This window comes from Rhamphochromis longiceps, linkage group LG14 (genome assembly GCF_057381845.1).
Source record: "Rhamphochromis longiceps isolate RC_006_pf linkage group LG14, R_longiceps_female_GT1.1, whole genome shotgun sequence".
Taxonomy (NCBI): Eukaryota; Metazoa; Chordata; class Actinopteri; order Cichliformes; family Cichlidae; genus Rhamphochromis; species Rhamphochromis longiceps.
Window position 1 is genome coordinate 18682589 of NC_140570.1, and position 105668 is coordinate 18788256.

The window sequence follows — 105668 nt, forward strand, 5'->3', positions numbered from 1 at the left end:
GCTGGCTGGTGGTTTGTTTTTGTTTTTTTAAATTTACTGTGTTTGTAGCAGCTCTCGTTGTGTTTTTGTGGATCCTAGAGTACTCCCTAAAATTGACAACTGCACAAATTACAGCCATGATTTTAACACCTTACTCTGTGTCAACTAGGGACAACTGGCAAGAGATGGTGACAGAGGAGATCAAGACTCATTTCCGCAAGGCCAACAGGCAGGTGGACAAAAAGTTGTGAAGGCAAGGAAGAGAAGGAGAAATGTGGAACAAGCAAAACTAGAGGAGAGGAAAGGAGAGGAGAAAGCATCAGGAGGAGTAAGCATCCATCCAAATAGAGACTGGGAGGGGCACGCAGAGGACAGAGAGCACCACCCAGCTTCTCACTGTGGCTTAAGGCAGACTTCTTTAAGAGGATTGTCCATCGACCGGCTAATCTGCCTGCAGCCAGCGCAGCAAAACACAACGGTGCTAATGTAATGAGAGTTACCTGCCTACGTACCTGCTGCCAGAATCACGGGGAAAGTGCACCACTCCTTCATGATGGATGCACTCGCTCACTCCTCTCTGCACTCACCGGCCACTGCGTGGTCACCTATTACAGGGCAATCAGAAGCTCACTTGCTGGAAAATTTGAGTGCCCCAAACGCCTATTTCAAAATGAAATGTTATCTTTTTTTCTGGTGATTTTATCTGTTTTTAGTTTGTTATAAAGCTCATAATATAGTTGTCGAGACTGTTACTTAGCTGTGGCTGAATTCTAAAACTGGTTAGCCATTCAAAGTTTGAGGCAAAAGCTGCTACTGTATGAAAATAACAAGATGAGAGGAAAAAAAGAAAGGGGTCGATCAGTTTTTTTTCTACTGTCTTGAAGCACATGACAAAGTACATTTAAGCCCATGCCTACAGTTTTTTTTCTTGAAATATTTAACAAGTATAAATAAGGAAAAGTACGACTCATTTTTATTTCGGTCATGAGGAGGAAAATGGCCACTTCCTTTAGTGAAACATGTCACTGTTTCTAATGTGCTCAGTGTCATTTTAACATCTATTGTCAGCACTCAAAACTCTAGTTAAATGAATCCGCCGTAATGTTCTGTTTCTGATGAGGTGCTCAGTAAGACGATACAAATAAGATACATGTTGAAAATCTATAACAGACCCAGTGAAAAATTCTCAATGATGTCAGACATTTTAAACCTGTAAAGCCTGAATAATGAAAAACATCAATAAATAAAACTGGAGAGATTATTCAACCTTCCGATGAATTAATAGAAGACATTGAATATCAGTTTGCATATACGAGCTTTAACTTGTATCATGTTTAATACATAGGGCGTTTTTGTGAAATTTATTGCTCACAGTCACACTGTATGTGTGTCGACTGTATATACATCAGGCTTTACGGGGAAAAAATCAAAAATGCAGAGAAAACATTATGTTTTTATTCACATCAACCAAAATTCCAACCAAACTTTTATTATTATTTAATTATTATTAACACACGTGAATTTGTAATCGTGTGTCAAGTGTCACATGGTTTCTTTAAAAGATAATGGTCCCATGTATATAACTTACACATATATATCCAGGACAGCAAGGAGTAACAGATGAACAGCACCACCTTCCGGTTCAAAGTAAATTAGCAAGTAAATACAATGTTATATATATATATATATATATATATATATATATATATATATATATATATATATATATATATATATATATATTAGTGCTTGTCACAGACATAAGAGCTAGAAAGCCCTGTACAACAATTAAAACACAAAATTTTCACCAAAAAAATTTGGGAATGAGCGCTGAGCAGATTTTGGGTTTTTTTTTTTGTTTGTTTTGCTTTTTAACCTCTTATCTACTTCTTTTTAGTAGTTGCATTTCCTTGGAGGTGTGCATCAGTAAAGTAATACAACAATACAAGAAATGTCCCTGTGCACTGTAGTTTCATTGCGGATTGCATAAGGTAAAACCTTTACAAAGTAAAAAACTGAAATAAATACAAAATGTCGTTTAGTAGAAACGTACCTTTTTTTGATGCATGTTTTGGACTCAGCCCTAAGTATGAAGTAATCTTATATTCACGCGCTGAACAATGAAACATATTTTAGCCGATTATAAATTTTGCAAATTCTCCCACTGATCACATCATGTTATTTTTGAAAATAGAAGCATTATTCATGCTCAGTATACAAATCAACAGCTAAGTCAGTCAGCAATATATTGTAATGTATATTGTGTAACTTATATGATGTTTATTTGTCTTGTATATTATGTAACTGTAATGCAATGTGTAAGATCTGTGTAAATATAAAGTAACTAAATCACTCATTTGTAACACCTTAAAAAGCTCGCTCTCTCTTATTCTCAGCAACCACAAGGTGGCGGCATGCTTCTCTGTAGAAGACGCACTTGTGTCTCACAATGAGATTACGTCCTCTCGTATGAGAGGTTCTGGTGATTTTTATTGTAGCATTCTTTATTTTTATTTCTGTCCCAATGCGTATTTGACGTGCATGAAACAGAAGCCCTACAGGAATACTGAGAGTCTATGAGGCGCTCATTTATAGATGTTTATTCTTTTGTCGGTGTGCTGTTGTCTTGCAGCTACATCCTGCTATGCGCAAACATCTGGAGATTAGATTTCCCACTCACCATGAGAACCCCGCACTCCAGTTTTTAAACAATGTAGAGTCTGCATTGTCAGGAAGATCCCAACAAAAGATCCCACTGGTGTTATTATTTAGGCTGGTAGTGTTTAGAGAAATGGTCCACCAAATTCCCTTGAGGGTTATCACTGCATTCCAGACCTGGGAAGACTGTTTGACCTTCAGCCAGCTGGAAAAATTGTTATCCTTTAGAGATGTTAACACTAGCGTGCACACATTCTCCAGTTCAGCTCCCTATAGCACTCTATCATCCGTATTTGAATGGCATTCACGTGGTATTCATTCAGGAGATTCTCAACAAAGAAAAGAGCCACGCACAAATATGTTCTCTTCATTTTTTTTATTGAAAAAGGTCCACATTAATCACATAAATCACACCATTCCAACAGATTCTTTGTGGAAAATACCTACAGCAAGAAAACGACACAGAAGATGGTTTGCAACTTAAATTAAGCACCAGACGATTTGCCACCTTCCCCCTGCAAGCTCAGCTCGTGCAGGGGAACAGTTCAGTGCAGGCTGGAGGCAAAATGAGAGGGGGAATGAGACAGCACTGTAAAACAGCTTGTGCATCGATCTTTTTTCTCTTTAAACATTAAAGATATTGCAAAAAAAACAAAAACGCACACACAGGTCGTAGCCGAACACACGCAGGCAAAAACAGGATGTGAAAGAGGACTCGTACTTAATATAAGCATGCTGTCTGCTGTGCCGACTGCTGTTTGTTTGTGGAAGTCTTAAAAAAGGCACTTTTTTTAGATTATTCAAACCAGCATGTTCTTAAGACGAAGCCATGTAAACAGATTTGTTCCCTGGGAAAGTCGAATGTTTCTAAGCTCGGATATTCAGTCCACAGATTGTCAATTGGAATGTGCTACTGAGGTAACAATCATACCAAAAACAAAACATGCGCGTGCATAAAATCACACACAATTACACACGTGCACAGTTTCCTGCCATAATTTCACAAATAATAAAGCTACCCACCACAATTTATAACTTTAAACATTATAGCTCATCACGCATTTTGTCCCCTTTAGGTTTAACCACTCTGCCGATGTACAGGATGGAGTTGGTCTTGTTGTCCTTTACCAGGAAAATGAAGGGGTGATCTACGTAGAAGAGTTTGGGGTTCCTCAGCTTCTCAGTACCGAAGATGCTTGTGTCGTATGGGTTTCCTTCGATGTCAAGCTCCAGGGCTGATGCGTGGAAGACGCTGGAAAGGTAGAGATCCTTCTTTCCAGAGATGTTGGACAGGTCAGCCTTGGCTTTGTCCACAGCTTCTGTCAAGCCCAGCTCAGCCAGGTGTTTCTGCAAAACACAGATGAAGTTGCTCAGCGCTCTGGGTTCACAGTAATATTTTCTAACACTCTTAAAGTTACACTCCATTTGAGCCATCCAGTGTGCAAACATTTACCTGCAGGTTGTGGCTGACTTCCACTGAGATCTTAGGCAGGGAGATGGCTACGGCTCTGTTCTCCATCTTGCTGAGCCAAGTGTCCACCTGCTTCCTTGTCAAGAGTTTCTCCAGGCGCTCCAGGGGCTCCAGGTGATAGGGCATGATAAGGATCATGGAGGCCTGTTTCTGGCCCAGAGGCATGTTCAGCACAAAGACTTTATTTTCTGTGTCCTCGTAGAAATCATAAAGACCTGAGAGAGGGGCAGACAAAGCAGATCTTATCACATGTGTGTACTGGAAGGCGGGGTGGCTTATCAGCTTCTGGAGACATAATAAGATCAAAAAGAAAGATGAGAGAGAAACTCACCTGTGCGGTGCATCATGGGAACTCCGACAGTAAATGAGCGAGTAACCAGGAAACCACGGGTGTCCACCATTTTATCGTGGAATTTCTCCTCCCAGTGAGCTGTGAGGGGGGAAAAAGACACGAGGTCACAACTCTGCACAGGCGTCTGGCCTCACAAAGAGCTTCAGTCAGGCGTTAACGCCATACTCACGCTTGAAGAACATGGCGTTGACGATCATGGCTCCATCTGGGTTTTGCACGTCCTTGGTGACCTCAGGCAGCTTGCCGCCTGTGGACTTGGCCGCCCACTCGTTGATGGAGTTCACTGCGCTCCTCTTGTCCCTGAAATTGATTTTGGAGTGGTCGTAGTTGTAGTGCTTCTTGCTGTTCTTCACAAACTCGTCAGCGAAGGACACAGAGCTGGGGCCGTAGAGGCGGTTGTTGATTTTCCAGGTGGTGTTGCGTGTCTTGGCGTTGCTCACCTGAGAAGAAGTGGCACATGTACGCCATTAATTTGTGATATAAAGACAACTCGGAGTCTATGGCCTGTGGTGATGATGGTGGAATTATGAAACAAGGGAAGCTCCTTACCTCAGTGAGGAGCTCTGACAGGCCTGCGTGCAGATGCTCATCCTTGAGTTTGTCAGCGCTGAGGACTGTTTTCACCTGGGAGGCAGTGGAGGCTTTGCCACCAAGAGCCACCAGCCCCAGAGAGGAGGCCACCACCACAGGAGAAATGATGATGTTCTCTGTGTCTTTCTCCTTTGCCATGGTGTGGTAGAGGCTAAAGTGAAATAAAAAAAATGCATATATTTATATATAAACACAGAGAATATTACTTTATGTTACAAGTGCGCCAGAATCAATAATATACAAACCTGAAGGCCAAGTTGGTGCTTTTATCAGCCAGCGCGGTGGCGTGGGTGCTCAGCTTCACATCCTCTGCAGAGGCCACCAAGGCCAGCAGACAAAGGCCTACAATGTTAGTCATCCACATCCTGTCTGTCTCCAACAGCAGCTGCACTCTGTGAAAAGGAAGCAAAGAGAACGATGATGACATTATTCCTTAAAAAGAACAAGAAGAAAAAGAAAAAGAAGAGCATGTTTGTGATATTCAGAAATATATTCATTTATTAAAATATATCTCAGAAAGAAAATGCCAGGGAGCCGACTACACTTGGGCTGTGGAGGAAGGGCAGAGTTGACCCAGCCCACTCAGGAGCTCTGGAATGTCCCGAGTTTGAGGGAGACATGTTTCGTGCCACGTCAGCAGCGACCGCCGCCTGAGCTGAACAGCTGAAACTCGACGTTTACTTGGATTGAGCTGGATCTCGCTTCTCCGGACACATTTTAAGTGATACAAATGGTTAATAGTGTCTCCTCAGATGCGAGGATCAGAAATCCCTTTGCAACAGTCTTGCGAGACATACAGTGCAGACTTTTTTCATGTTGCCTGCAGAGAAAGAAAAGGGCGTATGCCTGTAGGCTGCACCCAAATCATCCCATCTCTGGTTCAAACAATGGCTCTGAATAACCAGCTGCACTGGCATACTGTTTCTCATGCAGACTCACACTGCATCTGTTCCTCTGTGATTGCATGTTTGTGATACCTTGAGATGTTTTCATTTCTGCGATTTTCATTCTGAAAGACAAGAGGTGTATGTAGTAATCTCTGTGGAGCAGGCAGTGAGAACATATAGGCAGATTCTCATGGAGAGAAACTCTATGCACAGTACGAAGTCTAACGTCTCTGTTCTAGTTTCAAGTTTTCAACCACTAGAATTTAAACATTAAATATTAAGCTGCCAATCTAGTCAACCCACCGCTCATTCAAGATGAGGCACTTTTCACTGTTTGTTTCCCGACCCTGGAGGGGGGGAAATACTTTGATCCAATGAGCTCCAATGAGTCAAAGTGATACTCTTCCTAGTGGAAAGACAAGCTAAACTGGGTGCAGGCACGCTACTTTCCTGCAAACCTTTTTTTTATTTGTTTGAACTGAATGCATTTAAACTGTTGTCAAAGTTCTGACATGGAAGCAGCAGAAAGCCTGCGCCACCCTGCCAGCTGCATGACAACTTTCAGCTCTGATAACAGGTCAGGATTTGTTCCCTACTGGAAACAGAAGAAATACAAGAAGTATTCTCTGACAGACAGAGGAATCTCAGCTGCAGCTTTCAAACTGGGTAAAATGGAGGGAAGCTGAACTGCAGCTGTAACACATGATAACAAAGCAGTTCATTCAGTCGCCGCATTCCTCCCTGTGAAACAAAGACCGTTATCTTCTGATCCTTACCTGGCACAGATTATCGCAGGGTTGCTTCTCCGAGCTGTGTCCGGTGGATAGCGTGGCTGTGACAGACTTCCCTGGCTCTATATATCCTAAAAGAGAATTTTCTAGAAGTTGGGAATGGGATATTCAAATGAGGGTGTCTGTGTTTCCTCAGGAAGCTGGGAGCTGGGACATCCCCCTCTTGAAATCACAGGGTGGGATGAAAGCTGTGCCGACTGAAGTAAGTGCTGGTCCTGGATCAGCGTTAAAACTTTCCCACAAAAGGCTCCTGAATAGAAAATCTGAATCCTGGTCAGTCTTAAGTTTCTGCCTCAGTCCCCTCGGTTTTTAACACTGCTTGCTGACTCAATCTTAAACTCTGGTTTCATCACATGATTGGAGATAAAGATTAAGCTGCCACTGACTGTGAATTAAATGATTGTTTTGCATGCATATAAATACAGTGTTAAAGTTCTTTTTGCACTCTTTGGCATTTGTGTGTATGAGCTTCTCTTCAAGTATGGAACACCACCATGCATCAAAACAGTCTCCGCAGGCAGGATGTTACTCAGAAAGCATTTTTACTCCAGAATAAAAGCTGTAACTTGTTCCCTGGCTGTTGTTAAACTGCTGCTTAACTTCACATGGAAACATCCAGAAAGTTTCATGCAGCAGTATTCATGCCTCCCCAGAAGTTGCAGGAGCCTCAGCCCTACCCCCACACCCACACTGCCACGTCTGTCCAACTCAGCTGCTGATTGCAGGGTAGCTACTAAACGATGGGGGTTGTCTGGAAGACCACTGATGTTTAAAAAAAAAAAAGAAAAGCAGGATCTGCTTTCTTCGGAAAGAAAAGTTTCATAAAACTGCTGAGCCTTTTCTTTAGCACACAGATTAATGTTATTGTTGGTATTGTGATCTCAAAATCGCACATTTACATTCACAAGATTATCTGTCTCCTGTTTCATCTCTGATGTATATAAAGAGACCGAAACCTGCCTCCAGTACAAAGAGAGACATTTCATGCTATAGCTTTACTTATGCAGATAATAAAATATTGATCTGGGTGTCTGACACTGCAGGACTAGGTGTTCTCCAACTAAAGTATTTCCATCTATCTCTTGACCCCCCTCCCAGTGCTTTTCTTTTACTGCTCTCTACAAATTGCCCTGACATGCCAGCTGATGAGTGGCTTGACTTTTTTAGTGATGTGTTGGGGGAGGCATCTAGAACTTTCTATGAAATTTTGAGGGACAAAAAAAGTCCACAACCCACTCATAGCCATGTTTAGAACTCACAAGTACCTGAAGCTGAGTTACATACATGACTACCCAACAAATGAGCTCATTAACAGTTTTTACAACCCACCCCACCCCCATGTTTGTTTGTCCTTCTGAAGGCCCAGGAGTGACAGTTTACACTGAGATTCCTCAGCATGTGCAGACTCGAGTTCAACCAGATGCCAATTAATCGAGACTAAATCATTAAGATAAAAATGCTTTTACTCTCTGCCTTGTGTGGTATAAAGGGACATGCATAAGAAATGATGTGGGAAGGAAACAGTTACCTGCTGTTCCCCTCACAGTGCCTCATCTGTGTGGTCTAAATATACACCACGTGTGTGTACGTGTCTGTGTGAGCATGCAGAAGCTTCCAGAGCTTTTCCCAACCAACATCAAACACACAACTGAATAACTGTGACATAATCACGTTCATCAGATAGAAGATGCCTAACCAACATGATGCAATTTTTCACCATTAGAAAATTAAAAGACCATCTGCAGATTGCGTTTTATAAAAATAAGCAAAAGTAAGGATGCAGGCACGTGCCAGACACGTTTTCTCTTCTGCAGAATCTGATGCAAGGGTGGGAATAGTCTTCAGAGGGTGGAGCAACTCTTACATAACTCCAGGGAAGAATTGCTATTCGAGGACAAGGAGCCTATGCAACAACTGGACGTCATTGCACCAGCCATCAGCAACGACGGCAACTTCTTTGCTTTCTGGAGTTTCTTCAGTAAACTCTTCTCTTGGATAATATATATATATATATATATATATATATATATATATATATATATATATATATATATGGAGGTTGTGAACAGAGTTCAGTCTCTTCAGTCACTCCTGACATCTGTGTTAGTTTATCAAACAAAACAAAACCTAAGAGAGGCTTTCTCAATGGTGAGCTTCCTGTTTATCATTTTAAGATATATGCCTGTTTGGTTTCCTCCAAACGTACTTAATAGGGCCTGAAAATCTGTTTATGGATTCCAATATATACTCCATCCAGGTGGAATAGAGAGAAGAGGAACCTTTTTGTTACAAAAAAAAAAAAGTAATTTACCTAAGAAAAGTAAAAATGCATAAAAAGTTTTCTGCATGATTCAAAGTTCCCACATCAAAGTATAAAGTTTTAAACAATTTCAAGATGATATCCACGCAAACTACTAAAGGTAGGACTCCAAACTGAGAAACACAAAGTTGTCAGTGAAGAACTTAAAGCACAGCTGCAAGAAGATGACGCAAGACCAAAGAAATGTTTCAGCTCAACTGTATGATGTAACTGTGACGGGCCTAAGCTCACGGTCAGTATCAGTGGTTGGGCCTGCTTTTTACATTCTCCTTCTCAGGTCCAGGTTCCTCACTAGTGGTGTGCGGATCGATACTGAAACATCGATTCTTCCGGCTGTATAAATGTGTCGCAGCCCCTGGCGTGCACACTCACAACAATGGCTGAGCGCAAACAGAGTCCTGTGTGGACACGTTGTTGTGGCAACACCACTGACCTTGTCAAACACCTCGGAGTAAATCACATCACAGAATATGATAAGCTTATGTTGAGGCGAACTGAAGAGGAGGACAGGGACAGGTGCTGCTAGGGCGAGACAGACGTCTCTCGCAGAGTCCTTTAGTGCTGCAGGCAGGCAACATGCTCAAATAGCGTACAACGTCAGTTTTTTTTGTTTCTATATGATTATTCTGCATTATTAAGCAATAAAAACAAGTTGTCTAATGTCCTCTAATCATTATGAAGCAATATGGTTATGTTATTATTACAATTACATAATACAATTATATATTGTATTATGAAATGCAATGAAACATTAAGTTTTTGTACAGAGTATCGGTATTGGATCAGTATCGCCGATACCACCCTGAATTTTACTTGGTATCGGATCGGAAAGGAAATCGGTGGTATCGCACATCACTATTCCTCACATCTAATAAAGGACTTCATCTGCTTGGTAGTCTCTATGAGCTGAAATGTCCTTTGTCTTTTGAGCAGTTTTGTTCTTGGTCAGATTTACAACTGTAAAATGGAGTGCTTTTGGAGTGCTTTTTACAGTAAACACCAATCACACATCTTACTGTTGGTATCTTAGTATACTACCGGTCATGTTACAGAACTAAGTTAAACACACATACATTTGATGGTGTGCGTGTATCTTTACATAAATATATTCATAGATATATTCATCATTTCTGGATCCAACTTTTTTTTGGTACAAACAATAATCAAACCTTCAGTTAATGTATAAAATTTGTCAATCAGCCAGTTTAGTCCACTTTTATAAAAATACATACAGGCTTTTTAATCGGTCCTTGGTTTGTAAGTCTGAAATGACTCATATTAATGACAGATAAAAAATTTTTTGCAATCGAATGCTAAATGAGAAAATGATTTAATGATTTTTAAGTAAACTGGAGAGTTACATGAGCTTTTAACTCACCCTGATCTAGAAGTTAAACTTCAGAGCCATCCCCCGATCACTGTAAACTTTTAAAATGATCCACCTGTTCAGCTGCATTAATAGAATTACTGACCCTTTTTTCTCCTGGTGCAAGTCCAGGAAAAAAAAAATTATATATATATACACTGAACAAAAATATAAACGCAACACTTTTGTTTTCGCTCCCATTCCCCATGGGATGGACGTAGAGACCTAAAATTCTATTGTGTGCAGTTACACACAAGTTACACACAAGCACTCATATATATATTCAAATAATTTAAAAAAAATGTTCATTTACCTGTTACTACCACACACCAAATACCGTCGTTGGTACTTGCTGGCTTGTGTAGCCTCTAGGTAACAAAAACTCAACACTGCCCCTAGCATTCTGGAGCACTTCTGTTGTCTTTTGTACATGTTTTGGAGTTTTTACGTGCTTCTGAGTTTTTACGTGTTTTGAAATTTGTACGTGCTTTGTCTGTACGGGCGACCGTAAATATACTTTTATTTATTCACCCCACATACAATAATAAATAAATCATAATACAAAAACCAACTATTCACATTTCAACTTTTACCCTTTTACCCCTTTACCCCCTTTACACCCTGATTGGGACCCACACCCAGTTTCACACCTTGGCTCAGGCGATTAGAGGATCATCAGGGGGTCCTTTTGTCCCTCTGTGGGGGGAAACTCCCACTGAGTTTAAATCTGGGACTCCCCACCATTTGACCTTAGAACTGAAGAAGCTTCTCGGAAGAGAGGTGAAACGTCTTCAAGTAACTTAAAGAAGTCCAGACGCTTTTCTTTGCAAACTCCTTTGATTTCAACTTTTAAATATTTAAATTTTCAGCTTTTTCCTTTTAAACAAATTTAAAGTAAAACAACACAAAACACTGCAAACCACAACACAATTAAATATAAATTAAAATATGAAAACGAAAAGGACATGCATATTCTCTTTCATATGGGCCTGCATGAATAAACTTTCTGAATCCTTTATCAAAATAGTTGTGGATGATTACTATACCTTTGTCCCTGGCTCTCTTTCTCTCTCTTTCCCTCCCGCTCTGTTCCTGTGCTACTGCAAGTGTAACTACCGCCCCTCCCCCCTCTTCCCAGCGCAAAGGCGTGCAGAGTATCCGGTTGTTCAGTCAGATGTCACGGATGACGTTGCAGGTATTTCCGGGTCTAAGTGCTCCTCAAGAAACAACGATGGCGGAGCCAGTGACTTTGTTCAGGATTACCTCCTTCTTTAGCGAAGTACCAATTAGGGTTAAAAAGGGTCTTAATTCCTTCAACTCTAGTAAAGTGGTCAGTGTAACCGTTCTCCCAGGCGGAATTATAAAGGGAAGTGTCCAGGCATCCATGAAAAAGAAGATTTACAATGTTGAGGTGAGCTAGGAGTAAGCTAGCTAGCCGACGATTAAACATGAGATATTCTGTATTCTGATGTATTTCATAAAGCACACACACGTACAGCAATGCTATAACAGTGGAAGTAAACGAAGATGAAAATCTACATAACATGGAGGTTTTGGAGAGTTAGTAATGTTAGCCTAGTACCAGTTATATTAGCCTAGTTAACCTGGTACCAGTACACAGAGCAGCGCTGCAAGTGTTTGTTAGAATGTTTAGAATCAGAATCAGAAAGGGTTTTATTGCCAAATGTTGAGCAGGTTTACAACATCAGGAAGGAAGGAACATCATTAGGGTAAGCATTAACTTTCTTTCAATGTAGGTGCATGTTGAGGGTCAGTCAGTCAGGTTCAGCTCCTGTGAGTGCCCGATTGGCAATGATAAGTGCCATCATATGGCGGCATTGTTGATTTGGGTGGAGAAGAATGTGTCTCGCACTGACGTGTAATGTGTGTGGAAGAGGGTAAAATCATGCAAAGCAGAAGAAATTACTGCCAAGAGAGTGTCTGTGATGACACCCTCAACAACACAAGGTCAGTTATTTATTTAAAATTTGCCCTTTGAATTAATTATAATAATTATTTTCTTAACTTTTTAAAAAGCATTGTGTTTTATATGCTAAAATTATTATTTATTCAGATTACTAAAAGCTTTTTTTTTTTTCAGCTGGAATCGAAAGACCTGTCTCCCAGGAGGACAAGGAATGGGCAGTGGCATCCCTATCGAAATTGCAACGTTTTACTGGGATGGGTTGGATTTTGAGTCCTGAATGCTCTCAGGTACTTTGATATTTACTTTAACATGTGGTATAAATTGTACATGTATGTTAACTCTTGTAAACTACATACAGCAGACTGTTTGCTTCCACTGTCCCCACTTTATTTTTTACATGTATTTTATATACTCTGTACCTGACTTCGTCTATTCTGTGGTCAAAATTTCTTGGTTCCATTAAAACCTTTAAAATCCTTTTGCTTTAAATCTAGGCTAAACCAGCCAAGACATTTGATGAAGTGCTGAGGAACCTGGGATTTCCCCAAGCAGAAGACAAGGCTCGTTATCTCTTGGCATCACTGGCTGTGTCTGACGAAGAGAAGAAACAGATTGAGGAAGCAACAGTTGGGCAAACGAAGAATGCATTGTGGTAAGAAAGTGCTTTGAAATTAATTCTGTTAAGTGTTAAGTAGGAAATTTTAGTTAACTGTGTCTCTTAATTTGTGTTTCTTTATAAAAGGTCAGCATATCGCAAGAAGAGAATCACAGCCAGCAACTTCGGTTTGGTCCTGAGTGCAGTCCAGCGGCGCTCATACCCCCCTTCCTTATTTAAGACTCTGCTTGGACAGTACAACCTGACAGAAGGATCTAAAGTAAGTTGTTAGTAAAAAGGGTCTGTGCATCTAAGAATTCCTTTATGACTAAGTTGTATTTTCATCCCCAAAGGCATGTGATTGGGGGATCCTTCATGAGCCAAAGGCCAAGCAGTTGTACACTGACTGTACTGGTGCAGCTATCAAAGAGTGGGGACTGTTTTTATCTAACAGTGGCCTGCTTGGTGGTTCTCCAGATGGGACTGTCTCTAATGAGTGCATCATTGAGGTGAAATGCCCATGGTCAGCCAGAGCCAAAACTGTATTGGAGGCTGCAGAAAGTAAGGACTTTTTCCTACAGCTGGATGAGGCAAGTGGTTCCCTGGTATTAAAAAAGAATCACAACTACTGGCATCAGATCCAGGGCAACCTCTATCTCACAGGGGCGAAAAGCTGTCACTTTATTGTTTGGACTCCATGTGACTTTTTCATCTTGCATGTGGATAGAGAACAAACTTGGGCTGTTAACATTGAAGCGTTGGAAACGTTCTACCGGGAAGTTTTTTTACCCCATATTTTATCGCAGCTTTGAATTCATATCAGCATGAGTAATTTATCAGTCCAAATGTTTATAGTTAATTTTAAAACTATTTGGAAATTGTACATTTTTTGTCATTGTAACTTTGTAAATATATTCAGATAAATTCTTAAATTATATTAATTTTTGATTTGAAAAAATAAAATGTTTTGGACAAACTGTTCCTGAAAATAAAGAGTAACACATGTATCTGGTATTCTTCATTTTAATTGAAAATGCATAGCAAGAAAACTAGGCAGTAATCAGGAAGCTGGAATGGAATGAAAAATGTAACAAGCCATTGATAAAAACAGAGTAAAACATTATACGAATCACAAATGAGACCATTCTCAATTTGAAACTATGCAACTAAGTTGTTTTTATGTTGTAACATCCTGAGTATACACACAAAACAATCCACTTAGGAGTTATAAATAATAAAAGTAAACTTATTCAACAGTTGTGTTTTCTGGTCCACAAGTAGTTAGAAAATGACACAATGTACTTTTACCTCTGAACTCTCACAGGTATAATTTATTCAATTTCACGGAGAATAGGTGTTTGTAAATTTGTAAGACACACACATGCTTTCAAGATCTTATTAATATTTTTTTTTAACTGATATGGGATGTGATGCAAAATTGAGAAAACTTTCAGTCTTTGAATGGAACGCTCTACATGTATTCTTGCACAGGAAATCTTCCTGTTGTTGTTCACTTCCTCCTGTGTGAATTGTCCGTTGGTGAGGAAGGACGGAATGTTCAGTGAGACCCCTTCTGGTAGGATGTCCCGAATTGTGAAGCCCTTATCTGCAATGACCATGTCACCTGGTTGTAGATGTTGCAGTACTCCACAGTCAGCTGTTATGGCCTTATCTGAGGCACTTCCACCGTACAAGTTGCTTACAAAGGTTATTACACCATTAGGAGCCACACCAATTAGAGCCTTTAGTGTGGTCCGTCCTTTGTACTGGCTGTACAAATGACTTTGTGTGTCAAGTCTCTCTGTGTTACAAACAGAAACTTCCGTGCAGTCAAGCACAATCCTGCAGTTAGGAAATGGTTGGAAGCAATCTGGCAGCGATGTTTGATTCTTGGCTCTCGAGGGAATGTTGTTTTCCAGCATGCCAACATACAAAATGTCATACAGTGCACTAACAATTGTTGTAAAAACATTAGTTACTGTGCCTCTGCTGCAGTTAAACCTTATTGAAAGGTCTTCATGACCAAAATTAAGTTTAAGCTTGATCAGGGTTAGAAATAACTGGTCAATTAGGGGCATCATTTGGACAGTCCAATCAGAATGATATTTAAGATCAAATCTGGAAAGAAGCGCTTCTAAAAACAGGACAGAAGCAGCATCGGGCAATCCAGTATAGTACTGGACCCTTTCAGGATTGTCAGATATTTGACTGAATGAGAAAGTCTGCTTCTGCTTCTCTACTTGTTTTTTAAGTTTTTCATTCTCTATTCTTAGCATGTCATTCTGAATCTCTAGCACCAGAAGACTTTGGGAAGAACTTGTGGAACTTGCAGTATCTGTCTGTGTAGCTGCATTGTTGGAATGATGTGGCTCATCTGATATTTCACTCTGATTTTCACCAATAGCTGGGACCTGCTCTTTTTTCTTCTTTTTTCTAACAGGGTTGTGGTCATCTGGGAACTGAAAAGACTTCCCGTCGTTCCATGCAAATCTTGTTGGCCCCGCAGCTTTTCCTTGAGGGAAGTGCCAACTGCAGACTCTTGAGTTGCAGTTTGGGGTGAAGTTTTCACGTCTGTGGAAGTGTTTAAAAAGACAGAGAGAAATTTCAGATCATACGCTAGCCCTTCATTAGTTATGATTAATACAAAAAAAATAGAGATAAATAATAGAGAGAAGCTTCTTTCATCCAGATGAGAGAAGCTTCAAGAAACTTAAAACTTAAAGAAGTCCAGATGCTTTTCTTACACATCGTTGTACTAATTTGCTTTTAAGCTTACCAGAAAGATAAGTACTGGCAACCTTTGCTAGCTATTTGTTGGTTAGGTCTTTATTTTGGTAATTAACTGGCACATAGGCTGGGGATTGTAATGTATTTTCTTACATAGACATCGCTTTTTGGACGTAATTTTTATTCCTCTGAGCGTCGAAAGCTAACTAAGGTTCATATATATAGCGAAGTGACCCTTAGCTCTCAATCTTTGCTTGGAGAAATAAAAATGACTTCAAAAATGCAACAACGTCTTTGTATTAAAAAAAACACAATAAAATCCATTGTCTATATAAGTACAATTACTCGTAAAAGCCAGTTTGTCTTTTAGTAGCGGGTTTTAATTGTTCATCACTAGCTATATTAGCTAACTAAAGTAAGAGCCCACTAGCTCTTATCTTACAAATTTATTCATTCACTTACGAGTTGTAACATACCTTATCAACTTCAGCCACTTCCTCTTCTCTCTCTTTTCACAAGGAAACCGGTAAAATGACAGATTAGACTGTTGTTTTGAGCCAGATTGGTTAAAACAACCAGGAACACAGCATTGTGTCATATTGAACACAGGAGCGTTTAGACCCGGAAGTAGGATTCGTCGGATTCGTCGCGTCATCACTGAACAACCGGATAGCAGGAAAAAAGTGCGAGAGAGAGGGTGAGAGAAAGAAAAAAAAAACCCACAGCTCGCGATAAGGAGCCGGCTCGCGTCGTTCACTTCAAAGACCCGGCTCTAAGAGCCGTTTCGTTTGCGACCGACACATCACTACAAGCGGTGCGGCTTCGTAGCTTAGCAAAGTCTTACTAAAACATTTGACAGATTTTTGAGCACCGTGTACCACATAAAATCGTTTCGAGGTCAGTAAACACAACCAGAATTCATACATAAGGCACATGGGACTATAAGGGGCACTGTCGATTTTCCGAAAAATTAAAGGATTGATTTTAAGTGTGCCGTATTTTCCAAAAAACACGGTAATAACAACGGCCCGCTAGCATGCTCTACCAGAAAATGTGCTTTGTTGTGTATCTGACGGACGAAAGCTAAACCAGTTTCACACCACTGAAGTTGCAGCATTTTAACAAAGCAATTCTGGTTCATCTGTTTCATTCAACGATCCGCTTTCGCCCTTCTTATTCTCCGTCACCGCCATGCTTTTTCCGCCATGTGTGTATGAAAACAAAGGCACTGCGCATGCGTGTCTTACCCGTATTCTATCGCCATATTTAATTTTCTTATCGTTGCCCAACATTATACCAGTATTATTGTGAATGGTATGATATGGCCCAGCTCTACTTGCATGCTTTGGTCGCATATGAGGTAAATTCTATTAAAAAATTGAGTTTCATGATGTGACTGTGTAGCCACTATTGTTTTAAGGCTTTACAGTCATAATTGGTGACGATCCCAACCCAAGTTCCAAACATTAACCCTAAATTTGTAAATTCCTTTTCAACCAAGCAAACAGAAATAATTTTTTTGTAGGGAAACAGAATACATATCCTATAGGGTTAAATTTAGGGCTAAGGTCATCACCAGTCATGGCTTTCTCTTCAGAGGGCCTATATAGCATGAATATGCCCCCTGGTGGGACAAATGGAATGCTCCCTTAAAACATGACCATTTTGTTTTGTGTGTTATTGTTTTTTACTGTAATAAAAGTAGGAGATTATTTTCAGGTTTGAATTCTTTCTGGAGAAATTACTTTAAATTATTTAAAAATCTTTTTCTTAAAATAAAGGCAATGTACTGAATTGCAATAACGTTATTGCACTTTGGCACTACGGACATTAAAAGAAGATTTGCACAGAGCCATATCCCTTCCCCCCAAGACATGAAGCAGGCATGAAGAAGATCTGGGCCCCAGACATCTAGAGGCCCCCCAGAGCGCAAGAGCACAAGAAGAACTGAGGGCCCTCCACACCCCAGAAGGGACCTGGCCAAGCCACGGGGGTGAGGCCCTGCCAAGCAGCCACTGAGAGTGAGCAATACATACCTGGGCATCCATCCCCAGACACAGAGAACCACCAATACAATGACAGGTGGGGGCATCAGCCACTGGCACGAAGTGTGGTGGGGAGAGCTAGGCCTCCATACCTGGGTGTGGGGGCTGAGATGTACTGAGAGAGGTGCAGTCTAAGACCCAACCTGACGCACAGACACAGACAAACAGGCACACACAGACACAGAGATCCATTCCCACTCTCATGCACACATCCTGGAGCCAGCCACTGACCCTGGTAGGCACCCCTGTTCCCCGAAATCCAGCAAGGCGAGGGAGCCCGGGCCCATCCAGAATGGGGCCCACAGAAGCAGCACCGCCAAGCCCTACAGAGCTTGGGGTGGCCCAGCTGACCCCATTGCAGAGGAAAAAACACCCACCCCAACATTCAGTGAACTCCCACACTACATAAGACAACAGACACCCAGGATGAGTTCATCTTCCATCTCTGTTAGCCTCCGCGCACGCACCCACAACCCACAACCAACAACCCCTGGCGACAAACCAACCAGGACCCAAGGCCCAGCCAGCCCAGCCACTGGCAATCATTTCAAATTTGAAACAAATGCTAATCAGACCCACAGATAAAATGTGTGATGTGAATCAACAACCACTAGATGGCGCAAAAACACAACTTACTACATGACACCATTACACCACTGCAGTTTTTGGCAGCATCCTCAGAAATAAATTGCCAAAGCTGTAGTTGTTGTTATATTTAACTTTTGCCTCTTTTATGCATTTTAATTCATGGGCCAGTTTTTGGAAGTGCTACTGATCTTAACAATAAAACAATAAAACCATCGGGGTTTTATTGTTAGATCATTTTAAAATGATGTAACTGTTAAATCAAAGCCCCATCATCTCATATATTATATCTGTAAGAAAATGGGTATATTCTTACCCAGAACTGCCAAAGGTAACATAGTTTTTTTGTCATGTCTGTGCAGAGAAGTGGGGGAACTGCAGGGTGATGCTCAGAGCAGAGCAGCCATACCGCAACCATATCTCAAACTTGTATCTCATGAAAGGTATCAAGTTGTTTTGAGCCAGAATGAACATTTAGCCTATGTACAATACAATAAGGCAGGGTCATAAAGATACTTGCAAAACAGGTTATTTTTAACTTCATAACTCATCTTTATTAAAGCCTATTTATCAATATAACCAAAAATGTTGGAGATTGCAAAAGCACTGGCACTCATGTTTCGGAACAACACCAGGCTGTGGACACACTTTTACTGTCATATTTTTACTGTAATTTAATTATTAAAATGTCTTCCTAATTTATTTATTTATTTCGTTAGTTATTTGTTGCCAATGTGAAGCCATTAAAAAAATCTGAGCTCTGTTTTTAATCCGTTCTTTATTTACATAATTACCGCATATTATCCCAAATTAATTTTGAGCTTCCCCACACTACTCTTCTTCTCTGATAATTAACTTATTTAGATGTGATAGTGATTGTGGTGCATGTTGCAGACTTTGTTTATTAGTGAATTTTTTAGTTTTAATTTGTAATGAAATCATCTGAATCATTTATAAAACTAATTTAAAAAGCCTAAAACTTACTCTTAAGTAATTATTTTCTCTGCTTTTCTCTGTGTCAAGCTGACCTGGCTGAATGAAGGACTCCATAGTATCATATTCTGTTCTCATACAATCTTTCAGTGCCTGATATACACAACCATATTTTGCACATAATGTTCTGACCGTATTCTGTGACCATGGCAGACAGATAACTTGTCTCTATTTGTATTATTATTATACTTAACCCCACCCCTTTTTTATTGTTATCTTTAAAACTGGTTTGATGTGTCATACATTAATTGTCGTTCAATCTATTCTTTTATTTTGTTTAGGGTTAGTAACTTGCATGCATTATTTACATGCTTTAAACTGTACCTGCTTACATTTAATATTTAGTCTTGCATTATTTATTTTGTTTTATGAATCCAACCTGCATGCTTCTCTGCATTTTAAGCAGCAAAATGTGCTTCGACCTGGAATCAAATACACTATATACAAAATATTTTCCTTACTTTCTTTCATTTTTGATTCATTACATATCATGTATAACCATGCGTACACATGCTATATATAGTTCAGTTCAATTCAGTTTAGTTTTATTGGACTCACTTTTATTTATATAGCACCAAATCACAACAACAGTCACCTCAAGGCCCTTTGTGTACAGTGTTGTGGGAAACTATTTGCCTGCTTCTTGATTTCTTTGTTTTCTGCATATTGGTCACACTTACATGTTTCAGATCATCAGACCCATTTTCATTCTAAACAAAGATAACCTGAATGAATATAAAATGCATGTTTTAAATGAGAAAAAAATAGCTATTCTAACCTGGTCCTGTGTGGGAAAAATAATTGCCCCCCAAAACCAAATAAATAGTTTGAGCACCCTTGGCAATGAGCCTTTCACATCACTGTAGAGGAATTTTGACCTGTTCTTCTTTGCAGAATTGTTTTAATTCAATCGCACTGGACAGTTTTTGAACATGAACAGTCTGTTTAAGGTCAAGCCACAGCATCTCAACCTGATTTGAGTCTGGACTTTGATTAGGCCAAAAGCTTAATTTTGTCTTTTCTTTTTTTAAGCCATTCTGAGCTGGAATTGCTGCTGTGGTTTGGATCATTCTCCTGCTGCAAAACCCAAGTGGGCTTAAACTTTAAACTGATGGCCCGACATTCTCCTTTTGGGCTTTCTGACAGGGAGTAGAGTTCATTGTTCCTTTAATTACATCAGGTCATCCATGACTTGAAGCAGCAAAGCAGCCTCAGACCGTTACAATACCACCACCATATTTAACTGTTTGTATGATGTTCTTTTTTATGAAATGCTGTGTTCGTTTTATGCAGCTGTAACAGGACTCGAAACTTCCAAAACGTTCAGCCTTTGTCTCGTCAGTCCACAGAATATTTTCCCAGAAGTCTTGGTAACCATCAAGTTGTTTTTTTGGAAAATGTGAGATGAGCTTTGAACTTTCCCATGGATGCCAATTTTATTCAGTCTCTTTCTCATTGCTGAATAATGAAGTCGGACATTAACTAAGGCAAGTGAAGCCTGCAGTTCCTTAAATTATATTCTGAGTTCTTTTGTGAACCCCTGGATGAGTAATCAATGCACTCTTGGGGAAATTTTTGTAGACCAGCCATTCATGAGAAGGTTTAGTTTTCCACATTATAATAATTACATGTATAATTAATTAATAATTATAATAGCTCTCACCTGGTTCACAACACCTTAGAAATGGCGTTGTAGCTCGATTGATTGATGTCACTGACTTTGTTTTTCAGCTGTTCTTGACTTTCTTTAGACTATTTCATGAAGTGTTCCTTTTGGAGCTTTTTAAGCCTGCTTTAATTTGTCAAACAAGTTGGCAGCAAACAGGTAAGAGCTTTTTCTATTTACTCAGGTTTAAATTTGTTTGATCTGAAACATATAATTATGCAAAGCTGTGAGTTTGATAGTCAAGGAGTAGCACTTTCTGTCCCAATATTTTTTACATATCAAAACCAAAGGGAAACTGAAAAATCCTCCCAAAAGCATAAACCTTCAAGAGCTGACTGCTGGCTGCCAACGTCAGGAGACACCTCTTGGACTGTGGTTGAATATATGATGAAATCGCTTAAATCCGTCCAATAACTTCATCAGCTCCTCTACAAGATATTTTACTGAGTTGCTGCCATGCTAGCTCCTCTCTGAGTTGATGTGAGAACTATGAAAACATCATACCCAGCTGTGAAATTCCAGCAAACCTACAAAGTCAGAAGAAAGCCGCAGTGTTGGCTTTTTAGTCACTCAGTCTAGACTGTCTGTGCATTTCACCATTTCATCCATATTCAAATCTTTCCTGCTCTTTTCAAATTTTGTCTCATTCTAGTGAGCATCAGTCACAAGCTCTGCCATATTACATAATAATACCTGGAGGGGAGACCCCCACCAGCCATCCTGCCCTTCCTGTCTGTGCATGCTGGCTGGCATTTTAAAATGGGTGGAGTTCAAAAGCATGCACAGCAGCTGGAGCTGCTGACTAATGCCAACCTGTGGTGAGAGGACCAGGGAAGCCCGGGCCAGCCACATCAAATGGGGATTTGTCATAGGATCTCTTGCATCCTCATGCACAGAGGCACATAGAGAGGTAATGTCAAGGTGTGTGTGCCTCTGGTGACTCCATGTATGTGAGTATCCGAGGTGGCTGACAACATGTATCACCAGTGTGTGAATGTGTGTGTGAATGGGTGAATGACTGAATGTAGTGTAAAGCGCTTTGGGGTCCTATGGACTAGAAAAGCGCTATACAAATGGAGGCCATTTACCATGCAGGCCATGTATCTGAATTACTTGTGCCAGCTCTTACTGGAACAGTGGCGCGGCTGCCCCTCTGTTGGTCTTCCATGGTCTCTTGTGTTCTGGGGGCCTCTGGATGTCTGGAGTTTTGATCTCCTCCATACCCGCTTCACACCCTGGAGGACGGGGCTGTGGCCCCCCCACACTCCCTAGCAGATCATTACATGGAGAAACCTTTGGAATGCAAGCATGCTGATCCACACAGGTATGCACACATGGGTATTCACAGACGCGGACTAAAGCTTTCTTGGCTGCTGCCTCAAAGCACACTGTGCGCTGTCTATCTTGCGTGCTGCACAATATCGTTTATTATTTAGTAAATATTGATATCTATGACTAGCTAGTTTATTGTGATGGTGCTTTGTTTTCTCTATTATTATGTTGCTCTTTGTTGTTTGCTGTCTCCTCTGTTTGTTTTTTTTTGTTTGTTTTTTTTTTTTTTTCTCCATACAGGTGACCCAGGAGTTCTTTTTTTTCTCTCTCTCTTCCCCCCCCCTTCTCACCGTCTCTTCTCCCCTTTGGTTTTCTTTCTTTCTCTCCCCCTCTTTCTCTCATTCATTCCCCCTGTCTTATCTATTAAAAAAAAAAAAAAAAAAAAAAAAAAAAAAGACAAAGGATGAACTGAAGCTCTGCCATCACGTAATGTCGCATACTGCTGTTTCTGATGTCATTTAAGGAAAAAAAAAAAAAAAAAAAAAAAAAAAATGAATTACTTGTGCCAGGAAACTAATGTGCTGTTTGACAACCAACACCTACCCTTACCCCATGAGTTCTCCCACCTGACCTTTTCTTTGTCATGTGACACTACATCTGCTCCCGCTGATCATCTCTCTGTGAAAGCAGACTGCATTATTTTTTACTGTTTTATGTAAGATAGCTTCAGCTCTTCATCTCCATTAGCTGAGAATCACTGGCACTGACTGTTTCCTTGGTGATAAACCTGATTTGGTTTAACCACAACTCCCACATCTCTTGACATAAGGAACACCCAAAGTTCAGGCAAAGCAATTAAATGCAACTCATCTTGAAAACGTTTGAAAATTTCAAATGCTCTATCTGCAGATGAGTCATTTCTCCCACTCGTGAACTTCCATTTTCTAAGACAACCAGATCATCACCGTGAGAATAAGTTTTACTTTTATCACAAGAAGCTTTATGTGCAGAGAAATTCTGCATGGTTTCTCCACATGTGGTCAATTTTTGCACATGAGTACTAAACATTTCACAGTGCGTCCAGCGGTCGATCATGAGGGACTGCTGCCATTACATGCTGTCTCTGATTATAACTGCAGATGGTGTTTGTTTGACAGAAATCAATAAATCGCTTTCGTTTGATGAGTCATAGACATGTGTCTGCATATCAAATCTGAACTGAAAAAAAGGCTGAGTGCACAGACAAATGAGTGGTGGATTATTGTGATTTTTCTAAATGAATGTAATCAGATATAATGCTTTCAAGTGGTGCAAGAAGGTACACTGATCCAGAGCCCAAGCAATTTATTCTTGGGCCGATATTTGCTGTTTGTCGATCTGTCAAGATTACTATTTATTATGGCTGATAAATAAAATATTAAAAGTAAAGATGACATGGGAGATATTCAATCATGTTATAAGTGTTAATGCTGAATAAGTTGCCCACTAGAGGGCACTCTGCAAATGTCTTTAGAGCCACAAACACAACAAGCTGCTGATCTGAGCTGTTAGGAAGAGTATAAACTAATACATTAAAAAAAACCAACAAAAAACCCCCCAAACAAACTACAGATAATAAACGTGAGAGAAATGTGTTCATATGGCTGAAAGAAAAAAGTATCAGCTGATATATCGGAATACACACACATGTACACACACACACACACACACACACACACACACACACACACGTAGAAAAATATCTAGTATACACATCCAGAAATGCATATACTATTATATATTGTACATATATTTATTAGTTTCAGATGTAGCCATTCTTGTATTTTGCTTGTTTACATTATTGTATTTTGCACAACTCTGTTGCTTGTGAAGCTCGCACACAAGAATTTCACTCACATGTGCTGTACCAATGTATCTGCACATGTGATGTGACAATAAAAGTGATTTGATTTGATTTGAATACCGAATTTTAAATGACAAAATATTGGCATTGGTATTGGTTTTAAAAGTCCTATAAAACAGAGCTTTAGCTATTCACTTGGTAAAGAGAATCACAGAAAATATGGACATCAAGAAATTGTGTTTAAAATGGAATTTGGCTAAATGGAAAGACATTGTACCTTAATCAGTGACAGCAAAAACAAAACATTTAAAATCTATGCTAAGGCAGTTATGATGTCACGTATAAAGCAGATAAAAAATAATTTCAAGCTCAGATGGCTTTTGTTGCACTTGTCAAACAAAGGTCAGCTTTTGATCAAGATTTCTTAATGTCAGCTTGGTGAATTAGTTATGCAGTTAAGATAACAGATTAAACCAGTGCTCTTTGGTTTATAAACTACTGTATTTGAGTACTGATGCATTCGTGTCGCCTCGAATTTTCGGTTTACATCTCAGCTGATGGTAATGAGGGTACCGTTTGACGTCAGAGGTGTTAGTGCTGAAAGAAATTTATTTCGGCGGCATGATGTGTCCAAATTTAGCAGAAAACTGGTCACTTTTTTTCTTTTTGGTTAATTCAAACAAACTGGAGGGTTTGGGGGCTGTCTTTTTGATGTGTCATGAACGCGCAGGCCGGGAGTAAAGTCAGCCCGGTGACGCCTCCTCACTGTAACAGAGGGCTGGAGATAAAAGGACCGACACTCACTCCTCCCACTAGCCAGTACATTGAATTACTTTGTCGGTGTAAGTATCCGTATTCACGCAGGGGAGGCTGAGTTAACAGAGAAGAGAGGGGGAAAGAAAAACCCGGACGGAGCGGTTCAAAGATAAAGGAGACAGGAGTTATTTTAGCTAGGACATATACCGGTCACAGCGTCCGCACTCAGCCGGCATTTTTCTCCTTAGTTTTCTTGGTGAAACTTCGGCTCCTCATCCGTTACCGCTGGCACGGGGTGTCCCCGTTTGACTGTTGAGTCGGGGGCTTTTTTTTCTTTTTCAAAGGAAAAGAAACTTTTTACACGGAACCTTCGAGCCAGCTGATAACAAATAAAGGCACCCAGAAAGGTGAGTGTATCTATCTTTAACCTGTTTTAGTTTATTTGCAGTTACACACCTCATTAAAATATGTTCCAGAGACTCTTGACCACTAGCCATCAGTCCCGTAACGTGTCGGCGGTTAAATATGAGGCAAGTCAAGTGTCCTTTTTCACATGCAGAGGTTAGAAGTACATGCAGTCCATTAGCTATGACCATGTGCATTTACGCATCACTTACGGCATATTGGGGGATACGCCCATGGTGATGTTTTCCCATTGGAGGGGCTCGAATCATACATCAGCTGCACTCTCTTCATTATCTATTGGACAGTAAGGTTCATAATGCAAGTGGAACTAAGGAAGCTGAACACGGGGTCCTCCATCCATATGCTCAATGTGCGTTTGCTGATGTGTTGTGGACTGCTCTTAGGTTACCACTTGCATAATTCATGGCACTATTATTTTTTTTCTGTTTGGAGAGGATGATTGCTGTTTGGATTTCCCTGGTGTACTACAAGAATACAAGATTACCCTCTAGATTTGTTTTATGAAGCACTTTATCGGAGGAAGTTTATTCATCTTCAGACTTTGTCCATTGGACAGCATCCATTTGGTCAACTGTTAATAACCTTCGTGGCAGCTTTAACACTTCCCCATCTGCTACTAATTACACTTTAGTAAAAAACAAAACAAACTAACACTTTCTGTTCAGAAAGTGTTAACAGATGGTATTTATTTATGTCTCACAGGCTACCTATTACTTTTGAAGGACTTGGAGCTTGCTTAGACGGAGTTTCAGTAAAATCAATGACTGAGACTGAGTAAAGACTTTCAAAGTGACTATGCAAGCTTTTTGGTCTCTTATGGATTAACTGTCTTTGGAGTGGAGTATGCTGATCCTGTATTTTTGAACCTCTATGGGATGGCACAGTGTAGGGGAGCTCCTTTTTTGATGGCAGCCAGAACATTATTTTTATTTATTTCTCTATTACCTTGAGGCAAAGTTATTGCTCCTCTTTCAACTGAGCAAAAGGATTTTAAAGCTATGTGTAAAAATTTAGACATAAATACAATAACCTGTACTGTTGTTTCTTTTGAAATTTTTAAGTATAAAAGGGCAGAGCTGTTTTTTTTTTTCTTTTTCTTCTTTTTTTTTATGTTTAAAGTTTATCAAATGCCTCTCAGCTGACTGTCTCAGGTTTGTCTGGGCGGGGAAAGATATACTTCTTAATAGGGACGTGAAATTTCACATAATTCCCAGGTTGTTTTTCTTCTTCTTTACTTACAAAAAATAAATTTATAAGTTAAAAAAAAAAAAATCAGAGAATGCTTGAAGTCCTTAAATCAAACGTGTGTCTTTCAGTACCTAAGTGCATCAGGGCCCAGTCAATGTGACTGTTAAATCAGCCCCTCCACAGTAGATGCACATATTCGCTGCATTTAGTTACAGTTGGACAGATTATAAAAGTTTCACTATGAGCTGTGTGCAAAAAGGGAGTGATTCACTTTGATTCACACTGGAAGCCATTTGATATGACGTGTTGACCCGAGATCAAAGGAAGCCATATTTGCCGACTTTTAGCGAAATGACCACTGGTCAAGGGAAGTGGGTGGGACTCAAGAAAGCTCTTTCTTTAACTTCCAGGTGAACAATTAAATTGACTACTAATGAGAACCCAGGATACTGCTGGTAGACATATGACTTGGTAGTAGTTGTATCAGTTGATCACCTAGGCAACCAGAACCTTAAATGTCTGCAAGACACCAGCAATCAGCTCCATAGCTGTCTGCAATGAGTGACTGGTTTTGATGTGGAAACAGCTTGATGGTTGGCCACTGGTTGGGGTGGGGGAAAAATCAATACAGCAGCCTATTGTGACATTGTATCAATCCAGATATTGATGTTTTATTAAATATATTTAAATTCTTTAGGAATACTATGAATATCTCTCATGCATCCACCTTGGGATGATCTTAACCATTGCAACTTGTTTTGACTAAATGGTTGCCCAGAGATCAATAGTGTTCCTCACAGATAGTCCTGTTGAGAAGGCAATTGCACAGGTTGCCTGATGAGAGGCAATTGCCAACCGGATCCCACTCAGTTGTGGATTTCTAGCAGTCTGAATCTGTCTTATGGCAGGTTTGAGTGTTATATGGAGGAAAATTTAATTTTGCAGCACAAAAAATAAAACTAAAACCAAAATATTTTTTCTGAAGCTGTAAAAGATTTTTTTTTTTTTTTTTTTTTCCCCCTCTGCCTCCTTCATCAATGTCTGTGGTCACCATGTTGCTGTCAGTTGCTTGTCATTGTTCTGTCTTGTGAACCAGAGTCTAGTTTTATTTATGTAGTATACATTTTCCTTATGAACTGAATTTTAACTGCAAATATTTATTCAATTGTTTGATGCTTCAGGTGACTGATTAACAATGGATGCCAGTTCTGAAAAGTTGTTGGCAGGGTGGCATGTTGGGAAATGTTGCTTGTACTTCCTGAACTTGCACTCTGTGATATGTGAAAAATGTGCACAGATCATCAACTGTGCAACAGTTTGTCTTATATAGTTGTTAGGCTTGTACCTAAATTATTTGAATGTCCGATCTCTAACAGCAGATCTAAAGGCCTGTAGAAACAACATTTTTGCTGGTCGTGGACTGATATTTTATTTCCAGTTTCTCATACAAAGGACATAATATTCTTTATAACATTCCAATAAGGGGAAAACATTTTATCCATCTTTAATGTGCTTTGGAAATGAGACGATGAACTAAATAATTCATTTTAATATATCCAAATGATGACTTTTCCTTTCTCATTTTTCCAACATAAATTACATATTTATATATGACAGCAAATATTCTTACTATTTCCTGGTTTTTATACACAGGGTCTAATTTTAATCCAGTGCCTTACTTTTACAATGAAAGATAAAATGGTCTACTTTACAACTGAAGGTAATCGGTTCAGAAGAACTGGTGACATACTGGGTCTAAGAACAGTGAAGTGTTCATTGCAGTGATTCACTTGTTTACCCTTTTCTTGTGTACACACACACACACACACACACACACACACACACACACACACACACACACACACACACACACAGTTAGTTAGAAATATTTAGAGCTTTTAAAAGAAGCTTTATGTGTTGGAGCTCTGCTCTGTGTAAAGTTGCAGTGAAAAGCTAAACACTTTGTCTGTTTGAGTGTAGTGTTGGTTATATTTCCCTGTCAGAAAATATGCCAAATATCATCAATAGCTGATATGTAGGATGTATTATCTGAAAGCTCCATATATGAGAGAAGAAAGGAAAATGTCATTGGTGCTGTAAAGCTAGAAGGAAACCACATATCAAAGTGTATGCTCTGAACTCATAGTACCCATAGGGAAAAATGTTGTCATTCGTTTACTCACTGAAGCTATAGCAAATGTTTAATGCAAATGTAATAGATAACTAAGTTGGATTAGGATTTAGATTTAGGGGAAAAATGAAACACTGTTTGTACAAAGCTGTATGTGATGATACATCCAGAAGACTATAATTCCCATAGCACTTCATATTGCAACCAATTTTTCCTCAAATTTCTGGGTGTTTTTCCCCAATTGTTGAACAGACTTGCTGTCTGTAATGGAGCAGATGTTGGCAAACCCAAGGGTGGAATTTGTGCTGAAGAGTTTTGAATCTGCTGAGTTGGAAGTTTGAGGTTTTTGCCTGTTGTAGCTTGCTATGGAACTGTAGTTGACTGGTAATAAAAATGTATTTTTTTTTTTTAAACAAGTTTGAAATGCACAAGCATCACAAGAATCTGTAGTTGTTTCCCTTATATTTAGACATGAACATGGTTTGTACCAGCTCTGGATGGTGACATAGTCAGATTACCTATTTAGCAGATTTGCATTTGCAGAAAAGTCAAATCAAGCATTGATATTTGGAATGCAAGTAGCAACATCCTGTTGTTACATGGACATGTCATGAAGCCACTTCATTAACTATAGCAGAAAACTTCTGCTTTCCTACGTGTCATCTTATTTCCGGAGAAAATTTCTCACCATCGTTAAGCTTTGAACATACACAAGTATGGAAGGATCTGTGTAGGTCTCAATAACGGCTTTCTGTGAATTCTCCAACTTCTTGATGGGACTAACTGTGTTTGCATCCTCCAATTCCCAACAGACGAGAAATTAAGACGAGAACTACTCATCAAGTGAATTTTATCCTGGCCTTAACTCCCAGAGGAAGACTGGGGGCTTTGGTGCACCGTCTTTCCTAGTTTACAACTTGAACTCTGTTCAAAGCCCAAAACGGCACGTTATTTTATCAGAGCTGAATGTTCCCCTTGAAAAAGGCAATTGTAGTTTCTTGACGGAAGTCTGTTTTGTCATGTGCAAGCAAAAACAAAATGTACATTTCTTTTCATATCTTTAGTGCCTCAGGTTATCATCTAATCTAAAATTATCATCTAATCTTATTGGCTGAAAACTCAGTTCAGTAGTGTTTTCCATTTATTTCTTGTTGCAAAGTAGTTATGTCACCTATGTTTAATCATCCCAAATTAAAGCAGCTAAATGTTCACCACCATGGCGGCATTGGCTTGCTTGTTCCTGCCTCTCAGCTTCAGATGGCAGTCACAGTGGAGGACAGAGACGGGTGTGATGTCAACACACAGATGGTGGAGAAGGGCCCCGTGCAGACTTACAGATGGCACCTTGATACCACATTGTAGTCCAACTACTTTTTTTTTTTTCTTTTCCTGCTTCCCTGTGGAAAAACAAAGTGACTGAAGAGGTCTGAGTGAACTAAGCTAATTGTGTGGTCTGTACCACCAAACAAGAGTATTATCTCGGCATGGTATGGACATCCTTGTTAGCTGTTTATGTTCCAGGTCACGGTATCAGTTCTGAAACCTTTAAAGTGGTGATACTGCAAGCTGAATAATATTATAAATTGTTAAGAAAAAAAGAAAGCATAAAAGAAATATTCCCAGTAGGGCTGGGCCATATTATACCGTTCACGGTAATACCGGTATAATGTTAGGCAACGATAGGAAAATTAAATATCGCGATAGAATGGGAGTAAAACGCGCATGCGCAGTGCCTTTGTTTTCATACGCACATGGCCGATTGTTGAGTGAAACAGATGAACCAGAATTGGTTTGTAAAAATGGTGCAACTTCCGTGATGTGGAACTGGTTTGGTGTTTGTCCGTCAGATACACAACAAAGCACATTTTTTTGCAGAACATGCAAGCGGCCGTTGTTATTGTCGTATTTGTCGGACTAAGATGCTCTTAAATCTGGGAGTAATCTGGGTCCTAAACTCCGTATACTTCAGGTCAAACAACACTGCAGCATCACTTAGAGTTAAAAACTGTCTAAATTCTTTCATCTTTAATAAAACGATCAGCATTGCTGCTTTACCAGGTGTAACTATAAAGTTTAACTTCCAGGCATCCATGAAAACAAAAGTTATTACATTTAACGGAGTTAGAAGTTAGCAGGAAGCTAGCGGAAGTTAGCTCGCTAGTTTCGCTAGTTACCTAAGCATGATATTGCATGTTCTGACTGAGAGATTTCTGAAAAAAATCAAACGTACAGCTCTGCTATCACTTCCAACATAAATGAAGACAGGAAACTAAACAGCAGTGACGTTTGTAGGGTTACTGAAGTTGGGCTAGCTGGTATATAATGATGTGCTACGTGATCGCTAGCGACACAGCTATGTTAGCATAACATAAACAGTGAAGCTGGAGGACGAACACTAACACTTTTCCACTTATAAAAGTTAACGTGAAGGTTCTTCATGGTTAGAAACAAATGCAATCACATGGCAGGATGCTGTAAACGGACCAAACTTCAGTCAGGTGAACAACTGAGATAATCCATCCACAATACGAGGTTAGTCATTACTATACTGCAACAACATGGGAATAGAGCAGCTGCCAGAGAATTCAACATTAATGAATCAATGGTACAGAAGTGGAGGAAGCAAGAAGAATGAGTTTAATAAAGTTTGATTTATCTGACTGCTTTGTTTCGCTTAATGTGCCTTATAATCCCGTGCACCTTATGGTCCGAAAAATGCGTACTGCACACTGCAGTTTAATGTTGCAAAGCACCTCTTTTTTAACTTCAGTGGATATTATACATGGTTATGCTCAGGATATGTCAGCCCATTTCTACTGGAAATGCCTTTTGGTTAAACTTTCAGCAAGGAATTTGCATTTGCACTGTTACATTTTTATAAAGCTTTAATGTACATAAAAACCAGCTTCTTCTTTAAGTGAAAATAAATGGAAGGTTGTCTTTTTGCGCTAGTAATGTTGTGGAGTTGTATTTTGTCTCGCATCAATTATATCGTCGGTTATATCGTTATCGCAAATTTTCAAATATATATCGTGATAAATATTTTTGGCCATATCGCCCTGCTCTAATTCCCAGGCTGAAAAGTGCTCGTCACAACTGCATGTCTGTTGCCTTTGGCTCCTTTCTCACAGTACATTTCGCAGATGCAGTAAATGGACTATTACCTTATCACTAGGCATTAGAGGAGAGTTATTCAAGGATAACTTTATATATTTTCCTTTTTCATTAATAGGCTCACGGGTCATTTTAATGAATTAATGTTATCTTTGACAGCTGAAACATTCTATTTAATGGAAGCTTCTACATGCTGGGCACAGAACCTTAAAGCCTGGCTTTCATTCAATATCGAAGCTTTGATTAAATCCAGATGAAAGTGAGACTGTAAAGCTGCTTATAAGTCACTCTGCTTCATATAAGATGGGATCCAGATGTCATACACTGCAAGCAAACTTTGACAAAAGAAACAACACGCTCTTGTTCTTTTCCTTTGCCTTTCCCAAAGCATCCTTTGTAGTTCTGCAATTTTGTTGCTGCTTTCTTTCCTTTTTTAAAAACACACAAGCTGTGTTTTTGTAGAGATGTTTTACCTACTTGTTCTTTTCTTGTTCTCTTTTTGAGCCACCAAAATGCTGACACTTTTCTTCAAGTGTAAAGCCACTTTAGTCTAGCTTACATGTTCTCGTTCTCCCCAAGATGCAATATAGTCACTTTAGCTATTCTCTGACTCATTTAGCATACCATCATTATGTTAGCATTACACTGAGTCATGCTTTGTTTTTTACTTATTGGTAGATGTTAGCATGCTAATATGTTAAACTGAGATGGGGAATGTGGTAGATGGTACGTCTACTTGATAGTTGTTAAAAGCATTTCAGCACTTTTCCATTTGCCACATGAAACCACGATATTTAACTTTGAAGTTTGGACTTCTTGTGAATTTTTGTGTGCGTATCCTGGACATAGTCATAAAACTCCATCCTCATAGCTCTTCAGAGCTTGACACTGTTCTGTGGTATTGACCTCCTATTCTGGATGCTTCTCCTCATCCTCGAAACATCTGAAATCACATGCTGTCCTAAGGTTGATGCGAAAGCACAGTGCATGTATACATTAAGCAGACAGGAGTCGGTGTGATCTTTATTTTAATGTGGTAATTATCCAAACCCACAAACAATCAGCTGCCTAATCAGTTGCAAGGCAGATGAGAGGACGGTACTGTCACATCACAACAGGAAGGAGTTCAAATCCTACAAGGTTGACTGAGATGTTTCTTTTCAAAGTGTGGATAAAAACGGGTGTTTAGGTGGCGTGCTTTCCAGATATATTCTACTATTAGGTCACCTTTAGGCCATGTAGAACGCTTCATACTGCAGCTGAAGCCCACTCCTTATTCTTACCTACGTTTAAAAAAAAAAAAAAAAAAAATGGAACGTTACTTGACCCGTTTACTGATGCATCACTTGACCCACTTAACACCTTGTTTTGCCCGCCCTGAATTGAGTGGGGAGATTTTTCTCTGTGCTTGTGCTCCCTTGTTTTGCTCAAATAATGTAATGACAATAATGTCGCTTCCTCTTTCCGCTTTCAGTGTTCTAATTAAGAGACACTGATGGACTGTGATTAAATCAATTATTTTTCATCTGATTATTACTGACCTATATTTTTGCAGATTGATGAGCTGTCAGTTTGAAGAGCACTGCATTGTCTGAATGTTTTTGCACCCCACCCCCCACTGGCTCTACTAATTCTTCTATTTGCTGCTGAAATGATTGAAATACATCCCTTCTTTCAATACGTCCTCTATCTGACTTTCAGCCAAAGTAATACTCCGAATTAGCTCAGCTCTGGAGCTGGTCTTTTAAATCTCAGGCTTTATTGCAGAAAAATGCTGTGTTGTCTTCATCTGTTAAACTCAGTTGGACAACAGTGGAAAAATAATCATTGGCCATTCATTCCAATCACGTCCAATCACGAAGGAATATGTCACTCACAGGAGCTCAGTGAATTCCAGCATGATGCCGTGATAGGAGGCCACCACAAGTCCAGTTGTGAAATTTTCCCTCTACTCAGTCGACTGTTGGTGGCATAACAAAATGGAAGGAACTGGGAACAACAGCAAGTCATAAGAAGAGTTGCAGATGTTATAGTTGCAAAGTGTAGGCCCACACCATATTAAACCCTATGGATTAAGAAAAGAGACTTAAGTTCATATGCGTGTGAAGGGCAATAAGTGTACCTAAGCGCCTGCAACTTCACATTGCATATCATTATTACTAATCACCAAATGTTACTGACAGTATCTCTGGTCAGCGCATTAATTTTTGCTTTCACCTTGACAACAAACTCTCAGACTGTCGTGCTGTTTAACATGTCCTGTTTAACTGCTATACGATTATAATGCATTTTCCAAAGTCCTCCTAATTCTATTCACCTAATTTAATAATTCTGTCTGTTTCAAAATTGGGGTACGTTATGGGGCAAATTATGACTTGTTCAAAATGTTGGTCATGAGCAGGAAAAACCTCAAAGAGCCTTTATTTGAGCTTTGTTTGTGCTGTTTTCCTCTTTTCTCAGGCCAGAATGTTCTGGCGTCAGCGACTCTCTACTCATGTGTTGAATATGCAGCTTTGCTTTTGTTTTTTGTTTCTTCATCTTGATATAAGCTTGAGAGCACTAGGGGAGCGTGAACACTGAAGCATGTTATTGAATATGCAACAGCCATAGGCCTTTGCTTATAGGTGAAACTGCATTAATTCTCATGAATACATGAAGGAATAGGCTTGAGGTCACCATGCTGACTTCAAATGACCTTTTGTGTCCCAGCTGAAATGAGATCTGCTTCCTTTTTTATTTTTATTTTTTATGATTTTAGTATGTTTGCCCACAATTACTAAATGATACCAAGTAAATACATTCACCAGCTATTGGTGAACCTTCTGTCACACTACACACACGTTTTTATCTTAAGGAGTGCTAAGGATGAAAAGTACTTGTAAATCATTACTAAAGTGTAACTGTTGTTCTTAGCCAAGTGCTGTTATTGTCTTACTAATGCATGTTGTGCAGTCTCAATTAGTATCTTTATACATTAATCACAATGTACCAGAATCTGTTGGTTGGAGTTATTTTCCCCTTGCGTCACCTGAAAGGTTGGTTTACATAAACACAGAAATTAAACAGTCAGTCAACTGGCCTGTTCTAACATGTCTCCAGATTTTTGGTTCCCCAGGAAACTCACCAGCCTCTTTCTCACGGTAATAGGAATTTGACATGCGTGCGCGTCTTTTCAGATGTCACATAACCTGGCTGATCTTTATATTAGGCCCTGTATGCTTCAGGAAAAACTGAACAGGATGGAGGTGGACCCCTGCCTGGTGGCTTGGATCTCCGACTACCTCACCGACAGACCACAGTACGTCAGGCTGAAGGACATCACGTCTGACACTGTGGTCAGCAGCACAGGAGCACCACAGGGAACTGTGCTGTCCCCTCTTCTCTTCACCCTGTACACCTCTGACTTCTGCTACAACTCTGAATTATGCCATATTCAGAAGTTTGCAGATGACACGGCCATCATGGGGTGTATCTGGGATGATCAGGAAGAGGAGTACAGAAGTCTGGTGAGGAACTTTGTCGCATGGAGTCACACAAACCACCTGCAACTCAACACCTCAAAGACTAAGGAACTGGTTGTGGACTTCGGGAGGTCCAGAGAAGGTCCACTGCCGGTTCAGATAGAGGGGGAGGAGGTGGAGGTGGTCAACAAGTACAAGTACCTCGGGCTGTGGGTGGACAATAAACTGGACTGGTCATGCAACACAGAGCACCTGTATAAAAAAGCCCAAAGCCGACTGTACTTCCTCAGGAGGCTGAGGTCTTTTAACATCTGCAGGAAGCTCCTGAGGATGTTTTACCAGTCGGTGGTTGCTGGAGTACTTTTCTATGCTGTGGTGTGCTGGGGGAGCAGCACAGCAAAGAAGGACTCATCCAGGCTGGAGAAACTGATCAGGAGGGCTAGCTCTGTGGTCGGCATGAAGCTGGACACTCTGGTGACAGTGGCAGAGAAAAGGACATTAAAGAAACTGATGGACATTATGAACAATGCTGGGCATCCTCTGCACACGGCCATAAACAATCAGAAGAGTCTGTTCAGTGACAGGTTGCTTCTCCCCAAGACAAGAACTAACAGACTTAAAAACTCCTTTGTCCCACACGCCATCAGACTGTTTAACTCCTCTCTGGAGGGGAGAGGGAGGGGAAACAGGAGGACAAAGGAGGGGGGAACAACTAAGCTGTAGTGCCTCTTCACCTCACTGTACAATACCTTGTGCAATACTTTTTGTAAATAGTCAACAGTGCAATAGACTCAATACTTGAAATGTGCAATTCACTTGTATTTTTATTTTTTATTCCTATTTATTCTATTTATCCCCTTTGTATATTTTATTTATATTTGTCTCTGTGTATATATATATATATATATATATATATATATATATATATATATATATATATATATATATATATATATATATATATATATATATATATATATATATATATATATATATATATATATCTCTCTCATAACAATTCTGTAACTGTAACTTCGGTCGTTGCTGTGCTTTTTGGAAGTCGAATTTCCCAGAGGAACCCACCCGAGGGATTAATAAAGTTCTATCTTATCTTATCTTAAGACTTGCAGAGGTTTCAATGCATTGTAATGCAGGGAACTATTTGGCTTTGTTATATTGTTTCTACTTTAATCATTATTTGTATTATTAATAAATATATAAATGTGAACAACATTGCACTGTTAACCTGTGAATCAGATGTGGTAAACACTGCAATCTTGTGATGCAGGTCTGTCATTAAAGTGCACAGGAAGTCATGGGGTTTTCTTAACAGTAAGCAGCAACAATGATTTGTTTATATTAAACACAAGAAAAGGAGGGTGTCAGAAATGTTGTTTGAAGTGCAATTGATCTTCCGTGGCCTAAATGCAAGACCTCTAGAATGAACTGGCTTTAACAGCTTTGATGTCAGTGCTCTCCCTTTGCTCCTTATAATAGGCTTTATCACCCATTAGCAAGGTCTCCATGGAGCTCAGTTACTAGGTATCTATTGCACATCTCAATAAGCATGTCAGAGTATTGGAACATGACATGCAGCTGCAGATTTTGCATTGTCAGAACTTCCTGGACCTCCTCTTGTTTCATTATGTATGTAACCCTTGGGTCATCTACTGAAAAGTTTGAGTGAGCATTTTCTCTGCATTCTCAGCAGGTCCATCCTCACTAGTTATCTTGTTTTGGGTTTGTTTTTTTTTTGTTTTTTTAAATGGTCTTGATTACTTTGCAGCAGATGTGTAGAGGCAACCCCCCCCCCCCCCCCCCCCTTTTTTTTTGTTTGTTTTTTTGTTTTTTTGTTTTTTGTTTTTGTGAAGTATCTTTTTAAGAATATATTATTCACAATTAGCAGGTTTGCGTTTGGTCTTGCAGTTCTCTGCTGCTCGGTCTCTTTCAGTTCCCTGACCAAAGGAAGACGATGTTTTCTGCTGGGAAACTGCTGAAGCATTTCCTCCCCTGCTGACTGTTTTCTCTGGGTGTACTTTTGATTGGAGGAAATGAGGCAGCAGAAAAGAAGATGGTAAAAGCTGTTTAGGGGTTTTTCCATGCACCCCTCTCATGTTCTCCTCCTCTCCACACAAGTTCAGACACCTTGTGACAGACAGTAATGGCAGGAAGTCTGCTTCTCGTGTGACGAAAGCTTTGAGCACTTGTTGACTTTGCCGCTTAATCTGTTTGAGTTCAGAATGAGGCCATTTAGGTGACAGGATCTGAAAAGTTGCTCTATTCTTCTGATGTGTTGCTAAATATGCAGAAAGCTCTGTTCTTCTTACTGTGTAATTTTTGAAAGATTTTAATCAAAGTTTCAGTTTTTGTGGCTCGGTTGTTGTGTCTGTGACTCAGTGAGTCACTGTGACAGAGCAGCCCACACTGCTTATGGTGGTTACATTTCCACACCTACTGTGGTCAGAGGTGTCACATCCATGTTGGCAAAATATGATAGTGTAGCTCCAGTCTTGGCTGAACATGTATTCAGTCTGTGGTGAACATCACGACTTGTGCTGTAATTAACTAGGCTTCACTAATTCATTGCATCTTATTTAAGAATTAATTGTGTCCACTGGGCTGTATTTGGCTGATGAGTTTTTGCTTAGACATTATGCTGATAAAGGGATTAATGGAAGAGCATTTCTTTCTTTTATTCAGGCTTGAGGAGATGAGCGATGGGGGTATTTAACCCCAAAATGAAAAATGCATAAGCCTTCCATTTTAAGGTGACAAATCTGTGCTCTCGGTGCTGCTCCATCTACTTACGATGATATCATTCATCAAATAGGTGGAATTCTAAAGGCCCGTTTGATGTTTATCTCAACTAAAGTAGTTATGGCGTGTAATATTTTTTTGAGTTTGAGAGTACAAGTGGATGTAACACTTTCATGAATGGAAGCTTTTGGGGGTAAACAAGTTATGACATCAGCCTTTCCTGTAACAACATGGAGGGGTTTCTGTGGCAACCGGTTGGGACATTATGTCAACAAAGAGATGGCATGACAGTGCTGAAAGTGTTTTTTAGTTTGCCTTTGTGATCACACCAAACTTTGCTGTGTCAGCTTCACATTTGTTTTCCTGTCTTAAAGGCTTGGTCGACAAGCCCAAACATAAATCCATATTTGTTTTTTGTTCCAGTGTCGGCAGCAGAAATGTGAAAAGCAGCTCTTTTCAGAATCTCGAATTGTTTGACTTCTGTTCATTTAAAAAAATATTAATTAAAATCATTTGTTTGTTTTGAGTCTTTGGCGCTTGAACTGTGTAATTCCACTAACTGAACTGAAACTCCAAACCGCTGTGGGTTTTTGTTACAATCCCCAGCTGACATTTTGAAGATGTCAAAAGTGTGTGCGTGTGTTTTCCTCACTGAAGAGCTGAGCTGAATTTTGATTTTGATGCTTTTTTTTTTTTTTTTTTTTTTTTTTTTAGGGCTGCATGTTTCAACAGAAAATGTTTGTTTCAAAACTGCTTATCAATTAGGACCCTTTTGTTTGTTTATAAACAGACTTGATGTGTTGTGTGTCGTGCCAGTAAAAGAACCTGAGACATTTTTCAGTTTCAATTCAATGTGTTTGTGCATTTGTGCGCACACACAGGATGACGCAGAGTAGCAAGTGGTCAAGTGAAGATTGTGTGAGGGTCCACGAAGAAGCCAAACGTCTTACGTTAAGGCCACATTATCTGTATGTACACCCCTCCAGAATCTGGCCAGAATAGCAAGTATTCTCTCTGGCTCTCTGTTAACATTTCTGCTGCACCCCTGATGACAACACATTGGCTTTAATGTGCAGGCAGGTGGCAATTCACTTTCTTTTTTTTAATGTCATGATCAAACATGTCAAACTCTTTGCTGCCTCAAAATGAGGATTTTTATGCCATTAGTGTTTTGGCAGATTTGTAGATATTTTTCCGTAATTATGCTCCTAATCATGTCCTTACAAGGCTCTGATCTCTTTCAACTTGGCAGACATGGTTTGAGAAGAAATGTCACTTATAATGGCCATGGCAGCATGAAATAGTGCTCAGTCTGATCAAGGTCTAAATCCCTTAGGCTGCTTTGCAGCAGAGAGGCTGGCTACAAAGTAGTTTGATTTTGGCCAATATACTGGTGCAGTATAAGGTGATTAATGAACACACCTGTGCATTGTGTTGGACACAAGAAGTGAGTCTTTGTAATCATGTGATCTCTGTGCCTGGTTTTATTTGACAGCAATAATTTTATATCAGTCATTGAGTAATTATATTAACTGTGCAAGTATCAGTGAATTGATTTTCATTTCTTCAACACAGTACAAGCAATGAATTTGACAAGTACAGATCTTCAGACAGTCGATAACCTTTAGCATGACTAACTGTCCTGTAAGAGTACAGATTATTTTTTTTTCTTATGAAAAAATGTTTGGCTTGTTAAGATATAATACTTATACAAAAGGCTTGTAAACAAAGCTGCTGCATTGGAGAAGTTACATTTAACACTTTTCATTTTAACCCACAAATCATTTATAACACACTGACTGACTGTCTTTGCGGTCCTGCTGGGGTGAGCTAGATTCATTATTGCCTGGGTCTAGCCCACCCTTTTCAGAGCAGTTTCGCTAATAACAGGAAACGTGGCCCATGCTGTAGATGCTAATGAGCAGCTGTCCAGAGACTGAGACAGCCTGATTACAGCAGGAAGAGTGCAGAATTACTGCATGTACTTGCATTTGAAACATCAGATGCAAGTACGCTACACACTAGCAACCGCTGCAAGGAAAAAGGAATATAACTAGCTTGAAGCAAGGCTGCATCTTGCTGTAGCCTCTTATTCATGTTTGTTTGCCTCTCATCGACACGGCTTGTTCACCCTGCCATTATATATGCATCATTTGCTGCTTTGAAAACACAAAGTTGCACTTTCAACCCCAGATTTGGTTGATGTGTGTTTTGCAGCTGCAGCACAACAGGCTCCATCGTGTCCCTGGAGAGTGAGGTAAACTTGTGATAACAGTCCGCACCGCTGTAATATCATTATTGTTATTATAGCTGATTACAAAGTCTTTATGCTGAATCAGCAGCAGGCTCATTGGTGAGGATTACTCATAACTCTAGTTATTCACACATAACACAGACTAGTCTTGCCTACCATGTTTACTAAAACGACATCAGACAAGGATGAAAGGAAAATCAAGACTTTTTTTTTTTTTTCTTCTGAAGTATAATGTGCCTTGCTACTCCACCATGGTTTGTAGCCTTATTAATAGTGAGTGCTGGCAGTGTAAGACTTTCAGATAAGGTGCCAAATGATGCAGAGACCCCCTGCACATTATTAAAAAAATAAATAAAGTGGTAGTGAGGACAATCATGTTGCTTTACCTGGAGGTTTAGTTGACATTTTGACCTTTTTTAAAGTTTCCCAGAGGTTGAAAGGTTTTTGCTAAAATGTCACAGTTGTATTATTACACGTACACTTGTTGGTATTGCTTTTGCATTTCCTCGTATTGGCCTGATTAATGGGAGAGGTGGTTCCTGCACGCTGTCTTGTCCCAGACCTATTATAAGTGGGTGATATATTCATGTTCTTGGTCATGTGATGTTCAATAGATAATCACTTTACCAATGTTCTTTGCCATGTTTTTTTCCTTGATCATATTGATGAAAAGCTGCTAGCAGTCCCAGTTGTCATTGGAAACATGCACAAGGTCTTAATTTGAAGCTGTGCTTTTTATCAGGACGAGCTTTTCAAGGCAGCATGTGTTTTCTATTAAAGTGCCAGACATGTTACTCCATTTGTTCCATGGGTTGTCAAACACAGCCTTTGTGGTTTCAACAATTTGTTGCTGCGTTGTTTGCTTCAATATTAACGCTGTTTGTAATTTCTCACAGGATCCTTCGCAGCCAGTGGGATGTTAGAGCTCTGGAAGCCGGACTGACTGAAGGAGCATGGTGAAACACCAACCCCTCCAAGTCTATGAGCGCCAGCTTTGTTTGTCATGCATCACTGGGATCTATGGTTGCAGATGGAAACGCTATCAACGCTCCCATGATGACACCACCAAGGTGAGAGGCCCCTTATTAAACAATGCAGAAACCTTACCATTTCTGTACAGTACATATTGCTATCCATGAGTTCCTTTCTGTAAAAGAGTAATGCCTCACACTGTACCATAGCACATAGTTCAACAACAAAAAGGGATTAAAAAAATCATTTGTAGTCACCATCACTTTGTCAGTGTGGGATTATGTAAAGAAACTGCATAAAACTTGGACAAAATAAATCCATAGAAGCGTGAATACTTTCCGAAGTTGATTGGGACAACCTACCTGGCGAGTACCACGCAAACCAAGGTTTATTTGACATTACCTTCACTGTCCACTGTCAATCTGGTGCCGAGTGTTTATTGCACTACTTAGCAACTCTGCTTATATTGTGTGGGGGGCAAGTCAGCTGCTGTATGCCAAGAATGGAAACAACTTGGGCAGAAGCCCCCAGAGGCTGACTTCATGGTCGTTATGTTGGCCTAGCTGGAGCAACAAATATTACAGTAATGTCACAGTAGGTTGATTCTGTTTGACTGCTGCAACCCCCAGAGACTGTCATCCACTACCTTTGTTTGCTAGCTAAGCACTGACAATTCAGCTGACGTTACCTGTTTCAGAGTGTTAAGATGGGCTGCTGCATACCAACAACGCGAGACTGACATAACCAAAACTCTGCTGATGTGACTGGGAACCATATTTTTTCTATTAAATGTAACATAGTCAGAGTTATCATTCATAACATTCCTAATACACTTTAGGGAAACCTCTGAGACAGGAGCACGCTACATGAATTAAAGGCTTTGTTGTCAGATTCAGTTCAGTTTTTTCCTAATTTTATTACAGAGTTGCTGCTCACACAGGTTCTTTTGACTATAAAAAGTCAGGTTACACTGAAATTAAAGTGAAAGGAAAAATTTGCAGTTTTTGGGATAGCCTGCATTCAAACCCATACAGATCATAGAATGACACCATCACAGCAATTGCGACCTGTTTATTTACAGTGTATTCTCAGGTTTGTCTAATTGTTTTAGAGATGCATACTAACGACACTAGCAGCCAGTCTGTTAATTGAAAGAATGACATTTGACTGACCTGATTTTTTTTTTTTTTTTTTTTTTTTTTTTTCTTTCATTCTAACAGAGCTTTTGTTTGTATAGAAACTCTTATGATGGCTGGATTAGTGTATAGATTTACATAACACTGTGTACAAGAAGGACATCAGTAGGAAATGGAGTCAGTGCTGTCCCTGCTCTCATTCTTTGTTACAAGAGAATTTGAAGCTGTTCACGCACTCACGTGTGCCAGCGCACAGTTGTGGATGAATGAGATCCGATCATCTTGTTCTGTGCGCAATTTATTTTACCAAGGTCAGTTTCCCACAGTCCTTAGAGAATTTCACTCCCTTTCCACAAACAAGGCTTTCTGTTATTTATTGCTTAGTAATTAAACTCACTTACTTGGCTTTTTTATAGATCTTCCAGTGACCTTCAACCTACATTTTTAAGAGTAGCATCTTTATTAAAAAGTTGGCATTTCTCCTTAAAGTTTAATTGCTAAGTTTAAAAGCTATTATTATTGTATTGCTACAGTAATGTGGTGTGGGTTTTTTCTTTCTTTCTTTCTTTTTTCCTCACAGCCCTGAATAACAAGTTGGATGTGTAGGAGTTTTTACATTTTCTGTTGAATATACTACTGAAAAAATGCACAAATCCTATAAAACTGTTCTTATTCTTCCAAAGAGGTGTGCTTTTATATCCACACCATGATCTCCAAATACCCTAATTTACATACTAAGAAAAATACATGTGACCATATTATGTCCTTGCTGGCTTCTCCCTCATTCAATAACCTTGAGCTTTCTATGGTCAAGCTTGAAGTTATAATACTCCATTGTTTCTACCTGTATGTCATCACATACACTCTGCACCCTTTTTTTTTCTTCTTTTTTTTTTTTTAAATTTTAAAAAAGGTTGATTTAGATTTTGTGCGCGTGTTGTTATTATTGAACTTCAAACTTGTCACGTAAAGAAAACCCTGCAAGCATTCTGTAGAAGGGTCTCATTTATCACTGACAGGTCAGCAGACCTTGGGGTCCAAGTCATTTGTAATTATTACCACCAAATGGGGAAAAAAACATTTTAAACAATTTAATTTTGAAGGCTCATTTGGCTCATTTTTATAAAATTGCAGCACCATTAATATTAGCTGGATGCCAAAAGTATTGCATAAGGTGACCTTTCTTTCTGCTATTTTGGAAGGACACTTGGGTTATGTTGCTCCAACAGACTCAAACACACAGCACATGTCTTTGTTTACATTCATTTATTTATGCCCATATAATATACTCTAAACTGGCAGAAACAAAGGGCACAAGCGGAGACACACACACACACACACACACACACACACACACACACACACACACACACACACACACACACACACACACACACACACACTGATGTGAGCAAATTACCTATATAAACCTGTTTAGGTGTATAAGTAAACACACAGAAATAACACAGAAAGGCAAAAAGGGTATATTTACCTGCATTTCATAAATGGAATACACTGGACCTCATTTTTTCCTCCTGTTTGGAGGGACCTGGACACAGTGTAGCTCTGTTTCCTGTTACAAGCACAAATGAATAAATGTTACCAAGTCAGCACCCCCACTCCCCCAAGGTGCTCATCCTTTGTTTTGAACCTGTGGTGCTGGGTAGCACTTATCTTGTCTCCAGTGCAAAAATGGACCCTTCAGTCTATTTTAATTCATTTGGATTCATTTAATATTTAAAATTGTCAGTGCTGATACTGGAAAAAAATTACTTTTGATTTCCATAGAGAATGTTTCTTAGTTTACAATGTGGTGATTTCATAAAAAACTGCACCTTCACTGATCTCTGTAAGCAAACTGCGACTTGGAGCTGGTGTCAGGTATGTGTAACTGGACCTCAGCGAATCACAGGAGCTTGACAAGCAAGCAACAACTATAGACCCGTTTATAATCCACAAGTGGGTTGTGTAGTTTCTCTCCCTTTTTCATCTTTGTTCACTCTAATGAGTCGTTCGGGTTGACTGGCTACCTTAGTGACGCTGCCTCCTGTCTGTTCAAGGTGCTTTGTAGGAAGACTGCCAACGTCACACAGTGCAAGCCGATCTGGCCTCTCAGTAATAATTGAAAGTATTTCCATCTAGCCAGTCTTTACAATTCAGTGGGACAAAGGCTTCAAAAATAGAAGCAAAGCTTTGGTAATCTTGTGGTCTACATTTGCCCTGGCTTGTGAAATACTGGACAGGAGCTAGAGCTAGCAGTTACTTGAAGCGATTGCTGCTCTGCAACATTGAATTTTTGTGCTAGCAGATAAAAAGGGAAGATATTTGAAGACTGAACATTATTAGATTATAACAGTTGTTCCTTTTCTTTGGAACTGATGAACAGCAGCTTATTTTTACGAGTTTTAGTTTTTGGACCAGTGATTTGACAGACTAGACATTTAACATTAGTCTGTTTGCTGCATTGGACCGGTTTGTCCGTCTCCTACGCACTTGTTGGATTAAATATATGTGCAGTGTATTTCTGTTCTGGACTGTTGCCTTGGACATGAACATTTTGCAGATATCTTTTTTTCCTCTGCATTTACAGTCTTTTTTTTCTCTTTTTCTTTTTATGGCAGACGCAAATTATTATTGTTAAGGAAGTGAAACAAAGTACCGCAACTCTGCTAACATACTTACTTTATCTGCTTTGATTAGAAAATCCCTGAACTTCTTCCCAGTGTGTGCGTCCTCACCCCTGTAATCCAAACAGTGACTTTTCAACAAATTCTAAAATGTGTGGCCTCCTTCAAACAAGTAACATCTAGTAAATGTCTAAAGTTAGAGCTATTGGACAGTGACACATAGTGTATATCTGCTTCTGTACACAGAGGATTTTAAATCAATCAGCATGTAATTGAAGTGCATTCTTTGTTTTTTTAGGATTTTTTTTTTTTTTTTTTTTTTACATGGTCTCCTATCCAGACCTTCCTATGGTTGGAAACATGTTTGAACATTTGACCGAGAGTTTACTGATCTACAGGGTTGAGATGGGTGTACTTCATGTTTCAGGAAGAAATGCTGGCTGTGTGTACATTTCTCATATATGCAAAATTACTTGAACTGAATCTTGTGTATGGAATTAGTTTTTTTTTCTTTTGTTTTTTATGATAAAAGTAGTAATGTGGCCTTGAATTATTTTTCCCACTCATGCTATTGGCAGGCTGGTAATATAGCTGCATTTTAAAATGCTTACTCGGCTTGTGTGAAATGTCAGAGACTTAACTGGATCTGCTCAGGAATGTGACAAGTGACTGAGGTGTTATGTCCAGTGAAGATGGAGGCAAGGAGAGCGGAGCATGTTAGGTTGGAGTTTACAGGAAAAGGGTTTTTTGGGGGTTTTTTCTGCCTGTATTGATCTGTGGTAGCAGAAGGAAATTAAGCAGCATCCTGCAGTGTTGGCATGTTTAATTGCAGCATACTGTGTCAAGCTGCCATGTCTAATTAAATGTATCATTTAATTGTTTCTTGCAGAGCCTGACCAATGTCTAGGAAGTAAATAAATCTGATATCTGTTGAATACATTTGGTGACACAATATGCAATATATCCAAAGCATAAAAAAACAAAAGACTATTAAAGTTGTGACATTCCACCATTGGGCAGTTGGATTAGCTTTTTTCTTTTTTTTTTAATCAATCTGTAATGTAAATGTGTACTTAAGAGAAGTTGTCATTAACACCAGAAATAATCTGAGCAAATAGAGTGAAATCAGAGCACAGCAGCCAAAAATGTTCCCGGCCTGAGGAGGTGAAGCTGCAGACAGAGGAGCAGAGGAGCAGGTTCAGTGATCAAAGCAGATTTGGACAAGATGATGAATTTTGACTGTGTTACTTTCACAATAATTATTTAAATGTGTCTTTCTTTTTGTAGCTCGGTCAATTTAAGATGTAGTCTGTGAGAATGTGTAGTTCAGTCTGTCTCACAGTGTGCACTCTGTGTTTGTACAGTATTTATTTTAATGTCACAAATTATCAAAATTAGTTTTTAACTTGTGTTAGTTATTTTGGTACATCTCCTCGTATTTATTAAATTTTTAGGGATTACATTAGATTGTGATCTCAAATACTTGTTTTGTCAAATCTTAATTAAAATTTGACAAATGAAATTAAAATGAACAACTTGAAGAAATTAACATCTTTGCTGTTACTGCTGTTGTTATGCAGGATGGGCCACAGTTACACAACTTGACTTGTGAATCCACAGGATGACAGGTTTCCATGGGTGAATTTATTTTATCCATCCTACAGAACTTAACATCCTAGTTCTGTCTGGGCTACACTTACAAATCAGATGCAAATGAAAGTATACACAATAGGCCATTTGCAGTTCTGTATAATAATCACACATCACGTGTTTTCTTCTGTGCAACCCTGTCCAAGTGTTGTTGTAGAACAGCTCATGGGTATAAATAGTTACCATCTTGAGTGTGAAACTGTGTAGACTCGATCCAGTCTGGCATATTGAGGCATTGTTGGAGAACACAGAACAGATTGAATCAGCCATATTGGCAGTTAGCAGTCACCCTTACAGTGAAAAGAAGGACAAAAGATCAAAACCTCTGTAACCGCTATAGGTAGCATATTACCCACTGATACCTTGATTGTGCCGTCTTGTTAGATATGATGATGTTCAGTATTTACCTGATTTCCTTGCTTTAAATTTGACTGAGAACCAATTATCTGTCACAAAGTACCAACTGGAAGGAGCTAGCAAATCTCCACAAAAGCTACCACAGTGGATTCGAAATGATGCGGTCAAGGAGTGATTTCACTGTAGACCTTCAACTTTGATTCCAGGGGTCTAACAAAAGTAACACATCAACAGTTTGGGAATTAAAGACCTTTTGTGGTAGTCCATCCAAATTTACAAGCTCTAAAGTGGATTCATAATATAAGGATTCCTTTTAATGCAAATTCAATTGCTGCCTGAAAGTATGGAACCCATGGGCATGACCATTTGCTGAATTTGCTTTCTTGAGATTCTTTGCTGTTGTTTTTGTGGATTTTTTTTTTCACCCCTTATTTATGTCTGCAGTAAGTGTTGGGTTGAGTTAGGTTGATTCATTCCCACTTAACATTCCAAATGCCTTTAGCTGCACTCTAATGGGAATATTTACTAAGCTGCAACAAGGGGAAGACACTGAATTCGAGCTGACATTTTGAGTTGTTTTTAAACCATAAAATTCAAAAGAACATTACTGCAGACAGAGGAACAATCCAGTAGGCTTTATTTAATATATTGTTGGCTGCTGCAGTAATAATCCACTGTATTGGCCCTGCTGTGAGCAGTTAAAAATAAAATGCTGCTGAAGAAGGAGGTGGGGAAGAGTAACTCATATAAATTTGTTTAGACTTCCTTTTTATTACTTTTATTTTATCCTGTGCAGGGGTTGTTCACAGCCCTTGGCCCCATAAGTAAGTCTTTGTGCAGCTTTTTAATTTAAAACAGCAATGTTTTCTCTGCTTTCAGCTGTCTTGGAAAAAGAGCAAAAGGTATATTTTTCCACACCACATACGGTTTGTGCTCCATACCTGACTTTTCCAGATATGAATTCACTGGTGTCGTTTTCTTGAGTGCAATAGAGAATCACAAATATTATTATTTTGACACTATTTAATGTTTTCTTAGGCAGCCTGTATATATATTTTTTTGACAGAGCATAAAGTACAGTACCATTTCATAAATGATGAATGCTTTATGTGACTGAAGGGATGTCGATGCTTTGTAGAAGCAGCATATCAACATTGTAGGTAAAAGCTTGTTATGGCATTTGTCTCCACTACTTGCAGAGTTTTGTGAACAAAGTGCAAGCAGAGGATTTTCTGGAATGTATCCTTTTAAGGTTTTAACATGAGTGTTTATATGCTGCAGCAATATTTTCCTTGATCCATTTGATCCTTCTATTTTTAGCAGTTAGCTCTGCCACTTCCAAGCTTTTCAAATATTTGCACTTTTTATTCAACATTTCAGAAATGCATTTGATTTAGTTCATTATGCAGTATGGACTGCATCATACATGTTGTCCTTTTAATATGGTCATTTCAGACACAGACACAGCCAAGATTATACATATAAGATAAATAAGCATAACTTAGATTCTAAGTTTGATTACATAACTGGTCTTCCTCAGGAGAATATGCTCTTGTGATTTCCTAAAGAGTCAAACAACTTAGCACTCTACTTGGAAATGTTGTCATAATAAAGCCTGGAGAAGTGTTGGAGTGCTTTTCAAACACTGTTTCCCAGAGCTGCTTTGAATTTTCATAGATTTCCGTTGGCCCGCTGTTGGTCTGTGTCATGTGTTCTTTTGCCCGGATAAAAAGCCAGCTGTGCAGAATGGTAATGTGACGTTACGAGGGCAGGTCAAGTCATCTTTGACTGAATGAGCTCTGCTGCTGAGTGAGCTGGGAAACAGGAAGACGGACTAACAGACCCAACAAGATGATCTTTTTAAGAATTTTCTTCTTGACTTGTGGTTGTCTTGTTTGATTCCTTGTGTGCCATATTCATATTCATTCCGTATTAGTAGTAAAGACTTTGTGCATCATAGCAGCTCTCTCAGGTTCATCCAAAGAAAAGGAGAAGGTGGAGCATTTAATGAGAGGGGGGGCAGGCCAAACAATGGCTCCTCTCAAGGTCGGCTCTCCCAGGTGTCTCCAGGTAGTCATTAAGGGCCATGGGAACCCGGGCCAGACCTGCCTGTCACACACAGCTCTTCCTCCCACAGAGATCAGTGTAACCTCTTTGTAACCACGCTGAGCTGTTATCTGAATGTTAGGAAGGATCCAGGTAAATGTTTGTTATTTTGCAGTGGAAGCTAAGCAGTAGTTGTTTTTCAGAAAATAACTGAGTGTTTTTGAGAGGCTTATTTATTCATTATTATTGTAGTGTTTTTTTTTTTGTTAGTGAAATAACATGTTCCATCAGGAATTTCATAAGAGTCTGAATATGATCGGCATGCTGAAATTTAAGGAAGCTCTTAAAACTAGTTTGAGGTCAAAGTATGGCATTTAGATGCTGTGTTTAACATCATTTTAAGCTGAAAAGCTTATTCATGATCCACAAACCTTTAGCTCCAGCTTTTGGAAAGCTTTGAATATTAAAAAAAAAGAACGAGAGAGGAAAAAAAAAAACCAACCCACCCACACACCTTGAAAATGAGAGCTGATAAAAGCAGGTCAGGCATACTGCCTTACATCAGCTGGTTGAGGTGATAATGATCTGATCCTCAGCACTCAGCAGTGGTGCATTTTAGCTGCTTAGGCTATTTAACCAAGTGACTTTATCTTAACACTACAACCCACATAAAGCTCACAAGTTTTTTTTTATACTTATGTTTTTTGATGTTTAGGCCAAAAGCAAGGATACATTCATCTGTTTTGTTTTTGTCTATTCTTTCATTTTTTAAAGATTAATTATTGTTATAAAATATTCATAAATGGTTTCTGGGAACTCAAAGTGGCTCTTCAAATATAAATTTACTTACAGAAGATAAACAAATACAACAAATAAAGAAGCTTAAACTAGTAAAAACAGTTTTCTTTTATTAATCAGTTATTTTATTAGTTGGATGTAATTTTTATACATACCAGATTCTATAAGCAACATCTTTAAACTTCATGCAGATATTTGGCTGACCGTCTCAGACTTCCTATAGACTCACCACACATTTACTACAGTTGCACTACAGTTACAGACACTTGTTTCTGACCCAGGAGCAGGTTTGAAAAATCGATTTTCTTAGTAAATGTGTATCATGCAATTGGTCCAGATTACACAAAACTCTGACTTTTTATATAACTGTGATCAAACGGTGTGTATGATTTCCACAAAACTCACTGCATGTCACTGGTATCAAATCATTTAAAGTCGCATTACTCTTTAGCCCACGGGGTTTATTCAATCAGCTTTGTGTGCGTTACCTAAGGGTTTGTGAGCAATCATTGCTGATGCTTAGTTCATCAGGGCACAATGAGCTTTTCTTAAATCAAGCTTCTTTGCTTTAAGAAAAGGTCAGAAGGTTTTTGTCTGGATAATAGCACAACCGTAGATGTATTTAAAGTTTGCTGAGAACGATGGAAATGCCTGTGTGCTCATCACCTCTTATGCATGTCCTCAGGGTCTCTTTCTGTCTCTGTGAAGATTTAGCCCATTTAATATTTGCCATAGTGCCAAAGTGCATGGAGATGAGGACAGTAATTAGTCAGCTTGCATACAAACTTTATTAAAAGCTGTTCCTTGCTAATGAGCAAAGTGTATAAGGGAATACTCGGGTCAGTTTGGTGCCATGTGCTCAGGTAAGTTTAGGAAAAGTTAACTTATTATGAACTCTGCTGGTCTCTCCTGTGGTACTTAAATTGTGACTGTCTATCCAATAATTTATACAGAGTGTCTCTATTACTGTGTGTAGAATTCAGCAGATTGTTTGTAATTCAGTTGTTTTTATTATTGTCAAAAGGACTTAAGTCATCTTCTCAAGTCTGTTATAATTAAATATGGAGGAGCCACATAAATAATTGTTTGTGTGTCTGTGTGTGCAGTGGGAGCTTCTGTGGTCCCTGATCCTCCTCCTTACCTTCTGTCTCCTGCTTGTCTGGTTCTACTTCTGGTGGGAGGCACATAATGACTACAGCGAGTTCAACTGGTGAGTACAAAAGTGCCCCTGTGTGTTGTCAGAGGCTGCCAGCATATAGTTTTGGCTGTAAACACATTCAACCCTTACTTGTTGGCTTGTTGTTTTTGTAAACAATCAGTTTAACCTGTTTTCTGCCAGAAGCCTCAATTATACTTCCAGCACCTTCAATCAGCTATGGTCCGCTCGGATCTGACTGACGTACATTTCACAATCAGTGAAAAGCAGTGAGCGCAAGGGTCTGTAGGGACATCTGCCTGCTTGTTTTTGTTTTTTGTTTGGGTTTTTTTGGGGTTTTTATTTATTTATTTTAGCATTTTGTGACTATGCAGTCTTGTCTGCGAATAATTTATTCTACAATGCACCAACTACACATGCACCAAAGGCCACGAACTTCAAAGAAGTCAAATAGGAACGACCACTCGACTCTTCAGCTGTCCGTGTCTGCAACGGAGTATAATCAAGGCATTATTAATCTGAACAGAGACCACCCAACCCTGTGCAGATTACACCATTACGTCACAGAGGTCCTCACCCATCAACTTCCTGTTTTGTACACCACTCAGTCCTGGGCCACATTTAATCGAACAAATGTATATTTGACAATATACATTTGTATTTGTTAACCCACTACTGTTTTTTGGGACAACCACTTACATCTTCTCACAGAGCGGACACTACGGTTTAATCCTAGACTAAAAGAAAAATTCAGTGAAGGCCTCCTGTGTTTATGGTTGAGGAATGGGTTTAATCAATGTCTGTGGAAACTGAGCCTTTTAAGATACTAAATGCAAGGCAATGTTAACTGATTAGCGACACTGATGTTTCCATTTTAGTGCAAAATCTCTAAAGAGTATGCAGACATCACATGATTTCAGATGAAAACTTTCCCCTCCCTCTCCTCTCTCTGTTCTCCTCTCAGGGATCTCTGCAACAATGTCACCTTTTCCTCTTATTATCATCCGTTGCTTCCATTACCTTTCCTCGTTTCTTCACCTCTGTAGTTTTCAGTGATCTCCCAGCTCTTTTTTCATTTAAGGCCCAGCTTTTGATTCACAATAAGTAACAAAGCTGGGCCTTAAAATGGGCCTAAAGGCCTCAGACTAGTTTTGGGTAGATTTTTTTTTATTATTTTTTTCTCCACTCATGGTCCTTTGCAGTTTAACTGAAAGCAAATATCCCTAAAATGACCATCTTAGGTGCACAGCTCACCCATTTCCTGTTTAGATCGAGTTTGCGAGGGGCAGCCAGACAGTAGAAAGTTATATGAAAGGGAGCTAAAACGGGCTGTTCCAGACGGTGGTTGAACTGAGTGGCTGCACCAAACCCAGGGCAGGATAAATAAGAATTATTTTTGAGTCATGCAAAACAACCCTAGTAGTATCCAAGAATATATGGAGCTGTAGTAGACTACAATGCCCCCTGTTGACCTTTTCCTTTGGCTATGTTTGCCATCCTCTTTGGAGCTCTGCAGACAGTCCAGTTTTATCTGCTGTCTAAGTTGTGTGTATTTATCCACATTTACATCTCCAATAGACATTTGCCATCCCTCTTTATAGCAAATTTCCTTCTTTTTACCCTGCTTTTGTGGGATTTCCAGAGATGATCACAGCAATTGCCATCCCTGTCTTTATGACTGAGTGATTTAGCTGCAGGGAGTATCTCTGTCCATGTGTAGCATAAAAAGCATTCACAAAGGGCTGAGGAGCATCTGCACTAAGTGACCCTGCTGTGGCTCTATGCCACTAGAATCATGCACAAGACTTTGAATGTAAAGGACCTAGCTGTCATTTAAAAATGTGCACACCCACACCCAAAGAAATGCACAGAAACAAATACATTCAGGCACTTCGTCTTTTCTCTGCAGCTGTGGACCTGGTGTTACACCCAGTGTCACTCTTCAGAGGATTTAAACTCAGAGTAGCATGCGTATATTTTTATGTCTATATATAGCTATATGTAGTTGCATGTTATAGTAAAGCATCCCATAAAACAGAAGCCAGTCCTCAATAATTTGTCCAACCATCCATTAATAATGTTACATAATCTATTTTTGTCAGATTTTCCCTGTGGCACAGAAACAGTGTCTGTGGTCACTGTGCAGAGTCTGTGCATTATTGTTGCTAACACAAAGCTTGAAAGCACTTTATTGATGTCTGCCTGTCAATCAGAGACCTTTAGTAAACCAATAGTTTCCATTTTCAGCTTTCTACATCAATGTCATGTTTCAACTGTAGATTGCATCATTTTGTCTCTTTGTACAAGTCTGCTTCTTTGTGGACTTCTGCAGCTAATCTAACATAATGTTGTTGGTAGTTTGTCAGTCATGTTTGTTTTGTAAGAAAGAAAAACGGCCGATAATAGGTGGGAGAAAATAGGGACACATATATACACTGACACTCTATTCTCACAAGCCTTCACACCCTTTTTTTATTAGGTGTGATGAAGACAAGAAATGTTGTTATCCTTGTTTCTGCAGGTTCCTGTACAACCGCTCTGGGGAGTGGAGTGATGGCACTGTTCCCATCCTAGCCACCACCGCTGCTGGCTTCACCTATATTGCTTTTCTAATTGTGAGTCACATATCGTTGAAGAGATTTTAAAATTGTCTTCATGTGTTGCCAGATATGGTAACCACTTACATAACAACGATTAGCAAGTTGAGATCTGTAAGGCAGCAGGCTTGTTCTGAACCTTGTTCTTGTTTCTTTCTGTCTTTCTCTTCAGGTTTTAGCACTTTGCCACGTTGCACTTGGGCAGCAGTTAAATTTGCACTGGCTTCATAAGGTAACATGCCAAATGTGAAGCTGAGCAACTGTTAATGTGTCTGTGTGTGGTTTGTGAAAAATGGGTGGTGGGAGGGGGGCGGGCGAGTTTTACATATGTATTTTTAACTCTGTTATGTGTTTACTTAGTGTTTGTGTGTGTCGCTGTGTCCAATCGTTGCTGATCAGCTGAACTTCCCAACTTATAGTTTGGAGTTGTCCCAGCAGAGTTGCAAAATCCCAGAAAACAAGCTGTTCAGAAATGCTGTCAGCAAATCAAATACAGTTACCAAACACTGTTTGAGATGTGAAAGAGCTGCGAGCTACTCTGGGTTATTCTGGTGCATATGTGTGTCTAAACAAACAACCTCTTTTGGTGTCTCTCCCTCTTTCTCCACACAGATAGGAGTTACTGCTGCCTTGCTCACCACCATCATTGGGGTCATATCTGTCAATCAAACATGGGCGCAAGAGTGGGATGTCATCCCCATCTCCCTGCAGGTCAGCAGACTTAAATCACCCTAAACTACTTGTGATGGGTAGACATCACAGCTGGTGCTTAGGTTCCGTACTAAAGTGAGTGTTGTGATCCACAGGCGAGAGGCACAGTGTTATTTTCACACAACAACCAACACTTTGACCAGAGGTTGTCGGCCTTGATATAATAATGGCTCAGTAATGGAGCTATAATCAGTTTTCTTTCACAGAGACAGCCAGGGTGGACTGAAGTGTCTCTCCTTTGTAGTGCTGTGGAGGTTTGCACATGCCCATTTAAACTGGTGTAATTCCTACACTACACATCAGTGTCTACAACAATCGGTCCATCTTGTACATCCATATACAGCTTTTTTTTTTTCTTTTTTTTTTTAATGTCCCTTTAAAATAATCGTTGTGTGCCTGCTGTAGCAGTTGATACTCTGCTGCTTGCCATTTGGAGGAATATGTAATCATGTAAACTGTCTATGCGGTACTACAGCAACTGCAGTGTCTCTAAAATTAAATTACATCAGAGAAGTTTAAATAACCTTATAGTTAGTGTGTCCGTTTGGGATTGTTGCACCACCAGAAATGTGTGATTGAAGTGGACACATGATTTCACTCCAACTGTGGCCATTAAAATTAAATGCCATTACAAATTACAGCTATTATCTCTAAATAGTGTTGCCAGTGCTTCAACTCCAGATAATATCTGTAATTCCATGTCTCTCTGTCTTCTTTGTCTTTGTTTCTCTCCTCCTCTACTCAATCGTTAACTCTCTCTAACCTTTTCTGTCTACATACCCCCGCATTCATTTCTGTTTCACACCTCTGTTTAGGCTACAGGCCCGTTCCTGCACATCGGGGCTCTCGCCGCAGTCACGGCACTATCTTGGATTGTGGCTGGACAGGTCACCCGTGCAGAAAAAATGAGTATGTGTGCTTCTGTAACACAACATTCAAGTCCATTCTTACCTGACGTTACCATCAGCCACAGATCAAACACACACATACACAGGAGGAGTTGTGAATGATTAACACTATGTAGACAAGAGGCCAAGACCTCCACCCAGGGTGTCCAAGATAACGAACATTCCTCCGGTCTCATGTGATGTTTTCCACCCAGGACATTTTGAATTGTTTGTCCTTGATTTCAGGACTCTTTGTGGGGATTGTTAGCTCTGAATGTGTGCTCTGTCCTCACTCTCACTGCCACTGGTGTCTGTAAAGCAGACACCTAAAAAGAACTTGAAAGTCTTTGTGATTTATGATTTTGAGATTTTGAACAAGGGGGAGCCACAGTGTTGGCTACCAAAAAACTGATGCATTAATGGTATATCATTAAGTGCTAATTACTTACAAGTTATTGTTTTTTCAAAGATAAATGTGTCTTTAGTGATAAAACCTGATACATCTAAATGATCATTGCTCAAGAGAATTTGCCCTTGTCTCTTTGAAAGATGGAAAATAACTTGCCTGACTGTTTAGTTGTTGGCTTCATTTTTTATGTTTATGTTTGAGGGTTTTTTTTTTATATATATATATATATATATATATATATATATATATATATATATATATATATATATATATATATATATATATATATATATATATATATATATATATATATATATATATATATATATATATATATATATATATATATATATATATATATATATATATATATATATATACTTGATGAGGTGAAAAGGTCTTGGCAAAATTTATCTTATTCAGTGCAGAACAGCAACTGAATATCAAAGAGGGTATGAGTGTGTGTGCGAGTGAGAGGGTGGATGAGGGTTGTGTGAGTCTCCTGTGTGTAACAAGAGTTGGCTACTGAACCCCGCCCCGGAGCTGACCTTGAAACAAATACATTCCTGTGTGTGGGTGCCCACTTTGAGCCATCATTACACACTCATACAGAGTTGGACACAGGGTAATCTCTATGGCCCCGATGGATGTGTTGTTGGCCACTGTGTAGTTTTAAGCACTGCTGAACATTCAGATATTTACTGCCTTTGCACAGGTAACTGATTTTGGCACACTCCTAGCACCTAGCATCTTTCACAAACTGTGTATAATGAGCTGTTTGGTGAGCTTTGGAGGTGCTGAATGGTAGATTTTGTGTTACCCATTTCCCCAGTTCCAGTTATTATGCTATGCTCCTATTGGAGTGTTCTTACAGTAGTCATCATAAAAGCAAATTTCCCCAAAGTCAAACTAGACTTCATTATATCACAGCTAACAACTGTAACTATGTTGATGCTGCATATCTTCTTCCAGTGTTCCAGGTGGTGGTGGTTTTGCTGTATGTCAGTGTGTTACTAGCACTCTACGTGGTGCCCCTACATATCACCTCTCCCTGCATCATGGACCCAGCCACCCTCAAACCACGCCCTGCTGTTATTGGCCATCAAGGAGCCCCTATGGTGAGTCAGCTGATGCCCAGCTTCCATTCTGAATGAGAATTTAAAACGAAATAAATAAATAAATTGATGTACATGTTCGTACAGTAACATACAGAGTCCAGATATTGGCTTAGCAGCAAGGCTCCCAGAGTCCCAGGAAAAATTGTGCTGCTTTATATTGTTATTTTTTTTATATTAGTCCCTTGTTTTGTTTTTCTCACTTTTCTGAATGAAAAACAAAAGGACTGTGTCAGCATATTAACTTGTGTGCAACTGAAAAATAGAAAAACTATGTGAGCTGGGAGCGCTCCATACCTACATGTTCTTCTGGACTGCGGTGTAACCCAGCCAAAGACAAAGTGTTGTTTGTAGTTTTTTTTTTTTTAAGCACCAGTTAGACTCTTACTTGGAGCTGGAATGGTTAGCCACATTAACATATGATCTGTAAGCAAAGTGCATTTTTGCATGATTGGTTTATGTGCTTGGGTTAATGCCATTACTTCTTAACATCACCTGCAGACAAATTTAAGCCCTTGGCAAAACGTACTGTTGAGTATTACACAACTGTTAGAAGGAACGAGAAGATGGTTGTTCAGAACAGTTAGTCACGCACACGCTCAAAAACACACCCAGATTTTTGTGCTATTTGTGCAAGGCAATTGATTCTCACTGTGGAATCTAAATTTAGGAGTGGCTGTGGAAGGCTGTGAGACTCCCACTGGGAAACAGTGATCACATCACTGGACTCTTTGTCCCAGAATCACTCTGTATTGATTATAGCATCATTCCTTTCCTGTGGTTCCCAGGCAAGTAGCTTTACTGACAGGCTTTCATAGGATGATACTATTCTAGTAAGTGATGGTATGGTATTGATCATACCCTCGACCAGAAGAGTTAAAGGGCAAGCTGCAGCTGTGACTTTTTTCATTACACACAATCCTTTGTGTTCAGAGGGCAGAGTGTGTATTATTTTGTGAACAGGACAGAGTGTGAAAGCTTTATAAATACATGTAAAAACGTTTTCTCTGTGTCATTTTCTTATCAAGAGATGTAGCTCCAACTTCAGAAAAGTCAGAAGTTAGGTCATTGTTACGGGGCTATATGTTAAAATAAATAAAAAATTTCTGTGCTTGTCCTTTACTGTGAGTGTGTTTGTAGCTTGCTCCAGAGAACACAATTTGGTCCTTCCAGCGAGCGCTGCAGATGAACGTCACTGGGTTGGAGGCTGACGTGGCTATCAGGTACGCACATACAATCAATACAAGAGAATGATAAAGCAAAGCAAATAAAAGGTTTAGTACCCCCCCCCCCCCCCAACACACACACACACACACACTGGGTTTCATAGATTATCACAATCACTGGCTTTTCAAAAATTTCTCAATCAGTTCAGGACTAACGTCACACAGGACCACGTATCACATTTAGACCTGCTTGGGATTTTGTTTTTTGTTTTTTGTTTTATTATTATTGTGTACTCCAAATACCAAAGGGACAATCTTAGGCATTATGCATTGAACATACCGCTGTTAAGTATAGTAGCAGTCCGTAGTTATCAATTCCTGCATGATTTTACCAACATAATGAAGACGGGCTGAGCTCAGAGAGGCACACTTGGAGGAAGGCAGGAAATTGGGTGGGTGGATACTCCAGTGGCCGTGCTATATGATGAATAGTGGGTGCCCATGTCTACTCATGCATGTACGGCTATGGAGGATGAGTGATTGTGTGGAGGTGGAGAGTGATGCCGGCCACAAAGTGTGTGTTTGTGTTTTAGAGCCACATTTCATAGTGCAGAGTGTTTTAAGACCGTCAGTGCATCCTAATTTGATTAGATGTTTTTGAAGCAATCGTGTGTGTGTGTGTGTGTGTGTGTGTGTGTGTGTGTGTGGTCCTGAGAGAGGTGAATGGGTGTGTGATGTTCAGGCTGCTGACAGGTGGGCTCCTAACGGTGCTGAGTAATTAGACCTGATGACAGCCAGATCCACAAAGAGACTCCACTCCTGAAGCAGACTGGAGACAAATGCTCATGTGTGCACGCATTCATACTATAGAACATGATTTTTATTTATTTCTTTTCCCCACACATGATGATGCTGTTTTGGAAACTAACAGTTCAAACACAGACAAACACCCACCTATATGTGTTAGCAGAATATTTGTTAGTCAAATGCTTAGTTTGTTTTTCCGATTAGTATTTGAACGACAAATACAGAGAATGGAAGGGCTTTTTCCTTTTGTCTTTTCTTGGAAATGATCTTGATATGAGCTCAGGTTTTTTTTTTTTTTAATTCACATATTGGTCAGCAGCAGCATTTTCCTTTTTTGGCACGATTTCAGCTCTTATCTCTTCTCTGCTATTTTCGGAACCTTCATCTCTCTCGTACACATCAGCTGCAAATATTAATTACTACTTAATTCTTTTGTTTGCTAGCATGGATGGTGTTCCTTTCCTGATGCGTGACTTTACCCTGCGAAGGACCACAGACGTAGAGAAGGTTTTTCCAGATAGACAGATGGACGAAGCCTCACTTTTCAATTGGACGGATCTGCAGCAGCTCAACGCTGGACGTTGGTTCCTCAAGGTAGTTCTTGGTTTCTAATAAGGACTAAATCTGTGAATTTATTTGAAAGTAGTCTTAGCTTTAGCGTGCCGGGATGCACTGATGTGCAACAAAAGCCATTATCCCAGTGAGCCATAAATGCTATACGGCATCGCACATTGATCATTCTAGAGATGGACCGATCCGATATTACGTATCGGTATCGGTCCGATACTGACCTAAATTACTGGATCGGATATCGGAGAAAAATAAAAAATGTAATCCGATCCATTAAATATCATGAAAGCACCTCACAAAACTTGCAACACGCCGTAACTCACCTCAGAACGTTAGCACGTCGGAGCAGTATGCATCACGTGATAGAGCGGCTGTGGCATGCGGGACCTGTCAGTGGTCTGGATAGCATTTGGAGCTTCGCTAGCAACCTGGCATTTCATCTCCGACAAAGTTATCCCCGAGAGAAGTAAAGCAAGTGTGTAAGTCCATCTCTGAATGTTTGTAAAGCATTCCTGCGTTAAGCTTACCAAACGATATATGGAGCGACTGCCTCTTCTGGCTGCTACTTCAATCATGAAACTGCTTAACGATCAGCTGATCAGCTTTTCTGTCGCGAGTCCGTCTCTCTGGTTTGTTTTTGGCCCACTTTGCACCAGAAAGAGGAAACCAGCGGCTGAACAACAGCAGCACGTTTAAGCTTGATCAGCTGTTGTTAGAATGTATTTAATATTACTTTCTACTCGAGGATCTTTTTCTACGTAGCTGACGGCTGGTAACTGTGCAGGGGCGGATCTAGCAAAGTTTAGCCAGGGGGGCCGATAGGGCATTAACAGGGAAAAGGGGGCACAAAGACATACTTTTCTTTCTTATTTTCATTTAAAATGTCTAGCTTTTAATAAATAATTATCCGAATCTTACACCCAAAGTTTTAATTTGATGTAAAATGAATAGAAGTCAATTACTGTATATAGTGACTATTAAGTCTAATATATATATACCCTAGTAAGCTATAGTACTTTTTCCTTTGGGAAGGTACCATCTGTGCAGTCTGCAATTTTGTTGAAGAAAGATGTTGAATCTATTTAATATTTCTTGAAAAATAATTGATTTCTGTGCATTTTTTTTCCACACTGCATCAAATTAAGGTTGATTACGTTGATTAAGCATCATGAGGTGGAGTGTGAGGGGTGGTTCCCTATTTTTTATTTATTTATTTTTGTTGTTGCTGGGAGTTGGAACCCTATTAGTTAGGTTGCTTAATATTTACGCTAAGTACTCTTTAAAATACCAGAATAGGGAGGATGGTGTAGGTTTAAGTTTATTAGATTGATCAGTATTGCTGAACTATGAAATTTTTTTTTTTTTGCATATAGGTATAACAGAATAGCTTTAGTGTAGTTGTTGTTTTAAACTTGAGTATGAACTTATACAAAATGCAGCAAGATATTTAAAAAAACAGTTTTGTTGATTAAAAAACACTATATCGGATTCATATCGGTATCGGCAGATATCCAAATTTATGATATCGGTATCGGACATAAAAAAGTGGTATCGTGCCATCTCTAGATCATTCATGATGTCGTTGGCTTTCATCAAAATGTTAACACTCACCAAAGCTTTACTGGGAGCTGCGGTGCGATGAGTGCCATGTTTCACTGTCATCCTCGTACATGAAACAGCCGTCACTCGAGGACTGCTTTTTCATTAATCTGTCCATGTCTAAAAGTGCAGGTTTGTTGCTTTAAAATGTTTCCTTCTTTAGCTTAGCTCTTATGAGGTGAGACCATGATGTGCAAAGACTGAGATGTGGCTGTCTGTATTTGTTTGAATCTTCATTACTTTCCCGTCTTGTGTTTACACTGCATGTGTGCACACTGTGTGGATAGATATTGCATTTCTAAGAAAAGCCGTACCACCACTCCATGTAATTTCAACAATGATTTTTCATCACCTAATCTGTAGTGTATATGTATTCTCCAATATATAAAAGGCAGAAATGAAGTGTTTTCTAGTCAAAAAAAGTGAAATGGCATCTTATCATAGATTAAAAGAATCTTCTCAGGATCTTCTCCAAAGGGAGTAAGCAGTGTAGCGAGAAATGTGGCGTCCTCCAACGATGTACTGAATGATCTTTTGAGTTTTTATGTTGATAAAAGTGTTATAAAGCTGTATTGTAACCTGTATTTTTCTTTCATTTAAACTGTAAACCTGATGATCACTTTTTTTTTTCTTCCTTTTTTTGTGTGTGTGATGTTTCAGGATGACCCCTTCTGGACCGTGAACACGCTGCTTCAACGTGAGAAGGAACGGATCGCCAACCAGACCGTGTGCAGCCTGGAGCAGCTTCTAGAACTAGCCTCATATCACAACAGCACGGTGGTTTTCAGGCTGCGTAGACCTCCTCCCAAGCACCCCTGCTACGACAGCTGGATCAACGATACACTACAAGCTGTGCAGCAATCTGGGGTTCCTCAAAGCCTGGTAGTTATATAGGGATTAAATGGCAGTGTGTGTTTGCTCTTTTTCACTGCGTGATGTCTGGTGTTTCTTTGTTTGCATGCTACATGCAAAACGAATGAGTTCAAATGCAAATCCTATAAAAATAGTTGTGTTGGTGATAGAGTTTCAAAGCTGTAACTGTTTGACGTACTGTGCCGTGTCCAGGTGATGTGGACGCCTGATGACAATAGAGCCCAGGTGAGACAGCTAGCACCTGATCTGATCCAGACCTCAGTGGTGAAACGGAGCCCTCAAGTTCTGGAGCAGTCCGGCATCAGCAGCCTGCTGCTCAGATACAACCAAGTCAGTAGAGAGGAAATCAGGTAGGAAGACACACAGCCCTGATGTTGTGTTATCAGTCTGCAGCTTCAGCACAAAGATTTATAAGTGCCTGAATGTTTTCCTTTTTTTTTTTTTTTTTTTTTTCTCCCCCTTTTTTCCCAGGAACTTTTCCGAGGCCCACATCAATCTCACCCTCTACACAGTCAACGAGCCCTGGCTGTACTCGGTGCTCTGGTGCAGCGGGGTGTCATCAGTCTCCTCAGAGGCCCCGCATGTCCTCCTAAAGGTGCCTTACCCCATCTGGTTAATGGTAAGGACTCATCACACACAGTAGTTTTATATAAGTCTTTTGGGTTCACATTTTGCTTTTAAGTTAATTGTTTTGGGGGGGGTGTCTGATCTTCTATTTGAATGATTTCCTTTTCCCCCCCCACTTGCTCCTTTACTGCATTGAGATTTTTTCAGACCTTTTCTGCTCTCCAAATCTTGTTGCAGACGTGTCTTAAAATATGTGTATTCAGCAGGTGTTTTATTAATTTATAGAAAATCAAAGAGAATGACACATCCCATTTATAAACTGTAAGTTTGAGCCTCTTCTTCCAACCAGCAGGCATCATGTAGATCTCTTACTGTTTAAAATTCTTACTTTTACTCATGTCTGATTGCTGAGGTTTCTCTCTAATATTGAAGGCTCTTTACCTGTTTTTAATTGGTGCCAAACAAATAAAAAATTAAATAAAATTGTATTCAGAGACTCAGTTATAGCAATCGCTGATTAGCTTGGCTCTATCCTGCTTCAACCAGTGGTCCTTAAGATGCTACTACAACTCGAGTGGAGCCCACCTGTATCTTAATTTAATTTGGACCTAATTAAGGGAGCTACTAGATACATGCTTATTGTAAAGGCTGCGAGGGCCCTCTTTAACCTCCCTCTCCTTCAGCTTCATCCTCTCTTTGACTAAATTAGATTTTACTGATTGATATCAAAAGGAGAGCCTAGCTTTGAACTGAACTCCTGTTTGCTGTAGTGTCATTCTTTTCTAGTTCAGTCTTCCTGTTGAAACTTCTCAACATGGGCAGCCTCTCTGCTATCCTTCCACTCGCCCTCATATGTGCAGCGCGCCAAACCGCTCCCCCCATCTGTGGCACCATACGGGAACTCTGCATGACAACATGTGGACATGACCTCCAGCTCACTGCTACGGCTCAGGGACAGTTTAGGCTTTCGTAGCATCTGCGGCGCTGTCTGTTAAACCCAACTGTGAAAAATATCCTCTCAAATATGCTATGAGTTGTCATTAAGACCAACAGAAGGTAATGGGGAAGGAAGTAGAGATTTGCATTTATGTTTGTAGTAAATGATAATGTTGACAGTGTCAGTGTTTGTTTAAAAAAACTGTTATTTTAGTGGGTTTATTCAGAAAAAAACAGTTCAGCACAATTCAGCTGAAATTAACTGTATTCTTTGGCATATAGCGCCACCCTGTGATGGATCCTGCTGTAAATGACTTCAAGACAAAACTCAGATCTATCGTGTGTGTGTGTGTGTGTGTGTGTGTGTGTGTGTGTGTGTGTGTGTGTGTGTGTGTGTGTTTCCAGAGACCAAATGTGTACTGCCTGGCGTGGGTGTCTGCAGACCTCATCTCCTTCGCTGTAGTCATAGGCATATTCATTTTCCAAAAGTAAGTACACACACAGCAGTGAGATCATTAAAGCGAGCTCTTACACAACAGCTAATGTTCCTCTATTTTTCTGCAGGTGTGTTATTCCTCTTTCACACTTAAATACACTCATTACTGCTAATTGACAAACACATTTACTCAGTAGACATCTCCCTGTCTGGAACACATCAGCAGCTCCTACATAATGATGCTGTTTTTTAATCAAATGAGAATCTCTTTAAAACCCATTTTGTTTTGTGGCATTATAAGCAGTCATGTGTATTTCTGTTGTGTCCCAGGCTGGAGAAGGGTGAATGTTTTTATATAAACGTGTTTTCTCTTTGCTAAGCCCTTCACACTCCCTGCCCTGCGTTTCTGCTGTGTTATAAGTGCTGTTTGTTTGTTTCTCTGATGACCCCAGAGACAGATGGCCTGTCCTCCTGTCATCACTGGCACCAAGGGCATTGATTTATTTATTAATCTGTTCCACAATAAGGGTTCAAAATGAGTCTGCTCTGATTATTGGAGCTATTTAATAGCTTCTGCTGGCTTCTAAACTGATCTCTTGTCTCCCGCCTTCTTTTGTCCTTTTTTTCTCTTTCCGCCTCTTCCTCGTCCTTTCTCCTCTGCCTGACGTGCATGCTCTTCTTCCTCCTCCTCCTGCTGCATTCTGGCATCTTCTCTCAGCTATCACATGATCAGGTAACTGGGTCGCCTCTCCTGACCCAAAGTCTTCTCTCCTTTCACCACCTTTCTACCTTTCATAATCTTTACCCATCATTCCTTTGTTTGATGCATCGTTGATTTCCTCTTTTTTTTTTTTTTTTTTCTGCTGTTACTATATCATCCATCTCATCCAGATTTTTTCTCTCCACCTTAGTTCCACTTCCTATATTTATTCTCACCTTCTTCTCTGTCTCACCTGAATGGATGTATTGCACTGCTGCTGTGCTTTCCTCTATGACAGCGACGACTTCTCATCCTCATTCTCCTCTGCTAAACAAATGAAATGTAATCTACCCACACAGCACAAAAAATAGTCCACAGTGAGAGTTTAAATGTCTCATCAGTCTTAATAAGTTAACGACTAAATGTCCAAAATGAATTGGAGCTCTCGATTCATCCAGGAAAGGCCTCAGGATTGGCTTTCTGAATCCTGGCTTGTTTGTGTCTCTAAATGCTTCTGTGCATTAGTCACAGTTCATTGTGACTAATGCTTCCAAGTTAATTGAATTGAAATCGGGGCTGTTTTCATTAAAACGAGGATGAAGTTGTGGCAGGCAGGAAATGAAATCAGTGGCCTGTCAGCAACGATAATCTAGCAAAGACAAAACAGTGATAAACCACTTGTATAAGAAAATAGTTGATATGTTTTTAATTGTTAACGAAACATTGTTTTTTTTTTTTCTATGAGTGACAGTATATTTTAAGAGAACAGTAGAGCGGTGAATATTGACTCATTAATTAAATGATCATTTTGCCAGCAAAATGCACATCTTTAATGAAATACGTTCAAGTGTTTCCAAAGATAAAGGAGTGATGCTTTTACCTTATTACTTACAATTAAACCCGATCAGTACCTATACATACATATATACACACTATGAGAAGTCTGTTGTTTTTTGTTCGTTTGTTTTTTTTCCTCCAAATTGAACGCCATACTTCATACACTTGACCGATATCGGTTGGATGTTGCATCATAGCATGTGAAGTATCAAACAAACAATTCCTGAACATAATTTGTTCCAATCTGTACATTTTAACAGAGTGAGGCATGCACACAGACCAGGTTGCTTATTACAATTTGAAATGTCCAGGCTGTAATCCAGTGCAGCTGTCTTTAGGGTGTCCTTGTGTCTCGTGGTGATTTCTGATGCAGCCTGTGCAAACACTGCAGGTATCGGATGAGCGGTATGCGCAGCTACAACCCTGAACAGATCATGCTGAATGCTGCGGTCAGGAGGTCCAGTGGAGACATCAACGTCATGAAGGAGAAACTTATTTTCTCTGGTAAGGCCCGTGCAGTGAAATAAAGAAAAATTGAATTATTTACCAGTCTTTATTTATTTATTTTTCATTAATTTGGGCTCTTGAACCTCCATAACCTGTTTTTTAGACTTCAGGTGCCCAAATAGCATGCCAGTCCATCCCAGCATGCATCTGAGTGTCTGTAAATCTTCTTGGTCCTCCTCTTCCTCTCTTCCATGTTGAAGGTCAGCCCCAGTAACAGCCTCCCTCCTACATCCTCCGTGTGATGTTCAGCACCTTTTCATCCTTCACAAGCAGTGACTTCTTCCTTTGTTCCCTTCATCCGTTGCATCCCTTGTTACCTTCCACCTCTCTGCCTACTTTGCCCTTTTTCCCCATCATCATACCTGCATCCATCCATCCCTTCACACATCTGTCCTCCCCCAAAATCCTGCCAGGGGAAAATCATGTCCCAGTCTGTGTAGACAGCCCTTGGTACTGGAGGTCAAAGGTGAGTGATGTAAGTGCCAGCTGTTTGTGGTTCTTTATCATTTTTCCAATCCTTCAGTGTTGTTAACCTGCTGGGGAAAGATGTTTGTGTAAATGAGAAGAGGTCAGAAAGAGCTGGAAATGTATCATTGAAACAAGTTGTTTTGTTTCTTGTCCTTTGGCGCCCTCCAGAGGTGAGGAACGGAGTTGGCAGTGCCGAGGAGCTCTATGGAGACAGCTACGACTACTACGCCAATCAGGGCATCAGCCAGTGATCTCGCCTCACAGGATGAAAACAACACTACTCGGCGATCCCGTCATTCCAGTTTATCAGTGTAAAAGTGTCTCTCTGCCTCTGCTGCCCCGATTAACCGGCAGACTGCAGTATCCTTGTGTATACTCTGTAAATAGTACTATTTTTCCTCCCCCTCACACATACTGTACAATTTCAAAGAGCACTTTGTACTGATTGAATTTTGTCTCCTCCTCCTCTCACTTCCAAATGTTCCTCTGAGTTCCCATGGCCTGTTTCTTTACAAAGATCAACTTTCTTTATTTCTTTTGAGCTAATTTCCCAAAGCAGTTCATTCTTTTAAGCGCCATCAGATATTCTTCAGATGAATTTTATTTTTTATTGTGGCTTTGTCGCAGCATGGGGCTAATAGCTTACAGCCCATTGTATCCTGCCTCCTGGCAGCACTATGCTGTAGTTTATAGTAAACTTACCAACAGTAATATTTATATTTAAATAGAAAAGAAAAAAAAATTCAGAAGCTGTTTACAGAAGTCCTGCCTTCTCCTCCAGGTGACAAACTCACATGGTGTATGTAAGAGAATTATTTTGATAGAGGCTCAGAGCCCTGCTGTCCTACCAATGCATGTAACTCTAAGTATCCCTTCTACTGACTCATGTGAGCTGTGCTCCCAGTACACCTGGTTTAAATGGTCCGGGGGGGGGAGACTTGTGCTCCTGTTTTTATGGTAAATGGTGAATGTACATTTTTAATGTGTATTATGTGTTTTCTGACTGGGTATATAAATGTGTGCAGTGCTGAGTGTGTAATTGTATGTAAAAGGTGATTAATGCGTGAGATGCTCTAGCCCACAAAGGCATCTGAACTTACGTGACAGTTTAGCAATAGTCTGGTCCTATTAGATTTCACTTCCTGTACAGCCTTTGAGTTCAAGTACAGCAGTCAAGTCTTGTGGTATTTCAGTGCAGACGAACAAAATGCATCTAAAGCTTGGTTGCTGTTGTGAAACTGACCGCTGTGAGGTAGATGAAGTGGGCACCAAATGTGAAAATGAAGCTGCAAGTTAATCTAAGGGATACGACTGGTATCAGCACAGGTCAAGAGATGATTACCTTTTTGTGTTTTCTTATGTTGGGTATTACTGTGCCTCAGAAGCAAATGTTATAAACTCTAAATTAAAGTCTTAAGGAATGAAATAAAACAAAGTGTTTTGGGTTATATTTCCCTTTTCTCTTGCACAGCTTTTGAAATCATGTTTGTCTGGATAAGTGTAAAGCGTGTAGGTTCAATAATTCTCAGAAGGGTGCAGTGTCCTCATTAAGATCTTAAAAAGGGTTATTTAAGTTATCTGGTAAAGGTCACTTGGCAGAAGTGAAACTGTTATTTTGAGTAACTCATGTATGTCAGAGCTTAAATGTATTTATGTTAATGGGAGGTATTACAGCTTCACTCATCTACTCTCTGAACTTCTCCGCCTTCTATTAGAGGCCTCAGATAAAATTTAGATGAGTACATGAGCTTCATCTGCATCACCCCACCTCAGTACCCGACAGTCATAAATACAAAACTGAAAAAAGTTTGACTTTGCAAAAGGAAAGGACAGTGAAGAAGACGGAAACTCATTTTTAATAGGTCAAAAAGCAGACTGTTGACATTTTCAGGCAAATACACTTAAACTTGGTGAAAGTTGCAATATAAAAATAGATCCTGGTATTATTTCTGTTAGGAATTGAAATGATTCATACAGTATCTTTACTGGAGGCTCTAACACATCAAAATGTGAAATACAAAAGCAGGTGTGAATACACCTATTTATGAATTACAACAGGGGGGGAAAAACAGTTTGCGATACTTCAAAGGAATGTGGGCACACTGAATTCTTGGTCGAAATAAAGTAAAACTATCAGAGCGGCTTTTCTGTTTGTTTTCCAGAGATGAACTTCCAAATTGGATATACACCAAAAATTTCTTGTATCTCGTTCAAACACGTTCTTAAATATCCAAATGTGACAGGAACACATTTCTCAGCATCAAACACACAAGGCACCGATGAGTGACGCTTTGGTCATCCTCATCTTGAACTACAGCAGCAAAAGCAGTCCGTCCTCCCAAATATTTAAATAAAGCAGCTCTATTGCACAAAAAAGTCTCATTGGTCAACATGTGGAGTCCTTAAAGTGCAACACTGAGCACGTTTCCTCAGTCCCTTTTAAAGGCAAATAACCTTATGTGGATTTTTCTCACGATGCTAATGATTTACAGTACTGTAAAAAAACAAAACAAAAAAAAAAAACGAAGGCTTTCCACAGCACGTACCTTCATCTGTTGACTGAACTCTGCACCTCACAGTTACACTACATTTGAGTGTTTTAAAAGCATATGGACACATTTTAACTGGTCTCACTTAGTTGCTGTGACTTCTACAAAATTATGAACAGGACGAAGGCCTCTGAGGGAGCAGGTCAAACAATGTAGCAGCTCCTTTGAAAGGCATGTCCATAATTAAGAACTCAAATTAAAGGTCAATTAAACACCTACACGCATTGTCTCTCTCACACGAACACAATCAGACCCACACAATTTACACATAAATAAATAAATAGCTAGAGCAGTACTGGCTAGTCTTGATGTTTTCGAAAGGTGTGGCTGTTCCCTGAACACAAGTTAAGTATCTGATGCCACTAAGCCTCGACTGCTGAAGCTGAACGGTGCAGCAGATACGTGACAGAGACACTGTCTTACTGCAAGTTTGCGCACAACAAAAGCAGCTGTTACTCAGAATGTGAAACCAGACGGTTCACCTCTGATGTTACAAGTCGCTGTAGAGGAATGTTGTTTCAGTACACCGTCTGCTTTCTTTGATGTCCACTCGATTTCCACAACCGAGCAGAAGGACCGCTGTGCATCGTAAGCTTTTTGGTGACGGGTTTATTGTGTGTGTGTTTATTTTCCCTCCCATCAGCAGATGTTAAAGAAGCGCATTAAAGAAGCATGAAATACTAATAAAACACTGGAACAGAGATTAGCTGAAGTTCGTCTTGCGCAGATTTTTGTTGGGTATTTCTATGGCACTGACTTGTAAAGGCCAGGAGCCGCTCATGATGCCGGCCTGTATGGCCACGCCGGTGACCACAGCCAGGTCAGGGTCCACTGATGTGTTGGGCTCCTTTCCAAAGTACTCACTAATTAGCCTCCTAATTCGCGGGATCCTGGTGGAGCCTCCAACCAAAACGATCTCATCCACCTCCTCCTTGTCCAAGTGACCCTCAGCTAACACGGTCTCCACAGGTGCCAGAATCTTCTGGAAGAGGTCCTCATTGAGCTCCTCGAAAAGCGTGCGAGTGATTACGGCCTGGAAGAGAACTGGAGGCGGAGTGGAGCTGTCTAAGCTGTCGAGAGTGCGAAGGTGCAGGGGCACCCGGATGGTTACGCTAGGTTGGAGGGTCAGGTTGAGCTTGGCAGCTTCTACAGCCTGCCGGAGATGGTGGATGTCCTCCTTGAGGGTGGGTGGGACTCCAAACTCCTGCCGGACTCGCTCTGTTGTGTACTGGAGCAACCTCTGGCTGAAGTCCTGACCTCCCAAATTATTATTGCCTGAAAGCAAACAAACAAAAGAGCCCTTTAACATTATAGACTGATAGTATAGAGGTACAGTATACACAATACAACACTGTCACAATACAGAGTATATCAAAAAGAGTAAGTGCTTTCATTCTGCAGCCATTCACGAGTAATGATTGAAACAGATGGGATTTTTGAGTATCAAGTGGTTGCCAGTAGGAATCCTGTTCTGCAGAAATACAACAAGATTACATTCAGCAGACAGCCAGTTGAGTCAAGTCCCCTTGAGTTGTGCTCATCGCCAAAGACTCAACCAGACTGTCTGCATTTAGAAATGATACAATTATTTGCAAACCTTTAACATTCTCAAAGTGATTGCAGTCCGTCCAAGTCAGACTGCAACTGTTTTGCAGAAAGGTTGCCTCCTATCAGACAACCTGTGCAACTGCCTTTTGTTCAAAAGTGGTCAGGAATGTGCAACACCCAAAAAATGTAGTCGCCACAAGTTATAATATGTCGTAGAATGTGAAAATATTCAATATAATCACCAGGCAGCCACCAATTTCTTTGTAGACATAAACAAGTTGCTGTCCTATTTTTAATTGAGTGGCTGAGCTGTTAACTTGCTTTGAACAAGTAGGTAGATTTGTCAAAGCTAGTTGGATAGTTTTTAACACATTCGAGTGGACTGCATGTAAGTTTGCTTGGCTAACATCATCTCAGGAGTGCACGAGGTGAGCCCTCTTGTTTACAGTCTTCCCAAATTCTTTTCATTTATTTAATAAAATGTTGAATATGGATGTCCCTGTATCAATACAATGTCGCCATACAAAATACCGCAATACTATGCTGTATCGATGCCCCATCCCACCCCCACCCCCCACCCCACCCTTAGCGTAACGTTTCTCTGAGGTGACACCACAACAACAGTGACACAGTACTCCTGTAATCTTACCTAACACCACTTTGAACCACAAGATGCAGTAAGTCACTTATTTGGTAGTCAGAAGAGCAGCAGCTATGCAGCTTTTTAAAAATAAACACACAAACATGAGGTCATTTAGCATGCAAGGCATATTTCAAAGACGAAGACCACTGCTGAGCAAAAGAAAAAAAGACTTGTCGCAGTTTTGCCAGAAAACATCTTGATGATCCCCAAGACTTTTGGAAAAATACTCTGTGGACTAACAAGACAAAAGCTGAACTTTTTGAAGGGTGCGTGTCCCATTACATCTGACGTAAAAGTAACACACAATTTCAGAAAAGGAACATAACGCCAACAGTAAAATATGGTGGTGGTAGTTTGATGGTCTGGGACTGTTTTGCTGCCTCAGAAGCCTGGTAGACTTGCTGTGGTAAATGGGACCATGAATTCTGTTGTCTACCAAAACATCCTGTCCAGCCACCTGTTCATGACCTCAAACTGAAACATGCTTGCGTTCTGCAGCAGGACAATGACTCAAATCACACCAACAAGTCCACTTCTGAATGGCTTAAGAAAAACAAAATGAAGACTTTGGAGTGGCCTAGTCAAAGTCCTGACCTGAATCTGATTGAGATGCTGTGGCATGATCTTAAAAAGATGGTTCATGCTCAAAAACCCACCAATGTGACTGAATTACAACAATTCTGCAAAGATGAGTGGGCCAGAATTCCTCCACAGCGCTGTAAAAGACACCTAATTGCAGTTGTTGCTGCTAAGGGTGGCCCATCCAGTTATTAGGTTAGGGTGGAATCACTTTTACACAAAGGTCCAAGTAGGTTTGTATTTTTTCCTCGTTAATAACAAACACCTTCATTTAGAAACTGCATTTTTTTGTTTACTTGTCTCATCTTTGTCTAATATTTACATTTGTTTGATGACTGCTGAAACTGTTGAACCAAGTGTGAAATAAATAAATAAATGAAATGATCAGAAACTTAAGTGTGACAAACATAAAAAAAGGTTCTAGAGTATATAGAAGCATGTAACGTTGCTTGTTTGTTACCACGGTGTTTTAAAATTATATTCTACAGTCAGGAATGGTGGGGTTTATCGAGAGGCAGGGTACACCCTGGAAAGGGTCGCTAGTCTATCGCAACTTTATTACAACTATACCAAACTTTTATTTCTGGAGCTGTGAAGCACATTACCTGCCATTGCCCTAGTGAGGAACATGCCTCCCTGTTTGCTGAGTAAAGACACATCCAAAGTCCCTCCTCCCAAGTCCACTACCAGCACGTTAAACACGTCCACCTTGTGCAGGCCGTAGGCCATTGCTGCAGCCGTGGGCTCGTTGATCACACGTAAGACTGCCAAGCCTGGAAGACAGCGAAGGAAGAGTTAGCGTGCACACACTTCTAACATTAATGTGGGGTACGAGTTGTTTTTAATGATGCCTGAGAAGAAGTGCTGTAATGGATTCAAAGACTGGGTAAAGCTCTCTGTAAACCCAGTTTAATTATGTGCAGTCTTGAGACTCATTAGTAAACTGACCAGCAAGGTTAGCAGCCCTCGCTGTGTAGTTCCTCTGCCTCTCATCAAACTCTGCAGGCACTGAGATGACGGCCTGCTGCACCACCACACCCAGCTGTCGCTCAGCCATCTTCCTCAGCTTCAGCAGCAGCCTGGAGCCGATGAACTCTGGGGTAACGGTGAAGGTGTGGTTGGTGGAGATCACAAACTCTGCACTGCCCTTGTTGTTTATCACCTATGGCAAGAGAAGGATGAGAGGATGCTTTTTTTTTAAAGTGTGGATCTAATATCACTGCATACACATAGTTAGGAAAGGTGGCTAGATTGGTTGCCTGTCTGAGCTGAAAACTTTCCAAACCCAGCCCAGGATGACCCACCTTGAACGGGTACCTAGCGCTCTCCTTCTCTAGGACCTCTGGCTCAAAAATCTTCCCGATGAACCTTTTGGCATCGTAGATGGTGTTTTGGGGGTTGATGTCAGCTAGGTCCACGGCTTCGTGTCCGGCCAGCACCGCGGTGGTGGTGAAAGAGACCGCGCTAGGGATGCTCTTCCTCCCCTCTTCATCCGCTATCACCTCCACCTCCCCGCTGCCCGGGTGGAAGACCCCCACGGAGCAGAAGGTGGTGCCCAAGTCCAAACCGATCACCTTGGGTTTTGGGGGAGGCAGGTACTGCTGACCCAGGTAGCCAGCCAAGAACAGGGCCAGAATCACCGAACCTGTGGGACGGTAACAGCACGCGCATCACAGGTGGACCAAACCATTATTAGCTCATGAATTAGCACCCTAAAACGGCTATGCTTCTACTCACCAATCATGGAGATTTCTCCAGCCATCGTCACAAGCCGTTACGAAGTCAACGGACGCTTAAAATTCACAAAAAATGTATTAAAAGCTGTGTCGAAACCGTGTCCGGCTTTTGACAACTGGATGACGACAAACGGGAAATTTTCAGTTCACCAACAAAATACACGTCAACTTTGCACGGCTCGTGGGGAATGCTGGGTAATGTAGTTTACGTCGTTTACGCAAACGCTACCAGAAACCCAGAAATCGGCCGCTTTGTACTACAAATCCCATATAGCTAGCAACGCCAACCGCAAAGGGAGCATTTTGAAACGTATGCACGAGGTTAACCAATCAGGGAAAGGCGAAACAATTATTTTTTTATTTATAAATTACTAATTAAATAAATTAGTCAATCGATACAAACATGAATAAATAAAAGTAAAATATAATAAATTAATTATTAACTAAATATTATTATTATTATTATTAGTAGTAGTAGTATTAGCAATAGTACTATTAAAAGTAGACCTTAATTTAATCAGAATCAGAATCAGAAAGGGTTTTATTGCCAAATGTTGAGCAGGTTTACAACATTAGGAAATTGCTGCGGTGCTTCAGTGCAAACATACTGTCATAAATTAAGCTAAAATAGACATGAAAATAAAAATAAGCATAAGAATTAAAAGTGCTAAGTAGATAGATATGAGTGCAGGTGGTGATCAGTGCCAAACATGGAATGATGCAGTGAACACAGTGTAGGGTCATGTGTTAGTGGTAATTAAGCTAAATTCATGTAGAGGTGCAATCCGTGTGTACAGATGTACTTGTGGACTTGGCTCTATCAGAGACTGTACTCTTGTATTACTTAGAGTCTTTAAATAAACACAAACCACATATTTAACTCTATTTTTAAAATGCTTTATTTACAAAAAGTTTTGAAAATAAATGAATGCTCCTTTTCACAGGAATGCTCACACACAGGCTCTCTCACACACAATCTCATTCAAATGCACTTTCAGAAAAAAGTATACTTGTCAATCTGTAGAGTATGCATTACAGACAAGATCTGAATATACAAACAGCTGTTAAATCACAGGAAAGGAAAGTAGACCGAAAGTTAAACAGAGATCAGACGTAACAAGAAAGGTCAAAATGATGCAGCTGTGATAAATAAAAGCTTTACACGCAAAAACAATTCAAGATTTAGAATGCAATAAATACAAATGACATTAATGTGACAAAATTTTGGCAACTTACTGCCAAAACTCAATGCCTATACCTATCATAGTGATAAAGTGACAAAAAGATAATATGAAGTTAAGAATATTGTCTCTTCTTTGTATATGCTAAAGCTTCCACATTAGAAAGCTTTAGCATATACAAAGCAAATTGTATCCCTTGTTCCCTCACTGGAACAAGGGATACAATTGTGACATTTTCAGAAAGTTATGGAATGAGTCTTTTAAAACCATTTTCATCAAAGTCATAAGAAAATGTGCAACTTAAACTCTGATCAAAGTATACAAATGACAAACATGTGCTTTAGGACTCCACGGCGTCTGTGACGGGCTCTGTGTCCTCCTTGCTGTCTGAACACTCTGACGGGATGAAGCAGCCCGAGTCTCTGGGACAGTCGCTGTCTTCCTCCTGCAGACTGTGGGAAGATTTGAGCTCCTCCGCATCCCTGACATCATCACCTGCAGCCACAAACCAAACTGAATTCAATTAAATGTCATAATATTCAAATCTGTACTACTTTGCAGAATTGAAGCCATATTTAGATGCGGAAGGGTGACACCGTTTAATTTTAATATGATTTATTGCGATGATAGTGACGCATTATCGCAAATGTTGCTTATTGGTGTCAGACCAGAGGATGTTCTGGTGAGTTGTCACATGACCCAAATACATATGATTTGAAGCAGGAAACTCTAGAAGAAAATATGTCACCTAATTTTTTTTCCTGTAAACTGCAAAAATATTCTTCCTCATTGTTTTTTAAACTCACTAACAGAAGCCGCTAATCCGACTAATCTAGCTCAGCTTGATTAAATTACTGGTGTCTAATGTGAGCTTGGCAGGGTCACGCTGCAGCAGCTGCCATCTGTTTAGTTTCACTGTCAACCAAGCCGAGCTAAAAAAGAAATTACACTGACATTTACTTTGACTTTGTGCACATCTGCTTAAATTACACAAAGTAAAACATGAACGAAGCCACAAAAAAGGCCTGTGGATGTTTTTCCACTGTCATATTGGATTGTTTTGGAAAGTTTTGCTTTCATTCATGCAGGGATTTCTGATAATCAGTCAGACTGCTTCCAGACTTCAGATTACAGGAACACCTTCTGTCATGTTAAGCACTTTCTATCTAAGTAACAGGAAGTCACCAATAAGCTTCTCACAGTGTGCATGATGTATTTCTATTCTCTACGGCACAAATGTCTCAGCCTTTACCTGTTTCTACCCACATATTTACAGAGTGAACCCTTTTTTATTGTCCCACAGAAATAAAGTGACAGAATTACACTTCCATTCATTTTATATTTATGGTAAATATAAAATATTTTTCTTAATTTAAAAAAGAGAGTTTTTATTTAATACAGTCTTTACCTTATCTTGCTGTTTGTTTGAATGCTCACTTCTGATTGGCTAATGAGTAAATTCTACCATGTTTTAACCATAATCAAACAAAGCAGCTCCACATGCTGCTTAAAAGACTTTAGGGATGTAATTGTATTTAATTACTGGACAAAGATTTTGCTGTCTGTACACACACACACACACACACAGAGTTATTATTTACTCAGAAAATGTAACTCTCATGACTGCTGGTTAAAAGACGAGAGCCAATTGTACAGTTTTTATTCTTTGTTTTATGGTTGCTGGGACGGGTTACAGACAGGAAATAAAGGGTAGGACTGGAAACAAAGGTTTAGGTTTTTATGTATTTTTCTATTATGTTAAAAGCATTTAGTTTGTGTATAATAAAATGTGCTATTAAATAAAATTGTGATTGACAATAAGTGAGGTAGCTATTAGCTTCTTTAATATACAGTCTCTGTGAAGACTGTATTGTATTTACAGCTGCTTCACATTCAGTGTGGTGTTACTTTCAGGCTTAACATAACACCGATTGAGCCTGCTAACAAAAATTGTTAGTCTCATTTGCTGACTCCTGCATCTCTGCTGCGAGCCAGTCTGTGCAGCCCACTTCTGAATACTGAAACCTTCATGAGAGGATCTTTATTTTTATTTTTCAGAATGTTCATTTTTCAGGAGTGAACTCTTATGAAGCAGTATCTCCCTTGACTAAGTGCTGCATATTGTTACTTGTTAGCATTAGAACCAGTCACAATGATTGCTCGGTGTGTTTCTGACCTTCTGTGTAGTGGTATTCAGCAGCAGTGAGTAGCTTCTGTCTGTGCTCTGGGTCTTTGACGTTCAGCTCTATAAGATGTTTCTCCTGCAGGTGCATCAGGGACTCCACTGTTTCATAGCCATTTAGCATCAGTGCAGAAGCATATTCCTAAAACAAGAGCAACCACCGACTGTAAAACTAAAGCACAAATCTTTAAATGTTTTGCTGTCATGACTAAGTCTTTGAAAACTTTGTGATTCGTCCCCTAAACTAAGACAAAAGACCCCAGGTGAGCAGATCTGGTCCTCACCTCCAGATTCAAGCGTTCCAGTAACTCCAGCAGTGTTTTAGGTCGAGGTCTTTTGCACAGCTTCTGCTGTCTGATTTTGGGAGTCTCCTCTTCTTCTTCTTTCTCCACCAAAACGTCGACATAGATGAACTTGAAGTTGCCCACTTTGTTGTTGAGCATGCCTGTCCAAATGCCCATTGGAGGCTTACTGATGATGTTGATGATGTCACCAACCTTGGAAAAAAAAATCTATTAAAAGATGGTTGAGACTGCTTCATTGTTACTGCAGATGTTTCCCTGTCTAAGTACAGCCATGTCCATGTAAAGCGTGGACATGGAGAGTTACCTTGAGTTTGAGGGAGTCCGTGTCATATGGACTGGGAACAAAATCCGTGTGGACTCGAGCTCGGCCACAGAACTGTCCGTGATACGAGCCGTCCTCCTCCAGCCTCAGACTGTCTCTCTGACCAGAGCCATTGGACTCACTGGTCACACCACCTGAACCCACAAACACAACACAGCACAGGAGGATTACACACTCATCTAAGAGTATTACTGGTTAACACCACACATTTATTCACTATGTCTGGGTGTGCATTATGAGCAGATACTTACTGGAGGAGCTCTGGCCACTGTAAAGACTCTCCAAGGAGTTGCTTGTCTGTGTGGAGTTTTTCTCAGCTGGAGGGCTGCTTTCTGTCTCTGCATCTGGCTCTTTGTCTGTGTCATCGCCCTGAAGGAAAGAAAAAAACGACAAGGCCCACGGTTTTAAAAGGCAGCAACGTTACATAAACAGATAAACAGGGACGGAGTGTGCACAATTAGGCAGACTATTCGAACGACTCCATGTAAAAGTGGAGGTGGAGGTGTAGGCTATGAAATTTCCAAAGCTAATCAAAACATCTTATCTTTCAATCGCTGTTTGAGAAAAACACAGATACTGCAGGAAGACACTTTTCGATGCAGATGACAGCAAACAGTCATCTAAATATCGCCAACAACTGCGTCACAGTTTGAGGATGTGGTTTCAGAGGAGATGAAAGTGATAAACAGAGCAGGTTTGCAGTAAGTGATGTCCGTGGCCTCGAATTTGTTGCACGCTGAGGGACTTTTTGATCACTTGCGCACAAATTCTTTAGAATAAAACAGCGCTGGAGAACTAAAGCATTAATGTGTGTATGTGAACGGTCAAAAACCTTATCAGAGTGCTCGGTTAATTGATGTAAAAGTGTGTGTGAGTGATTCAGCGACTCACTGTCTCCTCGGATAAAGACTTGGCATGTTTTTTGCCCATTTTTCTGCGCATGGTCAGTGAAATCTCCTTCATCTTCTTCCGGAGTCCAGCTGAGTTGTTTGGGTCTGAACTTTCACATTCTTCTGTGACCTGTGTGAAGAAACATGGTTTAGTACAAACTGAACGGGGATATTAAGGAATACGACCTAAAATAAAAACAAACAAAAACAAAACACCAACTCTTTTTCTTTTCTACAATTCTACAATTATATTTAGTATTGACAACATGTTTTTCTGTTCTCAAAAAATCCAGTGTGTCGCTTTCAGTCCGCTTTTTAATGTATGAGTGAAAAACCTGCATTAAGTATGGCAGTCTCATGCATCGGTTACACTATTATTGCTATTGAAGTAAATTTTGCTGACATCAGGGTTACAAAAGTGAAAAACAAGCACATCTACAAACCATAGCGGTTCCATTTTCCTTCGGTTTGGCCTGTGATGAGTGATGTCTGAGACCTTCAAATTTGCCAAAGCTTGTGGAGCGCTGTGGGGAAGGGTAAAAAGAGATGTCACACAAAGACGGCTAAACAACGTCTGAATAGCACAATCGTGCTGTGACCCGAGATTTCACAGGCCAAATATAATCAGTTTTTCTTTTAACAGTCTTAAAACATCTAGGACAAGACAAAAACCAACAAGAAAAGAAAAAAAACCCTTCCTTTAAAATCTACGATTTTAAGTCAAGTACACACTAAATGAGAGCTTGTGTTTTAAACTTAAACGAATACACAAGTACGTTGATAAAACCAGTTTACCCTCAGCGCACTGGTGACACGACAAGTCGTTGCTGCTCTGGCTCAATTTTAATTCTTTCAGTCCCCCCCCCCCCGGGTTTTCATAAAACTAATAGTCAGCCTAATCTCTCCCAAGCCTCCATCATCTCCCCAGCACAGCACCAAAAATAATCATATAAATGAATAATCCCTGGAAATCCTGGTTAAATATGAGCTCCATACTCCTAGACAGCCCTGTGCAGACTGATTTAATGCAGCTCTGAGTGCACTCTCTGACTGAAAATACACTGGCAGAAATCAAGGTTTTATTTTAAAGACTTTCTTCACCATTTAAAAAATGAACTGTGACATATTCTCCAAAAACATCGCGCTGCTTCCAGCAGACTGTAGTTTTTAATTCAATAATTGGTGATGTTAGATTGAGCCTCATCTTCTACAAATTTGTAACGGAGTCGATGTCACAAGTGAAATTTGGACCCTGAAGCTTTGATCATAATTATTTTCACCCACCTTTGGTTTGCTCCTTGCTTTGTCTGACACATTAGATGCAGCCCTCTGTAACATTTTCTAACTCCTTTTTTTTTCTTTCAAGGTGTTAGTCGGATCTTAGTCCTTTGCTCTTGTCTTTGCTGTACTCCTCTACAGAGAAGTGTTAATTGACACACAGATTATCTGTCTGATGGGCTGGCTGGCTCACTTCCTTAGAACGCACAGGATGTGAGGCAATTCACACTGTTTCTTTCAGTGCAGCTCTGAAAGGGGAAAAATACGAATGCTTATGTGTGCATTTTGTGGCCGGCTCAGCGAAACAACTAGAACCACTTCCAGGAATAGCGGCACTTCAGTTTTATAAATGTGGCATTTGCTTGTTCAAACATCTGTCTTGTATCTGCTACTCGTCTTTTAGACGCTGATGGTGAGCCACACCACCATGTTGGTCTGTAACTGTGCATAAGTATGCCACAATCATATACATGTAGCCACTCAACTCAGGTTCAATTATCCAATGAGGCTAAAAGCTTCACAGTGAAAGCTATTTTATGTAGTTCAGGAATAAAAAGAAGACAAAACCTCTTTTGTTTAATTCAATTCTTCTTTCAATATACCTCAAATTTTCCCTTTTATCAGCAATGGGGAACTCTGTTGCGGTAAATGATGCTGGAGTAATTATTCTTCTGAGTTCATTTCCTAATGTGGGGCAGAACGCTTTTGAGGAAGTGTGGATTTATGACAGAGGAACAGCTGAAAGTGGCAACTTTGGTGTGTCGAAATACCTTCCGGTCGACCTCCCCTCTCGGTGTGGAACTGAGGGTTTTTTGGCTTTATGTCTTTTTGGATACACTAAAACAAGTCACCCTTTTTCTAAAATCGGTGACGAATGATAAAAGTTACAAAACTCTTATCTACAAACACACCCACACACTCATAGTGTTTCCACTGAATCAGAAAAGGTGAGGGAGTTTTTAGCCTCCACAGGATTCCACCTTGCCTCTCTCATGTCGCCACATTGGGGATTTGCCATGTTTACACTGCGGTCGGTTGTGGAAAAGGGAATTCTGCAGACCTAAACCTCAGTCTAATCCTGCTGCTTGCAATCAACAACAACAACAAAAGAAACTCATTTTGTTCTAGATCAAGATTTTAAATTTCTTACTTTAGTGGTTTCCTGTCTGATTTAAAAAAAAAAATCCACCCTATCTTCATTGAAATATTTTGTTGAGATACAGTTTTATGCCAAAAGTATATCAAAACTGTTCTGACATGCATTGTGTGCACTGTTAGTTCTGCAGAGCTAATGTTAACTTCCCCAGTGACAAAACAAGAAATAAGCAAATTCAGAGGAAATTAAATTAAAACCACTTCACTTGATTGTTTTCTTTTCTTATCACTATCTCACGGGAAGTTCGTAAAAGGACAAGATAGAGTCTTAACACCCTGCGCCATCTCTGTTTATAGTCCTCTGGGGATTTATTCTCTGTTAAATGACTTTCTGACTCTAAGAACGAATGACACCACAGATCCATGGGGATTTTGTAATCTCTGCACTGGATGGTTGTTTTCATCAGACAATTTTCTCCCTAGTCATCCTGGGCTTTGACAACTGTTTTTGCGTAACACATGGCTCACACGCCACACGTGCTCACCGAGTATCGCTTAGAGTCTAAAGCTTTGAGAGATGTCATGTGCGTGCAAATGTGCACTCCGTTGCGTGATGTTAGCAATGAGCTGCGCAATGAGGAAAATCCACAAAGTCATCAATTTCCACACCTACATCTCAATGTTCAACCAATATTAGCATCTGTAGGAGACGTTTTTAAAGAAAATGCAAAATGTTCTGTATGGGAGGAGGCTGGGGACATGTCAATAGCGCTGACATAGTGACCAGAATTAATTCTCATAGACCACAAAATGTCATCAGCAAGGCACCTAATTGGTCTTAAATGCATTCGACTGCATTTGACAAACCACAGACAACTATCTTGAGTGACAAGACAGATATGAATCCTACAGCTGATCACATGTCCACCACAAAACCCTCAGCTCAGCGTCATCCAGTCAGCCTGGGTCGAAAGGCAGCTGAAACACTCAGAGGAAGTTCTCTTGGGACAACCAATCTGCTGAGTACCTTGAAAAACTGTTGCCATTTTTAGTTCACTGCTCTTTAGTTCAGTCTCAGTACTGTGTGGCAATCAGCATGAAACTTACATTTGGTTCGGACAGGTCCACATCAGTGATAGATCGCGGCACCCTTGGGGGAATCTCAGGTTTACAGTCCTGCTTCAAGCAACCATCCTGGGCCACTACCTGCCGGTGCTCCTGTCTTCCTTCCCACTCCTTCACGTGCGCCGTGATGAAGTCATGGGAGTAGACGCGATACTCTGTTAGAGGCCTGCGGCAGGTGTGCTGTACGGTCCCCCAGGCTAGACTGCTGTCAGCAGGGTTACTCCACCGCTGGTGGTGGGTGGGCGTCGCTCCACCGGGAAGGCTGGCCATGTCAGTGCATCGGCCTGGGGTTGTGTTCTCCTGAGAGGGGAGGGTGGAGAATTTACCCGGGTAGGGCCTCCTGTCTGATCTGTACGGCACTTCGGGAAAGTGGTGTCCCATCTGTGGGCTCATCATGCCAGGTGGGGAGCACACTGAGAGAGGGGACAAGAAAAAAAGTGACTTACAGTCAACAATTCTCACCATTCTCAAACTGGGATCAGACTCAAGTGTAACTTTATTTAACTTAGATGATGCAATGATTTGCTGTTTAACCCTCATCAGAGTTAAACTGAACTGGAAATGACTTAGTCAAATGAGACAGTTCACTGTGAGGATCACTTTACATGTCGAAGCAGTACCGAAAAGAGAGGAGGAAACAGGAGGTTGGCCAAACAGAGTATGTGTAGTATGTCCTTGGCTTTTGTAACCCTCACATCCTGAACGGCTGTGGCCCTCTGAGAGATGTGAGGATGCCGCAGACACGTAATTTGAAGGTGCTGCAACTCTTAAAAGCAGAAGTAGAATTTAAAGTTGATTACTTTTTTAAAGGGCATTAACTGGAGTTGCCACATAACTGTAGCTGTTCTGCTATTTTGAGCCAAAATCTTTCTTAGTCATAGAGTCATAGAAATTCTAGAAACGTCAGGAAGGACAAAGGCAAGATTTAAAAATAACAATATCATTTAAAAAAAAAAACTCTTTTACTATTGTAAAGTTGTAAGCAATGTTTCTGATCTTTGTTTTAAGGCAGCGGGGTGTAGGTGAAGGTTAGAGTAAATGCTGAAAAACTGAATTTTATTCACTAGTGTTTTAAATAGGTTCAGGAAGAGACTGTGGTTTGGTTTAAAATGCAACAAGTTAGGAGCAACGTCACTATTGTTACAACAGGTCACAGTGGCGACACTAAAGGATGTCCGGTGCGCTATCAGTGACTTTGACTAAACAGTTAAAGTTGACCCTCTGGGAATGAAAACAGCAGCAAGAATGAAACCTGTTCTACAAAACCACAAAAACCTTTGGTCATGATTAAGAGATACACGAAGTGTTAGATGTTTTCACATCATCATAATGCAAGTATTACTTTTATCAGCTATGATGTCAATGCATAAAACACTATATTAAATGTTAAAGTTGTCATTTAGTGTGCGCTTGCCTCATTTACTCATTCACACACACTCACACTGCAATGAATGCATCCTGAGCAGCTCAGGGTTCAGTAGCCTGTCTTGCTCAAGGATACTTTAGCATGCAGACATGGATTGAACCACCAATCTTCCGACATGTAATTTGTACCGTGAATACATTTTAAATTTACTGATGATTACTAGACATTAATTCTTTTGTATTAAATATACTATAGTGCTTTACACGTTTGCGTAACGAGCTAAAGATACCTGGTTTGATTCTAGAAGGAGACACAAAGCCATTTGGGGTTGTGTCCGGTCTAAAATATTAAACAGCTGATTGCTGTGTTAACCACTGTGAATAAAGGTGCAACCAAGAGTTTGAAATGATGGTTAATGTTGGTGAAAGCTCCTACCTCTGGAGCTGTTTGCTTTCTTTGTCCCTTCTTTCCCACTTTTCCCGCCTGCTTTCTTGCTGTTTTTGGGGTTTCTCCTGACAGCTGCTTTGGACTCTGTTGCCACTCCGTTGGCATGGACACTCTGAAAAGATAAACAAATGCACACACACTCACCATTTAAACACTTTCATTCCAGAACCTCTAATATCCCACACCCCTTAACATTGATTCATTGTGTGTGACCTTCTGGCAGGGAGTGTTTAACAGGCTTGATGAGAGCAATGGAAAATTTAGGGGGTTGAGTTTAGATTCTTTCAGCTGGTCCACTGACTTCTAGTTTAGATCTGTGAGGAGACAGATAGCAAGGGTGCCTGCTCTCTGTTAGACGGGAGAGCTGTGCAGGACTACTACAAACAGGCAGAGTTGAATGGGTGAGGAAAATCTCATTACCATTAATAGTAATGAGATTCAATTAACAAAGGATAACAGGATTGCAAGATTTGTAAACATTATAAGTCTTTGCAGATATGCGCTCAGCGATCATGTGACAATGTCAGTGTTGTCATAATGTGTTTTGAGGAAGGAAAAATGCTGCTGAACCGGTTTTGGCAAGCTATGCTTTGTTTTCTTTTAACTATGATGGCAATAGGTAGATTGGCCACTGAGAAACCTGGCATGAGGCCTTTAAACCTTTCTAAGCACGCACGCACACACAGAGTTTTCACATCCCTCTCTGCCATGTGGTCCAGAGATTACACAGAGAGGTGCACCCCTCTTTGAACCATCTGCACTGTATTAAAACCCAATCAGCATTTGTGCTAAAAGATTGTGCCATTTGGGCCAGCGGTAGCTCTCAGCAAGTCACATCAGGTGGTGGTGTCGGTGCTGTTAAATGCTCTGCTGTGGTGTGTCGAAGGTGCTCAAACATGATGCTGGCACAGATTTATCAGCCTTTTGGGAGCAATAAACTTCAGAGTAGGCATTAAAACCAGCCAACCAAATGAACAAAATGGTCTTAAAACCTAAAACCAAACTGATACCGCTGTGGTACCCACAAAGATCTGAATGCATTGCATGACTGAAACATGTCTGCAGAGAGGGTTTTGAGTGAAACAGTCTAAAAGTGAAACTACTCTTCTAACCTGGCTTGAGGTCTGTTTCTCCTTTTTCTTGGTGCCAGAATGATGACTTCCTTTCCCACCTCTGGTTTCTGTCCTGTGTTTCGTCTTTCGCATCTCTGCAACAACACAATGTGTACACCTGAGGACTTTTTAAGGAATTTGCCTCAATGATTAGCAAATCTTAGAATTAAATTAAACATTCTCTCACTTGTTGTTTTCGACATCATTGCATATTGTCCCGACCAATGTTAAACATAAGGCCTGGGGACCAGAGTCAGGCCCTAAAATGACTCCAATCTGGCCCACTGGACATCTTTGGAATTTCGCTACATTTTACAGCTTGTCCTGCTGACAGAGACCTCCCTCCATTGCTGTTCATACTACACCAAAGTAACTAAATAATAGGTAAACAATTGAATGATCTACTATAGAAACTCTCCAAAAAGAACTGGGTATTTCCATTAACAGTCTGGACAAATGAGCATCCAGAACCTTTTCTCTATTTGTATTCATTTATTTCCTAAAACCCAAGCACAGAGAGTTGTGCTGACAGCATTTTTTCCATTTACTGCATCAGCATTTCTTTTTCATGTAGACAAATTGAGACAGTTTGCTAAAATTGCACTTCTTCTTCTTATATTAAGAGATCTCAGGGTTTAGATTAAATGGGCTGATAAATTACTTTATACTAACAGAAAGGCGAATTTCAATGGTCCCGCCCATTTAAGATCACAGTGGCCGATAGTCTGGGGTCATTTTTTAATGCTGAATTGGGTTCGAAATCCCCACCCTGCCTTTGAGCGTCCTGCTGGGACTCCAGATGAGTGCTGGCATAAACTTTAGATGAGCTTAGCCTCTTTATTTCCTGCTTACCTTCATTGTGATTGTTGGCGATGTGAACTAAATCTTCTCTGCTCCTGGCATGCTGCCACACTGCAGTATTACAGCCGGGAGTGTCTGCCGTGGAGAGAGACGAGCGTTGGAGGTTTTAAAGCGAAAAGTTGGAGTGAATGGAAGCCACTGATAGTAAAATCATTATCAGCATTATGAGACACGGACATAAAGCCTGGTAGCTCGCTGGAAGTTTGAATATAAATAATATTAGAAGCTTCCAAAATACACATTTATTTCATCGCAGTCTACCTCAGGGTTTGTGAAAGGGAGTCAGGGCTGTAACACATGTTGTAAACAGTCATTATGCACAAGTTACACTTTAGCACTAATAAAAAGTGAAGTTTAGAAATTGTTATACTCACCTAGTGTTTCATTATCTGATGCAGATTTGGATATATGTGTCCTAAAAGTAAAATAACAAAGAAATATTTCATTATCTTGGATTATTATTTTTATTTAAAACAAATTAGACATTATTATTTTCTTCACAACACAAAGTAAAGAGCCTGGGACTTCAAAAAGGCAACTATGGAGCACATAAACCACAAAACATGACCACAAGACTGCAGACTCATGCTGTGCAGATGTCCACTGTGTTAAATCTTTCTTTGCGTTTACAGCGTCAACAAAGTTGTACGTTGTCCAAAGAAAGGCCAAGGGAGTAAAAGGTGTTGACCTTGAATCCGCTTAGTCCAGCTAGCCCAAAGCCGTAATCTGCCTTCTGCTGGCCCAACAGTGTGAAGGGTCCTTCTTCTCAAAATACAGTTCTCTGTCAACAAAGCTGAACAATTTATAGATTTTTTTGGTTCCTATTGTGTCTTACGGACGTCAATCCCTCTTCTTTAAGCGCAGCATTCCAATTTATTCTGCTCTGCTGCAGGAAGGATTTACAGTATTAACCCACAGCGAAAATAAACAGGGAGCCTTTCAAGCCATATTATTACTCAATGGGAAAGCTCTGTCACTGGCAGGGCAGCTTTATGCTTTCTGCACGCTCGACCAACAAAAGAAAGAGAAATAAGGCCACAGCACACACTAGACGAACAGAAGCCTTAATTCCTTCCAGGATTACTTGATGTTTTTAATACAATTTTCCTGTCCGTTCGAAGCGGAGTGACATACATAATATGTGGAGATAGAGCAGATTGAGCTTCGAGCTTAAAGCATTGTAATGTGGGGCATATAGGACGATCTTAACATTCTTGAGTAATTTACGTCTGAGCTCACCTTCTTTTCTTCTTGTTCGAGTTGGCTCTCTGCGTCTGAGGCATCTCCTGAAAGAAAACAAAGCATTTAAGGCTGTCTGTACTAAATGAGCAACTTGCCACATTCAACAAAATCCTCCAGCTGATTCATGTAGAGATTCACTGAAACTGAACATTTGGCCTCGCCTCAGAGGCAGCTGTCAACTGGCTCTGCTCATCATTTAATAATCAGCTTTATTTTTTTTAGGTTCAATCTGGTTACATGTCACAGCTCCTCAAGGCCGTGACCCCATACAATCTGGTCATGATTGTTCACAAGCCCGCACCGCTCACAGTCTGTACAACATGCTTCAATGTACGAGATTTTCATGACACACACCATGGATATAGATCTTCCAGAGCCTCGCCACTTTGTGCCATCATTCAGCAAGACTGCCGGGCTGCAGGAGCGGCTGCACGAGCGGCTGGAGGAGCGGCTCGGGACAGGCTGTGGTGGGCCGTCGCTGGAGCTCTGCACCGCCTCGTACAGGCTGTCCATAGATCCCTCCTGATGCCCAGTGGACAGACAAAAAGACACACAGTTGTTAGAGGGCTGCAGTTTGGCAGCCGGATATGAAATTCATCTGTTTCCATCCATGTTTCCAGCACATAAATCTGCATTTCATTGTAATCAGATGCAAAATATGAAAATTGTAGTTATGAGGATTTGATATGACTGCAGGGAAATGTCACCAATGCTGCTCCAAAGCTCCTTTAAATTTGCTTGTCAACCATGGATGAGGGAATTTCGACAGAACTGATTTCAGCGTGGATTAAATTTTGTTTGATTCGTTGGGATTCCTTCTAGGAACGCATAACCAATTTCTCTCGTCAGCTCATCTTGACTGTACTGTGACGTCTCATCGGTGTACATGATAAAAGATAGTGCAGAGTATTGATTTTGTATTCTTTCTCTACTCAACCATTCCTGGTTAAACCAAACCACAAAATTCTTAATGAGTGGTCTGAGACAGAACTGGAGTCCTCCATCTTTTAGAAAATCAATCCCTGACTCATATGACTGTGGGCCAATAACAGGTCTTTACAGAGTACTCAAAATGTAAGATGTAGTGCAAAATGGTTTAAACAAAAAGCTTCCAAATGAAGTGTAAGTTCCTGTATTTGCAGGGGAACAAGTGTGTATTTTGAGATGCTGCTGCTTTGCTGCTGTGTTTGTTTTTTCTCTTTTCTAGATTTCTACCTGGGTTAACGGGCAGCACGAAAACTTGCTGTATGTGCTATTTGAGCAGAGTGGTTAAAAGGTGCGACATCCGTTAGAGATTCTAGGCAATGATGAATCAGTCTGATCATTTGTAAACATCCCCAACATCTGTGCAGAGACAAGTTTAAAGTATCCAACCCACATGTCACATCCCCACGTGCAGCATGACAGCTGCAGGAGCATCTGAGGTACCCATGTGTATATTGTGCACACGTGTGTATTCCTGCTTCTTATCTTAGCTTTTGTGGCTTCATTAATAAACACTTTTAACAGCACTTGTAGGCATAAAGAAATTTGTCAGTAATACATAAACCAGGGCTTCAAAATACATACTGTAATAAAAGAACTGCTGTGAAATGTTGCTTAAAACTTTATGGCAAACAAAGCTTAAAGTTTTCAGACAAAGGAAGATAAGAAGACAAGGTCGGTGTCAGGAGGACTTGTCTAATGATCAAACTTTCTGCAGCAGGTTATCAATGATCTATTTACCGAGAAGATGTAGCAGCAACCATTCTCATTAGATTAGTGCTGCGCTTTAGCATCATGTTTTGCTTCTTTGTAGGAAAACTGCGATTAAAAACCTAGATAGACACTCTGTAGCTTCCCACACATTTAGGTATGCATAGTGTGTTATTTATTGATCTTCACGATATATTTCTTGTGGCTAACCTCAGATTTGCAACTCAAGTTTCTCTTTTACTCTGCGACTCACACACAGACTGTTCTGTAAAGAAGACAAATGCATGCATCTTACCAGAGAAAAGCAGAAAAGGTTCATGTTGGCTGCGAGGTCTCGGGTTCAGTTTGCTTTGGTGCGTCAGATGGAGGACAAACAGCGAGCCGAGTGAAAGCCAGAGGCTGAAAGACACAACAGCTCAGTCTGAGGCCAGCCTCGGTCGCCTGCTGTCTTCTCAGATTAATACCACAGTGAAATCCCTCCACTAATCCAATAGATGGCCCACCATTACTCTAGCAGCTAAAGCAGGATTCACTCTTGACAACAAGCCCACTATTGGTGGATCAGCAGACTCTGTCTTTGTTTTGATTCTTTTCTTTTTTTTCCAGTAGGGAAGCAGCGAGCAGCCATGTTATTTATTTATTCTGACCTAAGTGAAATTACAAAAACAAAAATTTACAGGTAAATTTCCTCATTAAAGGCAACTTAGGAAGACTTAAGACTAAAAAGTCTTTTGCCTAAATAATATTATCAATCATAAATATTAATCAATAATTATGAGGATCACTGGTAAAATCAAGGTAAAATTAATCATTCCATTAAGAACAATTGACTAGAGATGACATTAGTTTTTGAGATCAATAATATATGGATGTATAAGCAGCGTTTTCATGCGTTTTATTGGAAAAGTCATTTTCTTATATCCACTTTACTCCAGCGGTGCACATTGTATACACTGGACTGATCATAAAGGTCATGGTTTAAATCTGGGCACACTGAGCTGATTAACGGAGTGCAAGAATAAACATCTGGACCTGCTGGGGTAATCTTTAAAACATATATTTAAAAAAAAAAAACATATCCTGTGATTCTGAGGCAACACACAAAAACCCAGATTCAAGACTTTTTATTGTTATTATGCAAACTGAGGCATTAATCTCTGCCATGATGCAAGGTAAGTAGTGGAGTTTCAATACTTTCTGTCATCATCATCTATAGCTTTAAGTGCTAAGATGTGTTCCTCCTTACATCAGTGGGAATTTAATGTAGGTTTTATATCTATCTGTAACGCTGTAATCAGTTAGCATTAATACAAAATTGAAACCAAATGTAGTAGTAATGTAGTAATTAACCACCTGCATCTTTATACTAGTCAAATTACACAGGCCCATAAACAGATTGTTTACATAAAGTTACATCAAATACTACTTACGGTATGCTGTCATGGATGTGATGGCAACTATATGTGCTTTAAGTATATGTAAGCTGTGCTTTAATGTAGCAGTTGGAGTAGTTTTGAAGTTGCAGTTTATTTTTCACAGTTATGGGGAGATTATTTAAATACATGTGCATTGTATGTGTTAAAATCTGAACTTGAAGGTAATAAATGTAGTGAGGTAAAACAATGTGTATATCTGTGCTTGGCTTAACAAGTTAGGAATTTAAAGACAGCATAGCAAAAGGGAATGTAATGTGTGGAAAAAAATGCACTTGAAAGGAGACTGTTCATCTGTGACAACCATGCCCTCAGGCAGGTTTTTAGACAATAAAACAAACACTACACTGAGCGCGCTGCACACAATTTCTCACGTGCTCAGTAACAGCTCTTTCCTGTGTGGGCAACAGCTGCAGGCAAGTATTTTTCCACAGCTTTGAAATATTTAAAGTAACTTTTTGACAAACCACAATAAATGTAGGAAAGTTTTCACATATCAGTTTGTGGTGAGGCACAAAAAATATAAGGTTATTTTTGCATGCAATGCATTTCTTCTTGTTGTTTTTTGTTACCTAGAGACTAATCGATCATCCCTCTGGAGTGGTTCAAAGCGCACTAAGTTGTAACACATGAAGTGTGAAGTTGGTGCTCTTTTAATCCACAAATCATACTGTCTGAGCTCCTCTAATGCAGAGCAGAAAACAGCTGGAGAGATTAAAAAATATGACCTATATTTTCACAAACATGAAAATAAAAGAAGTACTTCAAAGAAAACGACGTGATGCTGAAATGTATTTTGCTGCCTTTCAGCTCATTTCGATTAGTCATGTCACTGTTGTCTTCTAGTGTCAGATGTTGTGGTGGTTATGCCTTTTGCACAGCAAGGTAAGCGTAATAATAACAAGTCCTAAATGAACCACATAATCACTTCGTGGCTGACTTCAACCAACCTCCCATGATTTAATGAGCCTCTTTAAAATGGCCTTCTAGTCTGTATACAGTTCTGCAGTATTTTTATCTCTCCATCAACAAAACAATGCACAGTGCAGCAGTGCATTGTTTCTGAGAACAAGTCTGGCCTGTTGCATACTGTGGGTTCTTAACAACAACAGGTGTGACATATCTGAAAACAAAGCAGGATGCGTGAATGCTGCTAGGCGAGTGACCTGTGCCAACCACAAGTGTGACTGTGTTTACATGCATGTAAAAAAAAAAGGATTAAATGAAAAATCTTAAATCATTTGAGCATCGAATCATTATAGACCTCATGTTGAACCATTAAAAAGAGATGTTCGTTTTATGGTCCGTGGTTATCAGCTCAGTTTCACCTCACCCAAACGAAACCAGTGAGGGAGTCTTACAGTGGCCACATGGGGCCGTGTGAAAATGTATGAAGATTTTAATGTGTGAAACAGGCAAGACACTTGTGCCCTGTAAGAAAAGACAGCTGGAACAAATAGATTAAGACAACAGCTTTTAATGGTTTTTTTTTTTTTTAGCAGTTTAAAAAAATAGTCCAACTTTTATTACAGTGGAGATAGACAGTGACCCACATAGCATTGCTTATTGCTCTGACCCACTAAGTCACTCAGGAAAGGATTAAGAGGGTGTGGGTGTGTTTCGCCCTGTTTCCCACATCTATTCATTAAGAAAAACAAAAAAATACAAGAAAATCCATGACCGTAATCACCAGTCATGTATTTGGGATCATAATGAATGAGAGCAAGTCAAACTCTAATCAAGTGTGCGTGATTTTGATAGATTCCGTTTGGGTAAATAAACAAATGACATTGCATTCAGATTAATGTAATTTCATTTTTTTCATTGTATTTGATTAAGCAGAAAGTGAAAGTGAACGGGAGGGGTGCTTCAGGCCTAGCACAAATCCTCTCTGCAACAGGTTGTGAAATAGTCCTCAGCACAGAACTCCTCACATGATCGAGAAATTCTGTCACCTGTTTAAAAATAAAAAATAAAAATACAATCACTATACCATCACACCATTGTTGGAATTGTATTATTTTACATGATATATGAGCGCACATATTAGATCATGAACATGAGAACAAACAAAATGAAAGTAGAAAACAAATCCTACGCACCATTCAGGCTGGTTTTACAGTACTGCGCTGACAGTGGACAAACTGTCTCTGTCTTACAGCTTGTGTCATTTTCATCCACACAGATGTAGCAATTGAGAGTGAGCACTAATTAAAAAAAAGGATAAAATCCATCAAAACATGTTACAATACTAAGACAACAGCCTTCATCTCAGTCAGGAAGTCCAGGTGTAATCAAATGATTCCCTCAGATCAAACCTATTTTCTAGCCCAATCAGAAGTTTGCTTTTAAAATGGAATATAAGCTAGAATGACAAGGCCTCACCTTGGGTGCTACACAGCAGCACGAAGAGCAGCGTAAGCAGCAGGACCTTCATGTTGTCAGATGGTATGTGGATAATCCTCCCGCTCAGGTACTTTTATACTAAAACACCACATACCAAACTACAACTCAGTCATGCACTTCCTTGTGATAAATGTGCCAGTAAATTATGTCTAATGTTTTTGTTTCAACTCTTTTGTCTCAAAGAAGAAGAAAGCGAAAGACTTTTTACAGTAACAGATTAACGTGGATTTTTTTTTTTTTTTGCAGCGTGTATAAGAGCTCCTAAAGTCTAGTTCAACCTGCTACTATGAATTATTATCAGTGTTGCTATATTTACCTTTCGATTTCTCTGATGAGATCTGTGATTAGTTTTGATCTATCTATTTGTATTTCAAAACACATATCCCACATCGAGAGAACACCTTTTCAGTTTTGTCCTTGTTTTCTTATCACCCAGTGCTCAAGGTAACTCTGCAGTGCATTCATACTATGAAATGAGAGCACACTATTTGGGGGTCATTTTCTAAAGATTATTTTTAAAATCAATTTCTTTACTGGACTTTTTATCGTTCAGCTTTCAGCCTGTTCAGTTTAATCATGTCAACTGCTTTGTAAGGCTTTTTGAACGGTTAACACAAGAGTGATGTGAGCAAAACGCGAGTCAACATACAATAAATAACATTTATGATATGTAACAGACAATAGGCTGCACAAACGATGGACACAGCAACAGAAGCATCACCAGTCTGTTTGTTCTAAAGCACTTAGTTTGGCATTTCAGGTGTTCCCATAGGAACATAAGCCAAATGTGACCATATTTGGGGAGTTGCGTCTCAGTAGGAATTCACCAAGCAGCAAACTTCACAGCTAAATAAAAAATCATGTAGTGGCTTCAAAGGCTTCAAAGTGAGTCGATCCTCATACATGCCAATGTTAAAGTTTTACAACATTAAAAACATATATTAACAGGATGATCTATCTGATTCTCTTTGAGCAGGGCTGGACTGGGACAAAAAAAGGTTGGTTTTAACCAGTTGGTACAGCTTACTTTCGATGCACTGAAGCATGTGACAATTAAAAGTCACACTTAAGCTCAGGTGTGGGGGGCCTCAAGGGCTGGTGTCCTGCAGGTTTTAGATGTATCCTTGATCCAACACAGCTGATTTATATGGCTAAATTATGGCTCAACATATCTTGAAGTTCTCCAGCTGCCTGGTAGTGAACTAATCGTTTGACTCTGGTGTGTTGACCCAGGGTGATATCTAAAACCTGCAGGACACTCGCCTAAGGGCCTGGAGTTCTTCACCCCTACTTTAGCTATTAGAAGTGGACAAAAATCATTTGCTAGAAATTGTACTTTTTTCCATCTTTTCTTTTTTTTTTGCCTGTCCCCTTTGGCTCTTTTGCCATCAGAATTGTTGTCTAAAGGCAAAGAAAGATGCCCAACGGATTTACTTTAGCAAATTGACCATCCCAGGCTTGCCGTAATGGTCCAGTTGATTCGCCTTTTATTGTTTATTTTATTTTCACTTACTGAATACGGGACAGACTTGACTGGGGGAAAGAAGGGGAGAAAGAAAGAGGGAAAGAGAAACAGCTGAGAAGAGGGACGGGGGAGAAGGGCAAAAGACAAAAACCAACAGAACGGGCAGAAAAAAAAAATGCATATATCAATCACCTGGATCACCTGCTGAGAAATAAAAAAGAAAACAAGCAGAAGAGAACAAGAGTAGTAGAATAAACAACATCACAATGATATATGGGAATATGACAGTAAATACTAAATATTAAACATTATTGTGCAGCACATAAGATCAACAGAACACAGTGTGCTTTGAGGTAGGAGCCAAAAAGGGTGTAGTTTGTGGGTGTGATCACCCGTGTGTACACCTGTGAGCATGGACGCGCTTGTTTTTTTTTAAAAGGTTCCTTCATGTAATGATCTGCTAGAGGGTGTGGGGGGGCCACAGCCCCGTCCTCCAGGGCATGAAGCAGGTATGGAGGAGATCAAGACTCCAGACATCCAGAGGCCCCCAGAACACAAGAGACCAAGGAAGACCAACAGAGGGGCAACTGCGCCACTGTCCCGGTAAGAGCTGAGGAGAGTCCCAGATGAGGGCTCACTCAGCAGCCGCGGAGCAGAAGCCAGGGGGAGTTGCAGTGACGCGCCCGTGAGCTCCGCCAGCAGCCAGCTGTGCCTGAGTGACCGAGCCCCAGGCCGAGAGGCCGGGGGCACCCCACCTCCGAAGTGGCCCGAGCGAGCCCCAGGCTCCAGGCCCCGATAAAGGTTCGGGGCGTGAGCCGGTGTGTACCTGGACGCCCATCCCTGGACACAAAGAACCACCAACGCACCGATGTCTGAGGGAGTCCGCCACTGGCAGGGGAAGTGGTGGTAGGGGGAGATAGGCCTCCAAACCTTGGAGGGCCTGAGATGTCCCCAGAGAGGTGGCGTCTGACACCCAACCTGACATACTTTTTTCCATCTTTTGTTCAAATACAAATCCTCCCTGCAAAACCGTCCGGGAAGGGGGGAGAATGACTGAAGATTTCATCGTTAATATGTAAGTAGGAGTTAATGATTTCGGATCCGAGGGATCATTAAGATACTCCACACTTAACGGTCTGCTGTTAATGATGCCATTGACTTGTAAAGGAGTGTTCTTAGACTAGTTGTATCAAGCCTATTTGAGGACTTGTCTAGCATTGTTGTTAGTATGCTTCATACTGTCCGAATTTGGCGTTCCCAGATACCTCCCATATGGCTAGCTGATGGAAAATTCATTACAAATTTTCATAGCTGTGCGGTTCCATCTTGTGGTCAACCAACAAGAGTTTCTGAATTTCCATCTAATGATTTTATTTGTGGCATTACAGCTGCACAGCCAGCAAACTTTCTCAACTCACTTCCATCCTTGGAGCTTATTTAAGGCTAACTGTGAAGTTTGTCTCTAAAGCGTTTTCTGTAGTGAAAAGATCTCCAAATAGCTTTTCCAGCACTTCCCAAGCTGAGTTGTATGCTTCATCTCTGTCCACTAGGAGAAATCCTTCAACTGCTCTCTTTGTGGGTCTACCGAGTTACTTCCTGAGATAAAAGTCTTTCATTCTTTGAAATGTTTTTTCTTTCAATCATGGTTTCAAATGACAACTGCCAGACTTTAAACTTTAGAGGGTCATCAGTTTGACCTGAACCACTTTTAGACCTTCTTGATTTTGACCTTGATTTGGTACTTTGAGATCCTAAGCACGACCCAACATCTGGCCATGGCTCTTAATCACTATCTGCAAAGTCTCCTTGTAGCTGTTTTTCAGCTCTTTTAACAATGAATGAGGAAAGTGAAGTACACTACTTTGCGCTTTGCGTCTGAATCTGCAGTTTGTATTTGGTGTACCCATCCATCCATCTTCTTCCGCTTTATCCGGGGCTGGGTCGCAGGGGGCAGCAGCCTAAGCAGAGAAGCCCAGACCTCCCTCTCCCCAGCCACCTCCTCTAGCTTATCCGGGGGAACACCAAGGCATTCCCAGGCCAGCCGAGAGATACAATCTCTCCAGCGTGTCCTTTGGCGTATTTGTTCATAAATGGTTTGTACATCTCTGCAGGTGACATTATGTTGTTAATCACCTCATTCAATTCGCGCTCTGAAAGTTTCTCCTCTTGATCTCTTTACCCTTTTCAGTGTTCTTACTCTTTCACTTTTACAAACAGTCTGTAGTTAGAATCGAAGAATAATCCTTTAATTGTCCCACAAGGGGAAATCTGGTTGTAACAGCAGCCAGAAAGACACATATACAAATAAACAGTACACAGGACACGGAACAGAAACATACACAATTTTTTCTTACATATTTACATCAAGGACAATGGTTACTATAAACAGAGTACTGTACAATTATTAAATTAAATAAAATTAACTACAGATAAGAGGCAAACCCAGGTTGTAGTGCGAATCGGTTGATTAAATTATTGCAGTTACAGTGCAGATGTAAACATCTATGTTTGTTGGGAGCAGTTCTGATTGTACAGTCTGACAGCTGCTGGGAGGAAGGACCCGCGGAAACGCTCCTTCATGCATCGAGCATGCAGCAGTCTGTCACTGAAGGAGCTCTGCAGTTCAGCAACATTTACATGCATGGGGTGGGAGACTCTGTCCATCAGAGATGTTATTTTGGCCAGAGTCCTTCTGTCTCCCACCACCTGCACTGGGTCCAGGTTGCATCCCAGAACAGAGCTGGCCTTCCTGATGAGTTTATCCAACCTCTTCCTCTCAGCTGCCGATAAACTGCTGCTCCAACATACTACACTATAAAAAATGACAGATGCCACCACAGAGTCATAGAAGGTCTCCCTGTACTCCAAATGACCTCAGCCGCCTCAGCAGGTAGACTCTGCTCTGACCCTTCCTGTAAAGGGCGTCAGTGTTGTGGCTCCAGTCCAGTTTATTATTCAGGTGAACACCCAGGTACCTATAAGAGTCCACTATCTCAATGTTCACTCCCTGGATGTTCACCGGTGTCAGTGTGGTGAGTCTGCATCTCCGGAAGTCCACCACCTACTCCTTGGTTTTCCTGGAGTTGATCAGCAGGTGGTTCTGCTGACACCAGTCTACAAAGTCCAGAGTCCACTGTCTGTATTCTGAGTCGTCCTCACCTGTGATGAGGCCGACTATGACAGAGTCGTCAGAGAACTTCTGTAGATGACAGCGTGGGGAGTTGATGGAGAAGTCTGCAGTGTAGAGGGTGAAGAGGAACGGTGCCAGCACAGTTCCCTGTGGGGCCCCCGAACTGCAGACCAGCATATCAGAGACACAGCCCTTTGTCCTCACATACTGAGGGCGTTCTGTGAGGTAGTCCAGTATCCACTTGGACATGTGGCGGTCCACTCCTGATAGCTCCAGCTTGTCTCTCAGAAGTCGTGGCTGGATGGTGTTGAAAGCACTGGAGAAATCAAAGAACATGATCCTCACAGTGCTTCCAGGCTTCTCTGGGTGAGTCAGAGCTCGGTGCAGGAGGTAGATGATGGCGTCCTCCACCCTAATGCCAGGCTAGTAAGCAAACTGCAGCGGCTCCAATGAAGACCTCACCAGGGGGCACAGATGGTTCAGAACCAACCTCTCGAGGGTCTTCATCAGATGTGATGTCAGGGCTACCGGCCTGTAGCTGCTGAGGTCCTTGGGATGGGAGGTCTTTGGTACCGATACCACACAGGATGTCTTCCACAGCTGTGGTACTTTCCCCAGGAACGATGCTGGGGGAGGGGTGGGTGGTTGATTAAACCTATTAAAATATTTATTTAGGTCATTCACCCAGCCCAAGTCTCCTGCACCCTGTGGGGTTGGTTTTTGTCCTGAGATTGTCTTCAGGCTGTTCAAAACCTCTCTGATGTTGTCCTGTTGCAGCTGCTCTTCCATCTTCCTCCTGTAGTTTTCCTTTCCTTGCCTTATCTTCCATTTCAGCTTCTTCTGGACAACTCTCAGCTCCTGTTTCTCTCCAGATATAAGGACTCTCCTCTTGTCCTTGAGGAGAGCCTTAATTTCAGGATTTATCCATGGCTTGTTGTTAGAAAAACACCGAACCTTTATGCTGGGTATGGTGTTGTCCACACAGAAGTTCATGTAATCCGTAATGCAGTCTGTGATGCTGTTGAGGTCATCCTCCAGGGGGCTGCAGAGGTTGTCCCACACAGTAGAACGGAAACAGTCCCTTCAGTCTCTGCCGACCATTTCCTTACTGTGCGTTTCACAACTGGTTCTCTGTGTACTAGAGGTTTATACACAGGCTGGAGATGAACCAGGTTGTGATCTGAGCCCCCCAGGGGAGGGAGAGGTGATGAGCTGTATGCCTCCTTGGTGTTGGCATACAATAAGTCCAATGTTTTATTGTCTCTGGTGTGGCAGGTGACATACTGGGTGAAGGTGGGGAGAGTGGAGGACAGGGAGATGTGATTAAAGTCCCCAGAGATCAGGAAAAGGGTCTGAGGGTGCTGTGTTTGGAGTCTGCTGGTTACAGTGTGCAGGACCTCACAGGCTGCTGCAGCGTTAGCAGAGGGCGGGACATACACAGCTATCATAATCATGTGTTAAACTCTCGCGGTTCTCTCTAGCAGCTCAATGTCCTTACAGCATAGCGTCTCTTTGATAGATAAATGCCCAGAGTTACACCATCTATCGTTCACAAACACAGCCAGACCCCCTCCTCTCTTCTTTCCACTCTCCGTTGTTCTGTCGGCCCGGATCTGATGAAAACCATCCATGTTTACGTGTGAGTCTGGAGTTAGCGCGGTTAGCCACGACTCTGTGAAGCACATCAGGCTGCACTCCCTGTAGCTCCTCTGATGTCGGGTAAGAGCCGCCAGCTCGTCTACTTTATTGGGGAGAGATCTCACATTCCCCATAATAATAGATGGAATTGCTGGCCAGTACCTCCTAACTTTACTGCGACGCCCGATCCCGGCCTGAGTACCGCGTCTCTTCCTCCTCACCTCGCAGGGGATGTTGGCTTGCTCGGCGGTAGGCAGGGCAGCGGAGGCCCAGAGGGCTAACAGCTGATCCCTGCTGAAAACAATGGGAGGTCGGACCTCCACGCGCTCTCTGGACACAGATGCGGTAAAAAATGTAATAAAGAACACGATTGTCCATAGAATTCTGAGCTCCATTGTGGGGAACAGCAGTCCACAATAGAAAAACAAAAACAAGAAACACAAGAACAACAAAGAAGCATATATTAAAGAGAAAAAAGGACTCGGTCAGGTCGGAGCTGCTGATGCTGGCTGCCAGCTCGGAGTGGTGCCGGAAGTTATATTATATATAGTTCTGTAATCTGCTCAGCAGTATTGCTCTTCATGATCATTGTCAGCCATCTTGTGAGTCTAGTTAAATGTCAGTCAATGCACTAAGCTTTGATTTCAAAATACTTCTTTAAATTTGTAACTTATACGTAACTTGAGTATTACTTTGGCATTACTGTTACTATATACTTTAGCTATAACGACTTTCATTCTTAATATATGTGTACTTTAACTTGAAGAACTTTGTAAACTTCACATGTAATTTTACCTTATACAAACACACAAAACACTTTCATAAACTACAAAGCATCACTTTGAAGTACAGTAGAAATTAAGTAACCTTTGACAGATGTGTTATAGAAATTCGCTGTGGATTTAAACCACTCTTACTCTACTTTTAACACTGCCCTTTGTTAATTTCCAATTTACTCCAGTTATATAACGTTGTTGCTATTGTGCTTGGCTGCTTGTGAGTGGTGAGCTTGTGTGATAGCGACCTCTTGTGTCGCACCACTGCACCGTCACACACCACTCTTCTTAAGTCAGGGGTCAGCATCCTTTTCATTTCAAAGGGCCCCTTTTCCCCCTGCTGCTACAAAACCTGTCTAGAGCCTAAAAAAAGAAAGAGCCTATAAATATCTAGAAAATGAGTTGTTGTGTCATGTAAGCTATGGAAATGTAAATAAAAATGCTTATTTTTAGATTTGATAAGACAATGAATCATCAAAGCTTTATATCGGAAAAAAGTATTTGTTAAAATGAAGCCAGCTACGTGAGTCCTTTCCATAATAATTGAAAATTAGGAAAGATGGGCAACCAACTTGAAAATTACAGTAAACAGATTTGAACCTAAGAAACATTAAATCACTTTTAAAAGCCTTGTACATTCAGTGAATAGTCAATGCAGATATTTCATAAAAAAAAAAAAAACTGTTAACAGAACCCTTTCTTGTTGTCTTTATAATAAAAAAATGACTTACTTGGACTTGGACTTATAAGACTTATAAGAGCCACAGTGGAGGGGCCGGTGAGCCACATGTTGCCTAGGTGCTGTGGAATATTCAGTTTTCTACACGTAGGTAACAACCTATCAAAGCAAACACTTCATTTTTTCTGAGACAGCTACATTAATAATAATGAACATATATAATTCAAAACAAAATCATAGAGGCCAACTGGGTATGTAAAAAATAATAATAATTTAGGTATACGTGAATCACTTCACATGAAACTCAGTTTTGCCACAGAAAAAATAAAAACTTTAGCCTACCTTGTGTACGTTTCTGCACTAGTAACAAAAGAAATATTGACCTTTGCGCTGAATAAATTGTGTTACTAAAGTGTAAACTAATAAAAGTTAATATGCAGCAAGCCTAGAAAAAGTGAAAAACTCCACAGCTGCTGAAACTCACTGCCACAGACACTGGTGTTATACAGTGTAGGCCGCAATAATTAAAATCATTATATCTCAGATACTGTAGCAGCACAAACGCTAATTTTACCTGCACAAATCAGCACAAACGTAGCACTAAAAAAGTAGACCATTTTGGTTTGTTTTGGAGCAGTCTGGGGGGATGGTGACCTTTGAATGACCTATAAAATAATGTTTAATATCTCAAAAACCGTAGCAGCACAAACGCTAATTTTACCTGCACAAATCTGCACAAACGTAGCACTAACCGCTCCGCCTATTTACCTTTACGTTTCAAGTGGGTGGGGGGTCAGCTTCACTCTGCTAAATAATAGTATAGTCTTGTGGGTTCTGAAATTAACATATAAAGTAATGTGAACGCCACTGGCGGTCCTAGCTTGTTTGGCGCCCTGGGCGAACACTCCCTCTGGCGTGTTTGTTGGTTTTGTTTTTACTTTGTGAGTTGGTTATTAGATGCTGCTCCAGCCGGTCAGAGAATCCCCCGCCGCCCCGCCCTCTCCTCTCTGCGCCACAAGCAGCAGGCGCACCTCGCAGACGAAGGGCGCCCTTACTCCCAGGAAATGGGCGACAGAAAACCAATCGGTGCCTATGCCATTCCCAATATGCGCTGGCTGACGTCGGGCAGCATGAGTACGAGCATTTTTTTTTTTTTTTGCCGATGCCCGTGATGCCGCCCCCCACCACAATGCCGCCCCGAGCAACCGCCCGTGTCGCCCGTATCTAAAACCGCTACTGGTGAACACCATACATTACAAATTTGCAGACTATTACAACACAATTATAACAAATACCTTGTACAGCTAGTGGATGAACCGCAGGCCTCACAGTTTCTTATAAACACGCCCAAACCTCGCGATAATAGCGGGGCAACAAAAATTGTTGTCATACACAAGAGAAAACACACCTTAACAATATGGTCCAACAAAAATATTTTAACTGCAGAAACCTAAATATTAATCTCTTTTATACAAAAGCCATTTGAGTGACAATTACATTAATAATTAATTAAACATGTTATTAAAAGAGGCTGACAGTATTACATAAGTCACAGAACTGAATAAAATTCTGTTCAACAGGGAACCTATTTTTGTGTCTTTGTCCTTCTCAACTTTATGAAGAACAAGTCTTACAGACAACAGAGGGTTGAGGCCTTAGAATATGAGAACCAACACATGAGCGTGAGATTTATTTTTTCATAAATAGAAAGCATAATTAAATTATTTATGTATATCAAAGAACGAGGCAAAGGTAACTTCTCTATTTGTAAGTCTTTTATCGGTCTTAGATGTTTTACCTCAAATACACACGTGCAAAGGTTTGTCTCATGATTGTCATGTTGTCATTATCAACATTAAGAATATGTAGAGATTTAAGTTTTTATCACATTATTAAATTAGCACAGAATTGTGTATCAGACAATATAAGAGTTTGATCAAAAAGCTCCACAACTCCACTCACAGGTAGAGTGATCACCATCATGACTTCCATGCATCGATCTAAAAATAACAGCATCAAGCCCTAACTGTATGGTTGATCAAAAAGGAAAGCTTTAAGCCTAATCTTAAAATTAGAGAAGGAGTCTGTCTCCTTAATCCGAGCTGGGATCTGGTTCCACAGAAGAGGGGCCTGGAAGCTAAAGGTTCTGCCTCCCATTTTACTTTTAAATAGGCTACTCTAGGGACTACAAGTAAGCCTGCAGCCCAAGGGCGTAGATTTGGCATGGAAGGGACATGTCCCCACCAATATCCAGCGATTATTGAATTGTCTCCACCAATAATTTGATCTCTGCCAGTAAAGAAAAACGACAGAAAGAAAAAAACGATCTGTCAACGTCTCATTCACCCAGTGGAGCAGAAAGAGTTAAATTACGTTCTCTACTGGAGTCCTACATCATGTGACAAATATGGCCAATGTGATTGGCTGTGCCTTTCAGGGAGCTCTGTTTAGTTTTAGCAGCGGCAAGGAGGATGGCAGCAAAAAGGAAGAACCTGGATATAAGAAAATATTTTTCAAAGAAACCTGTAAGTCAATTAAAGCCAAGTTCACTCATAAAATGTGTCCGCCATAATAACGTTACAGGCTATGCTAGGCTTTGGCCCACGTCAGTCTAAAACTTTATGTAACCATGAATAATGTGTTTTGGAAACTAACTGCACAACAGGCAGCACTATTAGTTATCCCAGTCTCAGAGTAGCATTTCTAATTTTGATTGAAACTGTCAGAGAAAACGGCAGCCTCGAGCAAGCCAGGATATTAGTTTACAGAGGCTGTTAAAATTACATGTCTAACGTTAAAATGTTGGTGACACAATAATTTCATCCTAATGGTACTGACATATTCATAGAGTTAATGTTTGAGACAAAATATCAAGAGGTAATCATGATTTTGCAAATATTCCACCTTGTAGTGCAGTTTGCACAAATTGTTTTAAAAATGCACTCACCCTACAAACATCACCGATGAGTCAAGATCTGCACAAATTGACAGAAACACTGAAGCAGCTACACATTTTATTCTTCTTGTCATGTATGTCCTATTTGTCAGGTGACAGAAGAACCAACACAAAGCTCAGAGAGTAATGGTGATACAAGATCACAGGAGAGATTGGATGATGACTTGGTGGTTCATTACTGTTTTTGAAGCACATGTGTGACTGCATGTATGTGGAATGTCTCACTGTTATTTATCAGGTGACAGAGGCAGCTCTGCCATGTTGTAGCTCAGACAGAGGTGAAGATGTGAGGTCACAGGTGACTGACTGATGATTCGGTGCTATAGATTAACTAGTATTTATTATCATGACAATTGTTAGGCTGCTGATGTAAATTGATTTATTAGTGTATATTTGACAAAGAATCTGAATTGACATGTCTCACTTTTTATATGGCACGAATCAATGTGTTATTTTATCAGGTGGCAATATGTCCTAGTGCAGTCAGAGGAGAAGAGCCAGGGCCAAAGGTGAGGCACATCAAGCACATAATAATAATTTTAATCTGAGGATAAAACACATGTACTGAGGCTGAAAGAAGCTTAAGTGCTCTCAGAAGACTAAAAACATGGCTAAGGTCAACAATGACACAAATGAGTTTAAACAATGCTGCGGTGTGCCATGTCCACCAGGAGAGACTGGACAGTATAGATGTAAAACAAATATGCCAGCAGTTTATCTCAGTTAACGAGAGGAGCAGGCGTGTGTTTGGCTCCTTCACATAGTGGACATTGAGTTGTTGTGTGGGACACCAGTAGTCCATGTCTGTTGCTGTAACAGGGGCAATAGTGCGCCTAAAATGTTGCATAATTTTGCTGAGAGATCTTTTACTTTGTGGAAATCTTAGATGAGTAGTTTTATGGACAAAAACCACCAGGTCATTCAGTGTTCCCTTAGTGCTCATGTATCAGAGATGTTGGTGTACTATAACTGAAGTAATGTTGTTAAGTCCTTAAAGTCATATTCTTTTATTGTCATGACTGTATTTGAAGCTATTTTTTATTTTTGTATGATATCTGATTTATATGGAATATGGCTGAAGTAAACTAAAGTCTAAAATACTTAGTCAGTCATTTGTTTAATAGTAATTTAACATTATATAATTCACATATAAAACTATGAATTGTAATTTTAAATAGTTTAAAAGCATGTAGAATAGCATATGTAGGCAAGTATATTACTCCTTTTTTTTTCTATCAAGAAGCAAAGACAAAAAGGGAAAAAATAGAAAAAGAAACAGGGCAGACTTCAGTGGTTGAATTATCCGTCCCCACCAATGCCAAAACCAAATCTACGCCCTTGCTGCAGCCTGAGAGCAAAATGCTCTAATGGGGTGATATGGTACTATAAGATCATTAGGATAAGATGGGGTCTGGTTATTCAAGACCCTTGGATGTGATGAGAAGGATTTTTAATTTGATTCAGGATTTAACAGGGAGCCAATGAAGAGAAGCCAATATAGGAGAAATATGCTCTCTCTTTCTAGTTCCTGTTAATAATCTTGTCACAGCATTTTGGATCAAACCTTTCAGGTAGGTTTCAGGCTTCCTGATAATAACAAATTACAGTAGCCCAAACGAGATGTAATGAATGAAGTAATAAGTATGTCAACTAGTTTTTTATTGTCACTATTTAATATTTATTTGATGCCCCCTACAGTTTATTTAAGGTGTCCTGTGTTAAATGGCTCCTGGTGGCGCCTCCTGGTCTTTGGATGACATCTGGGCTCCTCAGGTCTGAGGAGCTGAACAATCTGGCTTCTCAGTGCAAACACGCCCTACTGCTATTCTTTGTTTTAATATTTGTGTTAGTTCGGGAGGTAGAGTCCTTTTATTATTAAATCAAAGTCCTGCTTTACTAGTCTCCTATACAGTGCTTTCCAGTATTCTTTTGAAAGAGATTTAGACACAGCGTTTTTTGTCTTTTGTTGTCAGAAAGCATTATTCAGCTGTGCAACCATTGCTATCTTTTAGGCATACTGTGCAAGGTCAAAGGAGCTTGGAAAGAAGAAGTCCAGACGGTTTTCTTTCCAAGCTTCTTACCTGGACGTGACCTGGATGACTGAGAACCTTCACAGAGCTACTGTGCAAGCTACAGTTGTGAAGCTGTCCTTTGGTGACATCTGTAGGCAACACTGAGGAGGTGCAAACTAGTGTGTTTTCCACTAATTCAATCAGAGAAATTATGTCTAAGTCGGTTTGTTTGGGGCCAAAAACCTTAATGTTGTGTTTGTGTTATTACACTCTTACTTTTAATATTGACAAAGTATTTAATATTGTTACTCTGACAATTACATTAACAAAGTTACATTATCATAGTTATGTTAACATAAGAAGTTTCAGTAGTTGTAATACTATTTGCATTATTTACATTATATCCACAATGTTTTAAATTATAAAGGAAAATAGAAATACAAAGTCAGATCAAATCATTGTCATTTTCTAAATGAAAATAACACACACATATATTAATTTATCATTCATCTATATGAAGTATACATTAAAAATGCACTTCCACAGCTAAGGTTTAAAAGTTATTTGTTCAGCAGAAAGTTCTTTTTAAAATGATGTCAATGATGATCAATGATGTCACCATGAATAAACAAACTATATTAACCGACAGCTGGCTGACTAAATCCCCTATCTGAGAAAAAAAGGAAGGAATGCATTTCACGTTGGCTGTGCTGCAATATTTACACAATCTATAAACAAGAACTGATCAACTGTCACACAGCATCTGTGCAAGTGTCTCCACTGTGTGTAGATGTGTACATAGGAGTGTTACAAAAGTGTTTTAGACACAGCGTTTATTTGTTGTCAGAAAGCATTATTCAGCTGTGCAACCATTGCTATCTTTTAGGGATAGTGTGCAAGGTCTGAAGAACTTCTCAGATGAGAGATGAAACATC

The 105668-nt window shown here is 40.2% G+C and overlaps 6 protein-coding genes across 12 annotated transcripts; 1 reads left to right on the plus strand and 5 right to left on the minus strand.

Moving 5' to 3' along the window:
• Window positions 1-2998: 2998 nt before the first annotated feature.
• Window positions 2999-6873, minus strand: serpinh1b (serpin peptidase inhibitor, clade H (heat shock protein 47), member 1b). Of its 3 annotated transcripts, XM_085379950.1 has the most exons (8): window positions 6715-6824; window positions 6029-6060; window positions 5297-5443; window positions 5010-5202; window positions 4630-4900; window positions 4440-4538; window positions 4091-4323; window positions 2999-3984 (listed from the first exon to the last, which is right to left on the minus strand). In XM_085379950.1, exons 3-8 carry the CDS (start codon window positions 5413-5415, stop codon window positions 3682-3684), a joined length of 1218 nt encoding a protein of 405 aa, XP_085236076.1. In that variant the 5' UTR covers window positions 5416-5443; window positions 6029-6060; window positions 6715-6824; the 3' UTR covers window positions 2999-3681. The 3 variants fall into 3 exon arrangements, with proteins under 3 accessions (XP_085236076.1, XP_085236075.1, XP_085236074.1); XM_085379949.1 differs by lacking the exon at window positions 6029-6060 and having other exon boundaries at window positions 6715-6873; XM_085379948.1 differs by having other exon boundaries at window positions 5297-6060; window positions 6715-6810.
• A 6502-nt stretch (window positions 6874-13375) lies between these two features.
• Window positions 13376-16320, minus strand: LOC146653905 (uncharacterized). The gene is made up of 2 exons (XM_085380926.1): window positions 16141-16320; window positions 13376-15508 (listed from the first exon to the last, which is right to left on the minus strand). The coding sequence occupies exons 1-2, from the start codon at window positions 16317-16319 to the stop codon at window positions 14269-14271; spliced, it is 1419 nt and encodes a 472-aa protein (XP_085237052.1). The 5' UTR covers window position 16320; the 3' UTR covers window positions 13376-14268.
• Window positions 16321-24851: 8531 nt separating this feature from the next.
• Window positions 24852-67532, plus strand: gdpd5b (glycerophosphodiester phosphodiesterase domain containing 5b). 4 transcript variants are annotated; one of them, XR_014914785.1, is made up of 17 exons: window positions 24852-25231; window positions 41052-41225; window positions 50848-50951; window positions 53419-53512; window positions 53667-53726; window positions 54107-54205; window positions 55021-55114; window positions 56474-56619; window positions 57757-57839; window positions 59033-59183; window positions 61419-61640; window positions 61824-61981; window positions 62103-62250; window positions 63540-63622; window positions 65499-65611; window positions 65718-66089; window positions 66251-67532. XR_014914785.1 is itself a non-coding variant. In XM_085429521.1 (16 exons), the coding sequence occupies exons 2-16, from the start codon at window positions 41109-41111 to the stop codon at window positions 66331-66333; spliced, it is 1755 nt and encodes a 584-aa protein (XP_085285647.1). In that variant the 5' UTR covers window positions 24852-25231; window positions 41052-41108; the 3' UTR covers window positions 66334-67527. The 4 variants fall into 4 exon arrangements, 1 of the variants encoding a protein (XP_085285647.1); XR_014914786.1 differs by having other exon boundaries at window positions 65718-66080; XR_014914787.1 differs by having other exon boundaries at window positions 65815-66089; window positions 66251-67530.
• A 1044-nt stretch (window positions 67533-68576) lies between these two features.
• Window positions 68577-73306, minus strand: hspa13 (heat shock protein family A (Hsp70) member 13). The gene is made up of 5 exons (XM_085429522.1): window positions 73139-73306; window positions 72706-73046; window positions 72350-72563; window positions 72007-72174; window positions 68577-69906 (listed from the first exon to the last, which is right to left on the minus strand). The coding sequence occupies exons 1-5, from the start codon at window positions 73161-73163 to the stop codon at window positions 69335-69337; spliced, it is 1320 nt and encodes a 439-aa protein (XP_085285648.1). The 5' UTR covers window positions 73164-73306; the 3' UTR covers window positions 68577-69334.
• Window positions 73307-74028: 722 nt separating this feature from the next.
• On the minus strand, window positions 74029-88664 carry samsn1a (SAM domain, SH3 domain and nuclear localisation signals 1a). 2 transcript variants are annotated; one of them, XM_085380846.1, is made up of 15 exons: window positions 88534-88664; window positions 86898-87065; window positions 86541-86587; window positions 85676-85716; window positions 85293-85376; window positions 84441-84535; window positions 83317-83440; window positions 81498-81928; window positions 78461-78541; window positions 78019-78147; window positions 77379-77496; window positions 77110-77261; window positions 76785-76997; window positions 76495-76642; window positions 74029-74813 (listed from the first exon to the last, which is right to left on the minus strand). In XM_085380846.1, the coding sequence occupies exons 1-15, from the start codon at window positions 88555-88557 to the stop codon at window positions 74659-74661; spliced, it is 2010 nt and encodes a 669-aa protein (XP_085236972.1). In that variant the 5' UTR covers window positions 88558-88664; the 3' UTR covers window positions 74029-74658. The 2 variants fall into 2 exon arrangements, with proteins under 2 accessions (XP_085236972.1, XP_085236971.1); XM_085380845.1 differs by lacking the exons at window positions 81498-81928; window positions 83317-83440; window positions 84441-84535; ... (3 more) ...; window positions 86898-87065; window positions 88534-88664 and adding an exon at window positions 79302-79460 and having other exon boundaries at window positions 74043-74813.
• A 2477-nt stretch (window positions 88665-91141) lies between these two features.
• Window positions 91142-92108, minus strand: LOC146653909 (uncharacterized). Its single transcript, XM_085381052.1, has 3 exons — window positions 92057-92108; window positions 91774-91878; window positions 91142-91626 (listed from the first exon to the last, which is right to left on the minus strand). Exons 1-3 carry the CDS (start codon window positions 92106-92108, stop codon window positions 91547-91549), a joined length of 237 nt encoding a protein of 78 aa, XP_085237178.1. The 3' UTR covers window positions 91142-91546.
• Window positions 92109-105668: the final 13560 nt, after the last annotated feature.

Coding starts and splice junctions, on each gene's coding strand:
- serpinh1b (XM_085379948.1), bottom strand. CDS start 5,478: ATGTCATCATCGTTCTCTTTGCTTCCTTTTCACAGAGTGCAGCTGCTG. Junction 5,203..5,296: donor AGCACCAACTTGGCCTTCAG/GTTTGTATATTA, acceptor ATTTCACTTTAG/CCTCTACCACACCATGGCAA. Junction 4,539..4,629: donor CAACGCCATGTTCTTCAAGC/GTGAGTATGGCG, acceptor CCCCCCTCACAG/CTCACTGGGAGGAGAAATTC.
- LOC146653909 (XM_085381052.1), bottom strand. CDS start 92,108: ATGAAGGTCCTGCTGCTTACGCTGCTCTTCGTGCTGCTGTGTAGCACC. Junction 91,879..92,056: donor GCTGCTGTGTAGCACCCAAG/GTGAGGCCTTGT, acceptor TTTTTTAATTAG/TGCTCACTCTCAATTGCTAC. Junction 91,627..91,773: donor CTGTAAAACCAGCCTGAATG/GTGCGTAGGATT, acceptor ATTTTTAAACAG/GTGACAGAATTTCTCGATCA.
- hspa13 (XM_085429522.1), bottom strand. CDS start 73,163: ATGGCTGGAGAAATCTCCATGATTG. Junction 72,564..72,705: donor GCGCTAGGTACCCGTTCAAG/GTGGGTCATCCT, acceptor CTCTTGCCATAG/GTGATAAACAACAAGGGCAG. Junction 72,175..72,349: donor GAGGGCTGCTAACCTTGCTG/GTCAGTTTACTA, acceptor GCTGTCTTCCAG/GCTTGGCAGTCTTACGTGTG.
- LOC146653905 (XM_085380926.1), bottom strand. CDS start 16,319: ATGACGCGACGAATCCGACGAATCCTACTTCCGGGTCTAAACGCTCCT. Junction 15,509..16,140: donor AAGTGGCTGAAGTTGATAAG/GTATGTTACAAC, acceptor ACACTTCCACAG/ACGTGAAAACTTCACCCCAA.
- samsn1a (XM_085380846.1), bottom strand. CDS start 88,557: ATGAACCTTTTCTGCTTTTCTCTG. Junction 77,262..77,378: donor CAGTGGCCAGAGCTCCTCCA/GTAAGTATCTGC, acceptor TTGTGGGTTCAG/GTGGTGTGACCAGTGAGTCC. Junction 74,814..76,494: donor TGAATACCACTACACAGAAG/GTCAGAAACACA, acceptor TTGTGGCTGCAG/GTGATGATGTCAGGGATGCG.
- gdpd5b (XM_085429521.1), top strand. CDS start 41,109: ATGGTGAAACACCAACCCCTCCAAGTCTATGAGCGCCAGCTTTGTTTG. Junction 50,952..53,418: donor GACTACAGCGAGTTCAACTG/GTGAGTACAAAA, acceptor TTGTTTCTGCAG/GTTCCTGTACAACCGCTCTG. Junction 61,982..62,102: donor GTCAGTAGAGAGGAAATCAG/GTAGGAAGACAC, acceptor CTTTTTTCCCAG/GAACTTTTCCGAGGCCCACA.